We start from the raw sequence: 132,259 nt of genomic DNA, 5'->3' as shown, positions 1-132,259 counted from the left end.
TTCTTCTTGGCTTGTACAAACGCTGTCGCTACAAATATTCCTCTGTATTTTATCCCTTTAACAAGGAGTTTCTTTCCAACCTTCCTGTTGCCAAAGATAACTCACCACAACGTGAACAGCAGGAGCTTGAGGCAATTTTAGGTTCCTGCTTTGCCTTCAAGGTCCTTTGAGTGGATCCCCATGTTTTTGTCCCGTGTCTGTACAGTTCTTGGCACCCTTGGCCATCACAGGGTGCCTTAGCAGTGGTACAATATGAATAACGAATAGCAATAATAACCAAGGGTCTCTGCAAGTGAAGGAGATTGGATCTTCTAAAACATTCACTTATTTTAAAGTTGGTCCAGCCATTGCTGGAATCACTCTTAAGTTACTCCTACACAGAACAGGTATCTGTATAGGAAGAGTACTTATATAGGAGGACCGTGTATCATGGACTTGCATTTTCACTTTGAAATACTTGAATGACTTCTCCAAGCCCAAGGCAGTTTCCTTCTGAACTAGACCCAGCAAACCAGACACTCTGGTTTTGGAGGGCTTTGGAGCTCCATGGAAGCTGCCTGGCTCTCCCCACCTCTAATGAAGTATAATTAATTTGGGAGGGAAGAGCAGCCTTCTGCTTAAAGTTAGCGCTCGCGGAAAGTAAAGCAAATCCTGGCTCTAAATGTTCAGCCTAGATCTAGAAGTATTTACTGGAGTGTGCTGGACCAGTGCCTTGCTGGAACGACAGTTTGGGTACTTCGTGCACTTGGCCATCTATAGAGGACAGGCTGTAGGACTGGACCACACCTCCCATCATGTGCTGCATGTGTCATATGGACACAGGGAGCCTCATCCAGAAAAGATGGGCATACAGAACAACCAGACCTGCTAATCCCATGAACCAGCTGCATTCCTCCTACAACATTTCCAGTTCGTACTTTAAAATTTTGCAATGAAACATTTTTTGAAAAATGCTGAGAGGAAATACTAATTTGCCAGCAAGTTTTGGTGTCTTGTCCAGCACTTGCCTTAAACGGCAAATTGAACAAGTTGACGGTTAACAGCCTCAGAAGAAGGTCTGAGATGTTTTTGGCTACAACGCAATGACAAGAGGATCTGCCAGATGTTGCACAAGATGTGCTTCACCTGGCGACATCCAAATGTGAGTTCCTGACAACGCGTTAAATCTTCCAAGGATTTTTGAAAAGAGCTGCTGATCCTATGAGTAGGCTTCCAGGATTATCGCTGAAATCCAGTGTGGTACTTCCATGAGTTATAGATGTGAATCTGATCTCTCTGTTGCCTGTGTAAACTAGAGAGACCATTGAAACCAGTGCTGTTTCACAGCTACGAATAAAGGGAGAATTGGACCCGTTTTCTTTCTCTGACTTTACTGAATATAAATCAAGGCACAGACATGCTAACTGCGTTACACAGATCCTGGTGACAGTAACTTCTCAGTGCTTGAGAGACAAGAGAAATTGTCGTTCAACTCTGATCATCAGCTTTATTGTATGCCAGCCAGACGATACACATTTCATGCAGACTATACGTTTGCTCCAACCGCCGCTCAGAAGAAAGTGCTCGACTTCATGTGCCTTGGTCCTGCACTAAGGTACTTGGTTCTTGGTCTGTAGCACCAGTGGTTTTTTCAGGGGTCCTGGAAGCAGAGAAAGAGCATCATTGCAAAGCTGTCAGAGCAATTGGCTGGAGCACGACAACAAAATGCCACCCCCGAGTTGGAATTTGGCCCATGACAAATGGCTCTGCAGAGCGCTCCCCAAGCAGCCCGCACATGTTTGGTATGTCTTCAGGCTGGTTGGTGAGCCTGGTCCTAGTCCAAAACCCATGGATGTCCACAAAATTGGGAGGGCTGGAGCTCTTGACTTTTTGACCAGCCCTTGGTTCAACTGTGACCAGGATCAGGCCCACTCATCAGCCATGAAAAATGCTTGCCAATTGATTATAACCTGCATTGAACAAGCACCTCGCTGTAAAATTGTCTCACAAAGAAGCAGTTTCCCTCAAGGCGGATGGTGAAAGCTCTATAACGCAGGGGAGCCAAGCTCTTGTGCTGCTCAGGAAGCACCCGGTGCCTGTTAAAACAACCGGCAGGAAAGCAAAGCCCAGCTAACACATGCTAACCCCCATTTGAGAACACCCCTCCTCCTCAATGCCCCCAGGAGACACCAGGAGGAGATGTTGACTCCAAGGTGTTGGATCCCTGTTGGGATGAGCTCTGGGGCCAGCTCTGTCCCTGGGATAAAACAGCAGAGGTGCATCAGCCTAAGCATTGAGTTTTTATTATGCTTTGCATGCTATGGGCAAACTATAGCTCCTGTAGAGTGGATTTGGGGTAGTCTTGGATGGGAGCATAAGAGAACAAAGGTCAGGAGTTAGGGTAGATGCTGCCAGGAGCAGCTCTGGATGGGTGCTGGAGGGAAGGTTGGGTCTTGTTGAAGTGCAGAGGGAGAGATGGGGAAGGAAAGACCTGTAGGGAACGAGGGAATCAACCTTCATTGGGAGAGAGAAAGAGAAGGAGGATGTCCAGGGATGAGGAGAGATGTGTGATGGATGGGGAGGGATCTGTGAGGCTGCAGAAAGCAGATGGAGAGGCAGGAGAAACCTGCTCAGCTTTAAAATGGGCAGCTTTGCACTAAGGGACTGTGGAAATCCCCTTCGTCCCCCAGCCTGATGTTGGCTTTGCATATGGAATGGTTCCAGTCTGCAGGTTAAAGGAGGGAAGAAGAGTCTGACACCAGAGCCGGGAGAAGAGGTGCTAGTTACCATCTCCTTGGCCCATGAAACCAGCCCAACCCAGAGACGTGAGACCAACCATCCCTGTATGAGAGGCTCATGGGGCAGGACCACGTGGAGAGTCCTGGCAGGACAGCTCTTGCTCAAATACTCACCCTCATCCTGCCCTTCGTGCTTACAGTGAAGAGATTTGCTGCCAGAAGCTGTTGGCAGAGGTTGGTATGGCCTTTCCCCTGTGTCCCCCGTGTAGGAAAACAGCTGAGACCTTCCAACCTACCAGTTCCTATGGGAATGAGGTGAGCCCAGCACCGTAAATCAAGGGACTAGAGGAAAATGCAGGGCAGCTCCTTTTTGGAAAGATGCCCCACTGTCAGGTCAAACCAGGTCCATACTGCTGATGCACAGACATCTGTGCTGATGCACAGGACCTGTTGCCTGGTCTCTGGAGAAGGCTGGAGATGCCTGCATGTCCTTGCCAGTGGCTAGCGTGCCCAAGGCTGCCAGCAGCTACCCCAGATGCCAAGCCATCGCCTCCAAGAACGTCTTCATATCTGGTCTAGTAAAGGAGAATGCAGTAACTGTGGAGCCTGAGCTCAGGTCTTCTGTGCCAGTGCGCATGTGATGCTCCAGGTTGTAGGTGGGTCAACGCCAGACTAACCCCACCTCTTCCCTGGGCTTGGTGTCCAACCCTGCTCCTGCTGTTGCCCTGCATTTCAGAATACAGTTTGAAAGCCAAAATAATCTCTTCCTGGAGGAACATAACCTGTTTGAAATCACCCTCCAACATTTCCCTTAGCCCCTGCTGGAGTCACCAGGGGAATTCACCCTTCTCAGCAGCCTTGGCCTGGTACCTCTCTCTTGAGGCAGCCATGAAAGCTGGCACATGCGGTGCATGTTTGCGTGGTGGATACTTCTTCATTTTAATCTGTTGGCTCTTTTCTCATGAGCGTGTGCATCCTTCAACCATGTACTGCATTCTCCTCTTCTGGAGGAGAAAGAGGCTGTGTCCCATCCCCATCCCCTGGCTTCCTCTTTGTTTGCATCGAATACAGATAATTGTGTGATTGTCCTTCCCAGTAAAGCTCATTCCGAGTCTGTTTTAAACTGGAAGGAGTGCGAGGGGGAGGCAATTACATTCTTTTCCCCAGAAACTGGTATCCAGGGACAACACAACATTGCACAGCCTCTCACCGGGAGGAGAACAGCCCTGGCTGCTCTCTGCAGGGCTGCACAGCGAGGTCCAGCCCTGGCTACCAGCCTTGGGAGGAGTGAGCCGGGAGGGTGCAAATCGGAGGGTTGAAAGGAAAACCTGATCCTGAAAAGTAATGAGACCTAACACAGAAACAGCAGCATTTACAAATGATCTTTGTCTTAGCCAAGCGAGGAAAGAATTTGGAGATCTTTGTTCTCACGAGGGCTGCTGGTGGCAAACTGTTGCCTGGCGAAACCCATGTGTGTAGGAGAGGTTAATTGTGTGATGTGACAAGGTGAGAAATGGAGAAGGGATGGATTGAAGGTGACAGATCATTACTTGGGTTACGGCGGAGAGAGAGATGCAGAAAGAGTATGAAATTCAGCAGGGGTTCATTTCCCAGAGGCAGCACCTGGTGTTTGGAAACAACGAAGGATGATGACCACGAGAAGCACACATAGCACAGTCTCCTCTTCGCTGGTCCTGGTGTAACAGCAGGGAGGTGGGCTCTTGTGACTTGGGGTCTAAACTTGCCTCTGATGGTGATGGGCTCCGGCAATGTTATCCTGTTCTTCACAGATGTGGAGGACGGCTCACAGCTCACCCTTTTTCCTCCGTGGATTCGGGTCTTGGTGTTTTGGTGGCCTCGTATTACAACAGAGCAGATGATGTTTATCGCCCTCTGCAAAATTATCTTCACTGACAGCAATTTAACTGTCTGGGAGCTGTTCTGAGTCTGTACAGACAGAGTCAACTCCAGGCACATGGAAAATTGAAAGTTGACTTCAAGAGCAACTAGAAGCACCAGGAATCCTCTCCCGGTGGCTCAGGAACAGCAACACGACCCCCAGGCACATACAGCTGTGAAGTTTGGCACTGAAGAGCCGTTTTTTGCAAAGAACCATGAAATATGGCCTTTTTTTCCCAGAGAATTCAGGTGAGGAGACGGCTCTCCTCTGTGGAGGAACTGATCTTTTGGTTAGGGCCCTCGCCCAGGAGGACAGTGGCAGGTTCATGTTCCTCAGAAGATACAAACTCATTGATTCCTGGGCAAACGCAATTAACAATTAGGTTACAGGACATGGCGACTCACTTCTCTCTGCTGAATGCTTTATGGCCCTTTGTGCATCAAAGTTTGCTGTCTGTGATAACAGTGACAAAAATACAAGTCGTCTTTGTCCTGGAAAATGGCCTTAATGTTGTACTCGATATCTGGTCTCATTTACATTCCTTGGAAAAAGCAACAGCATCAAATAGTGGGGCTAAGCTGTAAGTTACAGCAGGGAAATGAAGAATTTCAGCCTGGGTCTGTATCTAAGCAAGCAGAGGGGTTGCTATCGCTTGCATAGGTTGGGTGTGCCCTGGAAATGCGTACAGGTTTGGGGCCAGCAAGGAGAAGAAAGTGTCTGGTTGTGAAATCTGACCTGTTGTAGGTGTGAGGTGAGCAAACTTCAGAGTTTAAACAAATGTCCACCTGCGAAACAGCAGTTATACAAGCACTTACAAAGCTCTGCTAGCAGAAACTCAGATGTTAGAAGACTTCAGTGTACCCACAAGGTCAGCTAGGGACCCCAGCGGCATGCAGGAATATTGTCCTAAATACCATTCAGTCCCTAAAACTGTGCAGCTGGGATTTTTGGCCGCTGTTTCAGGTTGTTCTAGAGCTTTTTCACTCTTGGAGTCTAGAGTTTGGAGGAGGAGGCGGCAGCACTGTGAAAGCACGGCAGGTGGGACATGGTGACACATGGGAAAGGATGCAGGGCACTACCTACACCAAGGGTTCCTCTTTCCCACTGCCTCTTTCCAGTATCTACACTGAAATCCCTAGAGCCTGGAGATGCCAAGCACAACCCAGCTGCAGGTCTTGCTTGTTCTACATGAAATCTCCAGGCTCCTCACTGAGGAGGATTGGACCTCCCCACACATTTCATCTCTTCTATCTGCTCTTGCACAGCACCACTGAAGAAAGCCCAGGGGACTGAGCACCGCTTGATCCTTCTCCCATCCATGTCCACCAACCATTTTGGCCTTGAGTTAGGTCTTCAGACCTAACTTCTGCGGATGGCCCGTGAAACCAGACTGATGGCAATGCTGTGAGCTCAGCTGCTCACTCAGCATGATAAGAAGTCTCCTTTGCTTTCTGGCAGGGTGGTGTCACAGCCCTGGCAGTGAGGGTCACAGTAAGGGTAGGAGAACTGAGCTGCTCCTGCATCTTTCCATGTGTGTGTGGAGCAGCTGGGAAGAAGCACCATCTCCACAGCTCCAGCCAGCACAAACCAAACTAGCACGTTCAGGCAATAAATTACAAGGACAAGGAGGGAGAAAGGAGCCACCTGGGACTTAGTCACAATTGGGTCCCTGCTGTACTCACAGGTTGAAGGGATCACAGGAAGGTCTAGTCCTAGCCTGGCATGGAGGAAGCAGATGTTCAGGGCACCTTCTGAACCACAAGAAGCCTCCTGGGCATCCATCTCTGAAACATATCCTGCTGCTAAGCCAGTTTCTGCTTCTTCCCCCCCGAGAGGTGCATCTGCTTGGATTTCCACTGACACACTTCTGCCCACTGTTTTCTGTATTGCACCAGGAAATGCAGTTCCTTTAACATCGGCTGCTTCTGCTCTGGGCTACAAGATTTCTCCTTCATTGTCCTCAGTTGCTGCATTTGTTGAGCCACCTGCCAACCCAGGACATCTCCGCACGAAGCTGGAGAAAGGCCAACTTCTTTATCAGATGCACCAGAATTGCAAAGGACAGAAGGTCATGCAGCTCTGAATACGCTGGGCTCCGACACAGACAACAAAGCTTGTCTCTGTGACTGTAAAAAAGAAAGGAAGGTACCGCAGAACAAAAACACGAGCAGAGCCATCCCAAAAGACTACGGATCGAGCTGCGGCAGCAAGACCGACTGCTGAACCGGCCACGAGGACAGACAGACGGTGCGCTTGCAGACACATCTACTGAAGCCACACCAAGAAACAGGAGAGAGAAAGGGCAGGCGGTAGGTGAGGTATTGTTTATTCTAAGCAGTGAGCGTTATCACACAGTACAGGCAAAGAAAAAGGCTTACAGTCCAAGAGAGACAAGACCGGACAGGAGACAGTAACTCGGGGAGGATGGGGAGGAGAAGGCCCCTGGTAGAGTTGGGTATTTAGGATGACCTGGAGGGGAAAGTTGCTGGAGGGGAAGAGGTGGGAGAAAGCAAAGGGTTGGAGAAGCAGCTGTGGGAGAGGCACTGAAAAGCTGGCAGGGAAGATGGAGGGAAAATGATTTTGAAGGCAAGAAGGAATAGCGGCGTGGTGGGTAGGTGGGGTCTGGTGGGGTGGCGAGGGCATTGAAGACTACACGGGAAGGAGCCGAGAGGGACAGACAAGTCTGATCAGCGATAAGACCTGGGGAGAGGGAAGGGAGCAGGGGCAACAGGGGCAAGGACATCCACTGCCCTGCGACTCCAAAGCACTATCGATTTCATTCAGTTAAAGGTGTCTTGCCGGCTCGTGTCCCTGCTGATAAATCTCTTGGTTCCAAACAAGGTGGCCACAGCTGAACTGGTCCTCAGTTGGGTACTAAATCCTGAACCAGGCCAAGGAGCAGGGACTACTTTCAGGATTTCCCTACCTTGACCATCATGTCCTGGCACCATCAAGTGCTCCTGGGTGCTGTTTAACTGATGAGGACAGACCCGCCTGCCACAGCCGTTGTGTGGTGAGCTCCCCTCCACCACGCACCGTGGAGGGTGCTCCTCACCCTCTGCTGTGACCCAGCTCTCCAGACCTCTCTCGGAGCCAGGCAGGGCACACAGGTCTCTGGCTCCCCAAGGAGATATGGGAAGACCCAGCTTTGCTCAGGGGCTTGAGGTTGCTGCGTGTCTCAGGCTAGGGTGGGGTGGGAGGTGGGCAGATGACAACAAGGGGGTTTCAGAACTGTTTCTCCCTTTCCATCTCTCACACCATTGAACCGCCAGCATGGAAGGAACGGTTATTACTCCTCAGTGCCCTCACATATGGCTAAGATCTGTCACTACTCCTCATCCATCATTTTTCTGGCGGCTGGTCCTTGCCGTTGGTTTCTGTGGAGCAGAGTCCCTGCAGGGAAAGCTGGCATTTTAGAAAGCATAAAGATGCCTTCAATCCCTTAGCAGGCTTTTCTTTTATCCTTGGGCTCACATCTCCTCCACATGACAGTCGTGATTAGGGAGCTGCTTCCAGGGCACCCTGCAACAGAAATTAAGACTGTTTACAAGCAACCCATAGCTCACGATAAATCACCAGTCCTGAAGTACTCAGAGCTGTGTTACCCCTCACCGCAGACCTCTGAGCTTGTGAGTAGACCCAGTGGCATTAGTGGAATTGCTCCCAACCCAGAAAGCTCACATGAATAAAGGCAAATGGAAGTGGGCTGTCAAATCCCCAGTTGGATCGAACTTACCATGACACTGGAAACAGGGAGAGCTGTAGCCCGTATCTGAAAATCACGATATTTCCCAACTGTGCAGAAGATACTGTTCTTAGTGCTGAACATGGCCATGTCATCATGTTCATACTAGGGAATTTCTTCTTCCTGTACAGCTCTTCTTTATTTGATGTTGATGTTGCTGTTGGGGGGTGGTGGTTATTCCTTGGATGCTGGGAGGTACCAGCTATGACAGAGACATCTTCTGAAAAAGTCCCTTTCTCTCCTGCACTGGCACATCTCTAAATAAACCCTAAATCCAAAGGATATTGCGACACAAGAGGCTGCATTCGTATAAAGGCTGACATGTCAGCTGATGAAATATCCGTACTCATCCTTTCACCTTGCTTTACCAGTCAGGGATGTAATAATGATAACTCAGGTTTTTCAAAGAAAACTCAGAGATTTGGAAGTGGTAAAATTAGCAAATCTCAGTCCTGTGCCCAAGGCACTTAAGCTCCTGTCTGACGCAGGGAACAGGATGGAGGGATGGAGAGCATCAGGCAGGAACCTCTTCATCCACCCATGCACAAGTCTTCGGGGGGGTGTGCTGAAGCCCTCAGCACACGATGTATTTGAAAGCAACTGATTAAAATCGGAAACATGCCGGCCACCCCTCATGGGGCTGCTCACACCCTGCGCAATCAAAGCAAAGCCGCGCTCAGATGCTCCGTTAACAGTGTGAGAAGCAGACTTGACTCTTCAAATCCAACATGCCAATATTTTCTCTCCCCTCCTTGTCCCCTCACCAGACACCAACACTGACAATTAGGACTATTTTTACTCCAGCCAGCGCCTCCACACTAAATGCTCTTATAAGACAAAGCATTTCAGTTTTAGCAACCCACCTCCAGCACTTTGCACAGACATCGTTCTCACAACAGCCCTTGGAAATAGGTGGGCAGTGCCAGTCACTAATGACTTGGCAAAGATTAAGGAGTGAGTCAGTAGCAGCAGCGTCAGACAGTGATGGTTAAAGACCAGTGAGTCCAGGTCCCCACGCCTGTCATCAGCCCAGGAGGTCCTACTGCCTCTTAGAAATGCATCCTGCCCCTTTGGGTGTTTAGGCTTTGCAATGCTGAGCAAGATCAGAGAGCGATAGGGCAGCAAGGGCATGTTTTCCAGCACTGAGTGTGAGCAGCTGGGTGGGACCAGATGGATCACCCATCCATGCTACAGCATGGAAAAGACCCCGTACCTTTGTGTCACAGGAGAAACATTTTGTTGGCCAACATGGATTGTGACAGGTAAGTCCCATCAATGACCAATCTTTTAAAAATGAACATTTTCTCCAATGCGGAGGGGTCAAATAATAAATCCCCAGACCTGCAGCTCAGCTGAAACACTTTAAAGATCATGTAGTTATGCGTGATCGATGAATGGATGAAGCTGATGGGGAAGGGAGAGGGAAGGCAGGGTGATACGGCAGGACATTAGAAAGCAGCGCTATTATTAGCATGTAGTCATAGACAGAATAAATTCAGAAAGTGATTTGTAAACCAGGCAGGGATGAGAAATAGCACCCAGAAACGGTAAGGCAGAAAAGGGTCGGTGCTCCATGGAAATCAGCAGAGCTATGTTGGAGGAGAGATTTCAAAATACAACCCCAATGCAGACAATTTTCCCCAGGTTGGTGGGGATGTTATTGGAATATCCCTTAAAAGAGAAAACATGGTTTAAAAAAAAAAAAATTGCAGGTAGGAGCTTATGGGCTAATTAAAAGAAAAAAGAGATGAAACTAAGATTAGGGTTCACCATTTAAAATAAAATTGTGCCCTCAGCGCTGCTTTCTTCTCAACCATCATTTTCTCCAGATAGCAAACGCTTCCATTCATACAAAAATCAGTGCTTTGCACTTCCACAGACACTGCCCAATGCCTGTTCAACGGTGGCTAGGCTTGCAGCACGCTGAAAGTGCTCAACCCAAGAATTGCCACCTCCTTTCCATGAGGATTTATAGCCCCTTGACCTCTCTCATGGGCCTTTCAGGTGGTTTTGGGCCAAAGCAAAAGCTGTAGGCAGTTGGAAAAGGGTGTGCAATTAAGCCACCTCATCCACAGCATCTCCCCTCCCTCCAGCTCTCGACGGGGCTCGGTTTCTGCAACGTGGACAGGAGCAAGGTGCAGCAGCAGCCTGCGTGCAGGGCACTCACCGCACCAACCCTCTGTTCGACACGCCGTATGTATAGAAAATAAAAGCAAACTACCTGCTCCGTCCACAGGACTTCACTGTCCATCTTCACATTTGCAAACGCCTACGTTTAGCTCTCACGTCAGGCTAGTCTGAGGTCAGCAGCCATCGAAAGGGAGTCGGGCTGTGACAGCTCAGTTGTCCCTACGGCAGGCATGGAAGTGGTGGCTCTAAGCAACACAAATCTGATTGCAGCGGGAAGGGTGTTTCTTTCGCTCAGCTGTGCTTCTTATCGAGAAAACAAGATCAAGGAGGTGGTATTCGTCTTTAGCATTTATTTATCATTGGAAAAAAAAAACCCTTTGAGCAAGCAAAGATCACAAGCACGTCACAATCAATTGGCTATACATTAATTTGTGTGGGGGGGTGTTCGTGTGTGTGTGTCATTCTCATTAGAACAGCAAGAATGAAAAAGCACCACGAGGAGGTGTGCTTAACACATTACAAGAGACAATTTGTGATATGCAACCAAACCCAGGCCACAAAATATTAATTAGATACTTCCTATCTGCCTCCAAGAGGCAAGAGTTTGTGGAATTCATGGGAGCCATGTTTTTCTATCGGACGCGTTGCAAATGAAGAAGCAGGTGATCGGTGTGCAAAGCAGTCAGAAAACAGGAGCTCAGTCAGCAGTTAGCACCATTTTGCAGAAAGGAGTAAAAGTACAATACAGTGAAAATGAGAAAGCAAGCAACAGACAGCGTAGGAACTTTCACAGGGTAAAAAGCAAAACATTTCTTTTTTTCTTTTTACAAGGAAAGCAAAACATATTACAAATTAGCGGTGAAACAATCAGCACCGTGGTAGCTGGAAACACAGAACAGCAGAGCACTCTTTCCCAGTGGGATCGACAAGCTCAGAGTCCAAAGTGAACTTGAAACGGCAGAGATTTAGTCTCCTTTCTGATAAACCTGAGTGGGTCGGATGGGCATAAAGTCTGTGGAAGGTAGAGCAATGCAGGATTTCACCCTGAGGCCTGACTCTGCTGCAGTTCCTGGCATTCAACGCAATGTGTGCTTGGATGGATGCTGAGGACCTGGTGCACATGGAGCAAAGGCCAGGATTTATATCCCTGTTCTGTTGCTGTCTGAGAGGGAGGTCCCCAGGCCCTACCACTCTCCCAGGCTCTTTCTGCAAAGATTGAAACTTCCAAGGATCATTCATCCCACCCAAAGAGAGGTGTCCAAAATAGGTAGCTCAATGGCCCTTGGAAAGTTCGTTCACTAGAGAGGGACTTTAGACCACTTCATACCTAGCTTTGTAGTTAGATGCCACCAAAAACTTCATGTATTAAGGAAACATAAGGCCATATTCTCACTGTGCATGTTTCATTCAAACACCATGATGGATGCTCTTCGTTGAGAAGAAGCAACCCTGAAGCCCTAGATGATGAGCAGTTGATCTAGAGTCATGGAGATGCTTGAATTAGGTGGTCTGAGCATCTTAATGATGTTCCTTGGGCAAAATTTGGTTACCCTTGAAGTCAAGGGCTAAGTTCCCATTGAATTCAAGGTGAAATGGTGGCAAGCGTGCTGTCTCTTTGAATGTGAAGCTTCGGGCCAAAAAATAATTGGGAGAATTGTTTGGCATGGTCTTTCCTTATGTACAGTGAGATTGGGGTGTTGGGCTATTGGTAACTGTCTACGTGCCCTCCTGACATGTTCTGCCTGCTGTGACACGTCATCTTCACGGCTGTTGCTATATCCTGCGATAGGAAAGGACGTTACTGAGGAGTGTGAAGATGGATGAAGCATCTAAATGCCAAGGAATCACACCAAGTCTTAGAAGCTCAGGCTTCTCTGGCCAGTTGTCCCTTGTGCGACGGGGTGGGAAGAGCTGTGAGTGGCACTCCTCTCCACCAGCTCAACGCAAGCCTTTCGCCAAGCTGCTCTGGAGACAGAGCTGAGCTTTGCACTCCAGCGGTGCTGCAGGGGCTTCTGAGCACTCAGAAAAGCAATGGTCAATACGGACAGGTCAGCGTCTCCATGGAGCATGCACATCAAAAAATGCACAACATTCGCAAAGATTTCCACAGTTTTACTTCCTGGAGGATTTCCCTGGTTTCCTCCTAAACATCGGAGGTTTAAATATATATATTTCTATATATGAATATATATTTTCCACATACACAACCTGACTAGCTCATAGCACACAGTTCTAACACAGCTAAGCTTGGAAATACACCACTGAATTCAGAACACTACACTTACTTATACTCAAAGCTTTAGGCTGTTAGAGCAAGGCAAACAGGACACATCACACAATACACTGAACTTGGCATTTATTCATTACTAAGGCCAGCAAATGTCACTATCTGTATACCACAGAGCTTTCCTCCTCTTTGGAAACTTTCTCTCAGCCTTGTAGCCCACCACTCATTTATGTTTCCAAAAGACCCAATTCTAATGGGGTGAGACCCCAAAAACAGGATTCCTCACCCTCCTGGCCCATCCCTTTTTCTGTTAGATAGTTTCACATCTCTAAAATATCCTAGCAGCAAGACTTTCCTCATTCAAACACCTCTACAGCAATATAGTTCTGATACTCTCCTCTTACACCTCCTCCCTACTCTTCTTCCCATTTCTCTCTTTGTTCTTCCCAACTGTCTGTTCTCTGAAAGTTTCAAGCTGGACTGCATGTTAGGATAGAAATACTGAGCTGCAAAAATAAAGAAGAACCCTGCATCTTGACTTGCAAGCCACTCTGCTACAGGAGAGTTTAACAGCTCAGTTTGGTGGGATCAAGATTAATCCGTATGTATTTAGGACCCAATCCAGGAGTTAGGCACGTAAATTTGGATTGGGACCATACCTCTCCTAGCTCCCATTGACTCATCGACCCAAATTTTGGGGTATGCAATGCCAGTCTGTTGGGCCAGTTCATACTCGCTGACAAATGGTCCCACTGTGTTCACAGCTTCCAAACTGGTCTTGCTGGGCATGGGGATTTCCTAGAGTAAGAGCACAGTAAATAGGATTGAAACCCTGAGATCTTGCCTGAAGGGAGTCTGGGGATCCCAGCAAGTGGTTTATGGTCCTCTTAGGATGCTTACGAGCCAACATGAACTCCAACAGCTGGGAGAGTCAAAACAACGGGGGCTGACAGCTCTAGCCAACCTTGGTGACTTACTTCTTTCTACCCCTCGGAAGGCCACATCTGCAAACTAAACCTCTTTCTGAAATCTAGCTCTGTCTACTGGCACCCCAGAAGTGAAGAAAGCAGACCAAGATTCAAAATAAACCAGGAATAACTAAAAAGATCCATAACCTAGGGAAAACAATAGGGAAGAACAGCCTGCCGATAACCTAGTCTGACCTGCCACATGCTTGGGAAGTCTTCACTGCTCTCTCCTCCTTCCCTCACTTCTTTTTTTTTTTAATCAAGCCTTTTGAGTGGTGTTGATGGGTGAAGCTGCCTTGATGCAGCTAGAACTGTCCCCCAGCTACCCTGGGGGAAGATCTGGCCCTTTATTTGCACGGGATCTCCTTCCCTGTTGCTTCTTGGAGCAAAAGTCCCACCGGTGTCACCAGGGGAAATTGCTCTTGGCCACACCACTGAATCTAGCAAATTTATGGCAGATCCACGGCACCACGAATGAACCTCTGATCCTCTCTGCCTCCAAAACCTTTCACCTGCTGACACCAGGGGGAGATGACCAAACAACGGCCAACCCCAAAGGACCTCATGGGATGAGAGCACAACCCCTCCATGGCTTGACGGGCACTTCCATGCCATTAAAGCGTTGAAGGACCAAGCCCGAGGAAAGGGACAGGCTGTTGGACACAATCATGGTTGATCCATCACCTTCATCTCCTAAGACCCGGCTTGTGCATTCCCACGTCCCTCACTCTGTGCAGAGCCGTGTTGTGCAGGCAAAGCAGAACAACCTGACCTCAGAAACAAGGATTCCCTAATCCTCCTTGGAAATAAAACAGAAAAGCTTCTAATACAATCAGAACAAAAAGCAGATTAGAAGCCTCTAATTAATTTTGTGGCCTTTATTTAAGCAAAGAAAAAAAAAAGGAAAGAAAGAAAGAAAAGGAAAAAAACCGAGAAAGAAAGGGAAATGCAGTGACATTTACTCTTTTGCCTCAGCCAGTTTATTGTTCATCTCTTTACTTTTCTCCTTGTCCTCTGGCTTTGCTGTGTTGGAGGTCTCCGCGCTCTTTTTCTTGGCAGCCCGGCCAGATGCAATCTGCTTGTCTTTGGCCTTTTTCAGGGGTTTATGGCTTGTTGTGGTCTTTTTTGGTTTGGAAGGCTTTACGCTAGGCTTTTCCACCTGCATGGAGGGCGACACGCAAAACAACAACACAGAGATGGAGGGAGAGAAAGAGAGACACAAGGACAGGTGGAAAACAGCATTTAGATCAGAAACAACGTGAATGTTACTTATCTGCTCAGCTATGCCCTGCCCTCTGACTTCAAGAGGGGTTTTGCAAGCCCAGAGGGGATTGTCTCTCTCTGGATTTGAAGCAGAGAAACAGGACAATGAGGCTGGCACAAATCCCCACCTTGCAGGACATGACTCCTCAGTCTGCTTGTCCCTAATAGATTGCTCCAATAGATCGCCTGGGGTAGCTGGGGCGCAGGACACTCAGCTGCACCTGAGCAAAGTCCACAACAGTGTCTTGCATCCACTTGTTTCTACAGCCCCCAAAGTAGGGAGGACAGCTTCAAAATTAAGGAGGAACAGAAGCCTTCAGCTCCTCCCTGCTGGCCCTGCTATCCCTCTGAGACCTCACAAATCTAAGCACTAACAAACTCTGGGAAGGACTAAAACTGCACAGACTGACTCCATTTATATGCAGATCCTCTGCTGCTCCTAGAAAACAAGGCTGGAGGACATTTCAGCCCAGGCCCTCCTCGACACGTGTCCTGCATCTGATCAAACCCAAAAGTGCTTACTGTCAAAATCAGTGGAGTGCTCTGAATTAATTGTAGATGAAGATCTGGCTTTTACCACGTTGTTCCTGGGATAAAGTGTAATGTGGGGTGCTTATAGTTTTGGAGGGAGCAAGAGAAAGCTGTCTAGATAATCACCTAGGAAATGACAATGCAAAAACCTCTTCATCTGGGCCCTACCCTCACTTCTTTACAGTCTGACGTAGGGCAGTATTGTCTCCAAAGTGCATCAACCTGTACTAGAGCCCATAGAATGACAGGATGGTTTGGGTTGGAAGGGACCTTAAAGATCATCTAATTCCACACCCCCTGCCACGGGCAGGGACACCATCCACTAGACCAGGTTGCTCAAAGCCCCATCCAACCTGGCCTTGAGCACTCCCAGGGATGGGGCATCCACAACCTCTCTGGGCAACCTGTTCCAGTGCCTCACCACCCTCACAGTAAAGAATTTCTTCCTAATATCTAATCTAAATCCACCCTCTTTCAGTTTAAAACTGTTACTCCTCGTCCTATCACTACAGTCCCTGATAAAGAGTCCCTCCCCTGTAGGCAGCCTTTAAATACTGAAAGGCTGCAATAAGGTCTCCCCGGAGCCTTCTCTTCTCCAGGCTGAACAACCCCAACTCTCTCAGCCTTTCCTCACAGCAGAGCTGTTCCAGCCCCCTGATCATTTTCGTGGCCTCCTCTGGACCCGCTCCCACAGGTCCATGTCTGTCCTGTGCTGAGGACCCCCGAGCTGGACGCAGCACTGCAGGGGGGTCTCACCAGAGCAGAGCAGAGGGGCAGAATCCCCTCCCTCGACCTGCTGGCCACGTTGCTTTGGATGCAGCCCAGGACACGGTTGGCCTTTGGGCTACGAGCGCACATTGCCGGCTCATGTCCAGCTTTTCATCCACTAACATCTCCAAGGTGGATCCTCAGATACACCCGCTGGTCGGAAAAGAAGATGCCACATAAGGGGAATGACAGCAGGCAGTGTTCAGCCCAGCCTTACTGGGTTGGACATATCCCACCAGCAGCAGTGACGGCCCTGGGTCCCTTCTGCTGTGTTTCTCACCTTTGGCGGTTCTTTGTAGGGTTCGCTGTAGAGAGTGCGTATCCTTCTGCGCTCCAGGAATTTGTTATCGGCTGGAGCAGGCTTACTGGTTTCCCCCTTGAATTGAGCGCTGTAACTGGTTTCGTGGGTCATCTTCTCCTCTGGTGGCTTGTACTGGGCCTTCGCTTTTATAGCTTTCACAGGCTTGACATCTACCCAGGGTCTGAACTCGTTTCTGAAGATCAAAAAAGAAAGGGGTTCAGGAATTAAACCAACAGGACAGTAGTAGTAATGTGGGAATGAAATCCCTCCTTGCTCCGCAAGGTCTACTGGGAAGGGCTTTTGCCTCCATCCAGTCAGGTTTACATAGAAGCTGACTCCCAACAGCTCCTTTTTTACCTCATCTAAACCCATTGACACATTAGGAGAAGTTCAAATGAAATTTGGTCTATTAAAATCAGGTAGTCCCGGGCACCAGACAACTTGCTACTTGTGTGACAATGGTCAGGTGCCCTCTGAAAGCTGGCCTCAGCTGTGACTGTGATCCTTTTTTCAAAAACATAGATGCTTTTTTGTCTCTACAGCTTCATCTCTGCACTGAAGCTACCTGCAAGCAGTTCCTGACTCTCGCAGTTAGGGTGGAAAAGCATATTTAGAAAGGAACATCAAAATTCATGTTCTGCAACTCAACACAGGACACACACTTCTCAGCAAACTTCCCTGCAGGCAAGCTAGCTGGGTGATTCAGAAATGCAAGGAGCCAAGATTTTCTACAGACACCCCTTACCCATGCCTCCAAGTAGTGAATTGTATCATTTTGCCTATATTGCACCGAATTACGCTCAACAGCTTTTGTTAATTCCATAAAGGAATAGTTTAAGATAAAGCTGTCTTAGATATAAACTCAAGTAGAGTAGGAAGTGCGCAGTTTATCAGGTATCGTATGGCTTCTCTTTATTAGCTGATGGTGAATTCCCAAGTTACTGGAAAAAATAACACCATCTTTCATTTCTTTTGGACAGAGCTGTGACTTTTTGGAGGAAAAAACCAAACACATTTCAAAGATTTTTAGCATCTGCTGGACACATTCTTGTTCGCATCCACAGCCTCCTTCTCGTGCATTTTTTAGTTCTTCCCAACGGAGCACCAACATCTTTCTAGTTTTGAAGCAAACCATTTCATTTTCTCTCTAAAAATTGCTGTTCACCTCAGAATGGGGATAAAGAAACCACAAGTGTGTTGCTACCTTAGACAGGTCATGCTCAGACATAGTCCCTGGCAGTGTTTAGATCCTTAAGACTCCAGTGCAAGCCAGGAGCTATCCTAAGGGTGGTGATACAAGCCCTCCACAAAGGGGTGAATTTTCCTTGGAAATCAAAGCCCTTGTCTTAATTTCAGAACCTCTGAGGCAATAGGACCTCTAAGTTGCAGATCCTGTCCCTCCTGCCCTCTTCCACTCAACCGCCTTTGGGTTGTGTTATTCGTTTTCAGCCTGGTTTATTAGGGAAATGAACTCTGTGTGAGGGTACTGCCAGTCAATCCCTTCCCATAATAGCTTTGAACATCTTAATCAGCTTCAACCAAATTTGACAAATGGTCATGAAGATATTCAGCTTTTAGTTTTATGAAGATAAGCAGTTGGACTGAGTCCAGAGGCTCAGGAAAGCTTCAGTACAGACATGCACAGTTCGTCGGTCATCAGAGGACCCGCTTAGACAGGGAGGCTAGGCTGCAGAAGTTCATCTGTTGTCCTCAGGGACCATAATAAATGATCCCTTCACATGCAGGATCAGTGTAGCTCCCTGCTCACCCAGTACGACATTTTCCATTCACATAATCCCACTGCAAAGATGGAAAAAACCTTTCTCTTCCAAGATGACTGCTGGTTGCAACAGTTTCCTAGGTGTGTTTCTTCTCCTAAGACACCTATGGTAAGGTCTCACCACATCTGCAGGGTGACTGTGTCCTTGTGGTAGTCAGTGCAGACTGGCCAACACAGTCAGTGGAGCTTGGTGAACCGTTCCCTCTGCCAAAGATGGGTGACTGCTTCAGGATGAGCTGAATGCCTCTTCGGGCTCTGTTAACCGACTAGATCTCCACTGATGGGAATACAAACATCTAGCACATGTGGAGACACTCGCACATACACCTCTAAATTAGGTGTCTTAATCTACGAGCCAAATCCCGTCTCCCACTCTCCATCCTTTCTTAGTGCTGATTCTACATACATCTACTTTTTATTTTCCCTGTATTTCTTCATTTCCCTCCCTCTCTTTTACTATTCAGCCCTTCTTGGGCTTGGATGATCCTGCCAACGGCCCAGGGATACTGCCTGTTTGAAGGACGCTATTCTTCATGAAACTGTGGCACTGAACGAGCAATACATGAATGGGCTCATCTGTGTCCCCTTCCTTCCTGTTCAGTGAAGGTCACCCATTTGTCCACAGATATTTCTCTGCGGTCCATTGTTAAAATATCCCTCCTGCATGAAGAGTTGAGAAAAAAGAAGAATCTTTCTTTAAAGAATCTTTAAAGAACTGGATTAAAGACGTGAATACATTGCTGACAAACTCAAAGTTCATCCTAAGCTCCTCAGAAGACAAGAGGCTTCTTCCTAGGATCCACTTTTGTTCCAAAGGAAACAATTTTCAAAAGGAAATATATTTTCAAAAGGAAATAAAATCATGCACTAATTCGCTCTGCCCATGTCTATCACACTCAGATTCCTTCCTAGCAACTTCTGAACCCATTAGCTATTTTCTTTTGTATTTGTGGCAGAGGTAGAAATCTCAGAGGTGAAAATCACACCTTTCCTCAAAATCAGTGAGTGGGCACAGGAGGAACATTCAAAAGATGTTCTTCAACTGAGGGAAAGACAGGTAAAATTCATTTTCTCACTCACTCTAAGGCCAGCTGGACAACCAGCCCACAAGGACCACCAGGTCAATCTGCAAAGCACAGCTTGCATCTACAGAACCAGAGACAAAGGATGGAGGCTGTAGTACCGTGCACCTAGGGCCTGGACTTTAAAGACGGAACACAAACCAGGATTTATTCATTCTGCTGCTCACAAAATGCTGGTTTATACGGAGGTGAGCTCTGAAGCAGCGTGATCGTATTTGTTTCCATAGTGCCTGGCAACCTCATTATGCACCGCATTATGCAAACATACAGAAAGAGACGGGCTGCTCCCTGAAAAGCCTGTGATCTCTGGAGGCAAGGAAGACACACGAGGTGGAGAAAAGGGAGAAAAAAGTCTCGTGCTACCTGCGGGCTAGCAGGGAATGCATTTCTGCACTCCCATGGGCTGGTTGCTGAAATGGTAAAGCAAGAGATCATGCGATAGAGCTGGGCTGTTAATGCAACAACCAATCTCATCCGACCGTTAAAAATGAGCATGAATTCCTCTGCTCTTCTCCATCCTTGCTTTGCTGGTCTTAATGCAGATGTAACAATTCTGCGAGTACTCAGCTCCGCTGTACTTGGTGACAGGACCCTTGACTACCCTGCATCTCCCAAGATGAGCCTGACTTTTGCAGGCAAAGGATAGTAATTCTTAGGTGATGCATGCTAATGCACTATGTCCACCAGCTCTGAAAGAGCTCAGCCACGATCTTCTCTGGAAGTGGAGGATAGAAGGCTATTGATTTTGAAATATTTTACAGTGTTGACAAAGAAGTTGTAAATACCAGGTATGTCACACGGATTCAATGCGCATCTAGAAATAACCGGTTGCCCAGAGAGGTGGTAGATGCCCCATCCCTGGAAACATTCAAGGTCAGGTTGGACGGGGCTCTGAGCAACCTGATCTAGTTGAAGATGTCCCTGCCCACAGCAGGGGAGTTGGACAAGATGACCTTTAAAGGTCCCTTCCAACCCAAACTATTCTACAATTCTATGATTCTATTCTAAATCCTTTTCAGGCAAATGTGCATGATTTCACATCACCAGCTATTACACTAGAACCGGTCCCTTCAAGCATGTGAGAGAGCATGGGCCACGGTCTTATGGAGTCCTACCACACCTGGGATGGACCAGCTACTCCCTGCTGTGACCATGCTCAAGCACCCAGTGTGCCCAATTCTGCATATCTGCTATCTAGAACTTGCAGAGGCAGTGGAAGGAGGAGAGAAACTCAGACCATTTACTACAGCTACGTCTGGCGCAGCAAGCTGATCTCAGCGCCTATTTTTGATATTCAGGCAACACATAAATTGCAAAAAAGTGTTACTAGAATAGACACAGGCTATTCTGTGCTGGTTGCGTCAGTGCCCAGAAAATCAACTTACCATGGTTAATATTAGCACAAAAGTACTAATTCCTAAATCTCTCCGTCTCCACCACAGATGAGTGAGGGAAAACAGCCCGTTGGGAACTGCCCTTGGAATATGCCAGCTCCTGAACCCAGCCCAAAAACTGCTTGGAAAAGTATTAGTTACCCTGGGCCAAAAACATAGGCAGGAGTGTGGCTAGCAACTTCACAGCCTGGATCACCACATCTGAGTGCCAGGTACATTGAATTTACTAATGCAAAGGTACGAACGAGGAGACAGGTGCCCTACTTGGGGTCTGCATCTCTATTGATTGTAGGGATGGGAGGATGTCTCAGGAAGGTGGCCTAAATCCCCTTTCTAGATCTGGTGACTCTCCATCGAATGTCTGATATGGTCCTACGTCACCATGAGCTCATGTTGTCCAAACAGTGCCCGGCACGGCTACAACCTCTTAGGGCAGTCGCACTGTGTTATCTGGAACTGGCCTGATGCTCCAGGATATTTACATCACTCAGAGATGCTGCTTTATAAATTTATACACTCCTTATACGCAGCAAAGAAGTGAGATGAAAAGCAGCAGCTTTAAGGGTTGATTTTTTTTTTTTGGCATTCTGGGACTAGGAAAAATATCTGATATCGGTTGCTCCTGTAACACTAAAACTAACCCTGGCTTGGGGAAAGCCCCTGCAGTTCTGAGACCTCCCTCATTATTATTTAACATCCCAGGGCCAATCTGTGGAGAAGGTGCCCAAAAGTTACAAAGTCCGGCTGCAATCTGAAATGAGCCCTGAAAATGTTATTTTTCCCTATTTTGAGAACAACAGGTCATAGTGGTGTCTGGACCACCGCAGACCGCTCCACACAAAATTAGCTCTGAAATTATTTCAGGAGTGTGCTAGACCCCATCCTAAAAGAGCTCAGCCTCAAAGCTCACCTAAAACCTGAGCAAAAGCCTTTGCTCACGCCGCAAGGATGAGTCACGAGCATGAACGAGCACCAGCATGGACATATCCAAGAGGCACAGCTTAGTCCAGCTCTGTAATTCTTTATCTAAGGGATTTTCATTGCTCTTCATTTTGCTGAGGAAGATTTTAAGAATTGCTATCTTGGCATGAAAAAGAGGGGTTGAACTGAAATAGCAGCAAATTACGCGTCTTCTAATTTTCTGCCTAGCTCTGGTCCCAGCCATACAAAGAATAATTAGAATCAGTTGGGAACCCAGTGCTGACCTGAAATGGAAATCGAAATGAAACTCAACAAAAAGGAGTGTATGAGGCATTGGATGACCTTTTGCAAGCCAAGCCCAACAGGAAAAATTCCCAGTGAAGATAAAGGGAGTTTAGCCATCTACAGACCTGACGAGAACATAGGGTTGCACAGGATGCGGGCAGACGTCTTGCAAATTAATAGGTAGCAGATCTTCCTATAAGATGACTGCAGCCTGGGGAGGCGGTGGCCTGATCCATATCCATTAAAGCCAAGAGTTGCTCTCCACATATATCAGTGGATACCACATTGCTCTTGCATGGGGCTTCATCCACCCTGGTTATTTTATTTTAATTGCATTTTCCCCTTGGCTGAGGATTGCTAAAGGTGGTTGCAGGTGAAGGTGACCTCAACATCTTCCTCCACCCCAGCCAGGGGACATGGGGTTGATGCTATGGCTTGGAGATGCTCACAAACACTCATGTAGGCATTGATTGCCTTCATCTATTGATGCCAGAGCAAAGCCATGGCGGGGAAGGAGGGGAAGAGGGGGCCAGGTTTAACCACTTCAAAGCTTCCACCTACTTTGAAGGACCTTAAAGAGAGGTTACGTTTGTTCAGAATAAGCACAGGATGTTAAATCTATTCTGCTGACAGCAGTTTTACTGGCACTGAGCCAGCCCAATTCCCTCATCCTGATGTGCACATATGAAATAATGAATGGCGCAGAAAAGGGAGACCAGGAACTTCATAGTGGAGTCCTGCACAGAAGGGATATTTCTACCTTAATCTGAAAAACTATGGCTCAATCAAAGATGAAAAATATTCAGATTTTTCACCGGAAAAAAAAATCCTTTATGAAATATTTGGCCTGAAATGTTTCATTCATTCCAAAATTAAAATTTAACTTTATTTTTCAGTTTCTTTAATTCTTTTCCATCCCATTTCTTCCTTACTCTACTCAGGACAACACGAAAGGACTATGAATCCCCTTATGAAGCAAAACATCAAACTGCTTCACAAGGAATATTTCAGAACATCACATTTCTCCTTAATTTTCCTCTAAACAAAACAACAATGAAAAAAATATATGTTTTGGCCAAACTAAGTAACAAATTTGTCTGGGATTTTCAAATTATTTTGCCTTTCTGGAATAGAGTATCATTTGCTCCCAAATATTCTCCAGCTCCCTCTTCCCTCTTAATGCAGGAAAAGAGATGTTCAGTGAAATGAAACAGTGGGAAACCCAAAATCAATGATAATGCCTGGTCGAACTCTGGAACTCAATGCGAAAGGAGGTCAATGAAGTCCAGCATTTAATGAGGTTTAATTAAGTCATGGCTATTTAGATGGATATTGAGAATATTCAGAGGTATTAAAGGAAATTTCAGCAACACATCCTCGAGATAATCATTAACACTGCTCTTCAGCATTTAGCTGCCCTCTACAAACTACGGGCCGAAGCAGCAGCTATTCCACACTGTAGGAATCTCCTCCAACCTCCCTCTGGTCCTGGCCATGATCAGCCAGAAGATATTGGACTAGCTGGACTGCGAGCAAATTCTGCTCACAAAGGATTGCTCATACGAGGAGCATGCACATGTTTTGATCTTGTTCTCTTTTCTAATGTGAACAGAAAAATTCCATTTGGACTCAATATCAACAGGCTGTGTATCCTCCTGCAAACACAATTAATTTTAATGATAAGCCTGATCAATGGTTATTGTTCTGCAAGAGCTAAAATGTGACTCCTAACACATTTTCAGCAATAAAGGAACACTGCCCCATGCTGAGGTCCCTCGTGCAATAGTAAACGGCACAACGTGTTCTTGCCTCCCAGAGAAATAAGTCAAAAATCCTGGACCTGGATGATTCCTTGCTGCTTCTGACAGCCTGACATGTTAACTGCAACACAGTATGTCCCCTGCACCCCAAGACGCTGCCTTCAACCATTTCATCCCATCTCCCACCCCAGCCCCCTTTGGTTAAAAGGTCAATTCCAACCAACTCCTATTGCAATGGTCTCGTCAACATACAAAATTTGCCACCGCAAGTGCAAGAACTACCCCCTCATTGTCTGCTGCCTCAACTGCCCTGTCTCTAACTCCTACGTGGATGCTTAATGACAGCTTTATCCTCTAATGTCCATGCTATTATCTTGTACACAATAATTTACTGTAAAGCTGCACTGAGACTGTGAATGGTATAATGAAGCTCCTGGTGCCCAAGATTATTTTTTCCCAAACATTAATAATTAACCTCTAAGACATGCACGCACACACACACACATATACTATACACATACACAGAGCAAGTCAGTTTGGACGGGCCAATATCTAATTGTGTACAAAGACTAAAACAATGTGATATATTAATGCATGAATTTGAAACTTGGACAATGCACAATGGAGTAAGTGTGAGTAGGATGGGGAGGGACCAGTATCTGTGGACATCTCTGGTTAGGGCCCATCGAGTACAGCACTGGCACAGAAGAGGAGGAAAGCGCTGAGCCTTCAACTTTAGCACTGGCTGAAGCAGGCTATGAGCAAGATATGATTCATGTACTGAAAAGGATGAAGTCCAAGTCATTTGGCAGAGCAGAACCACGCTGCGATCCATTTATAAAAGTTGCTTGAGTCAGCAGCCCACAAATCATGGATATTGCATTGCCTGAGGGCCACGGAGCACGGCTTTTCAAGGAGGCAGAATTATTGCACATGCTGTCATGTCTAAAACGTACAAATACATGACTGAAGGTGATGGTGAACACTGCAGAGGGCCAAGGAGCTCAGAAAGCAACGTAGTTGTGGGAGAGTAACCCCGTGAGTAACAGCCCTGCCACTGCTCATGTCTCAGCACAGAGAAATAGGAGAGTTGAGGACCATCCGTGAGGAATAGCCAACCACTGGGATACTGAGCAGCGTGGAGAGGTCCATGTATGATAGGAAGAATGAGATAAATCCCCACACTCAGACTAGGTGGCACATCTGGGCACCTTTGACACACCAAGTTCACTTTGTGGACCGCAGGATAAACACCAGAACCTCCATGATCATCTCCTTCCTTCCACTGCTACCTTCACCTTAGCTCCACTCTGCAGCCTGCAGCGTTCACCCAAGTCCCTGTGCTCAGCCAGCCATGGGGAAAGCACAGTCCCAGCCAGATAAAGGATATCCATCAGCATCTGCTACAGCCCAGCAGCCCAAGGCCCCCCCTACCTCCCGGTGGCTAAATACCCACCCAAAGGAAAAGCGTGGACTCTGGGGAAGATAACACCAGGAGATCCCACTGCAGAAATGTCAGAAACCAGAGAAAGGTCCATCCGGAGATCTGAAGAGAGGTTAAACCAAAAGGCACTGAGACCTCAGGAACCCTCCCGGTGTGAATCACAACCCCACGGAGATTTGCCAGTTTATACCTCTCTGGATTTCCCTTGATGTTATAAGCTTATGGGTCCTACTGATGAAGGGACGCATGTTGGCCATTCCATAGAGAAGCTGCTGTGGTATCTTCGTACATGCTCAAGCCTGCCAAGTTGGTGAGTTCAATGTGGGTGTCAGCAATGAAGCCAGTCGATGCAGCCTGTTAGGAAAGCTCCCAGGGTGATTACAGCCTGACATTTCTGAGCATGCTTCAAGAAACAACCCATCTGTAAATGTCATGTTCACCCCTGGAAAATGGGTCAGGGTCAGGTTGAAGCTCTGCTAACATCCCATTTAATGGCCTCCACGTCTATTCTCCAGTTGGTTGGAGTAAGAGCAGTGTCTCATCCCCCTTGTCCTCCAAACGGGCAGATGACTAAAATTTGCCACGAGGTTAAACAAACAAAGCAGCTCATGGCACGGATGCTTTGACACACAAGCATCTTTATCGACAGGCTGCTGTAGCAAGATTAGGATTGGGAAAAGTGTTGCCAGAGGCAGATCTGGATGGGTTGCAGAAACCTGAACAGCATGAGGAGAGTCAAAGTGCTCCTGTGAGAGTTTGTTGGGCCAAAGAGCATCACATATCTGACCCCCTTGCAAGACGACGTGCACAACCGCACAGCTACATCAAGGTATGGACACATGAATTAACTAGGCTCATCCATTAAGGTCCCAGGGGAAAAAAAGCTTGAGAAGAAACCTTCATATTAGGAAAAGCGGAAGAACTTGCAAAGACAACACAGGGTTGTAAATCTCTTCTTCAAGTGGAAAGATTTTTCAGCGCAATTCATGCTGAGTGCAATGAACTCATTCCAATGTCCGATGGGATACAGAGAAACCGGCAGCTGCCTGTACTGGGCACGCTGGGTCTGTCTCCAGCTAAAGTCTGCCTGCCTCTGCCCATCCCCATGCAAAACAGCACACCAAAGCCGTGCTCAGGTGGTGGCCTCGTGAGCCTTTGGCTCCAGTGGGATTCTTGGTGGAGAGATGTTTTCAGCACCTTGTTTCAAGTGTCTGAAGACACAAACAAGAGACGAATTAAAACCGCCGTATTTCAGTTCAGCAAAACACTTCAGCACATGCACGGCGGCTCTTAGCTGCTCCTTACGTGTAAATATGGGCATAAATGACCTCCTGAATCAGAGCTTGGTGGACCACACTGCAAAAGCTATATGTGAATCCATGATGTGACTTGTAAGGGGGAATCTGGTGCAGCAAGACGTGCTAACTAAGGCTGGGGAAAATGAAGTTTTTTAGGTCAAATTGAAGCAATTGCATTTCACAAAATCATAGTATAATCAGACCACCCCAGAGATCCAGCAGCAGGATGGGGAGGGAATCCAAAGACATCACCTTTCAGCAACGACAGGCCAGATAGTTACAGAACTGAAGAGCTGCTGCCCGAGGAGATGAAGGACGGTGCATCTCACTGACAACAGCTCTGGTCCAAATTGCTCCATTCACACTGCTGGGGGTTTTCACGAAGACCATTTAACCTCGTAGTGCTGGGCAGGGACTGCTGGGGAAACCCTCCTGCCCTGACTTTCCTGGAAGCTCTGGTGTGACGCTGCTTGAGCTCCTCGCCAGCTCCTGTTCCCTAGATCTGGCCCTTCTCCAACCTGGGGATGCTGTAGTGATACTGCAGATCAGCTGCATAGGAACCGCAAGGTTTGCCCTTGAGGTAAAAGATGGTGAAGGGTGGTGCTGGGGACGACAGGTAAGATTTTATCTGAATTTGTTCAATTATCATCCAAATCACAGATGCAGAAGGATGGGTCCCTCCGAAGGAAGGTCAGGACATAGCTGTTTGACATGAAATAGCTCCGCTGTCGCAGCAATGTTCCTCGACGAGCTGTATTTTTCTGCTCCCTTCAGGGAATCTTTACTTCCCTTCTTTCTGTGTTTCTAATGCAGCTCAAAATTAATGTTGCTCTTTGATTTAATTTCTAGTCTTCCTGACAGTGTAATTGCTCGTCCTGGCTCGGGAGTAGAAATAGATTCAGCAGTAAAGGGGGTAAAGGAGGAAGATGGTGAAACTTAAATAGCAGCTCTTGTTTTGCCACTGCATTGATGACTTGGGGCATTATTATTTGCTCCTCACTGTAGTAGCTACTATATGACTGTATCTGAATATCCTTCATGTCTGATTGGGCACCAAGTGTCCTAAAACTTAATCGTACACATGAAAAATGAAGAAACTAGTTAGTCACAGTCTGAGTTTCAGTTAATATATGAAAGCAGTTCTGGTGTGGGCTTTAATAGAAGACTTAGTCACCTGATTTCAAAAGGTTTACATGTCCAAGACAGCAACAAGGCAAATGCTAGGAAAAGGGAGATCACGGATCAGGATCCCCATGAAGATTCATGGAGGATGCATCGAGGAACAAGGACCTTGACCACTAAGTAGAAGAGCAGTAAACCAAGCCCCATGGCAAATTTAGTGCCCAGAATATACGGTATTCCCGTTTTTCCTTGCACTGGGCTGGAGCAGTAACATGCTGCTGAAAGCCCAATGCAAAGAAAATCTTGAATACCACATATTTCTTCTGTACATACTGTCCATGGCAGGTAAACTCATGGTCTAACCCTATCATCTCCTGGCAGCATCCCCCTTCCCCTTCAGTGCAGAGCTGATGGAGATACTGATGCGAGGTCACAGCCTCAACTGCTGCTCACACCAATGGATACGTCTCCTAGATGCCTACAAGATAGCGAAGCCTGCAGGCCAGCTTAGAGGCCAAGCTGTAACCAGGATGGCCTCTTATTTTCTGTTAGACCTCTGAAATCCGAGTGTAGTAACAACCAAACACCTCCTAAGTGATCTTCCACTTCAACAGCTCAGAGCCTCCAAGCTAAAATATCGCCTGTGAAAGCAAAGCGCACACACACGCTTAGGCTCCAAAGACACCCAATTTTATCCTGTTTTAGTCTACAAAGTAAAACATAGAAAATAACATGTAATCCAAATGTCTTATATATGCATGCTTTGGATGCATAATATCTTATTCTCAGAAAAGGAAAGAGAATTCGAATCCATGACCTTTTATACACCATCCACCCACTGCACACAGGTTTGTGGTTTCCCACCGACCGGTGCAGATTTTTTTTTTGCAAGAACTACTCCAGCAGATATCCCTTGAATCCATCACCTGGGGTACCAGATCCAACACGATAAATATTTCACAGCAAACGGTTCTGTGGCTTGATGAGCTGCATTTCCACTGTGCCCCAAGCGTGTAACACAAGCAGGTGAAGTCAGGCGTAGGGAGATGGGCTACACACGACATACGCAGCGTGACAACCACGCAGCCTCGAATAATGCAATACAGAACGTGGATGAATGCAAGGTTAACCTACATTTGGTCTGATCACCTGCCTCTGCTGTGCCTATGTGTGTGTATGTATTTGAGCTTGTGCTATTTCTTTACAAGATTTTATATATATAATGAATCTGAAGTATTTTTTTTTAGCAAGCAAAAATGACTAGCCTGTTGCTGGCTTTGACAGAGGGCTGAATTCTGCTTTCCATTTTACGCCTTCCTCTGCAACGTACCTATTGAATATTTCTTTAGTTGAAATTAAGAGGTCGTAATTCTTTTTAACTGGAAGAACCATAACAGAGCTGGGTGTGAACTAAGTAGGTGAAAGAAGAGAGCTGAGGCTTGAGCGAGGATCTTAAGATAAAGGATTACTGAGCTAAGGGAAAGCAATGAAGGGCTGAGTGGGATTTCCCCCCCCACCTTTACCCTTAATACTGTCTTATCTCAAGGGTTGCAAAATCTAGATGTAAATTTGATTTGTGCTGTGGATGATAAGGTGCAGAGCTCCTGCTCCAGACTTTGCATGACATATGTAGAATTACTGGGGAGGAAACACAGGGAAATGACACCGAAATTGCCCCGGGTGCTGTGGGGAAGGTTGCTTTTAAAGCATCACGGAAAGATTAACCTGGGCTGAGCCGATGGGCAGCCAATTGAGGGGGACAGCGTGGGAGCCCTGGGAGGTAGTTTCTTTGGGAAGAGAAGAGGACAAAGTTTAATATGCCCGTGCATTTTTTTAGGAAACCATAAAACACATCACCACAAGCCACTGGGGCTACACGGGTGTAACGAGGAGCAGAATTAGGTCCTTTAAAACGTATCACTTTTAACAGTGTAATACTCAAGTCCGTGCCGAGTCGACCCATCTTTCTTTAGAAGCTATCCCCGCCTGCAGGAGGCACAAAAGTGGATGAATTGTAGGAAACAAGAAAATCGAGGGTAGAAAACACTCTCTGTTTCCCCAGTCCCCCCTCTGCAAGCTTGGGAAACCATCAGCATCACTTGTGCATCAATAACGATGTAATGGGGAGGACCTGATGACTCCAGCTCCCCAACAACTGGATTAGTCCCAGGGTACCAAATCGGTAAATACTGGGACCATCAAAGCTGTCTCGGGGGAGTCTGGGAAAGAGACAGCACAAGGCACCGGAGCAGATGGCTGTATTGTGAAATCTCCTCCTAATTAAGTAAAACAAGGACCGATGTGAGTGAACGAAGCAATTACCGGTCAGTGCTGGTACCACGCTGTCCGCATGAAAGCTGTCATGAAATAAAAGCGGATAAGGAGGACTGTCGGAAAGCTTTATATGGGAAATGGTGAGAAAGTAGGTACTGGAAGAAGGTTATTTTCTAATTAACCGGCTGTTTTCAAGGGCTTCTCCAGTGTTTGCAAGGAGTGGAAAGCCCCAAAAGCGAAGCACGGACAAAATGGGTTGTGTCTGTACCACAAAGGTGCTCACGTTCAGAGGCCCCCCCCCCCCGTGCTTGATCAAAAGCACGGCTCTGAGCACACCGAAACCATCGGGGAAACACACCGCTCTCACGCGTGACGATGGCCCTGCGCTACCAAGGCTGGTGCTCCGCTCCGAAGAAGAGGCGTGAAGCCGAAAGGAGCCCTGAAATCGGAGCGTTTGGAAACGAGAGGCACGGTACTCAGCAATAACCTGCAAAGCGTAGGATTTACTCCCTTCGGAGGAAAAAGTGAAGTAGAGACGTGGTTTTCTGTTGCCAGACGCAAGGAGCCTGTGTGGAACACGCACTGGGGAGCGAAAACCAAGAAGAGATGAAAGAAAATCCCAGGGCATGTGCACGGCTGCCTGTGCCAGCCACGGGGATTTAGAAATGCTGTGTGCAGAAAACAAAGCCCGAAGAGCTGCACAGGCTGGGACAAAATCCCAGAAACCTGGGAGACTCGGAGACCATTCCTATTTTCGGGAGCATCTTGCATCAACATGGTTTCGGAAGGCGATGGGATGTTATCACCCAGGGGTCTGATGTCCTGGGGTCTTTTGGCACCTCCAGACCCAGCCTAGAGCATTTGGAGGAGGTTGGGAATGGGTCACTTGCCTTGACACAGCGCTGCACCGATGCTCGTGTGTCCAGAGACACCCGGTCCAGAGGATGGTGCCATCCTAATGTGGCCGTAAATAGCCCTAAAAGTATGTCTGGATCATGGAAACCCACTTCCCAAGAAGGATATTGTTAATGTAGGACTGAATAAAAATTCCCCCCCACACTACACGCTCTCTGCAAGCATCTGCAATCACAGACCTACCTGCCAAAACCCAAACCCAGCTGCCAGCGCACAAAAGCATGCACTGCAACCCCTTTCCTAAAGCAAAAAAAAAGCTCTCAGGCAGTACATTTGGAGCCTAAAAATTAAAAGCACCGGTTTTATAACTCCTCTGCGAAGAACTGGAAGGAGGATTTGTTATTACTAAGCACTTTTGTGCGTGCAGCAAATGTTGACAGCCTCTTGAGCCATTTGTATCTACTGGGTAAATAATACGCATTTGGAAGTGAGATGATCTGCAGATACTTCTTTCTTTTGGAGCTGTTCCAAGTTTAATCGAGAAATAAAACATGCTAGGGACAAATGTATTAAGCAGGTACTTAATTGAGAGACGAGATGAGAGAAGAAGGCACTGTTCTTGTCTCCCAGGTGGAGCGTGCATGTTTTAAACACACTCCTAGATTGATATTTATTGCAACCGACAGAGCAGAAAGGCTCCGAAAAAGCACTTCTTCCCCTCCCATAAATAATTCACCCCTTGTAACAGTTCATAAAATGTTTATATTAAGTAATAATTAAATATTGCATTACAAAAAATAACTAACGTTCCAGCCAAGAGAAAAATCAACCCGAAGGAGGGCGGGGAAAATGATTGCCTTGAAGCTGTCACGTTGGGTTTTCTCTGCTGAGAGCAAAGCTAACGCAGTTAAAAGGGGCGATTCTCGGCTGCTCTCGATGCTCCCTCTGCTCTCTCGGATCAAATCCTGATCCTGCCCCAAATGATAGGGCTTTTTCCATCGATCTCCGCGATATCCGTGTGGAGCCTGCTCTCGTGTCCGTGCAAGCTCTCCCCATGCGGTGGTTTTCAGCCAGGCAGGGCAGGGTCAGTGGTCCCATATTAACCTCTGCCATCAAGCGATGATGCTTTTGACTTCAAATCATCAGCTATGAACGCACGTTAGCAGGCTTTGAGCCCACTAACGGGTCATTGGGTCTTGGTCGCAAAGACACACGAGGTCCAACATGGGATAAGACTCCAACGGTTGGACCCCAACACAGGATAAAGGACCGGGAGCATGGCAGGGAGGAGAGAGGGTAGTGGGGTAATGATTGAGGATCAGCAGAAGCCATCAAGATAATATGAATCAAATGTCATCATGCATACACCCAGGCATCTTTTATTAGAACTGTAATTGCTTGATCCAACCTGTGCCCTGGGGAGCATAAAGAGAAACAAGCAGCACCAAGGTCACTGCAGACAGAAAATCAATGCAGGGAATGAATGGTAATGACTTTTTTTTCTCCCTAGTTTCAAAGAGAGGGACTGTGGAGATATCCTGCTGGCATCTCCAGAGATGCACAATATCCCTCGGACTTGCTCCAGCAAAGCACTTAGTACATTTTTAACTTTCAACATCCAAGTCTTGCTCCTTTTGACTGTGACTACAGCAGGTTCCAGCATCCCAATGGACCATTATATTTCATATATGCAAAGACAATTATCCATTTCTCTGCGGCGCACTGTTCTCTATCCAAAACCATTCAATACTTTCCAGCTTTCTGCAACGACCACGTCTTCTGCACTCCTGACCTCTCTAATGGGTGTCCTCAGGACTTTCTCTGGTCCAGATCTATGCTGAAGTATAAAGCCAAAACCTGAATAAAAGAGTCTTTTATTATTAAAAGAGGTTTTACTAATGTGGAAGGATGTCATACCTTACAGGTCAAATTCCTCTACATACATCTCACTACATTACTTGCCCAAAAGTTTTTTTTTATTTTTCTGAGAGGTGTTATTGGTTTTGTTTTTGTTTTTTTTTTTTTAAATGAAATAACATTACTGACATGCGATTTATGATTCACTGCAGAATTGCTCCTGCAGTAGCTGTTCCCGTCTGCACCGGTACTGCTGATGATTCCTCCCTCTCTGTCATACCCTGCCCTCACCTCTCCTGAACTGCTTCTTATTTATTTCAGGCTATTTCTCCAATATGTCAAGATCTCTTTGAATTCCAATTCCAACATGCAAAATGATTTAGCCAAACTCTTGGACTCAGCACAAGATTACATGGATGAAACACGGCACTTTACAGGCACTCAGACGGGATGGTCCCAATGCCCCTTTCTGCCCTAAAAGAAAAAATCTCTTAACTGCAATAAGGTATCAGTTACAACTACAGGAGGAAAGCAGTGCTGTAAATTTAAATTCCCTGTGGGATATTTAAGACAGGTTGCATCCTATACAGAAGGGATGAAACTGCTCCTTCTCTCCACTGTGCTGTGAGCTTGAGCAGATCCTTCTCTGACCTGGCAATGCTGGGTCCATGCGATGCAGGAGCTAAGTAAGCAGTATTGCAAGCTGAAACTGTGATGTTCATGCAGAAACAGCTCCAAGCTGAGCATAGGGTGGGGTCTTTTTACCATTGACTCCACTGAGATTTGAATCAAGGTCCTAGGAGATGTCTCTAGAGCTGCAGAGAGTCCTATCAATGGGCTATCGAGGATGATGCTGAGATCAATAACCCCTAAGTGATATAAAAGATCTCTCAAAAAATGAGTTTGTAGTCATCAGCCAAGAAAAAACTAAGAGGTGAAATGAGAACTCAAAAGCTGGTGTCCCCTAGCCTGTGCACTGCCCATCAGTGATCCTGGCCAGACCACCTGAACACGGACATCTCTGTACCTGCGAGTACGGGGTGAGTGTAATTAAAGAAATCTATGAAAGACAGAGGAAAAATCAAGGTATTTATATATTTTGTAAATAAATACCTTCTCCATCCACACGGTCTTATGCTTAACGTTACATACTGATTTCCTGTGATATCATATTTCATGAGTATATGATCACCTGGGCACGTTTCAAGCCACGCCGTTGCAGCACAGCAGCTCTGCTTTTGCCCCACGGCGCATTGAGGCGCGTTCATTTGTCCCTGCAGAAGCTTTGAACACATCTGCAGCACCTCTGCAGCTTCCCAAGGGATGCCTCCACATCTGCCAATGCAACAAAGGGATGGAGCGTGCACCGCAATTGGGGTCACAGTGATTCCCCTCATTTCACCTTCTGCATATCCATGCAGCTTCTATACCAAGGGCATAGCCCCAAACCTGGACCAGACCAGACCCAAGACCAGACTCTGGTCTTGCACCAAGCAATATTCGTATGGGCTGGAACACGGTGTCTGCTGAAACCCAGAATGGGGCCAGGTTGAATCAGAATTGTTTGCAAGCAATTGTTTGTATTTCAGTGCTTATAGTTCCCCCTGACATGAGAGCAAAGAGGCTATGAAAGTGGCCCACACAGCAGCGTACCACCTTCAGACATCCTTGCCCTTTCCATGCCATAATAACAATACAAGCCTCTCTTTCCCCCTGTTTTGCATCATGTCAAAAGTCTCACGTGAAAGCACCATGTCCTCACTCCTTTCCAATTTTACACATCATCCAGTTTGACTTCCCACCCACCCAGTTTCAAATATCAGTGTGACATGGTCAAAAGCCTGGTTGCCAGATCCCAGCATTAACTTCCCTCCTCCCCAACGGGGTGCGAAAAAGGTGATGATGTGTACGTCACCAGTCGAAGACTATTAGACGCGCCTGAAGAGCCACTGGAAGACCAAACACTGAGATAGGAAGGCCTGGACAGACACGCCTGGCTGCAACTCACAGCCAACGGCATGTTGAGTTTAAAGAAACATCTTCCAGTTGTTCACTACCAGCTTCGCACATCGCACCACCCTGCAGGACCCTTGGTCTACACTGAAGCTGAGGGCCTCCCATAACCGCTTAACTCCAGGAGCTAGGCTTTGCAAAAGCTGACCAAAAGTGCTACCAAGACTTCAGATGTGTCTAGAGGTACCAGTAGAAACCCAACCAGAAAACCATCCTCTAAGCCAGCAGATGTGCCTGTGTTTTCTGAGGGTTTCCAGTTCTCAGAGTGGCCGGGGAAAGACAAATTGCAACTGGTCATAAAAGAGAAACCTCTTTTTCCTCCATGGACAGGGACCAGCATGTTAGTTAGCAGCCCTAGAAAAAGCAAGAAGGGGAATCATGGCAAACGGGGCTGGGGAGACCCTCAAAAACCACCCAATTCAGCCCATGTTCCGGGGCAGGATCAAGCGATGGACCTTTGCATCACCTCTGAAGGTTGGCTAGTTTTCTGCAGATGCTACAGCCAGTCGATGACTGAAATAACCTGTTCTACGTCATCCCAGAAATCACACCGGCCGAACGCAGCAGACCCTTCCAGCCTTGTGGGTTATACTGGGAGCATTTCTACGAGACACAAAGAAATCACCTCTCCCTTTACAGCATCCTGCACCAGGCTTTGCTCCAACGCCACTGCAATGCCGCAGCGCTGCCAAAGGCTTTTACCCCACCGATGGAGGAAAAAGCACCGCAACTTTCAACGACAGCATCTCCACCGCTCTCTGCACGGTGATGCTGCCAAAACCCATCCCAGCTCCCCGGAGGGGAACACGTGGTTTTCCTTGTGTCCTCCCTCCGCCGGGCTGCTTGCCAACACATCCCTCTCCGGGAATCCTCCGCGCGAGTTGCCATAGCTACTGGCCGACACCGCGACAAGCTCTGCCGCTCGGCTGAGACCGGCGCGTTCGTCCCCTGGACGCGGGGGTACCTGACGGGAGGCTGTCACCCAACCACGGCACATCAGCCCCATGCAAACCCATCCCAGGGCTTTCCGTATTTTCATAGGATCTTGCATAGCAACCCTCGATCTCCCCTTTCTTCCCCCATCTCAGACCTTCTGCACATCCATTTTAATATCCGAATAACGAGAGCAAAAAGCATGGTCGAAGTCCTGATCTGCAATCCAGCACGCTGGCCTCCACAAATCCAGCAAAGCGGAAAAATCAGACCTTTGCATCTAATTCCCCCCTTTAGTTTTAGGAACTCCACCGATAGTTTGCTCTGTTGCACTGGTAGTAAAGCGTGGCTCAGGCTGCAAAAGACTTTGCAAGACACCGAGCATCATAGAATCATAGAAGCATTAAGGTTGGAAAAGACCTCTAAGATCATCGTGTCCAACCGTCAACCCAACACCACCATGCCCACTACACCATGTCCCTAAGCGCCTCATCTACACATCTTTTAAATACCTCTAGGGATGGTGACTCAACCACTTCCCTGGGCAGCCTGTTCCAAGGCCTGACCACTCTTTCAGTAAAGAAATTTCTCCTTATGTCCAGCCTAAACCTCCCTTGGCGCAACTTGAGGCCGTTTCCTCTCGTCCTATCGCTTGTTACTTGGCAGAAGAGACCAACCCCCACCTCGCTACAACCTCCTTTCAGGTCGTTGTAGAGCGCGATGAGGTCTCCCCTCAGCCTACTCTTCTCCATCTTTCCAACCTCCTGCTGGGCTCAGGTTGATGGAGCTCCGCGGTTGAAGTGGATGTGAGAAGGCAAAGGGACCCCCCTTCACAGCGAAATGGCACCCTGAAGGCCCCTGCAGCTTCTCCTTGAAGGTCTCTCAGCCAATAAACCAACCACCAGCCCCATTGCTGCCCAAATCTGGGAATGGGACATGTCAGGATTCGTGCCCCTGCCAGTGTTTCCAGCCCATCTGAGCACGACGCACTGATTGCTCTTAGGCAAAGCTGCCTGCCCGAGAGCAGATGCGCAGCCTCCTTCAAGGTGAAAGGCAAAGGGAAATGTGGGAGGAAGCCTGAAGCTCAGCAATCAGGGCTGATCCTGAAGGATTTCCTCCTCCTACGGCCGGATAACCTCTCCTCTTGCCATTCACCCAGACACAAAACCGAGGTTTCTTTACTGCAATCCACTGGCCTGGCCAGCTCCAACCTTCCCGAAGCCAAGTTTTTAGCTGGTCTAACTGGATTTCTGGAAAACCCAAACTGTCCAGCTCCCCATAAATGTATGTTTTCTAAAATGTCTGCTCATCTTTGCTTTGGAAGAAATAGATTGGATCCCCTTCTTTGGGAGAGAAGGTATCTGCCCATCTTCCCTCCTACCTACGTGGCCATGATACCTTCTGTAGCTGATTTAACGGGAAAGAAATCAGGAGAAAAAGGATAAAGTGGAGGAAAACATTAACTAATTCACCTAATAATTCATTGCACATAAGCATCAATTAATTGACAGCTAGCCCGTACACACAGGAGTCCCACAAGAAGCGTATTGTTCATAACTTGTTCAAGGGGAGCAAGACTGGGCTTGGAAAAGGAAATCTGAGACATCAACTCCAGGGCAGGAGCTTTTTTTAACCCTACAGAAGAGCAGCGGTCCTGCAAGAGGACACGCTGGTCCTGCAGGGCTTTGGGGAGAGAAAGGAGATCTGATGTGGGCTTTGGGCTAAGTTAAGATGCCAGTGCCAACGGCGGCACTTTTGGGAATAGCCCTATTGATTTCTACGAGCAGAATAACCTTGCCATTTGCAATTAATATATAGCTCCATTCCAGAAGGCCACTGTTTTCTTTAAACAACACCTTCCTTTTTTTTTTTTTTTCCTCTTTCTGAGCTAGATAAGCAGCAAAACACCTGCACAGCCCTACATACCTTCCACCCTTTTAAAAAACAAGAAAAGAAAAGCAGCAGCCAAGCAACGTTAGCAGGGCACCAGCGACCTTGCAAAGTATTTCAGTGAGAAATCTCTGGCCGCTTTCCAAGACGGCACCTGCAAGGTTGGGCGGATAAACACTGTGCAAGAGCTAATTGACATGGGGAGGACGTTGCCATGCAGGAGAAAGCTGACTGCAGTCAGTGGGAGTCCTACGGATTGACGCGGGGCTGCCGGGAGCCAGCCCGCGGCTCACAACAGCCCGGATTTCCTTGCCCGTACGATGGAGACGGAGTAACTGCTGGTGAAATGGTTCGTTCACAGCTCTGTGGTGGCATTTTTAGAGTTAAAACTAGATGAATGTAAAGGCTGGTGTTAAGCCACCACGCACCAGCCAAACAGCAAGGTTTTACAAACCTGCTGGCAGCCAGGACAAGCTGGGAGATGCTTCCACGATAATAAAATAATACATAAAAATCCCCCCTGGGAATACTGTTTTGTGTTCCTGAACTGCAGCCTGGAAGAGGGACTACGGCGAGTCCCTGCAGATGGAGACGCATGGGGATGCTGGGGTCCCCGGGCTGTACCCCAGTGCCAGACCAACGGGGCACGTTGCTCATCACCTTCTTGTTTTGCACCATGCAGCACCATCCCCAGCCGCGCATCCCGGGCGGGCTGCGATGCAGGAATCTTTGCTTCCCTGCTCCACTGCACAGTGGTGTAAAGTGCTTTCTGAAACCAGCTGCTCCCCTCGGACCACTAATTCCCCTCGTCAAGGTGTCTTTTTGTGCAGCTGGCGTCCTCACGGACAGGGGCAGCTGCCCGAGGGCCATATCCTCGCCCCCAGATAATTCTGCTTGTGTTACAGGGGCTGAAGTGATTATTACCGCTGGAGTCAGCCCCGTTCTTTCTAGGCATGAGCAGCACATCATTTCAGACAACCCATCCACCAACCTGAGAACGGCCCTCAAACGCATCCTCCTTTGCAAAACTGAATTACAGCTCCACGAAAAAAGGAAAACGGAAAAAAGGAAAACGGAAAAAAGGAAAACGGAAAAAAGGAAAACGGAAAAAAGGAAAACGGAAAAAAGGAAAACGGAAAAAAGGAAAACGGAAAAAAGGAAAACGGAAAAAAAGGCAAAATTAGGGAAAAAAGCAGCCTCCCCACCTCGCCACCACCAACACACCTGGTTTGTAGTCTCAACAGCACAGCTTGCCGCCGGGCCCCCACAGCAGCAGGAGTCTCTCCGTTCGCACACCGTGTTTGCAAAGTGCTGCGGGGTCCCTTCAGGTGAAGGCACCGTTTGAACAAAAGGAGTTATTGGCTACATAACACCCCCAACGCTGGACTTGGGGAGGAGAGACGAGTTGGAGGTTAAAGCAGAAACTTGGTGAGCAGCTTGGTTTGTGTGTGTGCATATGTGTATATATACACATATATATATATATATATAAAAAAAATAAAGGACATTGGAAAGATATCCAGAATGCTGAGTTATAAATCAAGAGAAATAAAACTTCCATCCTATAAAACTGTCCTAAAAGTGCCTTTCCCCTCCTGGCTGGTGCTGATGGTCACGCTAGCAGGAGAACGTCCATGCTTTCGCCCCGGCGCAGGACGGCTTAGCTGCAGACATCACCATTAGTGCTGTGAATACATTCCGCTAAGAGCAAAGAAAAGCAAGATTGATGTAGGATAGAGTGCAGAAGTACTTAGAAAGTGAAGGCTTGTTCAGCCGATAGGAGACGGGAAAAGCAAAGGTCATGCTCTAAATGTGAGAGAAGACAAATTTACAACGGCTGGTTGTGATTTATTTGGCAAAGGAAGGACAGGGAAGGTCCTGCTGTCTAAATTAGCTGATCCCTCTCCTCTTCTCTTTATTTATTGTTTGGGTTACAGGGGTAGCTTGAAGCCGCCAAGTGAAAGTGGGTTCTGCTCTCCAGCATCTGCTCCTGCATCCAGGAGAAGCTGGTGGTCTAAACAGACACGGCAGTGACCAAAAGGGGAGAAGGAGAGATGTCCGACATGTCCTTTGATATGATAACTGACTTAGCAGACAAAAGAAATGTGAAAATCTATCTGGTTTCAGTAAAGCATTTGATCCAGGGCCACGTGGGAACTTATTAATTAAGCCAGCGGACATGAACATCAGCAGAACGGGAAACTGGGCAAGGGAAATGACAATGATGAGTGTTGGAAGGCTTGAGCTGCAGCCTGGATGGAGGTTAGCAGTGTTTAACATTTTTAAGGTTGACTTTAGCACAAAAAAGTAGGGCAACACTGATGAGACCTCCTAATGACACAACGTTGTAGGCAGCACCGATATGGAGGAGGATCGGGCTATCACAGAGGAAGAAAGGGATTGACCTTGACTGCCGTGTTCGAAATGGGATGAAAATTATTAGTACTACATTTTAGGCTCAGTACTAATCACTAGGATTTTTTGCTATGGGGTGGGAGCTCCAGGGCTGGAACTGCTTAAGCAAGAGAACAATGTGGAGGTCCTGGTTATCAAAGGGTAAGTGAGGGATTTATAATGCATCTCTGATGCCCACAAACGTGATATGGGAGTCTCAGTAGAGATGGGGACCTCATTTCCAAAGGGCAACAGTCTGCATCTGTGTTTAAGAAACAGTGATTTCATCTAGGAAGAGCTGGAGAGAAATGGTTGATACAGGGAATAAAAAGGAGACTAAAAACCTTTGACTTGCTAGCTACAGAGCCAAACGATGTAGATATTGTACCTGGAGACACTGAGCCGTGACCTCCAGATAGGAGAAAAGCACCAAGTAACCCAAATTATAACCTGTCCATTGACTCAGACTGGAAATGAGATGATGGTGCAAACCACCAGAGATTGAGGTCTTGTCACACCCTTCCAGCTGGCATCGTGCAACTGAAAATTCCCTATTTCTGAGGCAGAGCCTCGGGTGTTACTTGTAAAGACTAAATAACAAACTAAATAATTGGACTTACTGGTTCAGAGGGTCCCATCCAGTCCCATGTGCCTAAAGGTCCCTGCTGAGGTCACACAGCTGAGCAGGAGCAGAGGAAAAATTGCTCAAGTACATTGACTCCATCACCTGAATGCCACCTCCAACTCTTCCTCCTGCTCAACCCCGACCTACGGCACGCACAGCCCAGCTCCAGCTTGCACACAGTCGAAGCAGCAAAATTCAGTATTGCCTACGCTGCTGAGCAGCTCCCAGTTGGCTTTTGGGGCTGGATATTGTCCACCTTAATGTGACTGCAGGGAATATGTTGGCAAATGCTCCAACTTGGAGATACTCCCAGCTTTTCTCAGCTGGTGGACTATATCCAGAGGAGATCAAGACGCAGAGCGTGGCAGGATAGCTGCCTGTCTGCAACACCCATCTCCATCCTCTTCGTGTCCTAGTAAATACAAGGGCTTCCTCCACGCACGGTTATTACATACTCATACGACCGGTCCTGGTGGTATCAGCAGACGTCGTGTCTCCTCCTGCTGCTAAAGGTACGTATCAAGTAACTGCTGAGCCAGAGCTCAGCCTTAGCTGAAGCTGCCAAACATCTCTTTGAACAGCCTTTCCCGGATGGAAGAAAACATCCTGCTCCTTCCCTTCCAGCTGAGAGCAAAATGGGATCCATTCGCCTATACTTTAATGGCACGCTCATCCAAATTGGGAGTTCGTAGCTGAAATGACACTGGGAAATGAAATCTGCCCAGGAATGCTCTCTGGCACTGAAGTCTGGGGCAGCCCATGCTCACACTATTAGACCCTTTTAACCCCCAAAACAAGGTGGTCGCACCCAAGCTGCTCATCGGGATCAGTTCTTGGCCTGTACCCACTCCCAAATGAGCCTGGGGAGAGTGCTAGGGACTTCAACAACTGAAGAGCGTAGATGATCATGCCCCCATGTCCTGGGACTGTTTCATTTACTAGCACAGACCCAGCCGATGGATCTGATCAGACATTTCAGAAGGCAATGGAAAACTTCCCACCAAGTTTGGCACACCTGACAGCACCAGCAATGTTACCGAGTGTCTCGCTAAGACGGGAGATGTCCTCCACTGGAGATTTTCAAGAATAGGTTAGATAAAATCAACCTAGTGTGGTCTAGATATATCATCCCCTTCCCCAGCAACGGGTTGTGGACCAGATGATCTCGGGAGGTCCTTCCAGCCCTACATTTCCACAACTCTAATGATGGAGTATGAATCACCCGCCCTCACGTAGCTTGCTCCAGCCCTCCTGCGTGGACATCCCTCCCTAAATGAGCTCTTCTATATCTCAGAAAAATACACAGCAAGTCTCCAGCACTGACTCATTCATCTCTATAGCTACTACAAATTCTCAGTTGCTCCACATCTTTAGTACCTCCAGGGCTTGAGATGAATGACAGAACATTAGCAACAGGCAATTCATTAATACTAGAGGCAGCCCAAAATTTTCCATTGAAGCCTTTCTTGTTTTGTTTCCTCTGATAGGAAAGGAAATTAGTGGGGAAAAAAAATAATTGCTTTGGTAAAAAAAAAAAAAAAAAGATCTCTTTTTGGTAACAAACTTGAAACCTAGGTTTTGCAATATTACTTCTCTGGGGAAAAATTCATCGCCTTACTACTCATTTCGACACTCTGCAAAGGGGGTGAAATTTCCCCTTTCCCTTTTGTATCTCTTTTTTCATCAGGAAAAAAAGGTAACAAAAGGAGAAAAATGCAAGACAAAGAAGAAGGGAAAAAACCCACCCAGGAAACACCTAATTCTAACATTTTTCATCATTTGCAAACAAAAATGGAAAACATTCATTCCTTCTTGCATTTTTGCCAAATGCGCTTCTAATTGTTCCACTTCCACCGTCTGCACATTTTATCACCTACTCTCTCTGGTCCCAGACCCTCAGGGTCAACCCCAGCCCCCTCCATCCCTCAGTGCAGCAGGGAGAAGAGCTCTGCCCATCCCTTCCAGTTCAGGGGGCAAAATCCCCTCCCAAGCACTCGAGTTCTGGGGCCACCTCTGTGCCCAATACAGATAAAGCCCTTAATGATGCCACCAGATCCTCCTATGGGACATCAGAGAATTGAACAAGAAAAGGCTCCATCCAACAGCAACACCTTTCCAAGGAGCTGAAAAGCCCCCCAAGGCTGGGTCCTGATCCCTATCTAAAAGTCAGGTCAGCCACATAAACCTAGTATTCCTACCCGCTGAAGGATGCCCTGGTCCTTACTTGGTCCCTCAGGGTCCACAGGCCACCATGAGAAGCAGGACTGCAGAGAAGAGGGGAGTGAAGGGAGATGCAACCAGCCCCTGTAGCGTTGCTTGGGCAGCAGGGAGGGAAACTGAGGCAAGAAGCACCTCGGTGCTGGAACCTGTGTCACACCCGATCACAGTGGTGGTTTCCAGCACCTCAACCCCAGAAGAACAACAGCAAACAGGAGAACGATGCCCTGGAGCTGCCCTCTGACCCCAGCCCCAGCCCTGATGCACTGTGTGGGGTCTCAGGTAGGTCACTCAGCACCTCTGCCTCAGTTTCCCCACTGAGGGGGGGAAGAAATAGTCATAGGGCAAGCAGATGCCATCATGCACGACTTGATCACCTTCAAACTTACTTGCTGTCAATGGGTTCAACCAGATCTTCCCATGGAAGTCACTTAACTTTTGGAAACCATTAGGAATGAGCATGTCCTCCCGCTGTTTCCCTTGGTTTGCCAAGGGTATTTATTTGGGCACAAATACGTCAATAAATCCTATATATAAATAAATATTCAATAAATGTATATAAATAAAGATAGACGAGGGATATAAAGACGAGGGATATAAAGACGAGGGATATAAAGACGAGGGATATAAAGAAAGACGAGGGATATAAAGACAAAGATAAATAAGATAAATAATATAGATAAATCCTATTTATTCTGTAGGATCTCTGGGCACAGGCAGTCTCTTGCAGACATGCACAGCTCTGCCATCGCTGCTCTGGCCTCGCTGAAGGCTTCTGGGCTCAAACGCTAACGCAAACAAGTCATCCATCCCTCGGGCTGGAGTAGCCTCCATCCTCCACGGCCCTCACCGCCGGGCACCGCCTCTGCTCTCTAGGTCCGGGCAGACCTGGGAGTCACAGGCACACGATTTCTGCAATATTTATTTGTCTTGGTATAAAGAAGTTAGAAAAGAGAATTCCTCCCTTTAGCATGGTCTTCCCCGAAGACCTTGGGGTAGTTGCTTACCCTATCCCATGCTCTGTTCCCTCACCTGGAAATAATACTCAGGGGGACAGAGGGAGTTTAAAAACCACTACCAGTGAGTTCTTTGGTTTCACCGAGGAGTTGTTGCCCAGCCTTGGAGCATCACATTACGCCGATCTGCAGTGGTGGCAGAGGTCTGTAAGGAAATCTCCCCTGCTCTTTGCTGCTGGGGAGCCTTCATCCATGCACAAGCCCAGCAAAGGCCATGGAGGACAAGTCCCACGTGAGCCGTCCTTGCTCCTCTCTAGCAAAAGGTCACTAGGAGATGATTTTGGCTGCTGGGTGGCCCAAAAGGTTGCCCAAATAGGCTGTGGAGTCTCCATCCTTGGAGATGTTCAAAACCCACCCAGTAGGGACTCCTGTGAGCAGCAAGGTTCTTGATAGTAATAAGGATTTGGAGAATTTGGCTTTTAAAAAGAACCCAAACAATAAATAACACTTAAAAGATGCCTAATTTGAACAGAAATTGAGAACAATTAGCCACAACATCACTTATGCATTAATGAAGAGGCGCTCACGTTCCAGGGCTGAGCGTCAGAGCAAACACTTCTCTTGCAATACGCTGCAAGGAAGAAAAACATGGAAGTGGGAAAGCAGACGAGGACCTAAGGGGAAAGAGAAGCCCTAAGGGTGTCCTGAAAGCCAAGGAGCAACACAAAGAGGGCTGAATCCTTTTAGTTCCTCTTAGGTTTAACATCTGAGCTGACCCAAACCCTTTGCTTGGGGAGGAAACCCAGCCCAACCTGCCCTGCTGCAACGGCGGCCGTATGAATGTGCTGGAGCAGACTGGAGGGATGGGAAGGTGAGCAATCTGCATTTAAATATGCAAGTAAATAAGTCTAATTATCCTTTGCACCAGTGGAAGAGAGCAACACAACAGCTCTCCAGCACTAGGACAGCTTTCTGCCTTAGTCCTGCCATCGCCAGGATGAGCCCAGACCTTGCAAGATGACCAGACAAAAAGCTGAGTCTAAGATCACGTCTGGCCAAAGCAGATTAAAGGACTGTGACACTTCTGGAAAAACTCTTTCCCTACACCCTCCACCCCTGCAAAACAGAGACCCCAAAAATTCCTGGCCATTTTCTCGCATCTCAGCCAACCACCACCATCACACCTGGATGCACCTGAGCCCACAGCGTCACTCACATCCCCAGCAAGAGCCAGAGCCGATGCCAAACTACAGGAAAAATCAAAATCTCGCTGCTTGAACCGTTTCCCACCCGGGGACGTGGGAAAGAAGATGCTTGCCAGGTCTGCTGTGCCACAGCGGTGGGACAGAGGAGTCAAATCCCAGCTTCATTTTAAATCTGCATGAATTTACTACCTGTTTGATGGCAGGGTGTCACCTCTAAATCTCCCTAGGGAAGAAAATCCATTATTCTTGTAACGGCATAAACACCTTGGCATTCACGTGGGTACGGGGAGAAGCAAAAAAGGCTGCGATTACACTTTTGTCACAACAAACCCCACCAGCTTTGCTCTCTGCCACCTCCACCCCGGCCTCGGTGGGCTCTGCCAAAGAAAGCTCTGGAAAACACAATCGCAGCAAAACCTCCTTGCAAACGTACGTGCAGGGCAGCCACCCCATCACTTTTGTTTTGCATTCCCAACACATCCAACCCCGAGAGAAAGAACAAGAGCATCTCGCGGCAAGGAGTTTCGCGCTCCGAATCCCAAACGGGGTCTTTTCCTAGGGTGAAATAAGGGCACCCCTTACTAGCCCGGGGTGGGGGGACGCAGAGGGATGTGCCACCCCCTGCCGCGCTGCGTTAAACATGGCAGCATCCGAAGGCTGCCCCACCCAAGCGGCCTAGGACGCGCGTCACCCGCATCCCGCCACGTCCCCGGGACGCTTTGTTTCGGGGATGCTGCTGGCCTGGGATGCTGCTGCATGGGACCCTCCCATGCGTGGGGTACCCCACTCGTGCGTGGGACCCCCGGGATGCAGTGATGCGGTCAGGATGCTGGTCCTTTGGGTTCATTGCACCGCAGGCAGGTTTCTGGGCTGCCAGGGATGCGCTTGGAAAGGACCGGTAAGGACTTGGACATCCCAGGGAAGCGACCCAAACCTCCCGCCGGGCTGAAAGCCAAGCCGGTGGTGGGCGTCTCTGAATTTTGGGATGCAGGGAGGGGGATGGACACCCAAACCTGCTCCAAACCCACCCTGCAAAAAGGACCCATGGATTCACTACCTGCACAGCACCTACCCACACCCCACCAACGACACCCAGGGAGGTGGGGAATTTTAAGGACACCCCCGGGGGCAGGAGACCAGCAACCCCCCAAAAAAATGTTTCAGTTCATTCACCCAACTCCCAGGGTGGGATGTCCCTCCCGGGGATGGGCAAGAAGGGACCGCAGAAGGGTTGGCGGGTTGGGGGGGGGTCGCGATGGGGTGTTGGGGGGGGGTCCTTACCTGTAGGACGAGCTGACCCCCGCTGCCACCTCCTCCTTGATCTGCCTGTTGAGAGCATCGGCGGCCGCCCTGCCCCTGCCCGCGTCCGCCGGCTGCCCCCCCGCCTCCTCCGCCTTCTTCCGACCCTTCTCTCTCCCATCCCCGGCTCGCACCGCTTTGGGATGCTCATCCTCCATCTCAGGGTCTTCCTCTTTCTTCTCGGGACCGGGAAGTACCTTCCGTCTCTTCTCCTGAGCTGGGGAACCGCGGTCCAAGGCGAGGACGGGGGAAGGTCCCGGTTTGGGGATCCAGGGATGGTCACCCCGCTTAGGGATGGGCCAGGCACGGAAATCCTTCTGGTACTGCGTCTCCTTCTCGAAGGGTGTATCCGAGGGTTGGTATTCGCTTTTGGGTTTGCAACTCGGCTCGGGTCGTTGAACCTTCCAGGGTTTGTAGTCGTGTCGCATCACCGAATCGGCCGGGGGAGAGGAGTGCGGGGCCGGGCCGGGCCGGGTGGAACCGGGAGCCGGCTCCCCGCCACCGCCCCCCGCCGCCTCGCTGCCCGGCTGGGTGTCGATAGGAGCGGCGGGGCGCGGAGGATGCGCGGGGGCGGTGGGATGCTCGGTGGCTTCCGAATATTTGGTAAAAACGAGAGGGACGGCGATATCCGCTTTATCCAGCTGGTTCCAGAAACGAGCGATGCAGCAAGCGCGGGTGATGCAGGGCCACGCCATGGCGGCCCCGCGCAAGGAGCGCACCCGCTCCGCACCCGCGGCCGCAGGCAGGGAGGGGGGGGGAGGGAGGGGGCGGCGCAGCGCAGGGACCCGCGCAGCCCCCCGCCCCCCCCGCCGCACCGGAGGGGGCGGGGCCTCGCTGGGGGGCGGGGCTTGCCTGGCACGGGTCGGGAGGGGCACACACGTGTGAGCACACGCACGCCCGGGCACATGTATGTGCAGATGCGCACACAGCACATGGGCACCTGCATGCATGTGCACGCGCAGGCACACACATGTGCCAGGCACGGCCACGCGTGCACGCACACGCGTGCACAGTCACGCACCTGCGCACACCTGCACACACATGTACAATCGCAGACATGCGCCAATGTGCACGCAGATACGTGCACACGTGCACACGCAGGTACATGCACAAGCACACATAGATGCATGCAGACATACATGCACACAAATGCAGGCCAGCACACGTGAACACACGTGTCCACACACACATGCATGCACACACATTCACACTCAACGTGCACACACACCTGCACATGGCTATGCACACATGCATGCACACATACCTGCACAAACACGCACATACATGGTCACACACGTACCTGCACGTTTATATGCAATAGACATGCAAAACCACATGTGAACAGACACACATGCCTGCACATATGTGCACATGCACATTTACATACATGCATGCACCCTCACACCTGCACACACGTGCATACAAATGCAAACACACATGCAAGACACATCTGCGTGCACACACCTGCACACATATATATGCACACGCACACACATGTGCGCTCACACAGGTATACACAGCACACAGGCACACTCATACATTTGCACAGACACATGCACATACACACACATGCACAAATCTACGTTCACACATGCATGCACTCATGTAAGTGTACATGCATGTGCACACTCACACTTGCACACACACCTGCACACAGGTATGCACACATACGTATGCAGCCACACGAAAGAACACACATATGTGCCCATTCAAACACATGTGTGTACACGCACACCTGTACACACATGCACAAATGCACACATATGGACAATCGTAAAAATGCACCCACATGCACACATGTGCACACAGATACACACATGCATGCACATATGCAAGCACACATGTGCACACAGATGCATGCATGCAGACATGTACACAGATGTAAATACGAACACATGCACACACACAACAGGACGTGGCTGTCCACACACACGGATGCGCACACAGAGCTGTGCTCACGCTTGCACACACACATGCACACACTGCATATGCACACATGCATAGACAAACACATGCACGTGCATATGTGCACATGCATATGCACATATCTGCATGCACACACACCTGTGCACACACCTGCATGTGCACACACCTGCACGTGCACGCGTATGTACACACGTATGTCCAATCACACATGCACACAAATGTGCATCTGCAAGCACACACATGCATGCTGCACACATGCATATGAACACATGAACATATGCACGCACGCACATATGCACGCACATGTATGCTCCCACACATGTGCACACATAAGACATGCGCATGCACACACATGGGCATGTACACAAACGGGCATGTACACACACATGCACGATCACACATATGCACATCTGTATGCACAAATGTGGGCACACACATGCATGCAAATGTAGGCATGCAAGTGCACACACATGTACGTGCACACAAATGCACACAGAGCTGCATACCTACACACACATGCATGGACATTCACCTGCACACACATATCCATGCACACATATGCGCATGTGTGCACACACACGTGCACACTAATGTGTTCACACATGCACACACAGACACACATGTGCATACACATTTGCACACACATGCACTCACACATGCAAGCAGGAACACACACAGGCACATTGACACATGTTCGCATATACACCAGCACACACACATGTGCAACATACCCATGCATACACAGAGACATACATGTGCACACACGTCCTTGTGCATGCACTCACACATGCATGCACACCCCTGCATGCAGATGTGCCCTCAGATACACATACACGCACAGACACATGCATGCACATACTTGCACATAGATGGACACACATGCACACACATATGCACAGACACTTGCACACGCACATAGGTACACGCATGCGCACACATACGTTCTTGCATGCACATTTATGCCTACATACATACACACATGCATGCAGATACTTGCACACCCACTGCGCGCACAGGTACACATGCATACACACCGACATACAGATGTGCGAGCACGTATGTGCACGCAGACCCAGACACCCACCCACACGGGTGCACACAAACCCCCACCCAGATCGTTAGTGAGCTGGCGCGCTGCCAGCCTGCTGAACCCACTGTCCCCTGTGGGGTTCTTATGGCGAAAGCCGAACACACACGCGCGTGCGCAGCCGTGCACGCACCCAAACTTTAGTGTTTTATGTGGGGTTTTTCATATTTCATTGCAGGCTGGCAGCTGCCAAACCTCAGCCCATTTGTGCGGTAAGGCCGGCTGACGGCTGCCTCCTAATGCTCGTTCTCAGGGTGGATTCACCCCCCAAATCCCACCCGGCTCTTCACTCCCCACCCTCCTTTCCAGCCTTGCCTCCACCTTCTCTGCTCCGACCTCCACCCCTCCATCCCTCCACTCCTCCATCCCTCCATCCCTCCACCCCTCCATCCCTCCACCCCTCCATCCCTCCATCCCTCCACCCCTCCATCCCTCCACCCCTCCATCCCTCCATCCCTCCACCCCTCCACCCCTCCATCCCTCCACCTCTCCATCCCTCCACCCCTCCATCCCTCCACCCCTCCATCCCTCCACCTCTCCATCCCTCCACCCCTCCATCCCTCCACCTCTCCATCCCTCCACCCCTCCATCCCTCCATCCCTCCACGTCTCCATCCCTCCATCCCCCCATCCCTCCACCTCTCCACCCCTCCATCCCTCCACCCCTCCACCCCTCCATCCCTCCACCTCTCCATCCCTCCACCCCTCCATCCCTCCACCTCTCCATCCCTCCACCCCTCCATCCCTCCACCCCTCCATCCCTCCACCTCTCCATCCCTCCACCCCTCCATCCCTCCACCTCTCCATCCCTCCACCCCTCCATCCCTCCATCCCTCCACGTCTCCATCCCTCCATCCCCCCATCCCTCCACCTCTCCACCCCTCCATCCCTCCATCCCTCCACCCCTCCATCCCTCCACCCCTCCATCCCTCCATCCCTCCACCCCTCCATCCCTCCACCCCTCCATCCCTCCATCCCTCCACGTCTCCATCCCTCCATCCTTCCATCCATCCCAACTCTCCACCCCTCCATCCCTCCCTCTCTGCCTGCACCTTTCTCTTTATTCTCTTTCTGTATTACCCAGAACCCAATAAAGTCCATTTTCAGCCTAATCGCATCCACCTTCCAGTCGAACCACGTGAAGAAGACCCAAGGCTTGAAGCTATCAGGTCTTTCCCAGCATGGCTGCACTGCCAGCATTTCCTCCAGGAACAAAACTCCAATAAATCTGGTGATCCCCGTGCCTCCGAAATCCGCACACTCAAATACTGAATTGCAACGAGAAAAAACAATTCCCACCGGGCAGCGACTGCAGCTGCTGGGAGTGCAGTGAAAAGCAGGATTGCTCCTGCCGGGATTGTTTCTTTAATCCAACGCTTTGCATCCCTTTATTGAGTCTTGGACCCTGAGGTTTTGGTTGTTTTCTTTTTTTTGCTTGTCTTTGCCTTGATTTGATTAATATTATTCTTGCCTGTAGGTAAATTGTGGAAACCCATTTTACAGATGGGATTGGAGCCCTCGCCGATCTGGACAGCCGAATGAAAGAGCTGCCTTTGGGAAAAAAAAAAAAAAATTACAACTAGAGGTGTCTACACGCAGGCATTACTTTGTCCAGAGGATTATATCGTCCTGCTATTACATCCAGTGCAATTAAAAGGGGTGATTATAATTAAAGATTTAGGAAGCTCCTCAGTATCTCCCAGGTTGGGACCAAGCCGTAGTTTTCTGGGGCCTCAATACACCCTGTACTGCTTGTGTAAGTATGGTGCGTGCTCCTTTGCACCCACGATAGATGTCCTAATCTCCATTTAGGCTGATTTTTACCCTTAAAACCAGTATTATAACAACCGGCTCTTGCTGCACTTCCCTTTTTGCAGAAGATGAAACCATTGGCTCATCCAGGTCCTGCAGCAAAGGTGGGAGAGTTGTCCCGAAACTGCTGCTGTCAGACCCCAACCCTGTTTCCATGCACGCTGCTTTCCGCACAGGATGATGGCAAACAGCTTTTTGCAGCCGACGGACTGCGATATTAAAAAAAAAAAAATATATATATATGGGAACAGCAACAAGGAAAACTGGAAAAGCATCACCCTACGGTGGTGACCCAAGGTCAGCGAGGAAGATGTGCAATCAAAAGTTTGCAAGGGGATCAAGCTTCTGGGCTGCTGAACCTCAAGGATGTGCTTATTTTTAAATACTTTCTGTAATTTCATTTATCTCAAAGCTGCCACAGTGATTTTTGAGGGTGTAAAACCCATCTTGGTCTGAGATCTGCTGCCCACACCCGCACGTGCTCAGGTGTTTTCTGCAGAAAACATTTTGAATTGCATCCGCGTTGCTGTTTCGGGGTTTGCTGCACTAAGAGCCATTAGAGTAATTAATTGCCCTTAATATAACGGGGAGGTAATATATTAGTGTGTTCCTGGTGGGTGCGAACCCATTGCAACAGCTCCCATTTTGGAGCTACGGGGTATCCCAGCTCCGCACCCAGCACCGCCTTCACGCCGGGGTTTGCACAGCACCTTGTACCCATTTGGGGACTGGGGATTTGCACGTGCACAAAGTGGTTTTGAACCCTTCTCCGAGCTTCCCTCATCTGCCCCGAGCCTGGGCTCGTCACACACGAAAACGCTCGGTCATGCACTACCCATCTTTTGTATTTTGTAAGAAAAAGACACGGGCAAAACTGCTCTGTGAGGTTTTGCAGCGTCAGGAGACTCTTCGCTGCTCTGCAGATACCAGGCAGACCTGGCTGGAGTTACAAGCTGCAGAATGAAAAAAATCGCTTAGCAGTTCCTGCAGTGAAATATATAGTTATATATAAATCCTGAAGCATGGCCGCTCATTCACTTTCAGGAATCAGCTCTGGAAATAATTTAATCGCTTACGTCAGGTAAAATCCATTAGCTCTAATCAGCCGAATTGATTTGCTGGCTGCAAACCTCGCTCAGAGAGGATGGGAGTTAAATAAATAAAAATGCCCCTGTGTTTAAATTACAGCTGCTGTGGCAGAAAGCAGGAATAGCTTTCTCCTTCTCCAGCCTCTTCTGGGAAAAGGCCATGGCCGAGCGTGATGCCACATGGTGGGACGTTGGTCTTGGGGATGGCCAAGGACGTGGGTGTCACTCAGCATTGGACTGTGCCAGTCTGGGGCTCCATCCTGCCCAAAAGTTTGCATGATGCTAAGGGCACCATGGTGAGGAGCAAACCAGAACAAACCCGATATTTTGCAGCACCCAAAATCAGCATTGACTTTGGGTAGACCCCAGGCAGTGGTTCCTGGTCCCATCCGTGCTGGGATCTCCCAGCGTGGAGGCAGGGAATAGCTCCAAGCATCCTCCGTGCAATGATAACAGGGATATTTTGGGAGCTGATATATAGGGGACCTGGTGAATCTTCTTCTCCTGGCACCCTCACATGAAGCTGGCATGCCTTGCCGTCATACTTAAGCTACTGGAGTCCATCCTGGGGCAGGTCTGATAGTCTCTCCTGCTTGTGATAGTCCCTCCCGCTCTTCACGTCCCTTCGGCGTGAAGAGCTTGCTCACCGGCTAGACGATGCGAGCGGATGCTGCCGCTGTAAGAGCTCGCCCAGATTTATGTTTTTCTCTGCTGGACCTGAAGACGAAGAGAGATCGGCTTGTTTTCTTGGACCACCAACTGACATCTCATCGCGTGCTGTTTGTACACGTTCCCCCCACCTCTACCCACACGGATCCACCAATTATTGTAGGAAATAATGTTATGGCATTGTAGGAACAGTGTGGCAAAGCTCAGTGCAAGACATTATAGGAGGGGAAGGTGGTCTTATTTAAAAAAAAGCCCTATACGGTGGTAGCCGACTCAAAGGGAGGCACCTGGCTCCTGGCTAATCACCGACCTCCCTGCAAGTGTCAGAGGAAGGGGATGGCGGCTCATCTCGTGGCTCACAGGAGATCACCGATGAGAGCTGTAATGAAGTGAAAATGAAAAAAAAAATCATAACAAGGTAGGGCTGGTATAAGCCCCATGTCTCCTTAGGAGCCTTTCTCCTCCATTATAGAGGCACCCTGGACATCAGCTTCATGGGCTAAAGGTAGGTAGGACTCCAGCTCCAAAGCTAGATGTGTACCACACCTGGAGACCCCCCGGTGAAGTGTGTTCAACCCCACGCTACCCCAGTCAGATGTAGAAAAGCTCTATTTATCCATATGTCTCTTCAATGGCACTGCTGCCTCTGTGTCCCTGCCACGGCAGGGTTGTCCCAGGCACTCACACAGCTTTGCTGGCGCCATCTCTGCACCAATGATGCTTGTCTGAATTGCTCCTGTCCCCAACACGTATCACCAGGGACAAGAGAACATGACAACACTGCGGGTGGCAGCTTACAGGGGATTTTTAGTGGCTTCTCACATCTTAAATAATTTTATAATCACACAGAACTGCTGGGAACGAGGAGCTGCTTGGGGTGTTCTCGTTTTCCTTGTCAACTTTGTTCATGATTCGTATGTGTTGGGAGGGTGCTTCAAGGCTGAATGGGATGGGAGCCAAAGAAAATCCATACCGGAGCGCTGCATAAAGAGAATAATTCAAATGCATGAAAAGAAGAATTCAACTGGTAATTCAAGTGCTCAAAAGGACGTTAAATTCTGTAATGAAAATCACTGGCGTAACACAGACATCTCAGAAGAAGTGATTTTCCAACAAGTAGAAGAGGGACTAAAAGCTGAAAGACTGTATTTTGAAAGAATTTGCATGAAAAAAACAGCAGCAGGCAGAAGTGGGCTTCTCTCACACCCATGTTCTTACCCAGAGCTGGGGACGGACAAAGATCGAGCTTGGTGCGACGGTATCCCATAGGTTTGGTGTGATGGGAAGATCCCCAGCAAGGAGGACCTCACAGGGGAGATACACTTACTGCTGGTGGAGTGATGGGCCAGGGAGGAATGGGACTCAGAGAAACCACTGGACAACTACCAAAGAGATACCTTCAGTTTCCTTCTGATAATTTTGTCCACTGGAGGGGAAATTACATTGGTGGGAAGCTCTAGGAGTACATATGAAGGACTGAGAGGCTTTAGAGAAAAAAAGAGTTATCTATGATTAGAAGAGAGGAGCGGTGATCTGGAGAGATCTTCTAGCTCATCCACTGGGGCACTAAGTCCCATAGGGTCTACATGTGGTGGGGCTTCAATAAGGGACTCAACAAGGAGCCATGACCAGCTTCTCCCTGGCAGGGCAAAGCAGGACAGCTACACAGTGTCCTGGCTTCCCCTACACGTCACTGCGTTGGCCCTTGCATGTGTACCTTCAGGTCCCTCCGTGTTAGGCTTTCTCAGCCCTGATCCTGGAGCGCGGCCAGGTCTCCATGTGCAACCTGCTCCACTCGTGAAGTCTCGTGGGCACGCCCCAACCATGCTGACTTGCAAAGCTTGGAGACTTGCAAAGCCTACAGCTTGGTGAGTCAGGGCTTTATGGGTTCCCCCTCATACTCAGAGATGGACATTGATCAACTGAGTCGCAAGGGCTGCTGATAAAGGGATTACAGAGGATGACCTATTGAGGGATTAACGTTCCCAGACTAAACGCAAGCCACAGGAGATCGGATAAATGACTATAAATACCTGAGAAGGAAAAAGCCAAGGAGAATGTAGTTGGAGGTATATCATGGGCCACATGTGTGCGAGTGCCTGAGTATGTTAGAAAACAAGGAGAAATGGTGAGAAACTTACAAAAAACAAAGAAAGATTAGGTTTAAAAGCCATGGAGGTGAGAGTTAGGCAATAAAGGTAAATTAAACAGCAGTAAAATTTCCCAGGAGGTGCTAACATGGGACTTGTAGGGATTACTAGTGATCACTCTGGGTGGTCCCAGAGTCCCTGCTATGACTGCAGTCACAGCTCAGTGATGATCTCTCTCTGACGCTCCCAAGGAGACCATCCAACCTGGCCTTCTCACAACTGAAACCCAAGTCAGCAAAGAGAACAAGAGAAGGAAAATGTAAAAGTGACCAGAGAAACATGTGGCTGCAGGAGAAATTAGATGGGCCTTTTGATGGGTGGGTCCTGCCATGGAGAGGTTCATCTAAGGGACAGTGAAGTTTTCTCCACCATTATCATTGCTCTCAGGAATATGGAAATCATCAATCACGTCCAGACAAGAAGAGGTTGAATGACCTGCTGAAAGTTACACAGAAAGTCAGGGAATAAATCTGTATCTTCTCATTTCCCAGTAGAAATCTTTCCCATCCCATATAATCACTTCCCCCAGACCAGAGAAGATGGGGATTGGGATACTACAAGGACAGACGTGATGTGAGGTTATACCCATAGCATGGCTCCTTTCTAGAAGGACACCGCAAGGTGTGGTGGTCCTCCCCAGATGCAGCAGGATGACTCTTTACCTCTCCATTTCCAGCCCAGATCTGTGTGAAGCCACTCGAAAGCTAAAGTCCTTCTTCTTATTTTATCCTGATGGGTTTTATACCAGCCTAGCTCCGCCATGAGATTTTGGTTATTGTGGTGAGTGGGTGGATTAGAGGCCACTTAAAGAATCACCGTCAAAGGTATTAGCAGAAAGTGATTTTAACAGAGATTTATAAAGGTGCGACCTAACAGAGCTCGATGGCAAGGTTCACTCTATTACTTGCTACACGGATGAAACATATAAAGGAAAATCACCTAAGGGTTTATATCTTAGGGACTGTATGTGTTTGGCAGCAGTCTAAGGTTCATTCATAGTTTAGCAACACTTAATTATCAACTAATCATTAACAAACTTTAGTAGCACTTAATCATTAACTAATTTAATATTTACAAAGTGAGTTAGTAAGTCTACTACAATCACGACTTAATTACAAATTATGCTTACTATCAGTTCACACACACAGAGAGAAATATATATATATATAAAAATGTACAGAAGGTACCTGTTAAAAATTCCCCTCCATTTCAGTGAAGAAATACGTCGAATGTCTAGGCATTTCTTTCTCAACGGGCGAAGGGTTGAGCTTCGAGGAGAGAAGGGGTTCAGCCCAGGTCCCGTCATCGGCGACGCTCCTCCGAATATCGCAGAGCAGAGAGGTGGCGAGCTCCGAGAGGCTCCCACTCCGAGGGAGATGCTGGGCGCAGCCGCTGCGGTCCAGGAGAGCTCCAAGGGCCTCCTTAGGACCACCGGTTAGAGGTTCTTCCATGAATTTCCATCCGGGCCACAGTCCCAGGTGGTAATTACTAAAAATTCTCAAGGTTTCGGTGGTGTTCTACCTGGCACCTCGGCCAGGCAGTGGGAGCACGTTCCCAGTCTCAGCTATGCAGAGTTTCTGATACGCTCAAGGAGCCCTCAACCGCCGGACTCCATATACCAATTCATGGGAATTTCTGAGACCAATGAGCGGCCCAGGGAAAAGGGGGGGGGGGGGTGAATGCACCACCACAGTTCTATTTCCTTCCAGTCCTCAAAGATGATCCCACGGCTATTAAGAGCTGTGAAGGATGTTCCAACAGTAGCAAGACCCTTTAGTAAGGATGGGGTTGACCACGATGAGACCAGGACTTACCTACAAAGCAGTGCCAGAGCTGATGGATGCACCTTTTTTGACAGTCACCCACATCTGCAGCTCCCCTGTCAGAAAGCAGACAGTGGCAGGAAGAGAGAGCAAGAGGAAAGGAGGAGAGCAGGACAAAGTGACCGGCAAAGAGCAAGGTGAGACCTTTCTGCAAAGAAAGGAGTGTCTGTCTGAGGCTTGGGTGTAGTCTGAGGTGCTAAGCTGGGCCAAAATAAGCCTTTCAAATTCCTGCTCCTCAACCCCTACTGCTAGGTTAACGTCTTCCTTGGAGAGATCCCAACACTTTCAGAGAGCCATTTGCCTCCTTCTGAGTTAGACAGCTAAAATAAGTCATATAAATTCACTGTGAAGGTTTGTGTTCCCTGCTGTGACTCTGCAGGGATCCTGGGCTGCAAAGCTTGGACTTCAGCATCCAACATTTAGATGCTGAAAGCTAGGTGAGATCATAGAGTGAGTTTGGATGGAAGGGATCTCCAGGGTCTCTGCTCCAACCCCCTGGTCAAAGTAAGACCGATAAGATCAGGTTGCTCATGGTCACGTCCAGGTGAGGATTGACTGTCTCCAAGGATGGAGATTCCCTCCCTGCCCTCAGGCTCCCGTTCCAGGGTTTGACCACCCTCACAGGGAAAAACAGGCTTCCTTGTATCTTATAAGAATTTCTTTTGTCCTAGCTTGGGCTGTCATCTCTCGTCCCACCACTGGGCACCTCTGAGGAGAGCCCATCTCTGTGTCCTCTGCACCACCCCAGCCAGGAGCTGCAGACAGCTGTATAAATCCTCTTTGCCATCGCTCCCACTACACACACCCAGCTCTCAGCCTCTCCTTGCACAGCCCAAGCTCCAGTCCTGACCAGCTTGGTGCCCGCACTGGGTTCACTCCCATCTACCACGTTCTGCCTGATACTGAGGAGCCTAGACTGGATCTAGTGCCCAGAGTGGGGGAGGAATCACTGCCCTGGCCATACTGTGGGCATTAGTATGGGTGAAAACAAGCCCTGTCCCAAGCCCGGGAGGCCCACAAAGTTCTCAAGGACAAGAAATATGTTGACCAGCAATACAACTGCTCCAACATTTCCCACGTGTCTGGGTGTCCCCAGTGCTCAGGTGTGAGCCTTTGCACTAGCAAAAACCAAAAGAGCTCCCTGGCATGGGTGGGCTCCAACGAGGACAAGACTGCAGGATGGAAAACATCTTGAAACATCATCTCTGGACCAGGGATGTCCCTGCAAGGACTTTCCCCTCCTTGGTCTCACCGTGCACCTCCCTGCCCATGCTGGGGATTGCACAGCCTGGGAAGATCAGGAGCCCTGGACCTGCAGATCTCCACACAGCATTTTGGAAATTGCTGGTGGTTTCTCACCAGGAAACATCTTGTCTCCAGGCAACAGAGCCGAAAGAGTTAAAAGCCTCCTTTGCTTTCTCAAAGCAGATGGGGTCCCGGCATTTGCAGCAGAAGACAAAGGATGGGGAGATGTAAGCCAGTTTCAGCTCAATTAAAGCAACCAGTGTCTTTAGGAAAAGAGCCCTTGGGGTTTCACCAGTTTCTGGTGACTCTGGGAAATGGAGTCTAACAGATGTAAGCTCCTCATAGCCCAGCGTTTTCCTAGGGCCTGCCAAAGAGGAGGGATTATTTTTCAGCTAACACCTCTGGTTTGTTTTTGCCAAGGGTTGTTTTTAGTTTTGTTCTGTAATTCTTGGCCGCGGTGAGTTTGGGGATTTGAAATGCCCCTTAGACAAGCGAGCGACGCCTTTGTATGCGTGCCGGTGCTTTAGCAGCCGATCGGCTTATTGTTTAAGTGGTGTTATTCTGTATCCTGGTTACAACGAGACCCTTGGTTTTCTCAGGCCTCTCACGAGATGATTTCTTGGTTTACCTGAGCGGCTTGTCAGTTCCCTGAGGATTTTGTTCCTCAAATTTCTGAATTCTTTTTCATCCAGTAAGTTGCAGCTCCTTGCATGTGACTAGGCAGAGGTTCAGACCGTTCACCTGCTTGGAGGTAGAAATGCAAAAGGGAGGTAGTACTTCCTTTCTCATACACTCACATAAACGTGTGCAAGGGTGCACATGGACACTTGTTTGCCCCATCCATCCATCCATCCATCCATCCATCCATCCATCCATCCATCCATCTCCTGGCAGAGGCGAGAGGTTGCTCGTGTACCCCCGTGCTCAGCAGTGAAACACCCTTGCGTTGTTTGCCCACCTCCTTGGCTGAGACTGAAACCCCTCCACACCATAGCACTGTCAAATACGAGTGACCTGCCCGTGCTTGTCCCTTCTGTTTGTCCCTTCCTGCCGTGCACAGGGTGCTTTGTAGGGGAATGCGGAAAATAAAGCCTGGCTCACACGCACAAATGCCTCATCCTCTCTGCGAACATCCAAATATTGCAAAATTTGAAAGAGACAGGCAAGTGCCTTCAAGCGAAGGCAGGACTGGGTCCTGAAGGGAGTTCACTTCCCAGATTTGGGTGGTAAAAGCATGAAATCCTCACTGCCTAACCACGTGGTGAGTCACGTTGGCACAAAGGCGGTGACACCTCCCGGCAGTGTCCCTCGGCTCCCCATACGGGAAGGTGGCTGCGGGCAGCCACCACTGCCACTGTACATTGCACAATCCCCTATACTGTAAGACTGGGTAAATATTGACGGGCGACCTTGCACTTTGCATTCGCCACTTGCGGAGCTTCCTTCTCCTTTCAAGACGCACATGCAGAGCCCAAGATGAAGATTGAGTTTGCTCCGCTCTCCACGCCACTGCAGAGAAGGCTTCAGACGGCATCGGTGGTTCAATGGGTCTTCAGCTTCCTAGGTCTAGGTAAGAGACAGCTCCTTTTTCTTCTCTGAGAAGCCAGAGCAGCTTCTGCCCCAACCCCTTCTCTTCCTGACCCCAAGGAAGACCTGGGACCGAAGGTCTGGGACCGAAGGGAAGTGGCATTAAAGGCATCTTCTGGGAGCCTGCAGTGAATCCCAGGCCATGTTAGGACAAGTGATTAGCAGCAGACGTTGCACTCGCACGTCTCTGTCTTGCTGTATGAAGAGCAGTGTGGGAGGCTCTGTCTTACTAAAGCAGTTCTTTTTTTTCCTTCTTTTTTTTTTTTTTCTTTTTGGTTTCTTCTCGCCACCCGATCTGAGGACGGTGGCGCTAGGGAAGTGCATGGCTGCGTGCCTGTGCATGGGAACATCTATGGGTCTTACACAGCAGCTAAACCCGTGTGGGGTTTCAGCTTCTCCTGCTCTTTAGTTATAGCGTTTTCCTGGTGTAAGGTGCTGCCCTGCCTAGTATTAGTCATAAGAAATGGTATTCCCATGCCTGAGGGATGGTACGATGGGAAGAGCATGAGGGACTCTGCTTTGCAACCCTGGGAACAGATGCTTCACTTTATACAGATGCCCCTGCACGACACAGAAGGGCATTTTTCCAGGAAAACCCAAGCAGGTTGGGGAAGAGACACATTAGCAAACTGGGACTCTGACAAACTCAATACTGTGTGGAGGGCATCAGGTGCTGGTGGAAATGAGAGACGTGCAGTTTTGGATAGGATGCACTAGGAAATAAGGAGATGGGAGACCCAGAGCCAGGTTATCAGAGAGCGCAAACTGTCTGGGACGATTTACAGCTCATCAGGAGCCAAGCTGGAAGGTGACATCCTAGAATTTGCCGTTGTCATGCCAATTCTTAATCTCAGATGGGACCTGTGTAAAGCTTCTGCTTTATTGTGGCAGGATAGTTGTTGACTAGTCCCAATACACAGAGACAGCAGATCTTTGTGTATATATGGGTCCTGGCACACAAGCATCTCCAAAACAATACCTGTAAAGAAAGCATAGGCTATGCTTCAGAGCCTCCTTAAGTTTCTGAGATGGCTCCATCCAAACTCTGCTACAGACCTGGGGCTGAGTGGCCACCTCTGCACCAGTATCTGGTGGACTGGAGCACTGGGCCATACTGGTCGAGATGGTGTAGCTCTTTGCATGCTCCTTGGCATAGTTTTGGCCCACGCTAAGTAACACTCTGCCAAACTCTATGTTGGCATGGTCTGGGCAATGGCAGAGGCCAGGGACTGTTGCTGGTAGCCAGGATTGGTGAGGCTGCCCTTTATTGGAAGAGAAGAGAATTAGCATCATGGACATGACTGGGCAATGCTGTTCACCCACTGGGTCAGCAAACAAGCCCTGATGAGTTCTTTTGGAGAGGTGTAACCAGTGTGGCCCCTTGAGTTGCTCTGGGACAAGCCGGAGGACATCCCTCTCCAGATGGAGGGGAAATCCCGGTGTGGCAGTGGTGGCACAGCCAGCCGTGCCAGCAAAGCACAGTTATGGCATGGCAGAGAGCAGGGCACTTGGTGCCACCCCCTACTTGTGTTATAAACCTTGGGTTCTTCTAGTGCAGAAGAGATCCCAGCTGTGATCAACCTTCCCCTGCACACTGGAGACCACCTTGCAGGAGGAGACATCGGCGTTGTTAACAGGGGAGGGAAGATCTGGAAAAAGGCATGCAGCCCTGGACCCAACCGGCCAGATGGGGACATTTTGGGGTGCTCTGTAGCTCCCTCCTTGCTCCTGTGCCCGGTTTTCCTTCCATGGTGCCTGGATGGGATGGGGCGTAGTAGAGGTGTGGCTGCGAAGTTCACAAGCCATACACCACCACATCCCCGTTCCCAGCATGGATGCAGCTGGGGCTTATGGAGCTTTAACCGTGTTTTCCAGCGAAACAACCTGCACTGTAGGTTTGTCCTTTTTTGGTAACGGGTTCAAGCTGGCATTTGACTTTTCAGTGATGGAAATGACTGCTGGAGCCAGCAGAAAGCCAGAAAACGGGCAGGAGGGAGGAATCCTCTGCAGTCGGAGGGTAATGTGGAGCTGCTCGAAATGTAGGCAATGCCTCCTGCAGGGAAATACAGCTTGGTCTGAATGAGGATGAGACCCAAACCCACCCTCCTCCATGGCTGGCCTTCCAGAGATTACTGTCTTTCCCTTGAACGGTTTTACTTTGATTTTGTTTTTTTTGTGATACAATCTGAAACCAAAAGCAGTTAAGAAAGGCATTAGAAAGGTGATGACCAAACCTTGTGGAGCTATTCCAACTGGTTTGATTCATTTTACAAAGTTTCTTTAAGCCTGGAGCTTTCCACCCAAAAGCTCCCAGTTTAACAACTGATAAGCTTGACGCTAAGGGATACCCTTAATTTCATCCCATGAGCTGCCAAACACCCCGCGCCGCACTCAGTTATAACCCTCAGGCACAGAGATCAGACCTTCCACGGGCAGGATTTGGCCGCTGGCTGCTCCTTTCTCTCTGAGACAGGCTTGTGCTTCTGCTGCCAGAAAAAGGCTCCTGAAACCACACAGGCAGCCGCCGCCAGACATTTGCACAGCCCTTTGGCTGGAGATCCCGGCAGCCGCCGCTCGGCAGCACTGGTTGCAGGCGGCTGTTGCTATGGTTGTGCAAATGCATCCCCCGAGAAGCCAAGCACCGGGCGAGGGGCTCATTCATTCTCTGCGGGGCGCTGGATGAATGCGGCAGCTCAACCCCGGTGCTGGCAGGGAGCTCTGCCGCAGCATCTCTCGCGACAGGCAGGCATTGTCCGCGCTGCCGGTTTTCTTGAGGATGCTCCTGGCAAAGGCACCGAGACAAAAGGTGCCATTTGCTTCAGATGCTGACAGCCTCTGGAAGGAGAGTGCACGGTGCAAGGATGGGATGCAGGGCATGGAGGGGGGACCCCATTGCCTCCCCACTGCAGGATCCCAGTACTGACCAGTGCCCCATCCTAATGTAGTGGAGCCAGGCTTCTGCAGGGCACCAAAATGCCCAAACCTGCTGCACCGTTCTGATTCCCAGTCTCCACGGGACTTGGGCATGGGCATCCATCCAGACACATCATGCAGAAGCATTAGTGTAGGGCTGAACCCATGCAAACAAACCTGTGCACGCCACCTCCGTAGACCCAGCGTACAACACCCAGCCTTTGAACCCTTTCAATCAGCAGGGTTGGCGCAAAGGGCACGCGGTGCCAGCGTGAGTCAAGCCCCCTTGACAGCTGAGCGTAGTCCACAGCCTGGGACAGCCTGGCCGGGCTGCTGGGCTTGGCTGTGCCGAGGGGTACAGGACCTGTGCAGGCTGTCACTGTCAGGGACTCTAGGCTGGCACTGGGGACGTCAGCAATGTGCATCTTGCAAACCCTCCTGACAACCGCAATAGGAGTCTGACTCACTCTGGGGCTGCTGCGATGCCAAAAAGGCATCTCGTTGCAAAGGTAGCTGATTTTCCTATTTCGGGTTGAATGAGCAAATGCTGGGTTAGCAACAATGCTGGACCCAGCAGCACTTTGATGGGACATGGTCCCTGTTTTGACTTGGCCAGAAAAGTCGTCCATGTGCTTCTAGCCTGTGGCTCACTTGGAGCCCGTGGCATATACATGTGTGCTGTCTGTCATATACCCATGTTTTTATCCACGGAGGGACTTGCAGCTCACAACAAAACTACTTATCACAAGACACCCACCACCAAACACTTCATTTTTGCTCTGAGCTTCTCTGAGGGAGCCCAGCCCAGGAAATCACTTGGCCTGCGAGGAGATCCAAGAAAACCGTCACATCCACATGGATGTGTCTTCTCTTTGCTGACTCCCATACGAACACGGAGATGTGAGGTGCTGAGTCTTGGATCATGAAGAGCTGCTTCAGGAGCACCCCTGGTCAGCAGGCTGGGTGCAGACCTTGGTGGCCCTGCAGTCCAGGAATGTTCTACAACTGCTTCACTCAGAGCCACACCACACCATGGGCAACCACAGACAAACCTCCCGGCATCTGGCCTGAAGAGAAAGTGTAATATTTAGGGTCTGTATGGAGCTTTCCTTCTTGTCAAGGGCGCTTTGGTGTTGGTTTTCGTTTGAAGGGCTCTCTCTTCACTTTCCATGGCAGAGTAGACAGTGCAGAGGCTAATCTCAGCCCAGCTGAGGATTCTCTGGCCGTTTTCAGATAACTGAACTGATGTGATTGCAAAGACATGCATGATGCCCTTAGACCTCCTCTTGCAGCCCATGGTGATGTCTGCCTTGAAAGGGCTCTGTGTAAGGACTTGAGCCATTTTATAGCAATTTAGCATGTGCAGTTGGGCTACCTCGCAAGAGGGAGGAGATGAGGATGGCGTCTGTTTGCAACCGCACCCCCAAACCTGCCTGGTCCTCCTGAGTGTGCAACCATGGCTTGAGAGATTGCGGCCTGAGGCTGGGAATCAAGGGAGTTATGGGGGCAGAAAGGTGGAAGGTAGATATTGTAGCGATGCTATGGCTGAACGCTAAAGGTAATTCTCCCCTCCTTTCCCTTAAAGAATACTGTAAAGGCAGTGAGGCAGAGCCATCTTCTAATCACATCTCATTGCCATTTGTGTGCCTGATGCGCCTGAAGTCCCCATCCTCACCAGAGAGCTTGCTCCCAGGGAGACCATGGCCAAGGTGGGGGTTGGAACTAGATGGTCTTTACAGTCCCTTCCAACCCAAACCATTCTATGATTCTAAGCTGGAGAGCTTGTCTGGCTCTGCAGAGCCCTGGCAGCTGATGGGGTTCAAAGCTGGGTTTCTAATGAACCGGGGACTTGCAGGTTTCCCCCCATCCCCACCACGACACAGACTGCCATCTCTTCCAGAGGCGTTTCTGAGACCCGACAGCCCTTTGCAGGTTGCTTTGTGGGCAGAATGGGTTGTACCTAGGCTGGAGTTTGGCCCCAGGAGGGAGGTATCTGCTGAGGTTCCCTGGCCAAGAGCCTAATGCCATGTTCATGATATCCTTTAAAGTGTTTGCCTGGCAGGTAGCCCAGAAAATGACCGTTGTTTGTAGGAAACATGGCTCTCATCTGGGCAGCTCTGAAGTGGTCCCCAGGCCAGGGAGGGATAGGCAAGAAACCCTTGTCGTTCCTCATTTTCCTCTTGGGATTCCCCTCAAGGGAAGAAAGCAATGATTATGGGGAACAGCCCCACAACAAGCAAGTATTCCTGTTTGCTACCCATCCCTTCTGCCCGGTCCTGCAGAAAAGAAGCAGAAGGGGCAAGGAGGTGGCTTTAGGTTGTCCTTGCTGCTCTGCCTCTGGGAGATGACCCGTGGAGGAAGGGGAGTGTGTGTTCCCCTCCAGCACGGATTCACGAAAGACTCAGGGTTTGCAGGAATAGAAATAGATCTTGGCTCCTGGTGCACAGTCCTTCCCTCTAGTCCTTAGCTCAAATGGGTGCAGGATTTGGCCCTTTCTTGGGTGGGATGTTTTTTTTCAGCAGCTTGGAGAACAAGGAGACTCTAAGACATTGAAGAGTCACCTGTGTAACCTAAAAGAGGCCGGGTTATGCCGGTGAAGGGACCCTCGAGCCAGGCTGAAGAACGTGAAATCCTGGGCAGTGGGGCTGGTGGTGGACCCAGCCTGGGGACCTGACATGGCTTTCAGGAAACAGCAATACAGCTCCGTGGCAAATATCTTCCCACCGGTGGTCCAGAAAGTCTTGGTGTCTAATCCATGGGATCACACTGCCTCTGCTATGTTTTCATTCAAAAGTTTGAGGACCTGACACACAGACATCTGCAAGAAAGCTGGAAGGAGGACAGCAACCTCCCTTGATCCAAACAGCTACGGTGACACCCCCTCGCACACCAGGCAGCGGTACAGAGTGCCTCCTTCTTGCCAAGATACGGCCCGTAAAAATCATGTGTCTGCCTAAGGCTGGGATTGGTTTGGATGCAGACAGTAGGATTTAACTGCACATTTTCTGGAACTTTCTTGTCTCTTTGGTCCCATTCAGAGCAACTTTCAGACTGAGGGTCCATTCTGGGACAGGAATGGGCTCCTTTCCCACAGCAACCAGGACACTGTAAGATTTTATGAGCACACCCACAAAAAAATCTTAAGATTAAGTGAAGGTCACTATGTGCAAATTCTGCCCAGCAAAAAAAAAAAAGTTGAATTGCAAATGAATTGAGGGAGAAATTAATAATTACATAATTGCAAGATAAAGCCTCACTTGGATGATAAGTACATGGATTTGGACCAGAACAACTCCCTCATTTTGCAGAATGTACTTTGAGCTTTGCACGGTGTGATAAAAAGAGAATTAGGCATTGCACAGTTTTGCAGCAGACCTGATGAGCTGGCTCCCAGGTGCAGTAAAATTGCAACCTCCGCATTGTTCCTCAAGCAGCGTTTCTGTGTCCTGTGGACCCTGGAGCTTTGTTTCATGCTGGATGCTTTTTCCCTCAAGAGTTATAAAGACTGTGGCACTTGAAAGGAGTGGTGCCAGGTACGAGCAGGGGTTCGTTCTGACCTGGAGGATGCACTGCAGGTTAGACCTGTTGCTCTGCAGAGAGCTGCAGTGTTTCCCCATGCACTGTATTAGTGTCTACCCAGGCGCCTGCCTTGCTTTTCTGTTCAAAGGCTGCTCGATGCAGTGTTTCCACCTATATGAGGAGATAAGATCCCATTTCAGCTTTAAGGAGGTTTAGGATCCTGCTAAATTATTGTTTGGGGTTTTTTTCTCCCCATAGGAATTATTGGTACCATCATGCCAGTGTCTTAAAAAGGGGCAGGGATTTGTTTTTACAACCAAAACTTTAGGATCGGGGTGACTTATCACAAAAACCCCCTACAAACCAGACCTACTTATTTATCCTTGTACTTATTTCTCCTTGCTAATTCCTCCTTTCTACTTATTTGCTGTAAAAGCAAACAGGAGGTACAAGGAGGTCTCAAATGAGAGCATCGTGTACCTCTTCTTTGATAGCCTTAGCTGAGATGAGATGGAGAGGACACGTGCCAGGTGGTTCCCAAAGATGAAAATCCAGTTCTCAGAGAATGAGGGGATGGATGCATCCATCTCACAGCTGAAGCTGAAGCTGAACAGGGCATCTCCATTCTCATGTCCTTTAGCCCTGGGTGCCAGATCTGTGATGAAGACCCAGAGAAGAACAAATTATATAGCCCACCAAACGTGATGTAACCCATGAGCTGGGTAAGGCAAAGGGCTTGGATGAATGTTTTTTTTATCTCAGTCTCCTCCTTCCCAGACAGCACCAAGGCTTCCAGAGGGACAGATGGAGAGGACACAGCTCTTCCCAGGCACTTTTTAGGGCATCTGTTTTACCAGGTGGCAGCTTGGTGGCCATCAGCTCTTCCCAGTCTTTGTGCAGACAGACAGCATTGGGCTTGGGTGGGATTTGATGTACCAAGTGATGCTTGTTTGCACACAGACTTTTCTTCTCCTGTTGCCGTGCCAAAATACAGGGCATGAGGGAGGTGGGAGGTAGAGGGCAAAGCTGAGCACTGACTGGAAGCAACTCAGAAAAGTCTTTAATGACTTGGGAAAGTCCCAAGTTATTAATGTCTTAGGGAATGAAATAAAGCATTCTTATAAAATCTGTGATGACATCGAGTTGAAAGGACTGAAAATCCTCTAGAGGCCGGGATTAGGGTTGACAGTCAACCCAGGAAGTGGAGGCAAAGGTCCAAAATCAATAAGAAAAAACTCAATAAAGAGTAAAATCTTATATATGGGAAGATAAAAAATTAAAAATCCAAGACAGAATTAAAATGGGGAATCGGTAGCTCAGGACAAAGCTATGGGGACTGTACAGACAGGGCACAGTCCCCACTTTGCTGCTGTTGCAAAATGCCAGGTGTTATCAAGGGGTATTAACAGGAGCTTTGGGGTAAAACATGGGCATTATCATTGCAGAGGTCAGACCGACTCCAGAGAAAAGCCAGACAGCAAAGGGATAGAGATCTGATCCATGAGGACCCTCTGGATGCAGTGAGGTCCATCAGTCTTGTGGGAAGAGGAGGACATGGTGGCCTTTGAAGAAATAGGTGGTTGCTGCAAGGATGGTGCTTGGTTGCTCACCAGGTTCCTGGGGCAGATAGAAAAGAAACCACCGCTTTGCATCAAAGGTGCCTTCACAGTGATAAAATAATTCAGCAGCAAGCCCAGTGAAGACTTGGGCTCCATCCCAGGTCCAAACAGACCGAGTCCCTTGAGGTGAATCATTCCTCTCCCAACGCCCACCTAACCCAACTGCCAACTCACTGCCTGGTATTTCTCTCAGCACAGTGCTGCATAGCTGCCTTCATCGTCCTCTTCTTCACGCGTTTTTGGCTGGTCAGTGCCCTCTATGCTGCATGGTGGTTCATAGACAGGGAAAAACCCAGCAAGGGCGGGAGGCGGAGCCACACCATCCGGAACCATGTCGTCTGGAGGTACATGAGGGACTATTTCCCCGTCAAGGTAAGTGCCACCGATCCCATCGGCTCTTAGGAGATTCAAGGACTAACTTTGTCCTTGGTGTTTTGAGGCAGGTCTGAGGCCAGCTGTCATGGCATGGGGTGCTTGGGGGTCAGTGTTGAAGGATTGTCTTCCCAGCTCCCAGATTACTACAAGATCCAGAAAAAATGTAGACTACCATTTTCACAACCGCATCCTTCAATCATCTGTCCATTTAACCTCGTTGCATTCCAGCAGTTAGAAAAATCTCCCCTTCCCCGTTTTCCATGTCTATATTGAGACACTCCTGCTCTTCACATTGCTCAGCATTTACCCAGTGGACACAGGGCCAAGTTTTGACCAAAATCCAAGAGGTCCTGGTGCCCTGCAAGGTCAGCATCCCTTTCTGCTGGGGAAGAGGCTGGATGGGTAAAGCTGGGTGTGCGCTGGGCAGTCTCACAGAGTTGCTGTTCCCCTGAGAGGGACTTCTGTGACATTTCCAGATTTACTTTAATGCATGTGGCAGGCCTCTGCCCTTACTATTTATCTGATATCCCCTTGGCATGGCATGAATGCATGGACCAGCACGAAGTCCTGCCTCAGAGCCATCACAAGTCGGTACAAATCTGAGCAATGCAGCAGAAGGGTTCCTGGGCCATGCAAGGGAGTGAGTTTCTAGGCTAGACCAAGCTATGGGAGTTTGTAAGATAATTCCTTTAATGAAATATTGCCTGTTGAGGGAACTCAGATGGGATGCAGACAGCTGTGCCTCGTGGTTAGAGACAGCCTGGAGTCAGAGCTGGGTGCTGCAGTCCAGGTAAAACGAAGTGGGGAGCCTGAACAACCAAAGGACTCATCAGCCCAAAGGAAAAACAAGAGCCCAGGCTGACAGTCCATCTTGCATAAAGGGCCTGGGATAAGGATTAGGGGGAGCTGGAGCAAAGAGAGGACCAGAGATGACATGCCCAAGGTCACCCATCAAGTTTGCTGCTCAACCAGAAATAAGAGCCAGCTCTTTCGAATCCCTGCTCTGCGCTTCAACGGTAAAACATGAGGTTTCCCTCTTCAGTTTGTATGGGGAGAAAAAAACACACATCCCCAAGAAAACACACCCAAAATTTTCAATGTCCTGGAGTGCAGACTGCAAGATTGGTGTGGAAGGAGATTAATTTAGGGCGGAAGTCAGGGCTGTGCAAAAAATGAGAAGATGAGGTCTGTCTGGATCTCTCCTACCCTTTCTGAGTGGATCTTACACATACTTGTATTATAAGAAGTCAGATGGGCACATCTGCCCCTAAAATGATGGTGCCTAAAATGGATCTTCTGATGTCACATCATCCCCTTTTGCAGGCCACAACTCAGTACGATATGGACCTAGTGCTGCAGGTAGAACAGGAGCTTTGCCAAGCCACAACCTGGTTACACAGTGTGTCCCAGCAAACGTTGCTCCTTCTCATCAGAGTGGAAATGTCACTTGATATCGTGGCAAACTGCCTTGACTGCAACACCATGGATATAGGTAGATCTGCCTGTAAAGGCACAACCTCCAGGATACTCCAAAAGCAAATATTGCACAAGGAGAATTGGAGCTTTTTGATTTCCCCTGATTTCCCCTCCCTTCACTTCAATTTTCATCTCATCCCAATATGCCTCTTGGGTCGGTGAAGGTGAAGGAGCAAAGGGCAGTGTTGTCTGTGAGCGTGTCCGGTTAGTGGCATACAGCACTGAGCAAGCTGGGATTGCCTCTCACCGGACCTGGGTGCAACTGGTAGAGATAGATGTGCCGGGTTGAACCAGACCATCACCCTTCCTTTCCACTGCTGTGGAAAATCCAAGTAAATCCACTTAATTTTGTGCTGGAAGCTGCCATACGCTAACCAAACTTCCCATGTCTCAGCTGGGTGAACTGCATCTCCCTTAGCCTCTTCAGGACCATCCATGAGAGTAAGTCTACCTCACTCGTGTCCTACTGCTGTTGAGTTTCTTTGCTCAAAGGCATGGCAGAAAGTGATGCTGGGGACCTGCAGCGAGTTATTTTATGGCTAATCTTAGAGCTTAATTTGTGATTTAAGGGCTTCTGGATGAGCTTCAAAGCAAGGCCCCAAAAAGGTATATCATAGCCTTCTGGGGAGGAAGGGGAACACGTCCCAGGAAAGCTTGAGTTTTACCATGAGGGACAGGTAGTATTTTATGACGTTTAATAAGAAATACCAAAGGGGTTCCCAATAAATTATTGTCAAGATTGCCTTAGAAAATGCTAGAATTGCCATGAGCTATTTACGTGGCTGTAATGATTATATGCATTATATATTCCGTAAATTATTTGTGGCCATAAGCTGCCGCTTGGGCAGTTTTGTACCAACCCCTCTGCCAGCTCAGCCCAGAGACACCTCTTCTCCGCTCCCTTTGTAAGGCCATGCAAACCCCCTTCTGAACACCACACTGCATTGTCCGTCTGTCCTTCCCTCCCTGGGTGCCACTGTCAGGCAGGAGGACCAGTAAGACCAGTAGAGGAAGCATGGTTACTGGGTTTGGCTGCAGCTCACTGGGTGAAGGCAGGGAGGGTTTGGTGGAGCCCTTCTCCCCGCTGCTCTGGGAGAAGTCAGAGGGGGCTCTGCAAAAGGACAGCGGAAAACAAAAATATAATAAAAAGGGTATTATAACCAAGAAATCACATAATATTATAACCTTAAAACCTTAGTCTTCCACACTTTGTTTGCTCAAGGACTTTCTAAACCAGAATATAGGATTTAACAGCCCTTGCTGAATGCATCTGCTACCATTTGTCACTACAAGGGCTTGGAAAAACACTTGGAATCCCCAACATCCCGCAGCAAGGAGCTCCCCAGGTGAACCTCCCAGTGTGATGATTTCCCTGCTCCCTGCTCATTTCACTGGAAACTCCCTGGTTAGCCCAAGCAAATCCTGTCCCGCCTGCCCATGCCACTCCTGGTTTTATACTCTGTTATATCCCCCATCTGCCAACTTTTTTCCTACCTAAAAACCCCAAATGCGTTTGCTCCCTTGCACGGAAGGTATTTCATTTCATACCTCCGAGCACGGGCTGATTTGTTCCTAGCAGCGTGGAAGTTAAGCATCCTAAGTATTGCTTTTGCCACCCCGTACGCCGCTCTCACGAGGAGCTGAGCTGAGCTTTTGGTCTGAGCACCCACAGCTGGATGCTCCCATAGACCTCTCACTTGCCCAGAGCCCCGGCCAGAACAGAGCCACGAGGGGAGGGGGATTTGGGGAGACGGACGGGGGGACACCCAGCACCCCAGGCTGTATTTGTGTGTAGATTGAGTTTGTTCAGCCCTCCTTGGATTAGTCATTCTGGGAAGATTAAACGTGGTTCCTAATCCTCCCAGATCCTGGCAGCAAACTTAGTGTGGCCAAGCATCCGTGTCTGGAGGCAGGAAGAGCTGCCTGCTATTTTATTTTAGAAAGTGGCGTTAAGTGCTGCCTTTGAAGGGTCCCTGGGCATGTTTGCTGTCACGGAAGCAAAGAAAGGTTGGGATGAGCATCTGTTTTCTGGGGATCTGGGCAGCGTGAATTTGCACTTTGCCGCAGCGAGCGCCTGGCACGTGGGAGCGTGCAGACTGCGAGCCGTGCCTCCGCAGCGCATGCAAGGAGCACCCTCTGCCGATTCCACCCTTGCACGAGTACCGCTTCGCTGCTCGGGTTATTGCCCTGGGAGCTAACTGTATTTTAGTTAGGGGTTTGGGAGCTATAGGTTCAGGCAGGACCTGAATGAGTTTGGGAGATTTTAAGAGGGGGATGAAAAAAAAGCACTGAGAATCCAAGGAGGGCTCCAGTGCATTGCCCAGGAAAGTTATTTCTGCTTCACCGCCCTGTATTTTAACTCTGTTCTAGTCCTTCTTTTTTATATACCCTCATGATAGGCCTGCAATACATGGCTGAGCTCAACTGGGTCTTAAAATTGCAGAAAATATACCAAAAGATGCAAAATGAATCTGTTTCGGGCAGACTACATTTGAACAGATACCCAGTGATGCCTGCTGTGGGTTGATGTTCCCTCCAGAGAGATTTTGGATACCGTGGGCTCCTCTATCTATGCTGTGTTCAAAAAGCAGTCAATAATCCGTCTGCTCTGCCCAAACCCTTTCTCTGCCCAAACCCTTATCTCCATCGCACAGTCCCTTCCCCATCATTTATCAGCATGGCATCTTTATTATGAAGGATACACCCAGCATTACAGTAAAAACGAATTTTTCCATCACGCGGCCAAGCGAATGCACATCTTCACTGCTTCTTCCCCTCATCCCCATCCCCTCCTGCCACTGTAAGGCTGCTGTCACCAACCGCCCTCATACAGACAAAGTGCTTTGGTAACCTCAGCTGAGGATCACCATGGACGTGCAGAAGGTGAGGACTGGAGTGAAATGGGGAAAGCGTAAGCTGGACAAGAGCCATCTCTAGGGTAGTCCTCAAACAGAAGTCATTGTCTCTTGCTGACTATAAATTGAGGCTGGATGCTTGGCTTAGACAAGACATTTCACCTTGAGATCACACAACCTGGGTTACGAGTTAAATCTAGCATCAGGAAGCTAAAATTAAGGTCTTAGGGGGACAAATTTTGTCTTCAGGTGCTGTCATCATTCAGAGCAACCCCAGCAGGCACCATCTTACCAGCTTTATTCAGGGCAGTGTCCCACCATCTGCAGTGCCAAGCAACATGCTAAGCCACTGGATAAAGGAGGTCCTACAAGACCCCCAAAACCAGCATCGCACAAGACCAAGGGAGGACTTGAGCATTTTGGAGCTGCCATTCTTACCCACCTTTGGGAGTGAGTGGAGGTGAAGAAGTCCCATTCTAACTCAATTTAAATCCACCTGGCTGGTCAGACTCCCCAGTTCTTGCTGCAAACCCAGCTCTGACCTGGCATTGTGGCATGTGGAGAAAACCCCAGTGCCCAAAGCCCTCTTTCTCCAACTGTCCCTCTCAGACTCACACCATTGTTGGGACCTGAAACCCATCTTCCTCAGCAGCTGCTGGCAGTACTCAAATATTTGCCTGCCCTTTGGTCTTCCATCCAGACACCCTTGGGTGTGCCACCCGCTTCTCTTCGCCTTGGCACAATTTCTCCTTTGGATCTGGCTGGGTTTCTGGATTTCTCTGCTGGGTTTCATCCCGCAGAGAAACTGGCTGCGTGTTTCATCCTGCAAGAGATGCTCTTTGGAAGTGCATGGGTAGGCAGCAAGGGAAATGAGGATTTGCTTAGGACAAAGTTGAAAGGAGGTTTATCCTACTTAAGAACAGATTAATGAACATAACATCCTTGGAAACAGAGTTTGGGGCCAGAGAAGGATAGAAATATAATAGCAATTCAATTTGGGAGACTAAATGAAGAAGGCACAAGCTTGCTGACCAGCTTTGCTGACCACATCCTCCTCTGGATGGCTGTGGGGGTAATGCCATGCTACTCCCTGTCTCCTACCCCATGTTCATCCATCCCTATGGATGCGATGTCACGGCATGTCAGTGCTCTCCCTGACTACATGTCCCCCGGCATGGCAAGCACCGTGCAGTGCCCATACTCATCTCCACTTGACTTGATCTGATTCCTCACTTAACAACTTTTTAATCCCTTCAGCCCTGCAAACGATGCTGGTTGGGGGCCTGGGTATCGCTTCATCTCCAGGGTGTGCTGGAGCACCCAGCCCCCCAACCCTTTGGACTCAGGGAGAATTTTACTTTCCTCAAGCGTGAGTGCACCAGCCTTACACGGGGAATCACCCGTCCTCCCTCTTCCCGTGGTTTGGGGCAGGACAATCCAGTCTGCAACCAGGAAAACCCAGCCACATCTCGAGGGGTGAATTAAAGCAGCCTTGTTAAACCAGCTGCTTGTTAAAGAGCTGAACTCCTGTGCTGATACTGTCACTCAAAAGCCCTAATTCCAATTAGCTTAACTCCACTCCAAAATGAATTGAAAACAAAACAAAACAAAACAAATACCAAACAAAGGTCACTTTAATTCCAGCTAAGAGCATCTACTTGGGATGTTAATGCAGTTTAAGTAATCCAGTTTAAAATTAATTTGCTTGAGATCCTGGCCGGTACATGGGCTCTTATCAGAGCTCCTGAAATTCTGCGTATGCATTTCCCTAACACAGCTGGCAGTGCGTGGAGCAGGTCTCACCACGTCTCTGTGGGAGCTGGGGGAACTGGGGCAGGGTCTCACCCATGTCTTGGACCCACATTTGAGTAAACAGAATAAAGGGGGGGTTTCTGTTTCTGAGTAATCACTGTGAGCACTGACCAACTGTAGCTATCAAGATATTTCTCCATGAAGGAGAAGCATAAAGTAGACCTCATCCTTCAGAACACAAATTTAAGTTAATTTGTTGGGAAGGTCAAGATCATCCCAGATCTGTGATCTGGAAGGACTCATAACACCTTTGACAAGGGGTCATTACCGCTGTCAGCAGCCAAGAAACGCGCCAGCATCCTGACCATGCCGAGGGGAAGCTTGGGGAAGCCAGCAAACCCGTGGCTCAGTTTGAAGAGCACAACCCTGAGCTGATAACAGCTCCTTGCCTTTGGACCACAGGTCACACACATTAATTTGGCATCCCTGAGACGCCTCTGAGATGAGAAACTGGTCTTACCAAGAAAACTTCGAGTCAAGCACTTGTCTCGCTTAGATGTTTACGCACAGACCGGCTTGGCTGGACCCTTAAGTCCTTTAACAATTATTAATGGTTCAACTCATCCAGAAAGACCGGAGCAGCAAATGCCATCCGGTGGGTGTGGAATGACAACCTGGCCAAGGCAGGAGGGAGGAGAGTCCCACCCCTGGGCACCTCAGTCCCAGCCCCATTAAGCACTTGGGGGCTGGAGTGCACGAGAGAGCTGGGCTGTGTCGTGTCAGGTATTAACTGTCCTGGCAGTTTGGGAACAGGCTGTTGTACAGAGATTGACCTCTGGCAGGAGGAGGGGGAAGGAGCGAATAAACAGGGGGAAGAAACCAAATGGGAGGATCAAGTTTCCACGTTAAAGAGTTTCCAGAAGGAGAAGGGTGGTTTAGAGTCCAGGGGTCTGACCTACAGCGTAAGAGACTTTGCCCAAGTCTCCCCTCTGCTACAGGTTTCCTTCTCACTCTTGTTCAAACACTTTGGTTTCTCTGTAAGTTCTGGCCATCGTTTTTTTATGATGAAGGTGGTGAGACACTGGCAGAGGTTGCCCAGAGAGGTGGGAGATGCCCTAGAAACATTCCAGGTCAGGCTCAACGGGGCTCTGAACAACTTGATCTAGTGGAAGATGTCCCTGCCCAAGGCAGGGGGGTTGGACTAGATGGTCTTTAAAGGTCCCTTCTAACCCAAACTATTCTGTGATTCTATGATTCTATGAAATCATCCAAACATGAGCAGACATTGTGATAACATGGGGACACTGTGATAACACGGGGACCTTCTCTCCCCTCCTTTGCTTATGGCCTGGAAGGAGCCCCGTTTACTAAGCTGAAAGAGGCAAAGAATTCAACTAAGTCACTAAGATGTGGTCAGTGCTACTGCACGGGACATCCCTTGCAGAAACATTAACCAGATTCACCAACTCTTGAGTGACCAACACCTACCCTCTAGCTGCCCATGGCTTAAAGCAGGGACTCAAAAATCACAGAATCACAGACTGGTTGAGGTTGGAAGGGACGTCTGGAGGTCATCTGGTCCAACCCCCTGTGCTCAAGCAGGACCACCCAGAGCTGGTTCCCAGATGTTTTTTGAATATCTCCAAGGATGGAGACTCCACCACCTCTCTGGACAACCTGTGCCAGTGCTCCGACACTCTCACAGTGAAAGTGTTTCCTGATGTTCAGATGGCACTTCCTGTGTCTCAAGTTTGTGCCCATTGCCTCTGGTCCTGTCACTGGGCACCACTGGGAAAAGCCTGGCTCTGTCCTCTTTGCACCCTCCCTTCAGGTACTTACATAAATCAGTGAGATCCCCCCAAGCCTTCTCTTCTCCAGGCTGAACTGTCCCAGCTCTCTCAGCCTCTCCTCATAGCAGAGATGCTCCAGTCCCTTTATCATCTTCGCAGCTCTTCGCTGGACTCTCTCCAGTATGTCCATGCCTCTCTTGTACTGAGGAGCCCAAAACTGGACACAGTTCTCCAGGTGTGGGCCTCACCAGTGCTAAGTAGAGGGGAATGATGACCTCCCTCCACCTGCTGGCAACATATCTAATGCCTTCTTTGCTGTGAGGTCCCATTGCTGGCTCATATTCAACCTGGCGTCCACCAGGACCCCCAGGTCCTTTTCTGCCAAGCTGGGTGGCCCTCAGCATGTATTGGTGCATGAGGTTGATCCTCCCCAGGTGCAGGACTTTGTACTTCTCCTTGCTGAACTTCATGAGGTTCCTGTCAGCCAGATACATAGGGTACATAGAGTTGAATACATAGATCATGATCCAACTCCAAAACACGTGTGTGGTTTAAAAGGCCCAATCCAGAACCAAGAATGGTTGGTAGGACTCAAGACTTTAGTCGCATTGAGGTCACTAGGGAGATGAGGAATCACTTATCAGTGACAGATGTGCTATCCAAGGGCACCATAAAGCACCAGGGGTTGCATTTGGCTCTGTCTGTGGCCAGAATTAGCCTTAAAAAAAGAACAAAAAAAAAAAGGCCAGAAAAAAAAATGATAATGCAGAGCAAGGTGAAAAATGCAGTATCTGAAAATAAGTGTGCACTACAACAAATAAAATAAATCACAAGGTGATCTCAATGGAAAGTATCAAGAGAAAACATGACCAGCCAGAAATAGAGCTGGAAAGATTGCTGGTTGGTGGGCGTCCAATCCTTTGTAAGGGGACATAACCTCCCTTTTCTCTTCTCTCACTTCTTATCAGAGATTCATAGAATCACAGAATGGTTTGGGTTGGAAGGGACCTTTAGAGGTCATCTAGTCCAACCCCCCTGCCATGGGCAGGGACATCTTCCACTAGATCAGGTTGCTCAGAGCCCCGTCCAACCTGACCTTGAATGTTTCCAGGGATGGGGCATCTCCCACCTCTCTGGGCAACCTGCTCCAGTGTCTCACCACCCTCATCATAAAAAATTTCTTCCTTATCTCTAGTCTGAATCTCCCCTCTTTTAGTTTAAAACCATTCCCCCTTGTCCTGTTGCTACAGGCCCTATTCTTCATTCTTTCCTCTCCTGTCCTCCCTCCCCTTTCGTTGGGGTGAGCACCAGGGCAGCAGCTGGATGTCTCCCAGGGAGGGTTTTTAAGGACGTGAGATGTCTTAGCACGTGTGAACTCTCCTGTTGAAGCAGTTTGCTCAGCTCAGTGGATACCCTGAGTTCGGCTCTTCATTAGCAAGGAGGGTGGTGTGAGCTTGGGGTGCACCCAGGCGTTGAGCCTGCTGTCATCCCCCTTTCTTGCCACCCTGTGCACACACAGCCGGAGATTTAGTGGTTTCCAACACACGCGAGCATCTCGCCTCCCTGCTTATAAATCACGCAGAGATGAAAGTCTGTTTGGAAACCGAAGATGAATGCAGGAAACATTGGTGCAAGCTGAGATTACTCAAAATTGAGCAAATGCTGGCAGGGGCCCTGGGCACTTAGTAATTCAGCCATCTGCCCCTTTTCCTGCGTAGGCACCTCTGCACCCAGGCAGCGGTGGGACTCTTGTTTGTCCGTTCCCCTCATTAGGAGCAGGCGCTTGAATGGGCACATGTGTACGGTCAACAGTGCCTTAGGACAGATGGGAAATTAGCCACGAGGTAAGAAAGTAAAATACACCCTCGTGATTAACCTGCGGTTCTGGCTGTTTCTAGGAAAACACATGCACCATTAGCTGCTCCCCGCGTGCGGATGGGACCGGGTACCCGGAGGGGCAATGGGCTAAAAACCACAGGGCTTTGGTTCTTTTTGAGCACAAGTGCCTTTGAGCTGTTTGGAAATTCACGGTGGCTCTGTGATGGCTAACCTTGGAAAGCTTCATCCTTCCCCGGTGCTGTGAGCATCCTCGGCACCCACAGAAAGGGTGCAGAGGCATCAGCGTTCAGTTTTGACTGCTTCTGCCTGGGTTATGCACATGCTGGCTGATGTTGGCACGTCAGGGTCATCTTGGTGGCACAGCTGGAGGGTGGGTTTGTCACACCAGCCCCTCCCCTTGCAGTCCATAGCAAGTGTAACCCACAGAGTCCAAACCCTGGTTGTCCCTTATCTCTCTTTAATTGTCCCCTCTTCTGCTGCGGTGCCCGTTCTCCCATGTAGTATCTCCCAGGCTCCAAACCCACTTTCAGATTGGCCGAGTATTTCAGCCGGCTGCTTAGCCAACCCTCAAGGGCTGGCCACGTGCTGCACTGTATCTGCAATCCATGCTGTCCATCTCTAAAGGCTGGACATGGGCATTCCCCATTCCCTCCTCCTAAATTTGCAGCAACCTTGGGCAGACATCCATTGCTCTTTGATGGACTCATGGATTACCTGGACACCTAACACGGACACAAGCGTCTGGGTTCTTGCAGGCTTTCCTCAATGGAAAGAAAACCATCAACTTGTTCTCTGTTAGATGTCTGGGAGCTGGATCTCACCTTACCATCCTTGAATCACCTGACATGTATTTCAGGACAGGACAAATCTTGGGTCCACACCATGCTGTTGGGTCCACAGCATGCTGTTGGGTCCACACCATGCTGTTGAGCAGGGACATGTCCCTGCACCAGGTAGCAGCTTTACATGGATTACCAGAGTGGTTCTGCACTCCCTTTGCTGTTCTGGTTGTGCAGTGGAGGAGAGGGTGGAAATAATTGCCGTTTTCTCACTTTTTAGCTTTTTTTCCCCTATTAGACAATGTATCGGCGGACATTTTAAACAAAGTAGGTTCCCAACAGCATCTAGGCCAGCTCAAGGCAACACGAGGAACTGTGCCATTGGAAACGTCATTTTGGGCCAATGGGTGGGAGGAGATGGAAATACAGGCAATGAAATACATCTCAATGAAAAATTATTGAGTTGTTCCGGTTGACCTTTTCCAACAGAAGGCATGGTGGGTGCTAGGGACCCCCCTCCAGGAATCCCCTATCTGCTTTCCATCCATAGCCGATGCTCTATCCCCCCAAGGTGAGAGCACTAACTCATGGCTCCATTTTTTGCTCCATCCCCATGTCCAGCTGGTGAAGACGGCGGAGCTGGACCCTAGGCAGAACTACCTGATGGGATTTCATCCCCACGGGATCCTGGCAGTAGGAGCCTTCCTCAATTTCTGCACAGAGGCATCGGGCTTTTCCACGCTCTTCCCAGGCATCACCCCACACGTGATGATGCTCTCCCTGTGGTTTCGCGTCCCCTTCTTCAGGGACTGCCTGATGAGTGCAGGTAATCAGGGCGGCAGCACGGGCAAGGGGTGGGATGGGTGGGTGAGTGGGATGCTTTTTGGGGGAGCAGAGAGTGAAAACACCAGGGAGGCTTGGGAAGAGGAATCAAAGGTCTGTTTGTTCCCATCTGTGATCTGATCCCATACACGGATACAGCTGCTGGAGGTGGCACCCAAAAACTCTCTGAAGTTAAAAATTGCCCTCCTAGGTCTTATCTATGTTGTTCGACTTCACAGACCACCGCTGAGCTCAGGGCACCGCTGTGCCAGGCGCTGTGTAACAGCACCGTGCAGAGCAGATTGTGAGCAGAATTGCCGAGTCTGTAGAGACCAGCAGGACAGGGGGGTCCTGTATTTCTTTCTTTCCATAAAAATAACGTTCGGACTTGAAATTGTGGTTGCCACTGGAAGAAGGAGAACATCTATTTTTCTGAAGCCAGGGAGAGAGGATGCAAATAGCAGCTCATGCTGTTGCAAAACCACGTGTCAGGAGAGGAAGAAGAAATGAAAAGGAATAGGTAAAAATTAAATGGAGAGAGGGGAAAGGGAGTCCGGACAGATTTTTGGAGACTGGCAGGGGATGACCTCTATCTCTCACAGGTGGGCCTGGGGAATGGCCACTTCTCCAGCCAAATGGGCTCATGTCGTAGGCAGGATTCAAGGGACGAAACATAGGCATCCAGCTCCGTCTGAGATACCCCAGGGCATTCATCACCCTGTTTTCCATATAAACCCTGGCTGAAAAAATATTTACATGGAGAGCAAGGAATCGTAACAGTGAGATATGAGAGAGTTATGACCCAGGTGAAAGAAGGTTTAATTGCTGTAACGTAGGAGTTCGGTGCATAGCTCATTTTCAGGTCCATTGAATCCATTTGACAAAGAGGTTTTAATTTGGAAATTATTTCAGCCCCTGAAAGAAGGATTTTTTTAAAAAAATCGAAAGACTGTTGCTTTGTCATTTCTGAATTAAAGGTTTCTAACTTTTGCAAGTAGATAACAACAAGGGACCAAATTCTGCATTAAATTCCACTTTAAATTAGCAGCATCCACTGAAATTCGTGTGTGTTTTGACCTAGAGCAAATGTTTTACTGCTTCTGGAATGATTCAGGGTTGGACATGGTTTCATTTAAAAACAAACTGAAACAGATTTTCCCTGGGGCTTAAGTGCAGCTAGTTCTCAGTTTACTTTTTTTCTGATTTTTTTCCCGTTTCTCACTTCTGGGCCAGACAGCAAACAGATAATTGTATATTCACACAGCAGAGTGTGCATGAATCTAGCACTTTTAGGGGAGCTGGGCTGAGATTGCCGAAGTATAGGAAAACTCTGAAAATAAAGTGTCTAACATCCCTCCGGAGGTGGATAATGGGGAAAAAAGGTACAGAGCAAACCGCAGTCGGGTGGGTTTTACAGTTGCTCATTTCTTCTTCCTCTCTGCCTCCCAGGCCTTGTCTCCTCCGACAAGGAGAGCGCATCCTACGTGCTGCAGAAGCCGGAGGGTGGGAACGTGCTGGCCATCATCGTCGGCGGGGCGCAGGAGGCGCTGGATGCCCGGCCGGGATCCTGCACCTTGCTGCTGAAGAATAGGAAGGGATTTGTCCGCCTGGCCATCAAGCACGGGTGATGCAGGGGATGGGGTCAAGGGGTGCTCGGGGAGGGATGCTCTGGTCTGTGGCTGGTTAATGGGGTGTTCCTGCTGATTTTGGAGAGGGGAGGGAAGGTGTTTTGGGGTGGGCTTTGCTAATCATGCCCCTACGTTGGGTTCGGCTCCCTGCAGCACCCCGCTGGTCCCCATCTTTTCCTTTGGGGAGAACGACCTCTTCGAGCAGGTGAGAAACCCCAAGGGCTCCTGGCTGCGGCAGCTCCAGCACCGGCTCCAGCAGATCATGGGCATCTCTCTTCCCCTTTTCCATGCACGAGGCATCTTCCAGTACAGTTTCGGGCTGATACCCTACCGACGGCCCATCTGCACCGTGGGTAAGTCCTTCCATGGCATGACGGCACGATGCTGGCCACACTCAGCCTGGCCAAAGGGGGGACCAGGGACAATCCCTGGGTTCATAGAATCATAGAATAGTTTGGGTTGGAAGGGACATTTAAAGGTCACCTAGTCCAACCGCCCTGCAATGAGCAGGGACGTCTTTAGAATAGAATAGAATAGAATAGAATAGAATAGAATAGAATAGAATAGTTTGGGTTGGAAGGGACCCTCAAAGGTTGTCATCCTCCTGCTGGGCTGCAGCATCATGCCAGAGAGCACGAGCTGTGGTGGGCTAGTAACGTGCTGGAAAAGGACCATCCCCAACCGCTCACCTGTCACACTGGTTTGGGACCCTGGCTTGGTCTCATGCAGAGCCCAGGTCATCTGGGCTGTGCTGAGAAAGCCCTAGAGCAAACATGGCCACCCCATCACCCCTGTGGGATGCAGCCAGCCCCAACCCCAGTGCAACCCGGTGGTACGAATCACTGCAATAGTATTGGGTTAAAGCCAATTTCACAAACACAAGTAGGACAACACCAACGCGGTTTGCAGGTTTGCTCAGTGCCCGTGCAGACAGCCACAGCAACCAACCTATTTGCACATGAACAAGTCATGCTCTTTCGACTTGAGACCATGCCCGTGGGAGACCAAATTTCAAAAAAGTCTTTGGTTTTGAAGAAGTTTCACGTGGTTTCAACAACTCAATGCTTGGCCCACTGGCGTGATCGACGCTCTGTGAATTAGTCTAATTAAAAAGGCTGTTTGGCAAGGTCAGAGCTTGCCCCACTGATTAGGTTTGACAGCCAGCAATTACTTCTAATTGTTTTACAACGTGTTTGGATTGTCTCAATGGTTTTATGAGCTGTGCAGTATCACAAGGGCTCTTCATTAGTCCAACGAGGAGCAGCATTACACGATGATAATGCAATCATCATTACACCACTTGACAAACACAATTTGAGTAAGAGACCAGAGCAAGAGAGGTATCATCTCATGGACTTCCCTGTCCCCTGCAGGCACCTGGTCCTGCTGCTGTGGCTCTGAGAGATGGGAAGGGGCTTCCTCTAGTGCTGGTGTCGTGGTTTAACCCCAGCCAGCAGCTAAACCCCATGCAGCCGCTCGCTCACCCCCCTCCTCCGGTGGGATGGGGGAGAGAATCAGGAGGGCACAAGTAGGAAAACTCGCGGGTTAAGATAAAAACAGTTTAATAATTGAAATAAAATGAAGTAGAACAGTAATAATAACAATGAGAACAACAACAATAACAGAATACACAAATCAGGCGATGCACAATGCAACTGCTCACCGACCGCTGACCGCATGTCATGAACCGGGGACGAGCCCCCCCACACCCCTGGTTTTTATACTGAGCATGACATCACATGGTATAGAATACCCCATTGGCCAGCTGGGTCCACCATCCCAGCTAGGCTCCCCCCACCCCCCCAGCTTCCCCTGCACGTGGCGGGGCGTGGGAGGCCAAAAAGAAAAAAACCCAAAAAGTCCCTGGTGCAAGCACCGCCCAGCAACAACCAAATCATCAATGGGCCACCAACGCTCCTCTCATACCAAACCCAAAACACAGCACACCCCCAAGCTAAGAAAGAAGAAAGTTAACTCTGTGCCAGCCAGAACCAGGACAGCTGGGAATCAAATTAGTTAGGTTTGCTCTTGAAAAAAGCATGATTTTCTAAAGATCAGTGGGTACTTGTTTCCTAATAAAAATCAGATGTTTCACTGAGGCTTTGGTCTGAACAAAGCAGAAGCACCCCAATCGCTAGTGTATTTAGATAGCCTTGGGCTTCCCCATGCCTCAGTTTCCCCATTTGCAATGCAGATTCCCAGGACCATGTGGGAACAGCTTGGAAAGCCCAAATCAAATATTAGGATGATGTACCTGCAGCACATCTGAGATGTTAAAGGCAGCTCTAGGGACTGCACTGGGATGCAGTACTTTTTACTTCAAAGAGCTACACAGAGGGTCTTTGGCATTAACTAACTTTGCAGATGGGGAAACTGAGGCAAGGAGAGATGTGACCTAGGAGGCCAGGATCTGAACCTCCATCTCCCTGCCTCCTTGGCTGTGCTGCCTCCCAAACCCCAGGACATGACTGGTCGTACCAATCTGTCCGCCGCATCCTTGGAGAGGTGGACCCCAAATCTGTCGTAAGTGCAAAGTGTCCAGAGGGACCTGACACTGGCTCCTCCTAATGCCTCTGATTGTTTTCCAGTTGGGAAGCCAATTCCAGTGCAGAAGAAGCACAGACCCTCCGAGGAAGAGGTCGATCAAGTCCATCAGAAATACCTAAACGAATTGTGCAAGCTCTTTGAGGAGCACAAAGCTAAATATAACATCCCAGAAGACAGACACCTGGAATTTATATAGAGCTCCTCAAGCAAGGTGAAACCATGGAGATAAAGCTTCAAGTTTTCCCCTACTTCTGGAACTATTTCACAACGTCACCTTAGTCACAGTTAACATATGGTCCGTATAGTGTAGGGAGAAGGACTTGTTTTTCCCAGTATTTGTATGGGTTTAGGGCCAGAGTTTTCATTCTTTCTCCTTGTAGAACACATAAAAGAAGAAGGCAAAAAAAAAAACATCTGACCAACCCAGCACTCCCCAACAGAAAACTCACACTTCCAGTTTGGTTTGGAGGCCAGTTTTTCAAGATATTTCCAGGCAAAGATGAACTATTGAAAGTTTCCTTTGCACTATTTTCATTCAGAAATGGGATGATGAGCCATAATTTCTGCCGAATGCATATGTTTTTTAAAAATATAATTTGTCTAGATCAACAAATGATCATTTGCTTGGTGCTCTTCATCTCTTTAATTGCTCTGGGCTCTTTTCTCCCCACCTGAAGTTTATTAGAAAGCTCATACTCCCAGCACCATGCTGAGCACCCTCGGTAGCAACACGATGCCATACCCCACTGGGGTGAAAGAAATAAAACCTTCATAAAGGGCAAGGGCTCATCCAGAGCTCCAGGAGTCCTGCTTATCATTTTATTAATTTAACCCCGGACACCCCTGCATGAGAACACCTTGGACTGGTCACCAGCTACGGCAGCACCGTCACTGTGCATTTCGTTTTACAAACGAGGCCAGAGGAGAGAGCGCGGCCAGGAGGTGGGAGAAGAGAGAAGTGATTTGGGACAGGAAATGTGGCACATAAAGCCACGTTTGGCAGGTGATCAAGGCTTTAAATAGCTGCTTCTTCTTGATATCCAGAACTTTATTAAACTCTGCGCTTAATGGGATTTCACAACGTGGAAGTTTTAGGTGGCAGGAAGCCATCTGCTCAGATCAGCTTTACATTGCCCCTGTAGAGCCCTTATACCATCACCTTCTTCTCTCTCTCCCTTAATTTCTATTTCTCTTCCCCACGTCCCGTTCCCCACCTGCAAGGAGCCACCAGAAATCCTGCAGAGCACGTGCACTTCATTGCACCCAGGATTTTTGTTACTGCAAGCTGGAAGAATTGCATTTAACAAGGAAAACACACAGAACTATTTCTGGACTGACAATACCAGGGCCATCATTGTGTTTTGCTTTCTTTTCCCTTTCCTCCTGCCCTGGTCAAATTACTCCACCGGACTCTTAATCTGAATGACCTGCTGCAAATCCCTCCTATTCCCAGAAAACAAGCAGCAACAGGGAAGAATTTGATGGAGCCCTTATCAACATTTCTAAACACTCCTGTAATCCCACACTTAATCCAGTCAAATAAAGCAGGTCACCTGCTATGGTTTCTTGCTTGCTTTCTATTAACAGACTTTTTCTTTTGTCCTTAATTAAGGACAGAGGTGCCTAAACAGGAGGAAGATTTATGCACCAGGAAAATAAAAATAATTCTCTCCCACCCTTTTCTTTTGGTGTTCATCACCATTCAAGTTTTACCCTAACTCCAGTTGCTTTTTCCTATCCTTTCCTCTGCCTTCCCTGCTGTTGGCCATGCCACCTGCAGATCCCAGGAATGTCGCCGTGACTTTCTGCAAACATCCCGATGGGGATCAGTGCTGGAGGGGAATGATGGGCATGTCCCCAGGGACACAGCACAGGGTGCTGTGGGGGTGGGGGAGGTCTCCAGGGGTGAGGACAAGGAGCTGAGATCTTGATGCAATGGGAAAAGAAGCGAAGGTGCTCCTCATGGGGTGGAAATCAGCAGTGCCTGAGGGAGAGGAATTGGGGAGATGTTGGATGGGTGGTTGGATGTGGTGATATCGTGGGGACGAAGGAAATGGGGAGGCAGCAGGACACAAGGTCCAGTCCATGGCATGGACAAGGATGGGAAGTGTTGTTCCAGACAAGAGGGGTTGGGTCTGTAGGAGGGACATGACTCTGGCCCAACCTGATGGAGAAGCCACATTAGAAGGTGTGCTCCCCAATTGTCCATGGAGGCCTCAGTCTTCCCCTTTGGCGATGTCTCCGATGCCAGAGTCACACCCACCCGGGAGGTGGGATGGTCCATCAACTTCCTGACCAGTGATGCCACCCTGAAAGAGAGAAAAGGCAGAAAAAGGGTGGTCAGGAAAAAATCCCAAGGAGGAATGGGGAGGAGGATGCTGGAGCTGTCTGAGGGCTGATGGGGTGGTCAGGGGCATGCAAGGCCCAAAGGCAAAGGAAGACCACAGTGCTGGAGAAGAAGGGTCAGAGGAGGGCATTGGCTATATATAATTGGCTTCCTTCAAGGTCAGTTTTATCTCACAGACTGGAACATGTCCTCGATCCCTCAGGGACCTATATAACCCAGGAGAGGTCAGTGCCTGGGCTTGTGTTAAATATAACATTAAGAGTAATAATTCATAGGCGTCCTTGCAGCCGGGGCTATTCAGGGGGCTCAGCGCGATGAGAGGTCTTATCTTCTCGAGAGGCCAGAGCTGTCTCCGAGCGAAACGCCGTAAGACGAGAAGCTTTTGTGCTATTTCAGCCTCACGCAGAGCTGTCTGGAGGATTAAAACTCCTCCGATGCAACACAAGGCAGGAGAAACCTCAAGAGGAGTGCCCAGATCAGCCAGTCAAACCAAACTACGTTTGGGTTTGGACTCTGCAACTCGGAACTGGCTCGGTTGGAGGCACAAATGCTAGGACCGGGGGACATCCAAGCTGTCGCCTCAAAATAAGGACCATTTAAAGCAAAAACAACACAGTATGTTTCCTTCCAGCATGTCCACTCCCTACTTTTGCAACTGGCTTTGATTTGAGAAAAAAAGCCCAAAGAGAAGTGATGAATTCATTGCCTGTCTTGCAGAAATTTCAAATTTCAGCCTTTTTGGGACTTCTATGGAAATTCCAAATTAGAAAATACGGTAAAAAAAAAGAAGTGTAGTGGTTCAGTATTCCCTTCCTGCCTGTCTCTTCCTCCGACCGCTTTCCTCATGATCTCTCTAGTATTTCTGTTGCGAGAGGCTCTAATCTGGATTTGCCTTACTTAGCGGGTTCAGATCATGAGGCTCAGAAGAAAACCTCCGATGACTGATGAATACAAAACACGGACTAATTCCCCAAGAGGAGGAAAGCCAAGCAAAATGCTTTTTTTGCCCTTCTGTAGCTCTAGTCCTGCAAAATTGTTTTACTGCCCTGGGAATGGGGTTAAAAGGTTGCTTGCTGTTGCAGCAAACAACTAGAAAAATGTGTGGTTTTCTGCTCAAGGAAAGATTTGCTGCTTTTAATTCAATAAAGTCCCAAAATGTGGTATGTTAAACATCCCACCCTCACGCCGCACAGCCTTTTCCTTTTCAAGAAAGGAAATAAAATTGCAATTGCATCTGAAACCCATCACTTTGCTTTCAACACTATTTAAAACATTTTAAAAAAACAGGTCTCCCCAGGAATACGGACGCTTTTTTTGCTAATCTTTTAGTTCTGTCTGATTTGAACCCAATGAGCCGCTTTTCTGCATCTCCCATCACCTGAGCTCACCTCTTGACACAGCCTTTCTGGGAGGAACCATCTGATACAGGATTTTGGCAAACCACCTTGTTCAGGTTATAAAAACCCGCAAACAGAGAAATAACCTGCAATGACCAACGTGCTGCACGAGGCAGGAGGGTATATATTGGATTTAAGGAAATAGTGGGTATGGTCGCTCCATTTTCCATGCTGGTGCCTACTCTTACTCCTGCCCATGTCCCGTCCCCAGCCCACTCGGGGGTGCCAAGCCATTAACTCTGTGCTAGCAACCTGCTAAGCCACCACATCTCTGCGGCACGGAGGTCTCATATGCTTCAGACAGTGTAAGACCTTCAAAATGCAGCATGGACTTACAGGGAGGGGAAACTTCTGTAAAATCAGGTAGTCATGAGCCAGCATTTTGGATGTCGGGGTACAAAATAATGCCTGTGAGCTAAATGGATTCATGTTTTATTAGTTCATATGAGGTCAACAAAAAGCAGCCCAAACATGTTTTCAATGAGCAACTCAAGATGCACTGAAAATTACGTACAGAAAGCATTATGGAAATGATTTGAAAACACTTGGATTTATGAAACGCTTGCAGAAAATGCAGGTGCAGAAAATCGTGCATGCACAGAGAAAAACATATGCACAGGAAAAAAAATAATGCACAGGAAAAAAAGTAATGCACTGAAAAAAATGCACGCCTAATTCTTGGGGAAGACAGTTTTCTGCGTTACTGATCTGTTCTGATAACCTAAAATCGAAGGGGAACAAATGCAAGCAAGCAATGCTTTTATCTTCACCACCGTCAGCAAGCACAGGACTTGGTTGCTTATTGCAAACAAACGATTCATGGCCAAGGGTACGTGTGGATGCCAGAGGAATTCACCTCCACATCACGGAGTACTTTGAACTGGGAGAACAAAGCTGCATTGCCAAGAGCACGTAAACACCGCTATAGGATTCTTCCACCGAGGGTATACCATGAGGTCAGGATTTTCAGAAGTGTTTACAAAGTGCTTAGCTGCTCCCTTCTGAAAAGGAGATCCTTTAAGCTGCCGCAGGGCGGGATCTCCTAGCAAGGCTAAGCACCTCATTTTACTCATCAGCAACCCAAAATCTTGACTTGAGAGACTCGGTATCACAACGTGCTCGCTCGCTGGAGTCACAATGTGTCCCTCAGATGAGGGAATGAGCAGGGTTATGGGTTTTTCCGTGCTGTATTTTCTCTCAATCCCACGACATTACTTACAAATCCCACGGTGTGCATTGCTTCCAAGAACCCCCAAGCACTTAACAAGTAAATACGATCCATAATCCCCAGAGAGGTGGAGCGGGAGCTCCTTTAACTGCTCCGTTGATGCTGGGCTGCTGTCAACCTGACACCGTGAGCGTCACAGGGCCAGAGAGCAAGAATAAGCATGACTCTCTGGCCCAAATCCCCAGTGCATCCAGACCCAACTGATCTGCTCCAGGTTGCAGGAAGCCTGTAGCAAAGCTGAGACCTGAATCCCCGTCCTGTGTCCCGGAGTCTTAACCGCGGCACTGCCTTTCCCCTTATAGTTAAGTCCCGAAGACAAGATTGGGGGCGGATATCTGACCCATTTCAACTACCTTTTGCAACCACCAATGCATCCTTTTAAATGTCCTCTGCTGCTCCTGACCAGCTGCCATTTTAAGGTCTCATCCTGGCAGCAGCCGGACAGCCTGGCTCCCATCATTGCCAAAGGATTTGCAGGATTCAGGGGTACCCAAATTTCAAAGCCCTGACAAATAAACCAGAGGGGTGGGATGAACAATTTTCCAGGTCCTCTGGGTCTCTGGATCTTACCCCCTTACAGGGAGGAGCCCTGAAAGAGAAAGAGAGAGGTTTTCTCTTCCAAGCACTCAAGCAAGTGATGGTGTGTCCCAGCACCAGTCGCACCAGCACCACCAGCTCCTCCAGCTATTAATTACCCATGGCCAATGCCAGGATCATCCTAGGTGTTTGTCTGTAGAAGTGACGAGTAACCCCTAATGATAGCAGAAGCTGATCAAATCAGAGCAGCCATCCCATCATCTGTACTTTAGGATTGAAGCGCACAACACGCACTTTTGCTCTATCTTCAAATCATCATCATATGAGCAAGAAGGGGTCTCTGTATGAACACAGCCAGACATGGATTCTTTTATACCTGAACCCAGAAAATGTCTTGGGTCTTCTTAAGTCTTTATGAGACACCCTGTGGCTCTACAGGTCACACATTGCGGTTAAAGATAGGATGGAAATTTAGACCGTATCTTGAAATTCGGTTTTATATAATTATTCTGAGCAGAGAGAAGATTCCTTACCAAATAATCCTGTGGAGAAAGTATCCTAGAGGCATTTACATAAGTCCTATAAAAAGGCAAGTTCCCGGGTGTAAAGCTGGTTAGAGCAGGATCAGCAAATCCCCTTCTCCCATGGGAGCAGTGCTGTCCTCCGAGGACATCTTTGCTCCTCACGTGGGGACAGCCATTCTGGCCAAGCTGCACTTGACCGCTCCAAGGACATGCCCACAGAGGCATGGTTGGAGGCAGGGAATCTGTAGGATGCTTCATCCCAGTCTGGTGGGGAACAAGTGTGGTCTGATGGGTGACTTTGGTGCTTCAGGGCTCGGTGTCCTCGCCTGGCTCTTTTTTCTGCCTCATTTTGTCACTGATGTTGGTTTGCTCCTGGTTTAGATTCCCATTTCCAGTCTCAGCTTGAGTCCTGCTTCAAGTCTTGACTATAGGGTTCTAACCATTGAGCCAGATGATCATCCAGCCCCAAGACATTAAGAAATCACTTCTCCAGAGCAAAATGAGCTTCTTCCATAAAAGCACAATAAAATAGTGTCTGCACACAGGGCTTGTTCAGCCCTGGAAAGTTTGGGTTAGTCACCACCTCTCATCTACAGACAAATCCAGAGGGTGCTCCTGGCATTGGCCTTGAGGCAATCACCCATTGCACTACAAATCCTCCAAGGACAGAGATGGTCCCACTATGTCGTGGTTTAACCCTGGCCAGCAGCTAAACACCACGCAGCCGCTCGCTCACTCCCCCCCTCCAGTGGGATGGGGGAGAGAATCAGGAGGGTAAAAGTGAGAAAACTCAGGGGTTGAGATAAAGACAGTTTAATAATTGAAATAAAATGAAGTAAAATGGTAGTAGTAATAATAGAATATACAGAGCAAGTGATGCACCATGCAATTGCTCACCACCCACCAACCGATGCCCAGCCAGTCCCTGAGCAGCTGCTCCCCAGCCCCCTCCCCCAGTTTATATGCTGAGCATGACGTTGTATGTATGGAATACCCCGTTGGTCGGTTGGGTCAGCTGTCCTGGCTATGTCCCCTCCCAGCTTCTTGTGCACCTGGCAGAGCATGGGAAGATGAAAAGTCCTTGACTAGGGTAAGCATTGCTCAGCAGTAACTAAAACAACCCTGTGTTATCAACATTATTCTCATACTAAATCCGAAACACAGCACTATACCAGCTACTGGGAAGAAAATTAACCCTATCCCAGCCGAAACCAGGACACGCTAGAAAACAGAGGGGCTGCACATTATATATTGACTAAATGTGAGTCGCAGTCACTCCAAGGTAGCCAGGATGGAGGTTAATTTATGGTAATTTTCTGAATAACGAGGCTCCTCTACTTGTAGTAGGTTGTCCCCTGAGGTGGAAAACACTCACAGTTGGAGCAGCCTGTGCTTCAGCTGTTCTCCGATTCCCCAGCCCTGGAGGAGACCTTGGGAGAAGGGAATGGAAATCAGAGCAACCTCAGGGCTGCTCTAAGTGAGGATGGGGATGGGTTTGGCTCACAAACACGTATGAAGGAAAGAAGCAGAAAAGTACCCTGTGTGCCCTGATGATCCTTTCCTGATCACTTCCCCAATCTGCCATCTGCATTTTCATGTGGCAGGTCTTTTCAGAGATCTGCCACATGACAAATTTCTTGGCCAAAAATGGATCAGTGTTTTGGGGATGCCCAAGAACAGACCAACAGCTTTGGGGTATAAATGGGAAAAGGGAAATACTCCTCTCACAGGCCAACTTCCAACAGCTCTTTTCTGTTGGAACCACTTTCAGATTCATGGCAGTCCTGATAACCCCATGTTCTCCAACTCCAGAAATTGAGATGATCATCAAAATATAGATACATGCACACAGATATACATGTATGTAGACACAAGCACCAATACTAGTCTAGGTGATTATGGAAGTTTTGCTGGATCCAAATGAACAAATTAATATAATATTGTCTGCAGAAGTGTGGACTGAGAAGAGGCATGATGATAGAAGACAGCTATGGAGAAGGGAATAATCTTGTCTTCATATCCACAGTGGATGGGAAAAAAAGCAATGGGCCTAATTACAGTCAGGAAGATTTGGCTTAGGAACAGATTGGCTGGAAAGGTTGTGGCATCTTCCTCATAGAGGGTCTTTAAGAGCACGTTAACACCGTGTCTGCCTGGTGACACATGACATGGATGGACTTGATCCTCCCTTGAGATAAAGGGCATGGCCCTGCCAACCTCTTAATATCCCTTCCCAGCCCTATTTCTCTACGATTGCAGTACGGGGAACAGTAATATCATCTGCATTCTCACCTCCACTGCTCTAAGAGGATTTCCCCCAGGATGTGCCTTAGCTAATAGGCTTTGGCAGATCTTTCGTGAGGCCAGCTTTAGTGTGACCTGCTAGGAAGTGATCAATACCTCTTCCTTCTTCCTGACACCAGCGTCCAATGTTTTTGCCTGTTACTGGGTTTCATTGCTTCTACGGCTCTGTGCCAGTCAATACAAAAGAAAGTGAGATGGTAGGAGGCCTCCTTGCCAAAATAAAGCTTTCAGTGAAGACTAAAAATATATTTCTGGACTAAGGTCCGGAATCCAGGCCCTCATTGTGGGAGGTGAAGGCAGCTGGCTTTGAGGACTTACTGCTGTCTTCATTTCTCCAGCTCTTGGTCCTAGGATTTGGCTCTGTCTTAGGGCTTTCAAAGTTGTGTCCTGGGCTCCCGCTCTCTGAAGACCACAGAGAAAGTCTGTGGGGTCCAGATCTCTTTTCTCCCTACACTGATGAGCTGTGGGTAGGCCGCATTGACTCAAATGCTACTTCTCCAGCACATGCAGAGCATTTCCAGCTTCAACTCTGTCCTCACAAATCTCCTCCCAACCACAGGTTAAGAAGATAGACTAGTTTTATTGGTTCAGAGCAAAGGTCCAGCTACTTCAGTAGCATTTCTCCATTGGTGACCAACAGCAGATGCCTGGGAAGAACGGAACAAGCACAATGTAAAGGTCCTCCATAACACTTTCCCAGCTCCCAGCAGTTCTCAGTCTGGGTCGTCTTGACCAGGTGATATCTTTGTATTTAACAGTAAATCCCATGAATGTTTTCGCCCAGTTTTGCCTCAGAATATTTCTTCCAAACCTTTCATCTTCACAGCTGATATTATTTCCAAAGTTAGAAACTTTCACACATCTGGACTTTAAGTTTGTTTCACCACATGGGAAAGAGATCTTGCAGTCCTTGCGGGTGGTCCTCTGAAAAGGTTGGCTCTTTCTTAGCACTGACTAAAAAAAAGCAAATAGGGTGATATGAATCATTAGGAGAGGAATAAAGAATGAAAAAGAAAGCATCTCTGTACAACCGAATAAACTAATGATGTGAGTTAATTTCCAAACAATGAGTGAAGTTCTGGTCTGAGGAGGACAAAAAAGGGTAATCAGAGCTACAAACCTCTTCCATAGGTGGAGGCACATGGTAGAAGTCCTCAACCTGGGAAAGAGATGATGGAGGGGATGGCAACAGCAGTCTGTGAAACTCTGAATGGAGAGCAGAGGGTGGTGAAGCAATTGTTTCCTGGACTTCAGGAAATGGGGAATATCCACAGAAACCTTTAAGCAGACAGTTTTGGAGCAAACCAAAAGAAGTTACACTTTGTTTTCCCTTTTCCAGAGCACACTGCCAGCAGAAGCTGGGGTGGCCAAAAGCATGGAGATTCAAGAAGAATCAGAAAATATTGTGGAAGATAAGTCCACTGGACTCTTAAATGCAATACCTGAAATGCCATCTCCTGCTCTCCTGGGAGAGAAAATTACAGCAATGCCAGCCTTCCTCTGTTTTGTAAGTCCCACTGTTGACCATAAGTAGAGACAGGACATGGGTTAATGCACCATGGCTGACCCAAAACCTATGTAAGCTCCCATGTCCTTCAAAACACTGAAGCAAACACACCAGCTCCTTCCTCAGATCCCATCACCACCTGGCTGCTTGGGCTATGCAGGAATATATGAACAAAGAAACATCCATATTTTTGTAGGTTTTTCTAAAAAGTAGCTTAAACCCCTCCCCAAGAGCCGTAGATGAAATCAAATAGAGATGATCTAGCATCAAAACAATCCCTTAGAACTGGGGTGCAGGATGTGCAATCCCTGCACAGCTGTATCCATTTAAATTCTCAGTTTCTAGTCATCTCTCCTCTTTCTTACCCATGCAAGAGCAACAGCTTCTTCATATATACATGACCTCAAATGGGTAGCCTGAAATCCCACCCAAATAATGAGAAGTGGAAGAGAAGTAGCCAAGTAAAATTTTAAATCCTCATAGCAGAGCTAAGGGGAAATAAAACATCTGGCAAATATCATGAAATCCACAGGCTTTATGATCTTCCACAACTCACAGGCCTTTACCTTTCACTCAGTTGCCCCTGTATTTAAACTTATAAAGTGTATTTGTCCCTGAAGACCTTTCAGAAAGGTTTGGGAATCCCAGGACAGAGCTACTCCCTGTGGGAACTGGACCAAGTGGTTCATCCTGTGGCTGGATACTGGTCTAGCAGTCTGCTGGGACCCAGTGGGAAGCAGTGGAGAGCCCTGGGTCAGGCTGGAGAAGGTGGCCTTTGGAGGTTACCATGAAGGATAGCATTTTCTGACTGTGAGGGAGAAGGATGCCATGGCCAGGGTGGAGAGGGAAGGTTCTGGTGGTGGAGAAGGAAATGTTTTCAGTGGAAAAGTCCTTTCTACTGACCCCAGCCGGGACTAGATCTGGGCTGAGATACACGGGTGGCCACACTCTTCCTTGTTTTACTGCTCTGCCACCTCTCCCGCTGCTGCTCCAGCCATGCCCAGCCCTAAAGTTTGGCAAGGGAGAACCAGCAGCACATCCTGGCATCATCAGTGTCATGCACCAGGGCAGCAGTGACCTCTGTGCTGCACACATGCTCTCGGCTAGACGTGAAATCCATCCCGCCTCGGTCCTCGGCCGAAGGATGTGGACATCCTGGACAAAAGGAGGTCTGATACAACAGGATTGCAAGTGTTTCTACAAGGGAGCTGATGCCAACGGGACTGGCAGGTTAAGAAGGAACGAGAGGGGAAATAGAGACTAACAGAGATGGCCACCAAAAGAGGAGACGAGGCTGCAGGCACTGCTGAGCCACGGGGCTAACATGGAGAGGATTCTTGCTTTATCTGTGTTATTTACACTTTCCAAGGAAGGGAACAAGTTTTATACTAAATATCTGTCAAATCTGGTCATCACCTCTTTACTTCTCATTTTCAAGTAAGAATTTAGCAATTCTGCTTTAAAATAATCAGTAATTTCAACTTGCTTGCTTTAAAATAATTGTAATTTCAACTTGTTTGGCCTATTTCTTCCTAGATTGATATTCTTCCTTCTCCCTCTATATATCTATATGTACTCAGAGAAACCCTTTTTAGACACTCCAGCATCACGGGGGGAGATGAAGAGCCATTCAGAGGCTCTCTAGAGAGTAGAGACAACCTAAGGTGACCAGATCAGGTTTTGTCCTTCAGCTTGTAGACGCCACCACCGAGTGCCACCCTTATGCTGCATTTCCTGCCCCGTTCCTGCAGCTGTGGGGTGCACAGAGAGTATTTTCAGAAACAGTCTTGCTGCAGTCAATGTGACTCCCTGGGTGAGTAAAGGGTTGCAGGACTGGGTCTGTCTGGTGCCTACTGCCCACGCGCATCTGTGGAACGACTCCGCTGGGACCCGCAAGAGTTGTGAAACAAGGCTGGTACCTTTTCCCTCCAGACTTTGTTAATTCTGAGTTGTTTTATATTTGGCTGTGATGCAACCCCCTACATTTAACACCATGGGGGACTGAGGCACCTCTAGTTCATTGATCCATCACACGTGATCCCTACATAGAGCCCTGCAATTGCAGGACTGTAAAAAACATTGCAGAAATGATGTGCTTTTCATAGCACGTGAATTGCAAGCTATTCTAACACGGTTGAAAGGCTCAGGTTATTGCTCAGATTGGCTGAGCCAGGAACAATCGAAAGACAACCTCCTGCGGGATGTCCACTGTCGTGGTTTAACCTGGCAGCAGCCAAATACCACGCAGCCGCTCACTCACTCCCCCCACCCCCAGTGGGACGGGGAGAGAATCGGAAGGGTAAGAGTCTTCACCCAGCCTTATATGCTGAGCATGACGTCATATGGTATGGAATAGCCTATTGGCCAGCTGGGCCAGCCGCCCTGGCCACGCTCCCTCCCAGCCCCCTGCACATCTGGCAGGGCATGGGAAGATGAAAAGTCCTTGACTAGCGTAAACAATACCTAGCAACAACCAAAACATCAGCGTGTCATCAACATTATTCTCACACTACATCCAAAACACAGCACTATACCAGTTAATAGGAAGAAAATCAACTCCATCCCAGCCAAAACCAGGACATCCACAAACCCTTTCTGCTGTACAACTTGCAGAATGCAGTGGGGACGGTTTGTTAGCTGACTTCCCAAGGGAAGGAGATGAATTTGTATTCCAGGATCCTTCTTCATTCATCAGGGGGAGGCATTTTCAACCGTGCATGGATTCTGGAGATGTGCTTTGAAATTCAAGAGCCAATATAAAATATCCAAACACGCGTGAGAGTGGAAGTCCCGGAGACAAATGCATTTTAGTAGCAGAGCCTGGCCGAGCAAGGTCTTCTGTTGTCTTTGTAATAAGTGCCTAAGGAGAAATCCCAGTAGCAGGAAGAGCATGAGGAGAAACATCAGGTAGGTCCCAGGTCTTTGCTCTAGTGGTTTTATGCTTTTCTCTTTGCAACTGCATTTCCAATTTTGTAATCGAGAACTTAACTCTTTTCCTTGCTAAAATAACCCTCAGTTTTAATAGGTGCTTACTGTTAATTCATGTAAAACTGGTGGCTGGTGAGCACACTTGCTTTAAAACAGCAAACTGAAACATTGCTAATAAGCTCTAAAACTTCCCTTCAGCTATTTCTGTAGTGTAGAGAAGCAAAAACTTCAGCTTTTGATAGACAGAGGCACTTCAGGACAAGAGTATTTGCGCCTTCTCCCAGACCACCAACAGTGATGCTCTCCTGCATTCGCAGGGGAGAGCTCTGGGGCAGGGCGAAAGGATGCAAAACCATGTTTACAAGGCATAATTAGCAAGCACGGGTTTGGTTGCAGCTTTTCTCAAAGGTGAGTGCTTCTAAATGAGTATTTGCAGCAGATCTGAAGCCTCTTTTGGATGTCCTGGTAAATTTAAGATCATTGTTACAGATCATTTGTGTTGCAGGAGCCTCTCACCCATGGAGGTGTATCCTCTCACCCAAGGAGTATCACAGTAAGTTTTGAGTCAGCATCACAATCCTGCCTTGAAGCTGGTAACAGAAGTTGCAGCCAGACTTAGCCAAGTGGGAAAACTTGTGCAAATACAGAAAAAAAGGTAAGATCTCCGGTAGAAATGGTGAAATCTGCTATAGCAAAGGAGCCCAAATCCTGATGCTCCCATGGTGACACCCACACCCTGAGCCAGACCTCCAACCTCCATCCTGGGAAAGGAGACTCGCTTGGTCGGAGACCGTCCTGAGTTCCTTTGGTTGGCTCCCAACCCTCATCAGCAGAAACCATTTGGTCCAAGACCTCAAGGGGCACCTTGGACAGACTAACTTGGGCCTCTGAGCTACACATAAACCACAGGTAGGTGGGTGACAGTGTGTCCCTAATCCTGTGGGCAGAGTCATACCCTGTGCAGTGGGGAAAATGGTGCAGCAGATGCCAAGCTCACAAACGGAATGTGAGCTTTCCCCGTTGCAAAGCAGCTCACACGAGCTCTGCTTCCACAGACCATCGATGGGCCGGGGCAGCTCAAGCTGGAGGAAATTCCAGCTGCAAGATTTCGGGGCTGGGATCCCTGCACTCTCATGCACATCCCCTTGCACATTTTCTTTGAGAGCCACATGCTTGGTGTCATCCACATGCAGTCTTCATCTCCTCTCCTCCTGCTGAGACAAAACCCTGGATGTGGATATGTACATGGTCTTAACATCAAGGCAATGCCTGTTGCCTCCAAATTGACATCTCCAAGTTCGCAATCCTAAGGAGCCCTTCCTTACATCTTAGAAAGACCACAAGCATCCTCCCAATTTCTAAAAAGCATCAGCTTTTCTCCAGCCAAGGGAAGAGACAAGCAGCAGATAACATGGAGCAGAGACCCACCGGCTGGAGGGAGACAGCCTCCAAGGAAAAAACCCAAAACCTCTTCTCGTAGAGCAGAGGTACCCAGAACATGTTATGGCTAAGCCTTGAGAAACCAAATATCCGTGCAGCAGTGGTTAACTCACCTCTCTGCCCTGTGGAAAGGTGGTTCCTTCTCACCAGGCTACTGTGCAAGGATGGGGTGCATCTTCTTCTCTGCTCCCCTAGTAGAAGTCATCCCGTGCTCTGTGCGGGGCTGAAACCCTAAGGGAGGATTGCCAGAGTCTGGGGCAAAGGGGGGATTTCCCCAGCCTCTGCTTTTCTCTGCACGAAGCACACACATGCTGCTGCCCAAATGTCCCCAAAGGGCTCGGGAAGGTTTGCTACGGTTGGTAAAATCCTTTGAAAATGGAAAGAACCAGAAATGGGCAAATCCCATGGGGCGACTCTTGGTTATGTCCATGTAAATTGAGTGTGGTTTGTAGGGTCAATTTCTCCTTTTTTCTTCCATTTTTCCTTATCGGTTTGGGACTGATGGATCCTGCACAGGATTTGGGGTCGGGGCTGTCCAGCCCCTCTCGAGAGGTCGGGCTGGCTGGAAGGTCAGGGAGGGACAGACGGCCTCAGCTAATAGCACTACAGCCTTCCTCGGTGGCCCTGGACAAGCCCAGGGGATGGAGGGTGTGAGAGGCTTTCAACAGGGATTCTCCTGGCGTGAGAGCTGGGATCGAGGCGGGGAGGCGAGGAGGAGCACTTGCCTTGGTTTCATCAGAAATGCACCGTCTGAGTTTGGATGGTCACCTCTCCAGCTTTGTGCCTCAGTTTCCCCACCTGGGGTTGGAGGTTGGTGGTGTCCCAGGGCTGTCTGGCTGCAAACACAGAGGTTTGAGCAGTTCACAGGGAAGCCTTTAGGAAAATGCAGTCTTTGTCACGGGGGAGAGCTGAAAATGCTCATTTTTTTGAGAAGTTTAACACAAAATTAACATGATGCTTCCTAAAAGAACATGGAAGTCTCCCACCTTTCAACAAAGGGAAACGATTTTTTCCCTACTATATTTAACTGGTTTTCCATGCCTCATTCCCCCACGCCCTTCTTAACGAAGGAAGCAAACATAATTGAGAAAAACACTAAAGTTACCTTTTTTTATTTTTTTGGTGCCAATACTTGTTTTGCACAAACCTTGCAATTGGATGAAAAGCGGAGCCGGTTAACTGTCTATTACTAATTCTCCAGTGCTCATTCAGCACAGGGACCAAAGTTCTTTAGCCGTACAGTTAATTTTTAGGTGCTCTAATTTTAGACTGTAGCTAAGGCAGCTATACCCTGACTTGCTGCCAACAGCCAAAATCTGGCTTTGATCAGTGACTTGCATAAATCTTCCTATCTGTCTGGTGGGGAAAAGTGAGGGTGGGGCTTTTTTTTTTAAATTTATTTATATGTTTTATTTTGTTTTTAATGCCCTCCAGCACAAAGCTCGCTGTGAAGTCTCTCTTGCAGTTTTGGCCTGAACTTTGCTTCCACTTGTGAAAAAAGAGGTGTAAGTGCAGCTTAAAAGAACAAGAAATGGCTACATTTCAAAACCTCTGTAATTTTAAATAACTTTTAACTCCGTGAACAAAAAAGCAAGTGCTATGAAAATAGCTGATTCCAGCTTTGGGCTCCAAAGTGGGCGTACAATTAACCAGTGAGTTGCAGAGGACATACTCTTTGCCCCAATACTACCAAAAATAGTGGCTGTGTCTACACTGAACATGAGATGGGGGTTTGCAGCGCTGGTGCTCCTACCCCAGACTGCACCTAATGTATGGTAAGCCATCAGAAAGGATACGGGACCAGCGTCCTACAGGCGGACAGAAGAGCTGTGGGATGCACACTGAGGTTTGACCCTCTGCTCTTCCCTTCCCTGCACCGACGGGCTGCTCTTCAGTCAAATTTGCTTTTAACACAGTCTGGATGAATGCAAGCTTTGCCACAGTGGCTGAATGCTCATCCTTTCTTTGTTTCTTTCCTGGGGATGTCCAGATGAAAAAGTCCCAGCGATGCATGCCCGAGGTGCCCATACTACATGCAGAAATCCCTCCGGAGGAAAGGCTTTGCAAGGCTCTGTCTTGCAAACATCTCCTTCCTAAGCAAATTCTGTGAAGGACAAACCTGATAAATACCCGCGAGATAACAGCGTGACACTGAGGTCTGGGGAGGGGAGGGTGTAAAGCACGACTTGGCTGAAAATCAAGCTGTAGGGTGGGGGCTTGGACAAGTGTTTGGCCACGTGATGTGGATCCAGCTCCAGGTGTAAGGGCCAACCAGTGCAATGATCATGGTGGTGCTCAGACGTCTGCAGATCATAGAATCATAGAATGGTTTGGGTCAGAAAGGACCTTTAAAGGTCACCTAGTCCACCCCCCCTGCTGTGGTCAGGGACATCTTCAATTAAACCAGGCTGCTCAGAGCCCCGTCCAACCTGACCTGGAATGTTTCCAGGGATGGGGCATCTACCACCTCTCTGGGCAACCTGTGCCGATGTCTCACCACCCTCCTTGTAAAACATTTCTTCCTTATATCTAGTCTGAATCTCCCCTCTTTTAGTTTAAAACCGTTCCTCCTGGTCCTGTCGCAACAGGTCCTGCTAAGAAGTCTGTCCCCATCTTTCTTATAAGCTCCCTTTAAATACTGAAAGGCCGCAATAAGGTCTCCCCGAAGCCTTCTCTTCTCCAGGCTGAACAATCCCAACTCTCTCAGCCTTTCTTCATACGACATGCGTTCCATCCCTCGATCATTTTCGTGGCCTCCTCTGGACCCGCTCCAACAGGTCCATGTCTTTCTTGTGCTGAGAAATCAGTACGGGCTCTGCTGAGCTCTCCAGGGGAGGAAGGCGATGCTCCCTGCTCACTCAGCTCTTTCTGGCTCTGGACATGGTGGTAGATGTCTTTGCACCCTGGCAAAATAGGAGCCGACATCACTGGACCGTGCAGATGGCCTTGCCCTGAGTGACTTTATGCATCTGTAACACATTGTCCCGTTATGCTCCAGTTAGGAAGCATATGATCCGTGGTTGTCATCTGTGCCATGAGAGATGGGCCATGAAGAGTTTGTTGATGGGTTCAGAGATACCCAGTCGACGCTTATTCTGCACGTCTGAAATGTGGCCGGTTCCTGCCCATATGGAAAAGAACTCTCTGGGGTTGGAGCATTGGAAAGGACCAGTCTGGGCTCCTAAAATCATAACACCTAACTCAAAAGCATGCACAGAAAATAGAGTCCAGGCACTGCTGTGCACCTGGGGTGTCAAAACATCTCCTCCCACACATTAATGAACAGGACCTGCAGGATCCCACCAGAAGCCACAACCAGGAAGCAGGAGAGACCAACGGGAGCTTTGAAGCTGGTGAATTCAAGACTAAGGAAAGGCATCAAGAACCAAGTGTGAAATTCCTACAACCACCTAAATCTGCAATGCTTCTCCAGAAGGATACGGCAGCTTACTTTCCCAGCAAGCTTGTGCCTCAGTTTCCCTCTCCATACCTAGGGGCTTACACAGCTTTTGGGTTTATTTGAACCTCTGCAGAGAAGCAGGTGTGGAGAGATGTGGGAACACAGCTCTTCTCCCTTAGCTCAAAATTCAGGTCCATCACTCAGGCGATGTATGAGCCAACAGCATATTTCCATAAATATTACCCGGACGGGGAACAGTTTCCATCAAGGCAGGAAAAAGGATGGAGGGACAGATGAACCCTCCCGTGACTTTCTGCTACCTCTGTACAAAATGCTAAAAATACCCTCGAGGAGATGATGGATGGACCTTCGTCAAGGCGGGCGCAGATGTCTGAGCAATGTTTCGCCAGCATCGCTGTTTGTGAGTGCCTCCCAGGCGGCACTTTGAGGCTCAGGTTACATTTTGGGCTCATTTGAGCAGTTCCTGGGCTCCCATAGCTGAATTAACTGGCAAAGGAAGAGGACACAAGGCCTTGGAGGGAGAGCGGAGAGCCCCAGAAGTGAGCACCGTAGGCGATACGCAACGCAAAGTAAGCTTGGCCAAAGTCACATTTACGGCAGGTAGAAAAATAATCGCTGCAGGAGTGGGAAAGGGTCTTGTTTTGCCTGCTTGGCAATTTGACAAAGCAAATCTTGCTGGCTGGCTGACTCGGGTTCAAACTCCTCGTTAAATCCCAGCTCTTATCGTCTGGTTTGTCGGTTACATCACTGACGATAAGACTTCCATCGCTCCCGGTAAGAGGATGATTACGGCTCAGAGGAAGATGCAGGGATGAAAGCAGAAGCGATCTGGAGATCCCCATGGTCTGGTGGGAGCTCTTCGGTGGGGCACAATTTGGCAGCACAAATTTTGTGTGCTTGCAAAGTCCTCCTGCTCAACGCAAGGCTTTCCCTTTCCATTAGGATGCTCCTCACGCACCACGAGTGGTCTGCAATGAGAGCAGACCTTATTCCCAACCTGAATTCATCACACCGCAGACATGAGAAGAAATACACAGTGAGCTGAACCTGATCGCGGTACCCAAGCTATGGTCTCTGCCACAGAGGTGGCCCCATCATGCTCATAGTGGGCTCAGGAGGAGAAACTGGGGAGAAAAAGGCCCTTTTCAGATCCTGTGGTTGCAGCCTGTGCAGACAGAGATGGCTGGATTAATGGATAACCCTGGCAGCTGTAAACCCTCTGTGTTTAAGGCTTGTCTCAGTCCCGGAAACAAAAATCTACTAAAAATAATACTGCCCGGAAGGAGAAACTTAAAAATCCATAAACAGAGGGTTAACCACAGGCAGGGAAATGACTCTATGTTTTTAAGTCAGAGAAGGAGAATTCAAAGACAGATAAGCTCAACTTGAGTGCATGCGTCCTGACATGCCAAATACAGGCAGTTTCATACACGCATCCAAACACCTGGGTGAAGACACTGAACGCTGATGAAAATATTATAAATAACCGTATAGAAGCAAAGCTACGGAGCTGTACACCAACGGCTGACTCAAAGCACTGCAAACCCGCCCCACGCCTTACAAAGAGTTCTCAAGTCCCTGAACAGAAGCGGGAAGAGAAAAATAAATGTGTCCTCAAAAGCTTTATTCGATAGGCATCGCCCTAAAAATTCAGTACTTGCATTAAAAAAAAATACGTGACTGTCTAAGGGTGTATTGCTGCTTTGCTGTGAGATTCAGTTGCTGCTAAAAAACCAGAAATAAAGGATTCTGAAACTATTGTGAATTGTTCTTGGCTGCAGAGAGCTGGAAGACTGGCTCCTGCCCATGTTACTCTGTCCACAACCCATGTTTTTCAGGCTCAGGTGAAGTAATAGTAGGGTATTTGAAAGGATGTTATTGTTCAAGAATAATCGTGCCAGACATGGGGATTAATAATAGACAGGGTCGTATATCTCCTGCGCCAACATAAGCAGCGAGCAAAACAAACCACGGGCATTTCCAAAACCTTCTATCGAACCAGCCCCGCGGTGCGTGGCTTCTCGTTGGGAAAAAATATCCTTGCGGGGAACAGAGCCAAGATATTTCTGATCTATTATTTGGGACTGTTTTCTGATTTTCAGCGAGCTGAACGGGAGAGGAAAAAAAAAAAGTCACAGGACAAGCGCTGGTAAAAGAAGTGAGACGGGAGCTGGGTGGCAGCCAGTTCCCTGCCGCTGCTCAGGTCGCGTGAAGGCAGAGGCTGTCCCGGGGCTCAGCCGTGTCGTCACGGATCTGGGCTCAACTTTTCCTTCCTCCCAAGAAACCTGGTGTCACAATTTGCACCTGCAAGTCACGCGTTCAAGCTGCTGCTCAACCTCGGGCTACAGTGGTAGTGGTTTTACTCCTGCAAGTTGTAATACTCCATTAAGCCCTTGAGGGGTTTTTTATTATTAATTTTTTAAAATTTATTTTGTTAATGTGTCCTTCCAGGCTGGAACCTCACTGCAGCATAGGGAGCAAGAAGTTGATCAGGATTCAGAGAATTTGCACCCAAAATGTATGAAAAGGTGGGTATAGGTCAATAGAAGGATGATGGATCTGGACAGATGATGGTCCCAGCACACTAACATTTTTCTATCTACCTATCTTATGCTGTCACAGCCTGGCAGTATAATTTTTTGCAGGTTTTTATTCCGGTTACGATAAGAAAAGCTACCTCGGTCCTTACTTTGCTTGCAGATAACTTTATTTAAGTCAACAGGGGACAGAGACAGGCAGGAGACCATTCCCCTTTCACTCAGCAGTATTTTAATGGTGATTTATTTCTGTTCTGGGCTCCCTTTTGGAGGTCTTATCCAAGAGCTGTTGGGCAAGACCCTTTCTTCAGACAGGCTGTTGCAATTTTCCATTTTTATACATATTTCAACAGGCCACTACAACTGTCGGAAGATGGCTGTTTGGCCAAACAGGGAGCGAACAAGTCCTGGTGCCAGTTTGACTCAAAAAGATGGTATGGGAATGCCTCAGGGGACTGAGAAAAAAAAAATCACTCTTTCACCTCTGAATCTCTGATTTAAGCTCTCCACAGCTGAAAATATGACTTTTTTTTTGCGAAACACACTGGTAGACAGGTCTCTCTGGGCCAAAATTTGAATGTTGCGGTGGCATCCCCAAGAGCAACAGGAAAAAACTGCTGGCTCGGCAAGGCATGATCCTGCTCCCACCCTAAAAGCCAGGCAAAAATTGAAGGGTTTTTTGGAGTGTTTCGGTGGTGATTGTTACCTGTCCTCTGCATATGGGGAGCTCTGCTTGCTTGTTGCTTTCAATGGGATCTCAAAGTCCTCCTCAAATGCAGATTCTTTTTATTTGCTCCAAATTACAGAAGATGAAACTGAGATTAGGAAAGGTGTAGAGGTCTGATCTTTTGCCCAGGGATGTAGCAAAATTCCCCCTTTAACCACAGGGCCAGATATGACCCCATTATAAAGAATCTGGTTTAATGTCATGGGAGCTGGCACAGACCCATCTGTCCCATCTGTAAAAGTTTATAGAAATCTCCTGGCAAGCACACCTACGTTAAAACCTTGATACAAATCTAAACGACACCTCGTTTCTTATGGATCTCGCGAGTAGATCCTTAAACATCATGTTAGAAGAAAATGAGGCTTTGTGAGTAGTTTGGGCATACCTGCAGGCTATCTTAATGAAAATGAAACTTAATCATAGAATCATAGGATCGTAGAATAGTTTGGGTTGGAAGGGACCTTTAAAGGTCATCTAGTCCAACCCCCTGCCGTGGGCAGGGACATCTTCCCCCAGATCAGGTTGCTCAGAGCCCCGTCCAACCTGACTTGGAATGTTCCCAGGGATGGGGCATCTGAATGATGAAGCCACTGAAGCTTGTGTTAATAAAATTTCTAAAATTTTGTCTTTTCTATCTTTTGTCTTAATTTCATGACGTTTTTAGGAATCCAGATCTCCCAAATCCTGCTAGGGAAGCTAAAATCAGCCAAGCGTGGGATGGGAGAACATCTGAGCAAACAGGGGACCACCATCTCTTAAAACGCCCATCATCACTAATGGGGACTTGGGGGAATTTTCCCCCACCCTGCGATGGGGGGAAGGAAAACAGGGAGGGAAACACCTTGCAGAGGGTGTGGGGGTGCCCCCTTGCCTTGTTCTCCCCCCCACCCCCCTAAATCCCCATCCCACGCAGCAAGTTGCATCACCGGGACCAAGAGCTTTCCCCCCACCCCCCACCCCCTACCCCGGGCTGAGGGACCCAGGCGTCCTGCCGGGGCCCGCCCCTCCCCGCCCTCCTCCTCCTCCTCCTCCCCCTCCCCTCCCCCCCCCCCCCCCCGGGGCTATATAGGGATGCGCGGCCGGTGCTTCTCCCTCTCGCCGGCTACACCGGGACTGCGGAGCCGGGTCCTCTTCTCCATCCCATGGCCCTGACCGGGACCTGACCACCCCTCCGCAATGAAGACCATCATCGCTGCCTACTCCGGGGTCTTGCGAGGTACCGAGGCGGGGGGTCCCGGCACCGGGAGGATGCTGCTGTGGGGGAGCAGCATCCCCCGGTACAAGATGCAGGGTGGAGTGGAAGCATCACCGAAACGCTCCGTTTTATTTATTATATTCCCCTTCTTCTTCCTGCCTGCAGGAGTGGTTGTTTAAGAGGGGGAAGGAAGGGGAAAAGCAATGTGCAATGGCGGGGAGGCTGGCTGCAGCTTTTCTTAGGGGTGAGGATTACAGCTCTCTGCGCCAGGTTTTGCTTTTTAGCGAGCGTGGAGGCTCGGGCTGCTTTCCTGAAGCTGTTGCAAACGGCTCTGGTTTATCTAAGCGAGTTTGCACCCTGGCAAAATGTCGGTGTGTGGCATTTGCTTAGAAATGAGGCTTTTTCCCCCCCCCTTTGTGATGGCAGAAAGGAAAGTGTAGTAGTTTTATCAAGGCTGCATGGCTGTTGAAATTCACTGTTTGCAGCCCTGTTTTGTAGTACTTTATTCCCGACACCTACATCAATAGGAGAGGAAAAAAAAATGCATTGCTATTTATTGTTGCTTTGTAATGGGGAGTTGAAGATTCAGTGTGAAAGCAAGGTTTTTACGTTAGGAAGTACAGCAAAGAGTTTGCTTTTACAACCTTCCGTGCTGGTAAGTCACTTCCTCGGCGAGAGGAGCAGGTTGGGTGTCAGTGGCTGACACCCATCACGGGCAGAGCTGCTGCAGACGCTGAACGCTTCCTGCTGCAGGCTGAAACATGTAGGTTAAAGACGTTGGAGAGACAATATGGGAAATCCCAAATTGCAAGCTCCCTTGCGTGCTTGTAAAAGCAGCTCCAGGGATCTCGCAGGAATAAATTCAACAAGTCTAAATATTTGCTTAATAGAGCCTTGTACCCCTCCTGCAAGGGTGCTTGGCTAGAGAAGTGTCAGGACTTGCAAATAGTGGGGGTTTTGCAGGAAAATGCACTTGGACAACGATTTACCCTGTGCCTTGTGGAGGCTCCTTGAGTGATCGCTCTGTCCGTGTTGCAAAAGGCTTTCTGCCCTGAAAAAGCAAACTGATAATTCCTCCTGGGATGAAGAGACCTGTGAAATGGCTTGTTGATTAAGCAAATCTTTAGCAGAGCTAAGAGGACCTGAACCTGGTGAATTAACCCCTAAGCTCTTGCTTTCATACCGTGTCCTGCCCAGTCCTACTGGGCACCAGAGCTGCTGGTGCTCATCTCTGCCAGAAAGATGTGGCACCCACTGACATTAGATGGATCCGTAGGATCAGTTGTGAACCGATCGGGGAAAAGATCCATATGTCTTTCCCATGTCCTTAAAGTAACTTAGCTTGCTTATACAACTAGCAAGATGTCAAGTGATGCTTTGAGTTGAGAGAGGTCATTTGAATTAAAGCATGTGAACTGTTAAATTGAGAGTTAACTGCAAGCCAAGTACAGAGAATAAATCATTCAGGAGACCTATAAAATATGTAGGGCTGACCCAAGACCTCAGGGGCCACCTTGCTGGCGTTGGCATGTTAATGATGGATCTAGGACATGTGCATAATTCAAAATGGAGTGTGGTTTAGGGACAGTGATTGGCCTCATCTCTAGATAATCCTGCTTAGCGATGGAAAGCTGTCTTAACTCTCCTCAGGTCAGTTTTCCTCTGAGGCACCTCGTGGGGATCCTGCAGTGATATTGGTGCTTCCTTACTCATTTCTTCATGTGCTTCTGCCTGGGGAGACGGGAGATGTTGCCTTGGTGACTGCAGCATCCACCAACGCAACCCCTTGCCAGTTCTGTAGCCTGTCATGGGCAACAAAATGCAGGACCAGTTTCAAAGCCTGCCCGTTCAAAGCAAAAGCCAGGTTGCCTGCCAGAGGAGCTCAGACTCAGGCTGGGCTTTGGGGATGATGACGTGGGACCCTGCAGATCAAAGATGGGGAGAGGCGACGTGGTGTAGCGGTTCATGCACGGGACCTCACGTGCTGCTTGATCATGTTAGATAACTTCCCCCACCACATAGGATATTTAGAACAAACCCGCTAGCCTTTTTTTTCTACCTCCCTGACCGTCTTTTCCAAGTATCTTGCCTGTGCAAAGGGCTGACTTCCGTGGGGTGAGACTCTGAATGGCTCATACTGTCCTTTAGTCTTCAGTTGTCTTGTTTGCCTTGCATCTGGTTTTGTCCCAGCGCTCGTGAATTTGGCCGAAAGTCTGATCCTATTTAAAAACAAGCAAAAAAAAAAAAAAGGTGTAGGCATCTGCCTCCCTCTCCATCCCCGTGTGTGTGCAGGGGAACTTTCTTGGACACCAACCCAATATTGCAAAAATCAGAGCAGACCTTGGACCAATGCCTAGGGTTGGATGATGCTTTGAGACACTTTGGGGAGGAGGGGTTGTCATCTCCTCATCTTGACCTGACCCACTTTGGCCATAGGCAGTCCAGGCACTCCCCTCCTTGTGTTTGGCAGAGCAGCAAGGAGGTGTTCCACTCTCCTGAGGAAGGATGTGAGTGTGGCCAGAGCATTTAAGGGCTGTTCTTTGCTGAAGTATCTTTTCTCATCTCGTTTCATCTTACAGAAGCTCCTTCCCTCCTTTGTTTTGGCTGGACTGTGACTAAAAGCTTTAGGCAATATTGAACTTCCACAACATGGAAAGAAATTGTAGAATAGTTTGGGGTGAGGAAAATGATTTCACTCAGCTTTACCTTGGAGTTAATATTATGCTGCACCCGAGGTTTGGCAGACCTCATTTCTCTTTGGGGGGGACCTGGGGGCTCCTGTTTTGGGAGTACGGCATCACTGCTAGCTGTGTTGTAGCGTCTCCTCTTGACAAAACTGCCTGGGAGGTGTAGGTCTGGACTTGCTTATGACTGAGCCCTTCTTTTAGAGCTCCTACACTCCTCCTCTGGACACACCAATGAGATGTATAGGATGGTTCCCTTTCTCTTGTCTAGAGCTATTAAGTCTTGCTGACTTAAATCTAAAATTGTTGACTGGTCAAGGACATCTGGGTCTACCCTCATGGTTACCTCATTTTAACCCACATAGAGCCGTGACTGAAGGCCAAGTTCAGTGCTGCGAGTAAACGCAGATCTACCACAAGATAAATGTCATAACAAATTTATTTGCTATGCAGAATCCCAGCTCCCTTCTAATGGGGCAGAAATAAACGTTGTTGTCACATGTCCCTGTTAACTAAGTTGTTGACCTCCAGTCGTAGGCATTCTTTACTGCAGATAATACGGGATTATTAAGTAGTCTCCTGGGGCATGAGCAAACTGCTATACAGCTGTGTACAGGGCAGGATAACTATACCCCACGCTGGTAATTCGTTATTCTCTAACGAATGATTCACTATCTACTACCACTAACAACAAAGCTGGAAGTGGCAAGACCTTGTGCGCTGCTGCTGGGGCATCGGAGTAAACCTAGACACAGAATAACTCGTCTTGCTCAAGGGGTTTTCCAGACGTCACATTTAATGTGGCAGTTTGCCGTGCAGACTCCTGCTCTTGGATGGGAGGCTGCGTCCTCACAAGTATCCTAGTGTCGGTCTGTTTAATCTAGTTTTGTTATGCCTCCAGTGTCAGCTTTTCTGCCAAATATGTCGCTCAAAATGTCCATTTGCACCTTACGCCTTGGAAGGGTTCAGCTATACTACATCTAATTTGGTTTTCATCTAAACAAGCTGCGTGATGCAGTATAATTCTTGGCCAAGAATAAATATGCTAATTGTCTTGAAAAGGCAGCAGATGAAGCTTGGCTTTAACAAGCTTTTGGTGTATTTTTAACTATCTGTAACACTTGTACTTCCTCTCAGCTAATTTATTTGACTGCTTTTTAATTAAGTACTGTGGATTGGGTTTTCTGGTGTCCAAATGAGAAGTCCTGTTTACTACTTCTCCTGGGACCTTTGGGTCTATCTCCCTGCCTAGGTAAATCATGGTGTTTGAGCACTTTATTTGAAATAAACTGTGCTAGAAGTGCACCAGATGCTGTCCCTAGCTGAGTCTGTGTTGCAGGCGTGAGTCAGATGCTTGGTCAAACCCTTCATTGACTCCAGGATCTCCTTGGTAGCATCTCTTGCTCTTGACTCTGGCTGCTGGAATTAAATAAGTGTACTAAGCCCATCACCAGTTGGGGGACAGCTGGCTAATGTCCCTGAACTTCCTTGGAAGGCTGCTATCACTGAGCAGCAGTGAGATCTCCTGGAGAAGTCCCTCTTTGTCTTGGTAAGTAGCATCCTTGAGCCGTGCATGGCTTGGTGTAGGCAGTATCCCATCAATACTCCAGGGCATGAGCTGCAGTGTGAGTTGAGGGGCTCAGGATCTCATCTGAAACCAGGAAAGCTGTTGCTAAGATCTCTACTGTGTAGACATGGGTTGCTGAGGCTGTGAACCCAAACAGCCAGGCTGACCAGTTCTAGAACAGGTGTCCTGGAAAAAGGAGCAACTGGAAAACACTCCAGGGGCTGCGCTGGGTGGCCAGCGCATGATAAGCATCTATCTTCAGTAGCAGAAGATGGAGGTCTGTGTTTCTCCAGGACTCAAAATATTTCCTTGAGAAAAGGCTGACACAAATGGATACCCAAGGCTGGGGTATACAGTATCCTTCCCCTCAAAGTTAATCATAGGTATGTCTAATGGGCCTTATTAAACTTGGTTATTAGGCTAATGTATTCCCTGAAAGTTAGAGAAATTGCCTTTCCTATGCTTAATTATCCCTTGGGTTTTTCGTATGTGAACGATGCTTGGTGTGGCGAGCCCTTAAAAGGAAGGGTTTTCTTTAAAGAACTGAACCCAAGTATCAGTGTTGGGTAATTCTGCTGTGGCTGAGTCCCAAAAAAACACATTTCTGTTGACTTGTCAAAGCTCTCCTGCTCTGTCTCACCAGTAACCAGCCTGGTTCTCCAGAGCTTTCCCAAAAATGTCTGCTGGCTACTACAGCTGAAGGAGAAAGGAGGCAAGGCTTGCATGGAGGGTTAAATACACAAAGTGTTAAGTCTGACCTGATGAACAGCAAGCTCAGGACGGGCTGGAAATGGCTGTCTCAGCACTAAAATCCATAATTGCCCAGCCTGCAGTCGATGCACTGGGTCCATCTGGAGCACGCAGGTTGGTGGTGCAAAGGTAGACCATGCACTTCCCAGGTGACTCCTCTGCCCATTCCCACAGTCCTTTCCATTGCCACTGGACTTCTTGTATGTCCTTAACTGGGAATTAAATATTAATATTATTCAGCCCATGGTACTGACTGGCTTTTCTTGTGTTGGGAATCTTGATCTCTGTGAAGGATGCTTTTGCTTTCAGCAAATAACTGACCCAGGACACCACTTGTCCAAGGGCAGGTGCTCAGCTGCCTGCTCAGAGCCGTCTGCCAAACCTGTGCCTTCCCTCTGTCTGCAAGAGTTGAACGTTGCCACATAAAGCTTAATGCGGTTCGGGAAACAAGTTGACAGGTTGACTTATGCTACCCAATACCGGTCTATTTACAGGGCTAGCAATGCTTACAATTTGTTGAAGCATCTAGAAAATGCTGAAGTACAAATTCTCATCTGGAGGGATAAACAGTTGTTCTCTTCAGGGGAGGAGGGTAGGGATTTAGCTGATCCAAGGCTGGAGTGTTGGATTCATCAATCCAAAGATGTTTCGGTAGTGTAACTACAGGTGCTGGAAGGATAAGTTACATGAGGCTGGGCTTTTATTAGGAATCACAAATAACCTCTAAGATTTTTGGCTTATTTTGAGGGCATAAAGATATGGCCAGTGACACCACTATTGCTAAAAGCTTCCTTTAAACTAACATCTAGCAGTCCGCAGGCCACATGAGGTCTGTCCATGTGCAATTTTGTAAACCAGGTTTTTGGGGCAGCAAGTTCCTAGAGCTGCAGTAGAGGCTGCCCCTAGGCTGTGGCCCCTCAGCAGGAATGACAGATTTCTCTTACCCTTGGACAGGCGATTCAGAGTCTTTAAAAAAACATGGGGTGGAGTTTATTACTCACCCCAAATTTGAGCATTTACTGTCAAATGTGAAGAGCTGCAGCACGGGATTTCTGAATCTTCCTGCTTAGGTACGCTAGTGTTGCAAATCAGTGGTGGTTTAACTCATCAGCATCTTGCCCTGTCTCATCTCTGAGCGATACTCACAGCAGTAAGAGTGAATTCAGCAAGTACTGTGTTACCTCGCAAAGACCTGCCTTCAACTTGAGCTGCTGCTTCAGACTGGATTAGTGCTGTAGGTTTCAGTTTACTGGCAGTTGCAGTGACATGATCTATCCTTGACCAAAACCTGGAGCAGTTAATGCCCAACCCATTGCAAGGATTGTTCATTCAACATAGACTAAGCAGAGCCAAGGGCCTGGGCTGGGTGGGCTGGCTCTAGATTTAGGCTGCAGGGCTTGGTGTGGCTCTTGGCTGATGTCCTTTTCTAGCAGAAATGCTCAGGAAGGCATGTAGCTGTCAGTCCTAAGGACCATGCGCGGGCTTAACATTAAATGGCATTTAAGAGGGGCAGCAAAGGAGCTGCAAAACTAATAAACAGCTCTGCAGGTGCGGCTACTGTGCATTAATCCCATTGCCTAGATTATCAGCAAGGGCAACAGTTAGCAAAGACTGCAGAGATGCTTTGCATATTTAAAGGATGCGTTAGTGAAACCTGCTTTGTGGAGACTACCAAACTCTAGTACCTGCCTATATCTTGAGAAGAGGCTCTTCTCCAGCAGACTTGCATTCGACTAAGCGCGAGCACTTGCTATGGTATCACCACTAGCAGTGTCATGTCTTGCCAGCAACAGCAAGGACTGAACCCGTTCAATATAATAGCTGCTTAGCAGCGTCGCATCCCTTCTAATAACAGGCTGATCCTTAAACAGAAAAGGAAATACATAAACACAGCTCCTGGTTTGTTCATAGGCCAGCAGCTTGATTTGCATTTTAGCCAGTTATTAGGGTGCTTGTGAAATAAAGTAATGAAGAGAAGTGAAGGAAAACACACTTGCAAGTGCTTCTTTCTCAAGGTTGTTGAGCATAGCAGCAAATGCTGCAGTGGGTGGTTCCGCATATAGAAATCAAGTCTTTCACTTCAGTATCATACTTGGGTCTCTCCTCACTTGAATAGCTTAAGCTTCTAAGAGTGGCTTTTAACTCCTTCCTTCCTCATTTACTGCCTTAGGAACACTGATAGTTTTCCTTACCCTTGGAGCTGCGGATCCCTGGGGTCATGGGTTGAGGTGTTGTTCAACCAGCCCTTAGGCTGTGATGTGTCAGGCTGGAACGCAGAGCTTTCCTTGAACAGGCACGTGGGAGTTGTGCAACAGACCTAGAGAAGGGTGGACGAGCAGCAGTTCAGACCACAGCCTGGTGTGTGCTTGCCTGTGGTTTGGGACAGCTGATCTTTATCTTCTGGTGAACTCATGGATTTCCCTGTTATCAAACACCACTTCCAGGAACTGGCGGTTTGAAGCAGGGGGGTGTGTTAGGACCACGTGTTAATGTCCTCTGCACTTTTATGGTCAAGTGAGTAGAGGTTTGCTCAGGTGGGAACTGATGTCACCCATTAATCCCCTCCAGCACCCCCAAAACAGATGGATGTTTGCAGATGGTAACCTTCCAGGATGCCTAAACTCCATGGGAAACACTAGCCTTTGACAAGCCTTGCTCTAAAAGCAAACTGCATGAACATTGATTTAAAAACTCCTATTTGGAAGGAAAACATTGTTATTGTTGCTCAGTGTGCAAATGTAACTTTATTTCTATTTTTTTTTATTCTTAGGCACAGGATCGAGCATTCTTTCTGCTCTGCAGGATTTGTTCTGGCTGTCCAAATCCAAAGTAGAGAAACAACTCCAGATCATCTCTGTGCTGCAATGGGTTCTCACTTTCCTTATCATGGGTAAGTAACACCTTTTGGCTGAAAGCTAAGCTTTTTTCCCTTCATTCTGGAAGACTTTTAATGCAAAAATGTTAACTTTTACTTAAGCCTTAATTACTGGACGTGCACTGCAGCAGGACAGTTCCTTGGGAGTGTGGATATTGTAAAGCACACTTGCATACTTTGATATTTTGGCAATAAATGGCTTTACCTGGCTCTAGAAAAACATAGGAGACACGTACTATAGAAAGACGTACTGATGTTTAGTTTGTGTCTGTGTCTACCTTACAAATAAGACTGAAGCAATTGGAAACCTCTTACCTGACTCACTCTTGGGGAATGTCCACAGAGAAGAAATTTCTTAGAAGCAACTGGTAACTGATGCAACTGATTGCAACAGGAGTGCCTTCCTCTTGGCTTGGCCTCCTTCCAAGTGGTACCAGAGATGGACAAGAAGTGTTTGTGTTAGACCAGTAAAATAGTAAAGATGGTTTGTCTCTGGGTACTTCTGTTATGTGGAGCCTCAGGCTGCTCTGCTCATAGTATTGTTGATAATTAAACTGGAAAAAGATGCTGATTGCAGTCAGTCAAGCAAGTCTCGCTGTTCCTTCCCAATTTAGTTTGTGCGAAAATGGCAATATCATTTGTGGGCGGGCTCTCTGGCACCCTGGTGGGATGGCTGGCGTAGAGCTGGTGTAGTGTGTGGAAGATTTGTGTAGCTGTGGAAGAAACCCCTGGGTGTGGGCCACAAAGAAATCTTGATGCTCATGAAGTCTTGCTCTTGCCTGGTGAAGCAGCTGCCCTACCTGGAGATATTATAGAAGAGAGACCTGGAGAAACCATCAAGGGGAGGTTGAGGTACTTCAAAACAGGTAGCTTTAGAGGAAGCTGTCTCAGTCCTACATAAGGGGTTTTTAGCTAAATCCGATTTGATTGAGGATTAATGGCATCAGATTGAGACTAAGACTTCAGAACAGCGGGGTCAAAAGGCAAGGGGCTCTTAATGCAAGTGTAAATGCAGACCAAAACCTGATGCAACCTTGTTTTCTTCTCTTTCTTGGACCTATCCAGGTGTTGCTTGCACTTTAATCCTCATGTACATACTGTGCACAGATTGCTGGGCGATTGCTGCTCTATATTTAGCCTGGCTGGTATTTGACTGGAATACACCAAAGAAAGGTAAATATTGCAGAATAGATCCTTCCTGTTTAAGTGTCCCTGTCCTCATATTTGGACAAAGAAGCACTTCCTTATAATGGGTGACTTCCCTTCTTAGTGGGACTTGGCTGAATCACTGACCAAAAGCATTATTCAGTGAAGCATATAAATGTCAGCCCTCGGCACAAGCACTGACTGCAGGTTTTGTTGATGCTGAGGGTAATACAAGATAACATTCACTAATATCATGCCACTGCTGGCTTTTAGCAACATATTTATAAGGCTTAGGTTCTTTCTGTAGGTCAGAAAGACCTACGTAAAGATTCAAGATCTTGCTGTCCTCTCCAGTTCCTGCAAGGTTCAGATTATGGCGTGATTATTAAGATGTGGCTCCCCTATGGAGTCAGTGTTGCTGCAAATAAAGCAGAAAACTTTATTTCAGAGGACGCCCTGTAGAAAGCAGCTCTGAGAACCCACTACAGCAATGGCAACAAGCTTCGATGGCAACTCCTTTCACAGCCAGATTAGCACAATTCTCATTGCTTCCAGACCACTGAAATCATCCAGGACCTTGGCCTTTCCCAAAGGATGAATCTGAGTTTAACATGGAGCTGTTTCCAGCTTGAATTGTCCATTGCCCAACTACAACAGATTATCAAGTCAGATCCTACCCTGAATTTGTAGTCAGGCCTTAATCAGCTTGAAGTACCCCTCAGTCCTGACCATGGATGGTTTCACCCGATTTTAGTGAAAGATCCAGGTGTCCCACTTAAAGGAATGAAATTGTTGATTTCTCTAGTGAGACAGCAAACTATCTAGAGTCCTTGAGACTTTTTGGTGGGCACCTATGTGGAAAGAGCTTTAAAACCATGATTTTTTAAAATTTTCTTTCTCTTCAGGTGGAAGAAGATCCCAATGGGTGAGAAACTGGGCTATATGGAGGTACTTCAGGGATTATTTTCCAATAAGAGTAAGTAACAGTTTAACTCTATGCATTGGGACTTCATTGTTTTAGACTGACTTGTAATAACCCCTGTGGCGACGATGTTGTACCCACACTAGTCTATCCCTGACAGTGAACTGTAGGACATGGCTTATTTACCATTGCCATCCTCCTGCTTGGAGCAGCTGTGGTTATAAAATCTGAAATGCATCACCAGTGATGGTATCACGCTTTGAAGAAGCTGCTGCTTCTGATGGTCTCATCACCAGACTTCTGGAGGCAATCTACCCCGTAGCAGGAAGGCTCCCTGTTCATCTCTCCAAATTCTCTTTCGTGCTGCAGCAGTCCTGCGTTGTGCCTAGCCCTACCTCTGTTCCCCTCCTGTAAATCTAGCTCAGTTTTGCTCTGTTTTCCAGTTACCCCCGCGGGCAGCAGTGTGCTGGGTAAGAAGAGCTGGGAACCCTGTGCACCAGAAGTCCTACCCCTTCACAGGGAGCTGCGAAATCAGCTCTGAAGTCTAGCTGCTTTGGGGAAGGAGGGTTTCCAGCAGTGGGAATAGCTCTGGTTCTCCAGCTTGCTCACCTTCTGCTTGTATTTTCTCTGCTAGCTCAGACGTGTTGCAGACAAAGGACAGGGCTGCCAGTCTGCTCTGGGGACTGCAGAATTAGCTGAAGGACTTGGAAGGGAGCAGGGGCCAAATTCAGCGAGGAGGGAACTCGATCCTCTTTGGAAGGACACGCAGCTAAAAGAACTATTATGTAAGGCCGTTGGCAAGTTTTATTCAGTCTGAGCAAAAGGGAGGGACCTTGCCATGGCATTTGATAAACCACCCTGCCCTACGATAGTCCAGCCTCGGAGGGCAGTAGGGAATCCAATTCCAGTAGGAAGCCAAAGTGACGTAGACTGGATTCCTCCTTTGCAAAGTCACTTGAACTCGCAGGGTGCCTGAACATGCTGCTGGTGAACACTCTTGCCACATTCTTGCTGCTATTAATGGGTAATTCTTGGCAAATGGAGGTGTACATGGAAAAATACACTGCAACTGCACCGGCTGCAAGTGGCTGGTCAACACAGGTCTCATAGCTAATGGAGAACAGAGCATGCTCGAGTGTTGAAGGGCCTCAAATGGGTTGTCCTCTAGTACCAAGTCCTTAGTACTGCAACAAACCCTGCCTTCTTGATATTGCTGAAAGCTAAAATGGGCTAGTTTCTCCTGGGGACTTGATTCAAGAGGGTCACCAGTCATGGCTGGTCCCCTTGTTTCACCTCTCCTTTGAGGGCATATTTAGCCCCTGTCTTCATGGAAATAGGCCCTGCACCAGCCGTGCAGGTCAGATCCACTGTAGATTGTCAAAACAGGTGGGTTGTTCGAGTAGATTTAGAGATGAGATCAGGTAAATAAACTGAACTCTGCTGTTCTAGATAAATACTTGCTAGTTCCTGCAGTCCATCTGCGAGAACCTCTTATGGCTGTGATTCCTTTGTCACTAAGGGGGTAGAGTTGGGCAAGGTTTACGGAGCCCACTGGTAAATGGCGTGCAAAGGGCAGCACATGAGGGTTGACAGCCGTGGGGTAACCCCTGCACCCGCTATGGGGAACAGCCAGTTGGCTGCGTGTTTGTTAAAACCTGCTACAGGCATCATGGGGCTGTGAGGTGCTAGAGGTGGTTGTCTGCAATTATGGGTATGAATATTATCTCTTGTGAGGAGTGGTAGCAACCAGAACAGCTTGGGCTTGAACTTGCTAAGAGCACGGGGACTCCTTAGATAAACTCTTTACCTGCCTTCAGTCAAGAGGGAGACTGGTCTAGAGGTGGCCACTTGTTTAAATGTTCTGTCTGCAAAATTCACCTTGACTGGATCCTGAGTTGCCTGTGTGATGGCTTAGCGGAGCTTGCTTTGTCTCCCTGGCTCGTGGTTTGTTGGGGTAGTCATCTGCTGCACCTCATCCTGTGCCATGCGTCCGCTCAGCACTGCAAGGGCAGATCACACCAGTGACAATCTCACCAGTGGCACCTGCAATGCTAAACTCAGCTTTTGCAAGCTCTGCACACAGAGCTGTGCTAGCTGCATCCCTAGGTACCACCTGCAGCAGGATATTGGCTCAGACTTTACTCCTGTTCCAGAAAATAAATAGGAAGCAGTTTTGCAGACTTTTTTCCAAAATCCTAAGGCCACCTCCCCAGGAATAGGGACCCAACTCCCAGTGGGTGACACTTGTAGCACCAAAAGCTTAGGAGGGGAGGCCTCTTAGTATAATGTCCTCAGTGGCTGCAGTTCTGAAGGCCAGGGTTTCCTTGTACCTGGCTCTATCTTGAGGACGCAGGCTGGGTCTGGCCAGACTGAAACACCACCAGTATTGACTTCTGACACAGCTGTATGCTAGAACTTGTGGCTAGGTCTGCTGCATCCCCCCCACAGCTCTACCTGCTGGCATCAGGCTTTCTTTATCAGAGTAGCTGCATGAGAAGCAGGCTCTGCTCTGATATTTATGTTGATTAGGCTTGATCTCCACCTGAGTCAGCAGTGCCTCCCATCCTGAAACACCAGTAGGACTATTGTACCTGTATCTGGAGGTCGTGTTTTGTAATACCAGGTGGATTTGGGAACCAGCCTGAATCTGGCTCAATTCCTCAGCGTGAGCAGAGGTTGTCCACATTCACTGGGGCTTCATGCAGCTGCTCTGACAGTAATGAGCTATTTTAGGGCACTAGAAGCTTAAGTTTGTCTGCTGCTTAGTGGCTGGCCTTGCAAATAGCACTTTAAGCTAAGCAGTGCATGAAGCAGCTGAGGAAGCTTCCAGTGAGCTAAATCCTGGTGCTGAACTGCCAGGTAAAGCCCGAGCTCTTGCAGGGGTGAGCATGGTGCTGGGTGCCTGGCTGGACTCAACCCTGCTGCTGCAGAGGCAGGCAAGGTCCCAGCAGCCTCCCGAGCACACCCTGCTGATCTGAGGATGTCATGTTGGGACTGCCACAACCTAAAGGTCGTCTTTAGGTAAAGAATCCATCGCCTGAGCACGTGAGCACAGCTACTGCTTATCTCCATAGGCAATAGCACTTCAGATAGCAATGGCTGCAGACCTTTGGCTCACCTTTGCCATGCAGTGAGCATTTCAGATGTGTGCTGTGAGATGTTCTCAGTCTCCTGCTGAGATGGGAGAGTCAGCAGCGTGCCAGAGCAGGGGCTGTTGCAAGACAGTGACTTTTTTTTTTTTGCGGCATTTGTCTTGCACTCTGTGGCTTGGCTGGCTTCCTGGAAAAGCTGCTTCTTAGTTGTTGTTGTAGATGACTTACAGAATGGAAATGGAGGCTTTGGCTTCCTATGTGTGATGTAGCGTAGTGGTAATACTGAGAGCCTAGAGGGGTCTTCAGGTCCTGGCCTGCACTGCTGGGGAAGGTGAAATAATTTCTTCCATAATGCCTCTGGGTGTGATGCAGCTAATTGCAGTTGTTCGGTTGTTTTGCAAGCTTGTATGCTCACTACTGCTGCTTGAATCCTGCAGGGTGAGCTCTAATTTTTGCTTTCTGCATGCTTCTGTGGTCATTGTGCTGCTCAGCTTGCAGCTAGGCTGAGCACCCACCTAGACCACCCATTTTGATCCTGCCCTTTCTCCACACTTGAATGTGCTACTCATCCTGTTCCTACAAATAGAATCGGCAATACTGTTCTTTGGGCGTATCTGGCACTCAAATATTAACACTAGTTTTTTACCGTAATTGCACTGCTTTATTGCTTCTGTAGGCAGGCTTAGATCTGTTTAAAGAAATCTGTTATTACTAGAGCAGATGGATGGACCTTTGCTCCCATTGAAACAGGCTTGGTCTCAGACAGCAGCTGGGAACAGGCGTGTTTAATGCAGTGGGGCGAAGGTCCAGCTTCAGTCCCAGCGCTGTAATCATCCAGCTGGGATGCAGCAAGGACATGCTGCCTCTGTCTCCTCATGGGAGCACTGAGGCTTCAAGGAGCTGAGGGCTGTGTGGGACTGGAGAAGACCTTGAAGGCAAAAGGAAAAACCTGTTGGAGGTTCAGAACAGAGTTGCAGAAGTGTTGTCAAATGACAGCTACAGCAATTCCTTAGGCCAACCTGATAAGGCAGCCCAGCAGCTCAGTGTTTGCTTGTCAAGGGGGAGGGTGCAAGAAAGCTAGTAGTGAGCCATCAGCCTCCTAAGGAAAGCTTCAGTCTTGCTTAAGACTAGAAACAAGTGATTACAGCACTTCAGAAATTCCTGCTTCTAGATTAAATGTAGCGAGACATGAAGGCTCTGCCTTTGGTGTTGGCAGGTCAGACCCTGGGCTGAGTTTATGCATTAGCAGATCTAAGACCTGCACCACTTGCAGATAAATGTACAAACCTGTCTGATGCCTGGCAGTCTTTGGTTGCCCTGGCTTGACTTGGGTGGAGGAAGACATGTTCACCTTCTGTGAACCCATCTGTTGTGGGACAACCTGTGGCAGCCTGCATGGGATAAACTGGGGAAAAGCACATAAATATGAATGCCAGGCTGACTCAGACCTGTAAATCCCTGTTGCGAGCACTTGATTGAGTTTCCAGTGCTGCTCAGATATTCCTCTTCTTGCCACGAGTGGGGTGTGCAGGTGAGTTGGTTCCCTGCATACGCCTTGCCTTGCTCCTGCACTACTTGTGCAAGTGGTATGGGTGAGTGGGGTGGGTATCACCAACCCTCTGCCTCCATGACGGGAGGTCTTGGAAAGCAAACACAGAGCGATAAGGCTGCAGCTTGGCTGGGGCTCGTACAAGGTATGAAGGCAATGGGCTCCACTGGGAACTGGGTGTCCTTGCACGTGGTGGAGGGGCTGGAGCGGGCTGCTTGCCACGGCTGGCAGCAGGAGAACGGCATGTCTTCTGTATGAGAGCAGATGCGTGGCTCTGCCAAGCTCAGCTCACAAATGCCTCGTGCTCCAGAGCGACAAGGACAAACCCTCTGTTTCAGCCGGCTTCCCAGGTGGCCAAGGCGGCCAGCGACATCCTGGCCTGTATCAGAAATAGTGTGGCCAGCAGGAGCAGGGAGGTGATCGTGCCCTGTACTGGGCACTGGTGAGGCTGCACCTCGAATCCTGTGTTCAGTTTTGGGCCCCTCACTCCAGGAAGGACATGGAGGTGCTGGAGCGTGTCCAGAGGAGGGCAACGAAGCTGGTGAAGGGCCTGGAGCACAAGTCTGATGGGGAGCAGCTGAGGGAACTGGGGTTGTTTAGCCTGGAGAAGAGCAGGCTGAGGGGAGACCTCATCGCGCTCTACAACTACCTGAAAGGAGATTGTAGTGAGGTGGGGGTTGTTCTCTTCTCCCCAGTAACAGCGATAGGACAAGAGGAAATGGCCTCAAGTTGCACCAGGGGAGGTTTAGATTGGATATTGGGAAAAATTTCTTCACCAAAAGGGTTGTCAAGCACTGGAACAGGCTGCCCAGGGAAGTGGTTGAGTCCCCATCCCTGGGAGTATTTAAAAGACGTGTAGATGTGGTGCTTAGGGACATGGTTTAGTGGTGGACTTGGCAGTGCCAGGTTAATGGTTGGGCTCAATGATCTTAAAGGTCTTTTCCAACCTAAACGCTTCTATGATCTGCGCATGCTTCCTGGAGCCCTACGTGACCTCAAAGCTAGAGGAAAGTGTGGAGAGGGGTAGTCAAATTCCTTAACCCGCTGCTGCGTGACGCCTGTATTGCAGCTGCAGTCTTAAATAGCACAAGTGCTGTAGCCTCATCTAGGGACAGTGGTGGGAATCAAATTTCTGGGCACGCTGCTTCAGTGTGTCGCAATGGCACTTCAGCTCCCTGTAGCATGATTCAACAAAACGGACTTGCTTATTGCCAAAGCACTTCTTGGCCAAGACAGCGGGGTATGTAATGCTGATGTGACGTCTCGGAAATCTGCGTTTTTTCCTATAAGAGTTGACACAGAGCGACCTTTGCGTATACAATTTGAGGGATGGGGTGCAGTTGTTTAGCACCTCATGTTGAAGGTGTAGCTGGGGCTTATAGGTCCTGCCCCGGTCTAGGAGCTGTTGGGGTGTTGCAGTCAGCAAAAACTGGCACCACTGCAGCCTGAAAAAAAATCAAATTTGATCCCTACTTCTGGAGGGTGATGCAGCAGTCCTCCTGTTGTATACTTGCGGAGACCGCTTGTGTACTGCCAGGGAAGATGCTCTGATGCATGGGATGCTGCTACTTACAGCATCAAAAAAACCCTCTGGCAGCAGTGGTACCAGGGCATGGGTTGTGCTGTGCATGGCTGAGACAGCTTTGGAGTGTCCATGCTGTGCAAACAGATGAGTAAATCATTAAGAATATTGCACAACCCCAAACCAATACGATCACTGCTCCTGGAGCACGTCCTGCAGAAATCGGAACACTGGTGTGGATGGCTTGAGGTGTCTTGTTGGCTCTTTGGCATGTAAGCCAGAGCAAAACCTCTTGAAAGGAGGGATAGTTTCCAGTGGTAAGCCACCCTTTTGCCCATTTTCCCTCTTGGAGGGTGGCCAGCAGGCATATTAAGTGGTTGGGTCTTTTTTCAGGTATTAAGTAAACTTGCTTCTGTTACGGGACACTGATTTTTATTTTGTTTCCCCCTCATACTGGGATGTGAGCCACTAATGTGCTGAGAGAGGGCCTGGAAGGAGGCGTAGCTGTGGCTACAGGGCCATGAAGAACTTGTTTGGTTTGGGCAAGAGGCTTGCAAGAATACCTTTGGGAGGAGTAGGGAAACAAAGGGTACAGGCTACTGCAACCCAAACCCGGTTTCTGCTTGGCTGGCAGTCTTCTTGTGTCTAAGATCAGCCTGTTTATTCTGCTCCCTCTGCTTGGGGAACTGAAGTCTAAGTGGCTGCTCTCTGAAATCCAGGGTAGCCCATACCCCAGCTCTTAGGCTGTTCTCCCTGGTGGGAAGAGAGACAAAAGCTGGGGACTTTTTGCCTCTTTTCTCCATTTTTTTCTTATTACCTGAAAATATCTGTCTTCATATGAGCTCACTCTTTTCTTTCCTAGCTGGTTAAAACCCACAATCTGCTGACCACCAGGAATTACATTTTTGGGTACCATCCCCATGGCATCATGGGCTTGGGTGCCTTTTGCAACTTCAGCACAGAGGCCACGGGTGTCAGCCAGAAATTCCCTGGGATCCGACCATACCTTGCTACCCTGGCTGGGAACTTCAGGATGCCCATTTTGAGGGACTACTTAATGTCTGGCGGTAAGTGGAAGAGCACTTTGTTCCTCCTACTCATGCCCTTGCCTCTGACCTGTCTTCCCCTCTTTAAAGTGAAAAGCTGTGGCAGAAGCTCACGTAACCACTTCTCTCTGGTAGCATCACACAAACATTGCTTTCATATAGTTGTCAAGAGGAAGCTGCGAATAAATGTGACTAGTTTGGGCTGCGGGGACTGCTGCTCCTCGGCATTCATCCTGAACTCAAGGATACTCTTGTCCAAAGGCATAGTAAAGATATCCGGCATCTGTAGTCGTGGGTGAGGAAGATGGAGACACGGGAGCAAGTTGTCCCAGTTATCATTAGGAGGTACTGGTGGATGAAGAATACCTCATCTTGAGGTATTGAAATATTGAAATTTCCATATATATAATTCATATATATATGAAATATACCTTTATATTTCTGAAAATATAAAGTATCCATTAGCCTTTGAAATGTGAATACCATGGCTAGCTCTGCTCCTGGGCTCACTACCACATGAGCTGTCATGCATCTAGGTCTTATGGCAATGACAGATGCCCTCTTCACCCAACCACATTTTTAGGTGCCTGCCAGGAGCAAAGAGTCCAGGGTATCGCACAGTTTCAGCTGTTCAGAAGAGCCCCTTCCCTGAAAAGATGGGTTACAGGGAATAGGCAGTGATACAAGTTTGCTGAATGACATGAATAGGTCTGTTCTAATGGATTCCAGGATTTTAATGATGGAGGGCTTGTAGGTTATGTCTGGGCAGAGGAAGCAGTGTTGACAATCTCAAGAAACAGTGTTCTTGCATGGCCTGAGCTTCCTTTTCAGAGTGAGGATGCCCGTCGGTTAGGTAGAGATGAGGGAGTAACATTTAAAGACCATGAGTAGAACAGTCCAGTACCCTGTTTGCTGTTCCTGGAACAGATTCATCAATAAACGACTTTAAAACAGGAATCTTAATATAGCATTTTGACTGAATCTTGATTCATGGCTGGGGAGAGGATAAGAGTAGCTGTACTTGGCTCTGATTTGCTAGGTTTGACTGTTTCCAAGATTACGGCCTTAATTTGGTGAGGGAGAAGAAAACTAACTGGATTTGGTGCAGAAAAGGTGTTTGACTCTGCCTGGGAAGGGCAGTATCTCAAGCTGATTTCTGCCTTCCTGCACCAGATGAAAGTTGCTGTGTGAAGTCCATAATTCCCATAATTTGGGAATTCCACAGGACAACAGTGCACGAGAAGTTGGGATCTGCTTTCCAGTCTATCGTGTCCGTAAACTTAGTTCGTGTGTTGCTTAAGTTTCCACGGAGCATCAGCCTTTCTATATCTTAAAAAACCCATGTTCAATCTACTCAAGAGGACTGGTAGACAAATCTTGTGGCCAGACAGAGCTGCTTCCCTCTTTTTTTTGGAAGGAAGGTGGGAGTAGACATTAGCAACAACTGGCTATCCCTGAGCATTACAGTTAAATCAGTGGGAAATTCTGCTTCCTCTGTGCTTAGGATTTAAGCAAGACTACAGGTGTGATCTCTTGGACAAAGTTAACTTTCTGAAAGCCATAATTTGTCTTTGCTTTTCTATAGTGGAACTTAAGGGTCTCACTACAAAGGCTTTAACATCGCGTGGGAAGTGCTGATAGTTCCCTGGGCTCTTTGTTTTGTGGATGAACCACTTCAAGTGAAATCCTGGCAAAACAAAAAAAAAAACCAAAACCAATACACATACTTAGCTGGTTTACAACCAACTGTTGCATACTATGATGTTTTATAGCCTTCTAGACATTACAGCTACAGTAGGAATCCTCTAAGGCACGAGGAGACGGCCAGAAAATCCTATATACCGTGTAAATGTGCTAAAGAGCACAATTTAGCAATTGCCACTTGTCTGCCTGTCTTGGTGCATTTCCTGGAGGAAGGATTTCAATGCTCAGTGCTGCGAGCAGGCGTAATCTCCGTCTGCTAACAAGTGTGAAATGGCTGAACATAAATCTGTGCCGCCCTGTTAGCCAGGGCTGTGTAGTCAGTGAGCCTTGGGGTGGAGAATGGGAGAAGTACGAAGGCTTCTGTCTGTCCTCCAGAGCAGCAAGCACAGCCTGAGCTTTTTGAAGGAAACACGGTCAGAGAGAGATGTAGCTGTGCTGAAAGAAATGAGTTTTTCATCTTCAAATCCAGCTGGTCTGTCTCAAGTGAGGTCTGCTCCCCTGTGGTCTGGAGCTGGGATTAGGTGGTGACCTTGACGCTCAGATACACATGAAGGCTTGCAGACTTCCCCTTTATAGCCCCATGGAACCCATTCATCAGTTAGTTCTTGGTTTAAGTGATGACTACCATGAGATGTGCAGAATCAGCTTCTAAAATTAAATTGTGTAATACTGCCCTGCCTAGTGCAATGACCTTAAGTACTCAACGCAGCTCAGACGTGTGGATGAGAATGTAAATGATGGCATCTCGCTTCTCCTTGGCTTATCCTGGCCACAAATGTGAGGCATGAGCAAGCTCTGACAATAACTGTAGGATAAAAGCATGAGTTTCAGGAGTAGAGTATCAAACTTCTTAGCATTTTTAGAGCAATAGAGTAGAAATTAAAAGGGCCCTCTTTCATTGCGCTGAATGGTAAGATCCCTGGAGTGGAGCCTGATGCTTTAGGGCAGGGATTGCTTTGTAAAGCTGGAGTGCTGCCCTGTCCCTTCCAGTGGGGGATAGACAAAAAGACCTTCCCAGACACTCATCTCAGAGTATGGACTTACTTGAGCACCCTTCCTTCCCAGGAGAGCAAAGGATTGCGCTCTCACCGTGCAAGAGCTTGACATGTTAGTTCACGAAAGTTATTTTTCAAACTAATCCATAATAGATCTGCCTCTGGAAGGCTTGCCAATTTATTCCTTTTGTATCACTAAACCATCCTCCTAAAGGAAGACCTATTCCACTACTTGGTTTTCCTGAAGAACTGGTCAAATTCAGACTCTCATGCATCAAAATAACATAATTGTTTTGCTTCCCCCGCTAAGGATAAACCAGCTCCTACTGCAACCTTTACTTGGAGGGAGGATGTCTCAAACAATTGCCTTTGGCATCACTAAGAGCAGAAGAAAATCCTTGCTGAAGTCTTTGCTGTTAAGGCAACTTTTTGAGAGCTGGTGTTGGTGGAGTTTGTCTATGACCAAGTCTAGTGCTTCCAGGTCTGTTAACTGCTTGTTTAGTTGAGGAACAGGTTGCCTGATAATATACACAACCCTCTATGACCACAGGGAAGGTGGACAACTCTACCTGCAATCAAGGCATGAACTTTTTGCTATAAGTGTGGCCGGTGTCTTCAGGATCATTCAGGCTATTCTTAATCTTGCAGCTTGACCCTTATGTCTGTCTCTTGGATATGCAGGTATATGTCCCGTGAACCGTGACAGCATAGACTACATCTTGTCCAAGAACGGCAGTGGCAACGCCATCATCATCGTGGTTGGAGGGGCAGCAGAGTCCCTGAACTGCACCCCAGGGAAGAACTCGGTGACGCTGAAAAACCGGAAAGGATTTGTGAAACTGGCTCTACGGCATGGGTAAGAGGCAACCTCACTGCTAGAGCAGTACTGCTAGCAGACAGAAGGTGCTCTCATCCCCTGACGCAGCTGATGTCGTGGATGGAGTCTCCTTTCTGCAGTCCTGCTGTGTTGCATGGATATATACTGAGAGCATCAGACACATGAGCATCTCCTCTGTCTTCTGCCCCTGAGCAGGGGACAGGGGTAAGAAGCTGCTTGAGACAGCAGGAGGCTTCCAGGGCAAGGAGAGGCAGGTGTCAGTAACCTGCATGGGGCATCACCTATGCAGCCCCTGCGATCTCCAGAGATCCCATGTGTCTGAAATAGGGTGTCCATCAAAAATCAGAGATGAGAATATACGGAAGCATATTCAATGCCTGACTGGGTAGTGTTTCGTGGGCCCATTGTCAGTACAATTCTCCTCTTGCATGCCTTAAAAGTGTATCTACTACATCATGTCAAGTCTGTCTGACTTATGTCAGTACCTTGTGCTGCAAACAAAGCTCTAGCCAGTAAAATCTGCAAATGTGCAGCCTGAAAGAGTATGGTGCTGTAGTGTTGACTGCAGACCAGGGGTGTGAGGTCCTAACATCTCTCCATCTTTCTAGTGCGGACTTGGTTCCCGTCTACTCCTTTGGGGAGAATGAAGTGTACAAGCAGGTGATCTTTGAGGAGGGTTCATGGGGAAGATGGGTTCAGAAGAAGTTCCAGAAGCACATTGGCTTTGCTCCATGCATCTTTCATGGCCGTGGACTCTTCTCCTCCAACACCTGGGGGTTGTTACCTTACCCCAAGCCCATCACTACTGTTGGTAAGGTCTTCGTATAAACATGCTACGTGCTTCTCTTGGTAGTAGTTACCTGAGTCTATGCCATACCCCTGTTTCAGCTTGGTCTTGGAGTCTTGACTATAAAACTCTGTTTTCCCTTCTATATAAAACCTTCCAGCACAGCTGAGAATGAACTAGAATAGTTTCCAGAGGCTGCAAGCCTCCCGTCATGCTCTACTGCCAGCTAGTTTTGCAAGTGGGCTCTTTTGCGGGGGGAAAACCTTCTACCATCCAAACCTCCTGGTCTTGGATGGCTAAAGTCAGAAGCAGCCTGCCCCCCCACACCCCCCCACTACTAGGACTGACAGTGTGATGCTGTCTGATAGCTGAGTCTTAAAGCCAATCCTAAAATTTGTCTTTGAGTTTTCCAACCCAAAGCAGCAAGGCTTTGACGGAAAGAAAAAAGTGCTTCTTTCCTTTTGTGGTGTGTATAGGGGAATACATGAGAACTGCAGGTTTTAGTCTTGGTTCCTGTTAATTGAGGAGGGATTTATCACCCTGCTGTAAACAGAAGCAAGTGGGACTTCCCAACCACCTCGTGCAGAGCCTCTACTGCACTGCTGGCATTTGTGTAGCTAAAATGTCACGCATGTCACACTTGCCCTGGGTATCGCTGCAGATGCAATGAGGGTCCTGGTAGTGGGAGCATTGTGCTTTAGAGCAAAACTGGAAGGAATTGGGCAAACCTCTGCTATAATGGCAAGCTGGGGTATGCCAGGGTGGATGTGCTGAACGACCATAGCTGTGGCCATAGGGGACAAATCTCCAGGCTGTACAGGAGCATTCAACCTAACGTGGATTTTTCCCTCTTTTTATCAGTTGGGGAGCCCATCACCATCCCCAAAATCGATAACCCATCCCAGAGGGAAGTGGACTTCTACCACAGCATATATGTGGACTCCCTGATCAAACTCTTTGACAAGTATAAGTGCAAATTTGGTCTGCCAGAGACTGAGGTTTTGGAAGTCAACTGAAGGGATTGGCTCAGCAGCACCTCCTTCTTTCAGAATCAACACGTCTTCTCCAGAAGTCCAAGCTGTCATCGTGTACTTGAAAGCATGTGTGGGTCTATGTGTCTTTCAAAGAAAGTGTTTAAAGTATTGCTAGACCACTTTTAAAAATAAAAAAAAAAAAGGCTTTACTTTGGATAAATCCCATTACAAATGTCTTTCTGTCCAGAAAAGCACAACTCCCCATTGCTGTGAGGATTTGGATGGGGGAAAGGATTGCCTTTGTAATCTGCTATATAACGCTGTCGGATGGCCAGCAATGGATTAGAAGCATTCCTACAGCTACTGTACCCATTAGCACAAGCTATTTTGGGAGAGTAGGATCTATCTGGTTTTCAGTCAAAAAAGCAGCAGGTTGATTTGACCGGGATAGCAGTATTACAGGCGTGTTGCACAAGAGCCATGTTGAGACATGCTTCCATAGCACAAGGGTATTTCTGCTTTGGAAAAGCCCCTTCTGAAAGCACAAGCAGGCTGCCAGATCCCCCGGCGTGGCACCTACTGCGTGCAGTGCAGGAAACCAAAGGATATGAGTCTGGTGGACCTCGATCCGTACAGTGTGGTGGAAACTTTGGTGGCTGTAATTTCACCACCTGTATTTTGAATGTCAGCTTATAAGCAGGTCTGTCGGAGGTGCTGCTTGCACAGAGGCATGTAGCTGGAAATATGGGACTCCTTCATAGCCACAAAATTTCAAGGACAAGCTCTAGGAGCGGTGGGACGGTGCAATCACGTGGCTCTGGCGTTGCAGACCTTTAGGGTAGCCTACAGGAGTAAATGCAGTGGGACTATTCATGGAAGTGTTTCGGATCCCAAAAGCATTTGGGGAAAGCTAGGCGTAACTTCTGCCCAAAGATGGCTTTTTAAATATTCCGTCCAGTGAATGTAAAGGAGTAGCCTTTTCATGCATAGGATCTAAAGTGAGTGACTTTTTAAAGTGTTTATAAAATGTTTACGTGGATGTTAACACTGCTTGTAGTGAGATTTCTTCAGAGTACAACGTGTTTATGTATAAACCTGAAACACTGCACTACTTGCATGTCTGACCTGCCTTTTCAACGGTTCAGCTGAGTGTATTTTCAGCTCCAAAATGTGCCTTTCTTCCATGCAAGAGGACGGTACTTCACATTCCTGGAATCTTGCCTCTAAAGACAAATGTTCATCTGTCATATTTGATAGACTATTGTATTACAGAGTATCAATTTTTGTACAAATTTCTAGAAATAAACTTGGGCAAAAATAGTGGGCTGCTTCGGTCTCTGGTGTTGCAGTGGTATGTGGCTGGCTTCATGTTACAGCAATTGTTTGTGTGATTGCAGCTGTGCCTTGGCTTTTATGGGGAGAAAACTGCTCTGTCTGTCCAAAAGCAGACCCACACTAATCTGTGTTGTCCCTGCATGGGACACCCAGGATAGGCTAAGTAAATCTTTGTGGGTTTAGGGTGGGGTTTTTGCCTGTCAGTGTATAAGGAGCTAAGGCAGCCTACATCTATTGATGTCCTTTACTGAGCAGATCCAGAAAATTCATGCCCTCCTGCTCCTTTCAGCAAATTACTTTGGGTTTTGTTGCTGCCTAGCGCACAAAGAGCTGGATTGCAATCTCAATTTCCAATTGGAAATCCTTCCAGCTCCCCCTAGCCTTCCACCACTGGAGGTGCAAAGTGCTCCAGAAATAGCACACGCTGCTGTGAAGTTCACGTGGGCTCTTTTAGTAACAAGTAAGGGTTTAACCTGTTGTCTGTTGGGCTGGGGCTGGCCTGTGAGCTATCGAAGTGGTCCGTCAGTGCTGGCTGACTTTCACAGGCTGACACTGCTGCTCTTCAAGGTGAAAGCTAAACTTATTCTTTGCCCTTCTCAAGCTTGGGCAATGGACTTTGGAAGCCTCCTGCACTAGCAGATAAACCTGGTGTGTTGCTAACCTCCCCTTCTCAACCTCTGCTAAAATTGATTTGGTCTTCGTGTTTTCAGCTAGCAAATGTTAAGGCTGGGTTTCCAGTGACTTGGCTGGAAATGCACCGTGAGAAAAACGTTCTAAACCCTTGGCGCAAACTGGAGGAGGTCAGTTCTTGCAGAGCTTTTTCCAAGCAATGTGTTCAATGATCAAGTTTTATATCAAAGTACAGCTGCTGCTTGCAAATCCCCCTAAAGCAGAGGAGCAAGGGAGCTATTCCAAATACGGATCCATTCCTGCAAAAGGCTGCACTAATAAATGTCCTGTAATTGTCTGTGTTGCAAGGTGGAACCAGCCCTGCCCAAAACTCTTGGCTGTGCTGGAAATCCCCTTAATTAAGGTCTAACATGAGGTTGCCACTGAATGTTGTTCTTTTCTACCCACTTACCACCGGTCTATAAAAGGGGAACTTTCCTTTGATCTCATCTTGTGCCCTAGGTACCAGCCCAGGATATACTAGTCTCATACAAGTTTCAACCACTCTTCTGAGCTGGACTCATGGATAAATGACTCCTTCCAAGCTGTTTTTCTGCAGTTGGTTTTCCCTTCTCTTGCCAATCTTAGGAGCGTAGGGGTAAAGTTCATCTCTGGCTTGTGGTGTGTTTAATGATTTTGACTGGTTTAGTGAAAGACTCACTGGGGGTGTCCTGGTACTGTAGGTACCTCCCCCTACATTTTCCTACTTATGCCCTTGCCTATGTAAAACAGAGACTTCTTGGGGAGGGGCTGCCTTTGATGTACACAGCATCCAGAACAAAAGAGATCATTATGTAAAATAACCCAAATGTTAATAGAAGTTAAAGTTATCACTTCAGACTCAGTGGCGACCATGCTACATGTTGCTGGGACGCTGTCAGGATGGTATCACTATACTCTTGCCTTCTTGTCGTCCAGGCGTCTTCCCTTGGCCATAACAAGAAGTAGGCTCCTGCCCAGTCCTGATAAAGCTGTTCTTATGGTCTCGTTCGAGAAATGGGCATCTTTGCTTTCCTGTGGACCTGTCTTGCCTTTAGCTCAGCAACCTCCCCTTCCTCTACTGTTGTTTAGCTTGATATTAAGTGGATTTGCACTTCTCCAGTGCTTTAAGACCTCCTTGTCCTCCTAACATTCCTCATTATACCTGTAAAGGTCCTGATAAATCCGTCCCTTCCTCTGCACTGGGCTGTATCAGCCCTTTCTGGTTTCAGTCGTCTTGCACTCTTTTATCTGCCCCTTTCTGACAGATGTATTTCTCTTCCCTTCTCGCTGGGATTTGGCTCACAAACTTGCCTTTTAAAATGGGAAGGAAAGTAGCTTGGGGCCTTTCAACCTGTTTTTGTACCTGTTTGTGCCTCCTTACAGGCTGGAAGAGGGGACCTTCCACTGTCACCTCTTCTTCCTCATGTATTTAGAATTGTAGAATGGTTTGGGTTGGAAGGGGCCTTAAAGATCATCTAGTTCCAGCCCCCCTGCCATGGGCAGGGACACCGTCCACTAGACCAGGTTGCTCAAAGCCCCGTCCAACCTGGCCTTGAACACTTCCAGGGATGGGGCATCCACAACTTCTCAGGGCAACCTGTGTCAGTGCCTCACCACCCTCATAGTGAAGAATTTCTTCCTTATAGCTAATCTAAATCTACCCTCTTTCAGTTTAAACCCATTACCCTTTGTCCTATCACCACATGCCCTTGTAAAAAGTCCCTCTTCAGCTTTCTTGAAGGCCCCCTTCAGATACTGGAAGGCTGCTATAAGGTCTCCCCGGAGCCTTCTCTTCTCCAGGCTGAACAACCCCAACTCTCTCAGTCTGTCTTCACCGGAGAGGTGCTCCAGCCCTCTGCTCATCTTTGTGGCCCTCCTCTGGACCCACTCCAACAGGTCCATGTCCTTCTTGTGTTGGAGGCCCTGGAGCTGGACACAGCACTGCAGGTGGGGTCTCACCAGAGCGGAGCAGAGGGGCAGAATCACCTCCCTCGACCTGCTGGCCACGCTGCTTTGGATGCAGCCCAGGATACAGTTGGCCTTCTGGGCTGTGAGCTCACATTGCCGGCTCATGTTGAGCTTCTCATCAACCAACACCCCCAAATCCTTCTCTGCAGGGCTACTCTCAATCCATTCTCTGCCCAGCCTGTATTTGTGCTTGGGATTGCCCTGACCCATGTGCAGGACCTTGCACTTGACCTTGTTGGACTTCATGAGGTTCACACGGGCCCACCTCTCAAGCCTGTCAAGGTCCCTCTGGATGGCATCCCTTCCCT

At 48.3% G+C, this 132,259-nt stretch overlaps 3 protein-coding genes across 3 annotated transcripts; 2 read left to right on the top strand and 1 right to left on the bottom strand.

Annotated features, from left to right (window-relative positions):
- Positions 1-1,462: 1,462 nt before the first annotated feature.
- On the bottom strand, positions 1,463-46,856 carry MAP6 (microtubule associated protein 6). The gene is made up of 4 exons (XM_075140627.1): positions 46,137-46,856; positions 16,530-16,743; positions 14,650-14,846; positions 1,463-1,639 (listed from the first exon to the last, which is right to left on the bottom strand). Exons 1-4 carry the CDS (start codon positions 46,847-46,849, stop codon positions 1,570-1,572), a joined length of 1,194 nt encoding a protein of 397 aa, XP_074996728.1. The 5' UTR covers positions 46,850-46,856; the 3' UTR covers positions 1,463-1,569.
- Positions 46,857-59,393: 12,537 nt separating this feature from the next.
- On the top strand, positions 59,394-84,999 carry MOGAT2 (monoacylglycerol O-acyltransferase 2). Its single transcript, XM_075140354.1, has 6 exons — positions 59,394-59,523; positions 67,785-67,963; positions 79,079-79,283; positions 80,729-80,903; positions 81,061-81,260; positions 83,496-84,999. The coding sequence occupies exons 1-6, from the start codon at positions 59,430-59,432 to the stop codon at positions 83,648-83,650; spliced, it is 1,008 nt and encodes a 335-aa protein (XP_074996455.1). The 5' UTR covers positions 59,394-59,429; the 3' UTR covers positions 83,651-84,999.
- Positions 85,000-105,426: 20,427 nt separating this feature from the next.
- On the top strand, positions 105,427-129,317 carry DGAT2 (diacylglycerol O-acyltransferase 2). Its single transcript, XM_075140353.1, has 8 exons — positions 105,427-105,567; positions 113,318-113,437; positions 114,488-114,595; positions 115,474-115,544; positions 122,516-122,720; positions 126,080-126,254; positions 126,845-127,047; positions 127,885-129,317. Exons 1-8 carry the CDS (start codon positions 105,528-105,530, stop codon positions 128,037-128,039), a joined length of 1,077 nt encoding a protein of 358 aa, XP_074996454.1. The 5' UTR covers positions 105,427-105,527; the 3' UTR covers positions 128,040-129,317.
- Positions 129,318-132,259: the final 2,942 nt, after the last annotated feature.

The sequence above is a fragment of the Calonectris borealis genome, chromosome 1 (assembly GCF_964195595.1).
Source record: "Calonectris borealis chromosome 1, bCalBor7.hap1.2, whole genome shotgun sequence".
NCBI classification, from domain to species: Eukaryota; Metazoa; Chordata; class Aves; order Procellariiformes; family Procellariidae; genus Calonectris; species Calonectris borealis.
This window is presented reverse-complemented; position numbering and strand designations above follow the sequence as displayed.

Coding starts and splice junctions, on each gene's coding strand:
- MOGAT2 (XM_075140354.1), top strand. CDS start 59,430: ATGAAGATTGAGTTTGCTCCGCTCTCCACGCCACTGCAGAGAAGGCTT. Junction 59,524..67,784: donor CTTCAGCTTCCTAGGTCTAG/GTAAGAGACAGC, acceptor TATTTCTCTCAG/CACAGTGCTGCATAGCTGCC. Junction 81,261..83,495: donor ACGGCCCATCTGCACCGTGG/GTAAGTCCTTCC, acceptor ATTGTTTTCCAG/TTGGGAAGCCAATTCCAGTG.
- MAP6 (XM_075140627.1), bottom strand. CDS start 46,849: ATGGCGTGGCCCTGCATCACCCGCGCTTGCTGCATCGCTCGTTTCTGG. Junction 16,744..46,136: donor GGGGTCAGCTCGTCCTACAG/GTAAGGACCCCC, acceptor TTTGATCTTCAG/AAACGAGTTCAGACCCTGGG. Junction 14,847..16,529: donor CCTACAAAGAACCGCCAAAG/GTGAGAAACACA, acceptor CCCTCCATGCAG/GTGGAAAAGCCTAGCGTAAA.
- DGAT2 (XM_075140353.1), top strand. CDS start 105,528: ATGAAGACCATCATCGCTGCCTACTCCGGGGTCTTGCGAG. Junction 113,438..114,487: donor TCTCACTTTCCTTATCATGG/GTAAGTAACACC, acceptor GGACCTATCCAG/GTGTTGCTTGCACTTTAATC. Junction 122,721..126,079: donor GGACTACTTAATGTCTGGCG/GTAAGTGGAAGA, acceptor TTGGATATGCAG/GTATATGTCCCGTGAACCGT.